The following is a 130,192-nucleotide window of genomic DNA, read 5'->3' on the forward strand; positions in this document are numbered from 1 at the left end:
TACCGCTGAGCCACAACCCCAGCCCTGTCACAAAATATTTAAGGAGAAAATTCATGTGGTAATCTCAATGACTGCAGAATAAGCACTTAATAAAATTTAACATTGATCTGGGCACAGTGGTGCATGACTGTAATCATAGGAACTCGGGTGGCTGAGGTGGGAAAATTGCAAGTTCAAAGCTAGCCTCAGCAATTTAGCAAGACCCTGTCTCAAAATAAAAACTAAAAAAGTGCTGGGGGTGTAGTTTACTAGTAGAGCACCCTTGAGTTCAATCCCAGGATGGAAAAAAAAATCAACATTGTTTGGATTAAATGGATGAATAATTTAAAAAAAAATTTTGTGTGTGTGCCAAACCAGAAATGGAAAGAAATTTCCTTAATCTTATAAAGACTGTCTTTTTAAAAATAACTAAAATAAGCGTCATATTTAGTGGTGAAACATTCAATGTTTTCTCTTTGAATACTGGAACAAAGCAAAGATGTCGATTTTTCTTTTTTTCTTTTTAGCAGTATGAGGTGTTGAACCCAGGATCTCCCTCCTGCTAAGCAAGAGCTCTACCACTGATCTACAGGCGAGCCCTTTTTAGTTTTTATAGGGTCTTGCTAAATTGCTGAGGCTGACCTCCAACTTTTGATCCTCCTACTTCAGCCTCCCAAATTGCTGGGATTACAGGCAAGGCCACTGTGTCTTTTGCTATCACTTTCTTTGAACATTGTACTGAAGGTTCTGGCCAGCCCAGCAAAGAAAGAAAAAGAATCAAAGAGAATAATAATTGGGAAAGGAAGAACAAAACTGCCAGTATTTATAGATATTATGATTGTGTACAGAATAATTTTTTAAATCTATAGATAATTAAAACTAATCTATACTTAAATAAGTTTCCTGGACTTTGAAAAATCAATACACAAAAATCAATGTATTTAATTTTAACAAAGAGAAAATTATATCCTAAAAGGATAGCATTTCTAATATTTTAAAAGACCAAATTATTAGAAATATATTTTTATTAACTTATGAAGAAAAATATTAAGTATTTTTCACAGAAATTAAAGACAATTGTAGTAAATGGAGGAATATATAGTGCTTGAGGGCTGGAAAACTCAATATTACAAAGATTATCAGTTCTTCCTGAAGTCATTCATAGACTAAATGCAATTTTATTTCAGTGAAGGAGGAAGGGGGATTGAACCAGGAGTACATTACCACTGAGCTACATCCCCAATCCTTTTTTTTTTTTCCCTTAATTTTAAGACAGGCTGTCACTAAGTTGCCGAGGGTCTCGCTAATAATAATAATACTTGGGAAAGGAAGAAGCAAAATTGCCAGTATTTATAGATATTATGATTGTGTACAGAATCATTTTTTAATCTATAGATAATTAAAATTCATCTATAATTAAATAAGTTGCTGATACTAGCCTTGAACTTGAGATCTTCTTGTCTCAGCCTCTTGAGTAGCTAGGATTACAGGCCACCACACCCTATGAAATATTCAATGCAATATTTAATAACTCATTTGGATTTTTTTTGTGAACCTAATAAAATTATTCCTAAATTTATATGGACAGGCAAAAGGTCAGAATGGCCATGTCACTACAGAGAAAGACTGAGGTTAAAACAGTCGTTCTCCTGGGTAACTATAAAGCTGTGGTAATTAGGAAAGTGGGGGACTGGGGGTATAGTTCAGGGGCAGAGCACACAGGGCAGGCTGAGGTGCTGAGTTCAATCCCCAGCACCACAAAAGAGACAGAGAAAGAGGAGAGAGAGAGGGCGTTGCATTGACTCCCAGTCTGTCTTTCATAGTAGTTTTTCATTTTGATGAAACCCAATATATCAATTTTTATAATTTGTGCTTTTTGTATCCTATTTAAGAAGTCTTTGTCAAACCCAAGGTCACTAAGATTTTTTCTTGTCTCCTAGAAGTTTGATCATTTTAGTTGGTATCTACAGCTGCATGATCCATTTCGAGTTAATGTTTGTGCATGGTGTGAATAAGAGTCAAGGTTCATCATGTTGCATATGCTATCCAACTGTTCCAACACCATTTGTTGAAAAGATTGTCCATTCCCCATTGAGTTGTCTTGGCAGCTTTTGTTAAAAATCAATCGGCCATACGTGTGTGGGTCTACTTTTATCTCTATACCAATGACACATTTTTTACACTAGCTTTTTTAATATACTTGAATTCATTTCCAACAAGGTCTGAGGTAAAGACCTGGACTTATTTTGTTCCACTTAGTTAACCAATTCTCTATCCCTCTCTAAAAGGAGTCATGCTTCTTTATCCCAATTGTTTTATAGATAATAATCTATGTTATCTATAGACTTATTATGCCATATGTAAGTCTATTTCTGGGCAATTCTCTTTCATTGAGATGTCTGTGGTTTAGTATCAGTTCTGTGAAGAGAATTTTTGTTTTATTTTGATACCAGGGATTGAATCCAGGGATGCTCAAAAACTAAGCCACATCCCCAGCCCCCCCTTTTTTTCGTATTTTATTTAGAGACAGAGACTCCCTGAGTTGCTTAGGGCCTCACTAAGTTGCTGAGGCTGGCTTTGAACTTGCAATCCTCCTGCCTTAGCCTCCTGCGCCATTGGGATTGCTTGTGCGCACCACCATGCCCGGCTGAAAAGAGTTTTAATTAATATTCCCACCGGGGTGCTGTGGATATAACTCAGTGGTAGAACATGGGCTTAGCCTGCTGTACATCCTGGGCTCAATTGAAAAAAAAACAAAAACAAAAATAAATAAATAAATAAATCCTACCAGGGAGTCAAGAAGGAGCTAGGAACCTTCACCTGCTCTGGGAAGACTCCCTTCCTCATACTACCAGCACAAGCAAAGAACTCTTTCCTCCACCATCTAACAAACCCAGCCTGGCCACCGCCTCCTGCCCTGGCCCATTGGGACTGTTCTCATCAGGCTCTTTAACCCTGTCCATATAAGCCCCCCAAAGAGGCCCAGAAATCTCAGACATCCCTCTCCACAGAACACTAGGCCCCATGTGACTCTATCCCTCTTCTGATCTCATCTCCCACCTTACCCAATTTCAGAAATTCTACAATGGGATTCTCTAAAACTTATTGAATTGCCTCAAATAAAACCTCCCATGTTCCCAACTCCTTTCTGAATGTCCCCTTCACTTTCTTGTTCCCGTGGGAAACTGCCTCTCCTGTGAGCCTTCGGCTTCCTCTCCAATCTCTCAGGAGGCTCCTGTCTCCCCTCTTGTGGGATCTTGTCCTTGCATCTAGAGATGGGGGAAGTACCATTTAGCTTCTCAATGCCACTTCCAGACAGTCTGTCCTCCTCCTTAGAAACCCCTGTGGTTGGGGCTGGGAGTGTTGCTCAGTGGTAAGGCACTTTCCTAACATGCACGAAGCCCTGGGTTCCATTCCCAGCCCCACAAAAAAGAAAAAGAAACACCAATGGTTGAATGTCACATCATCAGATAAGAACACCCATTATTCCTCCTCCCATTCCTTGAGGAAGTTAGCCCCCTGCCCAGGGTCTCGATATCCAGTGGCACTCCTGCTGAAGTTTTTCATTTCAACATTAGTGTAGATGAACTGGGCCTTCAGGCCTCTTCAAGATCTGGGCTTCCACAGTATCTCAACCTCTCTGGCTCATGGAGCCAGACTTCAAAATAGTCTTTATCTGGACTGGGGCTGGGGCTCAGTGGCAGAGTGCTTGCCTAGCATGTGTGATGCACTGGGTTCGATTCTCAGCACCACATATCAATAAACAAAAAATAAAGGTTCATTGACAACTAAAAAAAAAAAAATTATCTGTCAATGCAGTCCCTTCTTTATCTTAGTTTCATGCATCTTGCTCTCAGGAAAACATGGCTGTCTTCTCCAGTTAACTTTCTCTAATACCTCCAACCCACAATTCTTCCAGGAACCTCTCTTCTTTTTTTTTTTTTTTTTGCAATACTGGGGATTGAACCCAGGGCCTTAGCTCCTGTTAGGCAAGTGCTCTACCCCTGAGCTACATCTCTAGCCCACTTTTGAATTTTGAGTTAGGGCCTTGCCAACTTGCTAAGGCTGGCCTCGAACTTGCAATTCTCCTGCCTCCGCCTCCCAAGTCGCTAATATTGCAGGCGCACACCCTAGTGTCGGCTCCTGAAACTTACCAATCCAAGCAGATGTTCTCACCTTCGCTGGTCTAGCGCCCCACTTCACTCCTGACTCAGCTTGGAGTCCATGATCCTACATTACATTCTCTGCTAGAGTATAATCACCTGGCAAAGCCAGGCCCCTGGTTAAATTCAGCCCTCTACCCCCTCAACACATGCAGCTCCGGCTGGCTAGGACTGAAGACAAACCCAGGTCTGGGCTGACCCGTGTTTACTTATTTATTTATTTATTGGTAATGGGGACACAGAGCCTCATGCATGCTAAGCATGCTCTCCACCTCTGACCTTCACCCCCAGCCCCCAGTCTTCCTTTAAATTAATGACCACACCCCTCCATCAATGAGACCTCAAAACTGCCTAACCATTATACTACATCCCCAAGTCTATTCACACCCTCTCTCCTAGACGACTGCTTCACACCTCCTCCTCCACCTCACTCTCAGCTGACAACCTCTTCCGATTTTGCTAAGAAAATAGAAGCCCTCAGAACAGAAGTTGCACCGGCTCCGCCGCTCCCCCGCCCACCTGCATCTGTGCCCATCCACTCTTCTGCCCTCCCACTAAGACGGCTGAATCGCCCCTCCTCTGTCAGGGCAGCCCCCTTTTGGGGCACCAGATGCCGTCCCCACCTGCCTATTCAAAGGCTTCTTGCCAACATTCACCCCTTCTCACCCATACCACCCAAACTTCCCTCTCTCCAGGATTATTTCCATCAGCACACAAAAAGGCTGTGATTTTTCTCTCTTAAAGAAAAACTTCCTCATGACCTTATATCCTCCTCACCCCTGTCTCCGCTCCCCTTTGTGGCATAATTACTAGAAGGAATTGGCCCTTCTTTAACCTTCAAGCCCTCTCCTCCCTTCCTTTATCCCTGCGGCTCCCATCAGGAATCCCCTGACTGCTACCCCAAAACTGCCTTTGCCAAGGACTCCCTCTCCATGTCCTCAAGTCCAGGGGCCAATCTCTGGGCCTGGCCTTCCTTGCACCTCTGTAGCAGGTAAGAGTTCATCTCTCCCTCCTTAGTGTCAGACTCTCAGCCCGCTTCCTCCCTCGAAGGTTGCTCCTTCCCTCTGTCTTCTGCTGGTGGGTGCTCCCCTCCAAGGATCTGTTCTCATCTTAGTCTACTCTCCTCCCTTCATAATCTCCCCCAGGGACCTGGCGTTAAGCACCATTCTGTTGCGGATGACTTCCAAATTTATATCCCTGGCCTGAACCTTCTTCTGGATTCCATCTCCTATTGTTTCTAGGCAATCTCCTGAAGCTGAATCATGGCCACCCACTTCCAACCAAGCTCAGCTTGCCAGTTCTCCCCAGTGCACAACTGGCCTGCTTTCCTGTAGATGCTTGAGTTTTGACTCTCAATCTAGAGGACGAAGTCAAGGAGCAGCAGTATAGACCTGTAATCTCAGCCTCTCAGGAGGCTAAGGCAGGAGGATCTAAAGTTTGAGGCCAGCTTGGGTAACTTGACAATATCCTGTCTCAAAATAAAAAATAAAAAATACTGAGGATGGGGCTGGGGATAGAGCTCAGTTGGTAGAATGCTTGCCTCGCATGTATGAGGCCCTGGGTTCAATTCCCAGCACTACACACACACACAGAAAAAAAAAAGTATTGCGGATGTAACTCAGTGGTCAAGTGCCTCTTGGTTTAATCCCCAGAGTATGAAAATTGAGACCTTTCCTCTGGGTGCCCCCTGGAGCAGAGGCAGTGGTTCAGTGAACGTAGAGGGCTGGTTGATGGCGCTCTCTGCCTTAGGCTGCCTCACGTGCAGCACTCCTGGCCAAGCTCCAGGGCCACTGTGACTGCATCTCCACAACTCACAGGTATACAAGTGCCTGCCCCTTGACCTTGCATTCTTTGCTTGTTATATTTCCTTCCTGCTTTTCTCCCCAGGTACTGGGGCATAATGATACATTCCAGGAGGACACTGCTGATGTAACAACCCCAAGGACTTTGCCCATCTATGTTGTGGCTTCCATACCTTGCTGGGATCATCTCCTCTGGACTTTGCAACCCTCTGGAACCCTACAGGAGAAGGGCCAAGTGGGGAGCTTTGTATGGCTGACCTCTCTGGCTCCTCTTCTGGAGGGAATCCATCTTGCTTTTTCAAGGTGGGTTGTGTCCCCTGCGTCCTGGGACCCACAGATGTGAGCCCCAGAGTGCTGCTTGCCACACAGAAGGAGGTATCTATCCTCGAAGAAGCCTCCTGAGTGGGCTTCGCAGCAGTGGATGGCAACTGGGCTGTCTTCCTCTCCTGAAACCACTCAAAGCTGCAGTTTTACAAACCAAGAATTAAAGCCTGGAATACTGAATGCCCTGCGGTCTCCCAAAGTGGGAGGATCCTAATGTTGGATCTGCTTCCCTCAGAAGTCAGGCACATTGGAAAGAAGTACCTGGGTACATGAGCAATCTTGGAGCAATGCTAATCTGCTTTTTCCTCATCTTCAGATTATCTGGCAGTGTCTAAATTGAATTATTAATCTAGTCCTGTGTGCCCGTGTCACTTTCCCAGACAACTAGTTTATTCATGACTTGCACACTATCAATTTCAACATGCAATTTGCAATGAAAGTTGACTGATCAGCAATACCATAATTAGTTGCAAATGTCTGTGCTTGTATTTGTTTGGTGTAGGGGCTTTTTCATTAAAGTGACGGAGGCCAATAAATGCCATGACTTTGCCCTGGGACAAAGCACTAGCAGCAGTTGAGTCATGGACCAGGGACAAGCCTGTTGGTAAAGAGACTGTGGGGACTAGAGATTGCAGCACCAGGAGCTGTGTTCATCTTAACATACTGTGTTTTCACAAGAGTAAATCCAGGTTGGGTGAAAGATCCATGAAGGGGAAGAAACCTGGAGTTGCCCTGCATGGCCTCCCTGCTGAAGTCCCCCAGATCTGATGACGTGCCGCCAGTAGGAAGGGAGCTTGTTACCTGGTGGAGCATCTCTACTTCTGAGATTGTTCTTTCTTTTGGGGCTCCCACCTTCCAGTTGTGGGTCATCCTGAGTTCTGGTCTCAACTCAAAAACTATTACATTGCATAAACAAGGACAGGTCTCTAAGCCTCAATCTATCCAACTGAAAAAAAAAAAAAAGGGAGGTATTATCCAATTGTCCTGCCTCAAGAATTATCACAGTCAGGGTTCCTAATTGCAAGTAAAAGAAAATGATTCATTCATTCGTTTTCTCTCTCTGTCTCCCCACCTCTCTCTCTCTCTCTCTCTCTCTCTCTCTCTCTCTCTCTCTCTTTCAGTGCTGGAACCCAGGGCCTCATGCATGCTAAGCAAGTTCTCTACCACTGACCTATATCCCCAGCCCTGAAAATGACTCTTAAGTAATAAATTGGCTACATTGGATTAAGCAGGAAAATAATAAGATGATTAGGCAGCTCAGAAGATCTCTGGACAGAGTAGCTTTCCCAGAGGCTAGGCAGCCAGAAACAAGGCCCCAAATCACACACTACAGAACTAACATAGTCAAGGCCTTACTGCCATAATCGTCAAAGCCACCACCATGCGGATTCTGCAGCCAAGGCAGTGGGCACCCCTCCCACATCCTCCAGTGCTGCCATCTCCATCACCCTGAGAGTGCCAGTCTGCTGCACCCATAGTACAGAGAATTCTGTGGTCCTTGCTTTTTGGTGGTCAGACTGGAGCCTCCATGTTTGCTGTCAGAGCCTAGATCAGGTGCCCTTGCCCAGCCACTGGGAGGTTAGGAAAAGCCACAGGCTTCTGTGGTGGGAAGTGGGCTCCGCCTCATAATGAGGGGAACTTCCCATCACAGGAAGAGGGCTCAGGTCCTGGGTAGCCAAGAGGGAAAACAGAATCAAGTAAGATATGAATGTTAGCCAGGAGCTGTGGCACTCGGAATCCCAGCAATTTCAAAAGCTGAGGCAGGAGGATTTCAAGGTCAAGGCCAGCCTAGACAATTTAATAAATGCCTGTTTCCAAATAAAAACATAAAAAAAATGGCTGGGGAAATAGCTCAGGGGTAGAGTACCCCTGGGTTCAATCCCTAGTACCCTCTCCAAAAAATTCTGTCCAATTGTCAAAACACATGTTCTGATTTGAGTTCTGATATTAGAGGCTCCACTGATGCCTGAAGAGGGATAATAGAAGGCTGAAGGTCCAGTAGTGCATGTGCTCTGCAGGCCCCAAGCACCTCCAACTAGCCTGAGCTCAGCAGAGCTGTTGAGCAGGGTAAGGATGGGATTCCACCAGAGGCTGCAGGGTTTAGCATTTCCAAACCACTTTTGGTAGTTTGCCTAGCAAGTATTTGCAGCATGAGAAATGAGGTTGTGATGTTGCCTTTCCCCACCAAAATAGGGAATTCTAGAAATATCACCAGAAATTTCAGACCATGTTTTTTAAAAAAAATATTAACCCCAGGTAAAATCATTTGAAAACTGCTCAGTCATAACCTCTAAAGCTAAACATAGGCATGTCCTATGGCTCCACAATTCCACTTTTAAATATGCATTCCCAGCAGAGAGGCACACATGCATATCCCAAAAGACATGTACAAGTTGTAATAGCCAAAGCTGGAAGCAACCCAAATTTCCATCACCAGTGGAATGAATAAATAAATTGTGGTATAGTCATAAAATGGAATATAGCAATGAGACCGAGCAAAATATTTTATCCTCAACAACATGAGTGAATTTCATTCAGCAAGAGAAGCCAGGCATAAAAATAGTCCATACTATAAGATTCCATTGACATAAGTTTCAAAAAACAGGCAAAACTAATCTATAGTGTCAGAGGCATGATGTTGGTTACTCCTAAGACAGTGACTTGGAGAGGGTACAGAGGACTTTGGGGGCTGGGGATGCTCTGTTTCTGGTCACACAAGTGTGATCAAAGGAATGTACATTTAGGATTTGTGCACTTTTCTGCATATATATATATGATACTTCAGTGAAAAGTTTACTTAAAAAAAATAGGGGCTGGGGGCTCAGAGATAGAGCATTTCCTAGCATGCACAAAGTCCTGAGTTGTATCCCCAGCACCACCAAAATAAATAAATAAGTCTGCACTGGGCATGCAGCACATGCATGTAATCTTAGCTACTCAGGAGGCTGAGGCAAGAGGATCACAAGTTCAAGGCCAGGCTGGGCAATTTAGCAAGATCCTGTCTCAAAATTAAAAATTTTTTAAAATGACTGGTGGTATAGCTCAGTGATAGAGAACTTGCTAGTTATGTGCAAGGTACGGGGTTCAATCTCCAGAAATATAGATAGATAGATAGATAGATAGATAGATAGATAGATAGACAGACAAAACAACCTCCAGCACAGAGCTAGGGATGTAGCTCACTGGTAGAGAGCTTGCCTAACATGCACAAGGCCCTGGGTTCAATACCCAATATGGAAAAAAAGAAAAGAAAAACAAGTTATCCCTCTGACCTAACCTACCCCATGCAGGAACTCCAGGGAGAGCCAGGAAATGGGCCACCTCTTTCAGTGGTGAGTTCTGCTGTTCCTTAGTTACTTGGGTTCTCCAAAGTTCTCACATCTAATGCCAGCAACCAGAGCTGTGGAGACACAGGAAAAGAGGGAGGTGGCCTAGTGAGTGACTGTTCCCAGGAGGGAGTTGAGGATGTCAGAGGGCAGAAGGGAGGCCTGCAGAAGGCTGGCCCCGTCCTTGCCTGAGCAGACCATTCAGACCACTGTCAAGGCCAAGTTGAGGTCAGTTCCCCACAGGCCTTCCAAGAATTGTGCTGCACAGATAAACCCCTTCCTAAGCCCTCTGGAAGACAAAGGAGAGTGTATTTTATTGTAGGACTAGGGCAGGGGTGGGCAGAGGCGCTGAGCCCACTTCAGAGCTGGCATTGACAGTTCTCCATCGCTTGAAGCCTCCCAGATTGCCAAGTCCCTGCTGGCTCAGCACGACTCAGGGCAAGGCTGAGCATTTGGCCAGCTTCCAGTGATGTTCACCTAAGTGGGGGAGGGGGGCCGAGTAATGTGCCCTGCCCCGGGCACCTTCTCTCAGGGACAAGCTCCCCACCCCATGTGTCTAGAGGAAAAGGCCTAAGAGTGCCTTGCACATAGTAGGCACTTCTGGGTCATTATTAAAAGTCTGCATGGGATGGAGTTTCCAGTGCTGGGGGCAGGATCTGGGTCTACCTTAATGCCACAGAAGTATCCACTGTGTGGACTGGAGACACCTTAGGTTGGGCCCAGAGAGGGCAGGACCTGCCCTAGGTCACACAGTAGTCTCTGGTGTGCAACCACGTATTGGAGAAGAGAATGATCTCAGCTTAGAAGACAAGGCAGTGGACCAAAGAAAAGAAGTGCCTCCCTACCACCCTTTACCCCATTGACCAGACAGGCAAACTGAGTCTTAGAAGGAAGAGGTTGGAGTTGGTCCCTGCCTCACAGTAATGTGCTGAACCTTGACTCAGTGCTGTGCTGTCACGCCCACTCCTCTGATCTCTGCCTCCTTCTCCCGTTCTGAGTTTCCTCAGAAGAGCATCACTGCCCACTCACACTCATCCTCTGCCTGCTTCTAGCACAGGAGTTCAAAAACTGTTTCTGTAAAAGGCTAGTTAGTAAACCTTGTTGGCTTTCAGTCAATAGGTGCCTGAGGTCTGTGTCACAGGCACCCAGCTCTGCCCTGGAGCCTGGAAGCAGCCAGAGACAGTATGTAAATGCACGGGCATGGCCGTGTGCCTTTATGTATGCATGCTGGAATTTGCATTCCATGTAATTTTTACATGTCATGAAGTATTATTCTTCTTTAGGTTTGAGGGTTTCCTAGGATTCAGGACTTGGGGTGCTAAAAACGGGACAGTCCCAAGTAAACCAGGGTAGTTGGTCACCTTCCATGGTTATGGTTACCCCAGAGACAGGATTCAGGAAGCAGCCAGCCAGGGCCTTCGTGTGGCCCCTGGGGTCTGCTTAGTCCTTGCCAGTCGCCTTAGGGCGTTGTGCCACCGTGGCCAGCCCTCCACAGGGAGGTGGCCCATCCTCCAATCCTCTAAGAAAAAAAAAAAAAAATCTGTGGTCTGGGCGCTCTCAAAAGGCAGGAAGTTGAATCATCAACGCCAGTAACGACTCAGGCAGCCTGTGGGTCTGCTGGGGGAGCTCAGGGCTCCAGGCCCATAGGGCTGGCTGCTCACTTTGTTGCTCCCTCTCTGAACTGGAAAGCTCCAGAGTAAGGCTACTTAAGAAATGAGAGCTGTTGAGTGAGGTGGGAGGATGGCAGGTTGATCTGGACTTCCACCCAGCTTTGGTTTCTACTCACTGTGTGGCTTTCGGTGACTCCCTCTCTGTTTCCTGGCTTTGAGAAATGCTGATTCTTGAAATCCTCTAGAATTAAGAGTGTAAGTGGTGACCAAAGTGAGAGTGTTGTGGGTTCTGGAGGACTCAGCTTTAGCAGGCACAGGGGGTGCTCAGATGCACACTCCATCTCCTGCTTGCCTGGGAACAGGATCTGACCAACTACCCAAGTGCAGACTGAGAAGGCTAGATTTAGGGGAATGCAGAAGAGGGACAGAAAAGAAGGACCAGATAAAAGAGGGTTACCCACAGATATCAATAATAATCATGCCTCCTGTGTTTATTAATCACTTCCTAGGTGCCTAGCCCCTGGGTGGTCTTACTTGATCTTTTTTTGAGGGGGTGGTACCAGGGATTGAACTCAGGGGCACTCGCCCACTGAGCCACATCCCCAGCCCTATTTTGTATTTTATTTTGAGACAGGGTCTCACTGAGTGGCTCAGTGGTAGAGTGACCCTGGGTTCAATCCCAAGACCAACAAATAAATAAATAAGCAAGAAAGCAAGCAGACAAATAAATGGATTATCATTATTTCTATATTATAATTAAGAGGAGTCCCAGAGAGGTTAAGTATGTTGTCCAAGGGCGCACAGCTACCCAGTAGTGCAGTTCGAATCAATCCCTATGTTAGGTTGCATCTTTGAGAGGTAGGGACTCAGAAAGCCCACAGGTATCAGGAGGAGGATGAGTTTCCTAGAAATTCAAGTGTAGGATGTAGTTGCACAAGACAACTAAGAACAGTAAGAAATCTGGGATCTGCTGGACTTGGTGTCTGTGCCCCCAGACAAACAGGATCATGTTCAGCAGACTCTCGGATGACCTCTCAGGGCCTGATGAGGAATTGTGACACCCAGCAGAATTCTGCTGCAAAGAATAACTGAACATTTCCTTTCTGAGCAAAAGCGCTGGCCCTGCTTCTCCAAGGGTGCGCCATGGATAGGCGTGGATAAGTCCCTCTCCACTCAGTATGGGTGCCATGCTCAGGCTCAGACCGTGGACCACAAGCCCCACGCTGCACACTCTGTGGTCTCCCTCTTCCCCTGTGAGTTAGGAGACAATGAGGGCTCATGAGGGTTTGACCAGCCTGAGCAGAGGACCAAGCCCCATTGGACCAGAGCCGATAGGGCCACTGGCAGGATCTGTTTCAGTGGGCTTCTGGGCATGGGGACAAGCCCCAGCTTGCTGTCTTCAGGAACAGAGCTGGCAGACCATTCCAGGAAAAGAGGTCAATCTAGGTGCCCCAGGCCAGGAACTGGATCCCAGCATGAGATCAGTCCAGACCTAGAGGTGTCTTCTCCCCTGGGAGCAGTAGATTCAAAGGTGGTGCATTCCCTACCCTCTCCGGGGCACCATAAAATCCCCCCAAGAAGCCCTTAATCTAAGAAGCCTTTTGCTTCTGTCTGCTTCATGGGCACTGACTAGTATTGATAAGGATGGGTCTCCAGGGGCTTCATTAGCTTGAGGACCTACTAGGGGCATTCCTGGACAATGCCTTGGGATGGAGAAGGGGGGCCTGGAATTTGGGAGCGGGGACTAAGGCTAGCCTCCTGACCCCCCGCTCAGGACTGCCCTGAACTGCTAGGCCTCTGGAGCCAAATCATCTCGCAGACATTTGGCTTCCATTATCTGGCTATTTTGGGCAGCCCTGGGCTAGACGTGATTATTGCAAACCCGAAATAGTTCTTTATTAGACATGGCTGGCTCGCCCTCCTAAATCAGTCTTTTCAAGCCCCTGGGGTCTGGTGGGGAGCACATCTCCCCATGCGCCCTCCAGGCCCTCTGGCAGGAAAGAAGGAGCCAACCAGGGCTTCGGCCCAGATTACACACTCATGGGCACAGGAGGACAAGTGGAGGAACCGGGCCTGCCCTCTTCCCTGCCCCCTGGCTTCAGCTGGCCCAGCCCCCAGCTCCTCCCCTAGGAGAGAGGGCAGAACAGGACTGGCTGGTTGAGGACCCTGCAGGACTGTGCCCGCCTGTCTACTGGGGCGTGCCAGCCTGGGTGTGGGGCCTCCACAGTCCAAAGGCCACCAACAGCCCAGCCACTGGGAGTGTGTGAAGGGGTGGTTCTCAGCCAGGGAGGTGCAGGACACTGGGGAGCAGGAGGGAGCGTGGAAGAGACTGAGCGCAGAGCCTGGGAACCTCTCTGCCTACTGGCCGGACTGCCTCAGCCTCCCCTCACCTCACAGCCTGCTACCTGTGGATACAGCTCCCCAGAACAGCTGTTCCTGCATCTGGGGGACAAATCTCCTGTAGGATTTGAGTGAGATGTCATCAGGCTACTGCTGGCCTGAAGCAAGTCTCTGCCCTGCTACTTTCCTCCCCCAAGGGCATTCATTTGTCCTTATCAGATGCTGTCAGACTTGCTAATCATGGAGTTTCTGGCACCTGACAGGTGGGTTAAGGAGAGGGTTGGGTCACATTTATTTGCAGGTCCCCCACGTGGCCTCAGGTGGGTTGCATTCCGTGGCATCCCTGGTCACAGGTGGGGCGACAGGGTTCCCAGTGGCAGAAGAGAGCTCCGGCAGGATTCAGCGTGACTGGGCCAGAGCAGGATTGTGCAACAGGGCTGTTTATGTCTAATGGCTGTGCCTTTAAGGTGCTGTGGACCCTGTCATGGGGACATCCAGGCACAGGTGAGAAGCCTGGCAGGGCTGGTACATGTGGAATTAGTTGAGGGCTATGACTACCAGAATCTGGAAGAGGCCAGGAAGGATCCTCTCTCAACCCTTTGCAGGGAGCATTTCCAAATTTATTTTCTTATGTATCCCAATTTCAGACCTTCAATCATCAGAACTGGAGAATAAAATTCTGAAGTTTTAAGTCATCCTGTCGGTGGGACTTTATTAACAGCAGTCCTGGGACACTGACACACCCGGGCTGGTTCTGCTGCCTGGAATGACCACACCCCTCGAGCTCATCCTCTAGTCTCTTACTTTCCATCACCTGTTCCATGCACCCACCTCTGTGTGCCCCAACTCTGAGCCCTTCCTTCTGCAGTAGATCTGTAAGATTTGCTGCCAGCCTGTCTCCAGACTAGACTGCAGGCTCCTTGAAGGTAAGGCCTGAGCTGTAGCATGACGCCTGACACATAGTAGGTGCTCCTTAAATGTGAGATGGATGAAGGCTCTGCCCAGGAGTGATGAGCCCCTGTGAGCCTGACCTAGCTTCGGCTGGGGACTTGGCAGTCCTCAGAGACCACAGCATCATCCATACGGGCCACTGCCAGCTCCTCCACTCTCCAGATCCCTCCTGGCTCCTTGTGATTCTGAAGAACTTGGGGAAATTCCTAACCTTTCCTTTCAATCGGGCCATTGGCCCCTGGAGTCAGCCACAACATAACTGCTCAGGTCCCTCCAACAAGGGGACTGTGTCTGTGGCCCAGATGACTCATGCACACTGCTCCATCCCGCAACCTTGGGCGGGACTTGTGCTGGGGATGGTGCCAGCCAGCTCAGCCAGGAGCCTGGACATCCTGTTGCCCCAACCCAGTCCCTAGGAACAGAGTGTACTCAAGGCTTCAGGACAAAAATCTGGATTATGGGGAGGCCACGCTCATTTGAAACTGACATCTGAGTGATAAAAGAGACCAGAGAGGAGAAACAGCAAGTACCAAGTCCCTGAGGTAGGAATGAGCTTGACATGATTGAGAACTAAAAAGAACACAGGGGAGCCTGGAGCAGAGTGAAAGAGAGAGGTCAGTGATAAGACCTGAGATTCGATGGGGCCCACCTGGATCATCCAGGAGACACTCTCCCCATCGAGATCCTTAGCTTAATCATATCTGCAAAGTAACTTTTGCCACGTAAAGTAACATACTCATAGGTCCCGGGGAACGGAACAGACATCCCAAGGGCAGGCCATATTCTACCTACCATAGTATCTCTCTCTCATCCTCTTATCTGTCTCTCCTGTTCTCCATTTCTGTTTATCTATCTACCCACCCACCTACCTACCTACCTATTTGGAACTGAATGTGTATCTATTGACCTGTCACCAGGCCACAATATATATCTCTCTTCCTGTCCCTTTATCAAATATTAACAGGTTATTTATCAATCATTCCTCCATGCTTTGATCTTTCTGTCTGAGAACTGCATTATCACCCTTCAGCCATCTACCTAGTAGCGCGTGCATGCGTGTGTGTGTGTGTGCGTGTGTGTGTGTGTGTGTGTGTGTGTCTGTGTGGTACTGGGGATGGAACCCAGGCTTCACGCAGGCTAGGCAACAGCTGTACCACTGAGCTACATCCCCAGCCCTCGATAAACTGAGTTTTAAATCCAACTTATCATTTAGTTGTCTTCTGTCCATGATGAATTACCAATCATCTAAGTCGTATCTGCTCACTTGTCACAGGCGTGGACTTTCTTTCCCAACAAATAAAGTCAGTAAATATTCACTGAGGGCTTGCTATGTTCTCTGTGGATGCAATAAGAGGCAGACACCCCAGTAGCCATACAGGGTCCTTTTCCATTATATCTTTGTCACTGTCATGCCACCATCATCAATCCATGCACACTGTCCAATTTTGTCATCCACACAGGGCTCATCTTCTGTGGACTCCCACCAACCTAGGTGGCTGTCCTCTGCCTTGCGCTTACTAGCCATACTGTGCATGCATAAATAATGCAGACTCATTTTACTTGATGTTGATCTTAGATAAAATGTGGGTAGAAAAGTGTATCTGCTGGGCAAGCATCTTGTACATCAAATAACAAGTCCTAAAGTTAAGTGGAAACTATTTTTAGGTTGTCTGGACAAATAGTGCAAGAGATGGGGACTCCAGAGATGTGGCCTCAGGCATGTGCAGGCACACGTAGGCACACAACACGCCCACGTGGCTACACACAAATACACATGAATGTGCCTCCTCTCTTTCTCCAGCCACCACACCAGCAGTTCCTTCCTGGCTTTCTTCTCCCCTCCGCTCACACAAAGGGGCCTGAGCAGACACTTCAGCTCATGTCCTGCTTCATCTGGTTCCCAGTCTAAGAATGTCTCCTCCCCCCTGGGCTGCCAGGTCTTCCAGGGCAAGGTTAGAGCCTGCTTCTTCTTTATTTTTATTTTTATTGTTGTAATACTGGGAATTGAACCAGGGGCACTCTACCACCGAGCTACATCCCCAGCCTTTTTTTTTTTTAATATTTATTTTCTAGTTGTAGTTGTCAATATCTTTATTTTTTTATTTATTTTTATGTGGTGCTGAGGATCGAACCCAGGGCCTCGCACGCCCTAGGCGAGCGCTCTACCGCTGAGCCACAACCCCAGCCCCTCCCAGCCTTTTTATTATTTCTTAAATTTGGAGACAGGGTCCCACTGAGTTACCTAGGCTGGCCTTGAACTGTCAGTCCTCCAGTCTCAGCCTCCCAAGTAGCTGGAATTACAGGTACGACAAGCCTGCTTCTCTGAACACATGCCCTCCAGGCCTGGCTGGTCTGAGGACTAGACACTCAGGAACATCTGGACTTTTCTTGAACTCAGGAGAAGTAGGGGACTACAGATGCTCTCCAGGCCATCTCCCATAACCCAACACAGTCCTCTCTACCTCACCCTGGAACCGGTCTGCCCAGCCCAGATGCCAGGGTTCTTCTTTCTGTGGAACTTGCCTGGAGGAACTGTGTCAGCCAGATAATCTGCCTGGAGCTGGCCTCACGGGGATCTGCTCAACAAGAATTCCCTTGTTTCTAAGCATATTTGTGGCACTGGCATTGAGTGCCAGCTCCTGTCCAGGGATCTCCCCTGGGCCGCCGCTGGAGAGCAAGCACATTTGGAGGGACTCGCCATCTGCTAGGCTGCAAGTCCTGGACATCCGGTAGTCATAGCGCCCAGGGCCACCCCAGCTTCACAAGTCACTTTCTCCAAGGCCCTTGGGGGGAACAACTTCCTTACTCAAGGCTGAAGGAGGATCCCAAGGCTGCCACCTTGCTCCCTGGAGCACTTCGCACAGTGGAAGGATATCAAGGCCAAGACACCATTAATGAAGGCTTGACTGGGGGAGGCACATCAGGGCCAGCAGGTCCTACAGTCCCTGGCCCTGTGCTGAACCTTGATTCTCAGCCACATGCTTGACCCTGTTCAAACCCAGTGTCTGCCCTTCTGGAATCCTGTGGTTTCCTCCCGCAGGGACCTCATTTAACATATATCTCTGAAGCCTGAAGCCAGCCAGGGGTTGGGCCCAGAGCAGCACAGATACGAACCTTAGCACAACGCAAGCCAATGAAATCCTAGAGCCCAAGCCCAGGCTTCATGCAATCTTTCTTTCCCTTACAGCCAGCCCACAAAACCCACTTAGGGGTTCTCATTAACCACTTGGGGTCCACCAGGTAATGAATTATCCCTACCTTTGCAGCCTCAGGAGCAGTCTGGGCCAGGTACTTTCAAGCTAAATGTGTTGGGAAGAAATGGAACTCTACCTGACAAAGAAGGGATCTCCTTCTGGAGGCCATGCTGCTCAAAACCCTCTTTCCTGCTCAGTTCATAATAGCTAAGCTATTGAACCAACCTAGGTGACCTCCAACAGATGAATGGATAAAGAAAATATAGTATATATACACAGTGGAATATTTCTAGGCCATAAAGAAGAATGGAATTATGGCATTTGCCATAATGGACAGAACTGGAGACTATCATGCCAAATGAAATAAGCCAATCTCAAAAAACCAAAGGCTGAATGTTCTCTCTGATATGCAAATGCTAATATGCAATGTGGGGAGGGGGAATAGAGGTTTATTGGATTAGACAAAGGGGAATGAAGGGACAGGAGAGAGAATGGGAATAGGAAAGACAGTAGAATGAATCGGACATAACTTTTCCTATGTTCATATATGAATACATGACCACTGTAACTCCACATCACGTACAACCACAAGAATGGGAAGTTACACTCTATGTATGTATAACGTCAAAACATTCTACTGACATATATATATAAACTTTTTCCTCTTTCTACACAGGTTCCCAGCCCCAGCCTAGTCTACCCAAGTCCCATCAGGTCAAAGGGAAGTACGGATTTTCTATGCACTTGCTGGAGCTCAAGTTCATGAGAAGGCTCTGGAATGTAGTTAGAGTCTGAGACTAGTCCAACTGGAACAATTCAGAAAGACCCTAACCCTGGAGCCAACAGGCCCTGGGCTACACAAGGGACAGCACTAGTACTAGCTCCAAGACAGCTTTCCAAGAGCATGGTGCCTCCCAACAATGCTTCTGTCCCTGGAAGATTTTAAGCATCTGTAGGGCAACCAGAAGCACCCAAAAGCAGAGGGCTTCTTGGGTGTCCTGAAACAACCACAGGATCGACTCCTCTCTCACCCCTTACATTCCAATACAAGCAACAAGCATCATTTTGATGTGTCTTTTTGCAGATTCTTTCCCCGCACCAAGACCAAATTACACATGTGTATGTGTTTCTGCAGGTCTTCAGATAAAAATGCACACTTCGGGGCTGGGGCAGGGGTGGCTCAGTAACAGAGGGCCTGCTTAGCAAGTAGGAGTTTTATCCACGGAACCAAAAGTGTGGGGGGGGGGCTTTTATTTTGTAGGGGTTTTTGTTGTGATTGGTTTTGTTGTTGTTGTTTATTGCAAATGACACCACATGGTACCTAGTACCTTGCAACTTGCTTGTCATTTATGCTTTCCTTGGGGCTCTTTACACATATTGTGTGTGTCCACACATTGCCACTCCCTCCTCTGCATCCTTATCCTGTCTGCATTGTGCTTTATTTAGTTAGTCCTCTAGTGATGGACACTCAGCTGCTTCCAGGGTCTCACTGTTCTAAAGAGTGCTATAATACCATTTTTAAACAGGGGTCTCTTTGTGCCCACAGTAGAGGGTCTCCTGGGAGGAGGTTGCTGGAAGTTGACTTGCACAGTCTCATATCTTCCTTGCAACTTGGGGCACCTACAGGCATCCTTCAGGTTACCTTCACCTCAGGCAGCTCCTAGTAGCTTTTCCTGGACAGAGGGAAGTTCCCTCCTGCGAAGAAGCTCCAGGGTTGGCATCCTACTCTGTATCCAACTGCACTGAGGTGAACCAGAAAGATACCATCCCTCTCTCTGGAACATCCTTTACCGTCCCTGTCTCATCTAAATCACCACCTGCTATCATTCGGATGTGTCTTGTTCCCTATGGATTCATGAGGTGGAGGTACGATTCCTAGTGTGGCAATGTGGGAGGTGATAGAACCTTCAAGGGCTGGGGCATTGCTGGGTGCTGGTGGCACACGCCTGTAATCCCAGCAGCTTGGGAAGCTGAGGCAGGAGGATTGCAATTTCAATGCCAGCCTCAGCAATCTAGTGAGGTGCTAAGCAACTCAGTGAGACCCTGTCTCTAAATAAAATACAAAACAGGGCTGGGGATGTGGCCCCTCAGTTATTGGGTATCCATGAGTTCAATCCCCTGTACCAAAAAAAAAAAAAAAAAAAAGAGCTGGGGCATAGGACTGGGGTGTGGAGAGTGTTTGCCTCGCCTATGCAAGGCTCTGGGCTTGATTCCTAGTACTGAGGATAAAAATAAAGAAAACAAGTAGAAAAAGAAATAGAGAGGCAGGGCCTAGTGGAAAGTCCTCAGGCCACTGGGGGTCTTGTCCTCTGAAGGGAATGCTGGTGCCCTGAAGAAAGTTCTGGAAAGAGCATTGTCATTAAAAACTGATCCTGATCTCCCATTCTGGCTTCTTGTCTCATTTAGTTTATTTTTTGCAGTACTGAGAATCAAACCCAGGACCTCACACAGGCTAGGCAAGCACTCTACTCTTGAGCTACATCCCCAGTCCTTTTTATTTGATTTTTGAGACAGGGTCTCACTATGTTGATCAAGCTGGCCTTGAACTTTCCATCCTCCTGCCTCAGCCTCCTGCATAGCTAGGATTACAGGTGTGTGCCACCATGTCTACTTGGCTTCCTGTCTTAAGATGTGATCTCTTCCTCTTGTGTGCTCTCCTGTCAACGAGATGCCATCCACCATTTGGTGCTCACCAGAACGGAAATAATTCTGGTGCCATGCCCTTAAAGTTTCAGAACTGTGAGCTAAATAAACATCTTTTCTTTATAAAGTTTCCCAGCATCAGATATTTTGTTATAGTAATGAAAAATGAACTAATAATACTCATCTTCATGCAGGTCCATCTCCACAGCTTACCTCAAAAAAAATCTTTTACCTATTTCAACCCCCAGGCTCCTAAGACAACTTGTTTTATTTTAGTAACCCTGCATATACTTAAGGACCTATCTTCCTAAATGGGCTTACATCTCATAAAGGCAGAATTTGAACCTGAAAATCTGTCCTGGCATATAGATGCTTTGTTTCTGTAGGTTGTTTGTATATGTGCTATTTGAAAAGCCAAGGTACCCAAAGTATGACTGTAAGTTCACCAGTAAATACATGGGAAGAATCTTCTTAAGACTGTCAGATGGGGAGAAGATTTGCTTTGTAGTCTTTTTTTGGCAGTAATGGGAGTTAAACCTAGTGCCTCACACATGCAGGGTGAGTGCTCTACCCACTGAGATATATTCCCAGCACTAGATTTACTTTGATTTTTCATAAACCCTGGGAAAGGTGAAAGGGTTTTGTTTACATTGCTCAACTTGACTTAGAGCCAGTGCCTTTGGTTCTTGGTGGCTCTTGGATTGGGCTGGGCCCCTCAGCTCTGAGTGGGGTGTGTCACACTTGACTTGGTTGGGCAGGCCCCTGACTTGGCTGGACTTACTGGCTGCTGCCAGTTTTGGAGGAGGCGTTTGCAGGCCCCAGGGATCTTCATTGCCTTCTGCCATCTGTGGCCAACAGGCTAAGTCTGAGAGTCTAAGAAGGGACAGGTGGCCTGGCTGGCACATTCTGCAGACATCTCCTGGGACTGGTCAGTACCATCTCTGAACTGGAAGGCTAGTGCTCTGAGGGGCACCTCTCCCAGGCATGCAGTATCGTACATCCCAGGTAGAGCCAAGTCTGGATCCTGCCAGGCCAACGTCTTCAGCCACAGACAGCTCTGGGTGGCTTGTCCCTCTCTCCCAAGCCCCAGCTGCATGCAGTTTCTTCCTGGAGCCCAAGAGGCAAGAGCCGCTGGGTTTTGTCCTCTCGTCAATGCCAAATTATGTGTTTTGTACAGGTCTTGGCACAGAGTAAGCACTCGGGAAATATTTACTGAACAACCAATGGAATGAATGTTCACTCTTCTTCAGAGGAGGCCACGTAAAGGCACTGACTACAGGTGGGAAGGGGGAAAGAGTGGACTTTAGAAACAGAGGACCCAGAAGGAAGGGTGAACAAAACTTGCCTGCATCTGATCAATCAGCAAGTCTTCCCAGACTCAATTCCTTCAGGTTCCCAGGAATTCTCTAGAAACCATAAGGTTAGGGCAGGTGTTTCCTAACCTGTGAACTCATGCTACTTCATGTGTGACCTGTGGATCAGCGGCATCAGCAGCATCTGGGAGCTTTTGAGAAAGGCAGACTCTCAAGCTCCACCCAGGACTTCATGAATCAGAATCTGCACTTGAACAAGATCCCTGGTGATCTGCATGCATCATGTCATCATTGGACAAGCAATGCCTCCAGCAGCAAGTGAATGAACATCGATCTGGAACCCAAATGAGGACTTCTCACCTGGCACAGAGGCAAGCTGTTGGGGAGTGTGGATAACTACATCTGGGACTTCTGCCTACCTCCATGACTCAGATTATTGAGTCAGATATTTTCTCTCTCCAGTTCTTGAACACTGCCTGGAACATAGCAGGCACTCAATAAATATTCAACAAATGAATGTTGAACAAGTCTTAGGCTATTTTTAATTTTTATTTTTTATTTTAAATTTGTTCTAATTAGTTATACATGACACTAGAATAAGGTGATGTGATTTTTATTTTTTTATTTTTATTTTTTAAAGAGAGAGAAAATTTTTTTAATATTTATTTTTTTAGTTTTTGGTGGACACAACATCTTTATTTTTATGTGGTGCTGAGGATCAAACCCAGCGCCCCGCGCATGCCAGGCAAGTGTGCTACCGCTTGAGCCACATCCTCAGCCCCGGTGATGTGATTTTTAAATTTTATTGATTTATTTTAATTAGGTACATATGACAGCAGAATGCATTTTGATTCATTGTACACAACTGCAGCACAACTTTTCATTTCTCTGTACATGATCACACCATATGTGCAGTCATACATGTACCTAGGGTAATAGTGCCCATCTCATTCTGCCATCTTTCCTGCCCCCATCCCTTTTCCCTTCCCTCCCTCCCCTCTGCCCAATCAAAGTTCCTCCATTTTCCTCATCACCCCCCCATTATGGATCAGCATCCACTTATCAAAGAAAATATTCGGCCTTTGGTTTTTTGGGGGTTGGCTTACTTTGCTTAGCATAATAGTCTCCAACTCCATCCATTTACCTGCAAATGCCATAATTGCCATAATTTTATTCTCTTTTAATGCTGAGTAGTATTCCATTGTGTGTGTGTGTGTGTGTATACCAAAATCTTATGCTTTTTTTCAATTAAAGTTCTTATGCTATTTTTTCCATTAAAGTTCTTAAGGTATGCTGGACCTTCTGCTTCTGGATATAAATTGCAAGTTATTTTTAAAAGGATGTTTGTTGGGCTGGGGATGTGGCTCAAGCGGTAGCGCGCTCGTCTGGCATGCGTGCAGCCCGGGTTCGATCCTCAGTACCACATACAAACAAAGATGTTGTGTCTGCTGAAAACTAAAAAATAAATATTAAAATTCTCTCTCTTATAAAAAAAATTAAAAAATAAAAATAAAATAAATAAAAGGATGTTTGTTCCCACTAAGGACTCCTGGAAGAACAGCTATTGTCTAATAAGCAATTACTGAGTACCAGGCCAGTACTTGAAATCATGTGGTCATGTTGTGTGTTTCACAAACTGTGGTTCCTGGGTAAGGGCATCAAGAATGACCAGCTGCTTGTTAAAAATGCAGATGCCTGGGACAGGTCTCGGAGACCTGCCCACTGGGAACCTTTGGGGATAGTCTAGAAGTCTACATTTTTACTGAGTATCACCGTTCCCCAGCACACTGAAGTTTGGAAATGACTCATCCCCAGTTAACAGAGAAGAAAAATGAGGCACAGACAGGATAACTGATCTATGCAAGGAAGGATGCAAACCCAGGACTGTCTAACTCTGGAATGCATAGTTTTCATCATATTGTCTGTTACACTGGCAAAACTAATAGTCAGGCTGATATGTGTATTTGGCCAGATATATGGTTTTGTGTACATTTCGTTTGTCAACAAAATTTTATAGACTTGGAAGGCAGTCAAGTGTGCTTTATTTCTCTCAGGATTCGTAACATCCCTTACCATGCTTAAGGAACAGAAAGATCCTCACTAAAAGTTGTCTAAGTTGAATTTCTACAGCTATGTGGTTATACTGTTCTATACATATTCACAAACATACAAAGGGTGTCTTATTTCTTTAATATATATATATATATATATATATATATATATATATATATATATATAAGTTATAGATAGACATAATAAATACCTCTATTTTATTTATTTATTTTTATGCAGTACTGAGGATTGAATCCAGTGCCTCATACGTGGTAGGCAAGTGCTCCACCATTGAGCTACAACCCCAGCCCTGGCTATCTTATTTTTAATAGCATACTGGAACACATGATAGCAACTGTAAATGTTGCCACTCTTTCTTGAACCCAGTCCAATCAAGGTTTTGCTTGAACCACTCCATTGACATGGCTCTTATCAAGGTCACCATTGACCTCCATGTTTCTGAACCTAATGATTGATTCTCCGCAGATTTGGACATAGGGCTTTCTTTCCTCCTGTAACTCTTGCTTCCCTTGGCTTCCAGGGCATTCTATCTCTTTGGATGCTTTTTATTTATTTATTTATTTTTAGTTGCAGGTGGACACAATACCTTTATTTTTTATATATTCACATGTAGTGCTGAGGATCGAACCCAGCGCCTCACATGTGCTAGGCGGGTGCTCTACTGCTGAGCCACAACCCCAGTCCCTAGATGCTTCTTTTTTGATGACATCTTTGCTGATTCCTCTTTGTCTTCCAGCCATCTTTGAGTCCCTTCTCTTTCTACACTTGGATCATCTCCTGTAGCTTTAAATACCATCCATCTGCTGATAATTCTTAAATAATATCTTCAGCCAAGACCTTGCCCCAAATTAAGGCTGCCATGTTGAGCTGCCTGTGGGATGGCTGCACTTGATGTCAAACAAGCATCTCAAGCTCAATATGTCTAACAATGAGCTCCTTATCCTCCTCCAAAACCCATTCCTTCCAGTTTCCCCTGCCTTAGCCAATGGCAATCCATCCTTCCATGGGCTTAAGGTCAAACTCTTGTAGTCATCCTTAGTGTCTTTCTCTCACATTCCATAAGCAAATTCTCCAAAATATACACAGAATTTGACCACTTCTCACCATTTCCACCGCTGCCACTCTGGTCCAAGGTAACATCTTCCCTCACTTGGTGGGTCAATCAACAACATGTCTTCCCATATATCCTTCGGCTTCAGCCTTCCCCCCTTTGGTCTGCTCTCTGTATGAAAGCTGGGTGACCTGTAAAATCCAGTGTCAGATCATGTCATTCATGATACCAATGACAACCCCCTCATATCACTCCAGTCAAATCCAAGTTCCTTACAGTGTCCTGGGTGACCTCTTCCTTTGACATTGTAAACACGCTTCTGCTTCGAGCCCTTGCACCTGCTGTTTTGTGTAGGGATGGACAGGGGTTCTTGACCTTTTTTGTATGGTGGACTCTTTCTGAGTACAAGATCTTTTTATTTTTTAGATGTTGATAGACCTTTAGTTTTTTTTATTTCCACGTGGTGCTGAAAATCGAACCCAGTGCCCCACACATGCTAGGCAAGTGTGCTACTGCTGAGCCCCAGCCCAGCTCCTCTAAGATCTTTAAATTCAGTCTTAAAAAAAGTTCCATAAATTATAAAGAAAACCAATTTTATTGAAATACTACTCTCAAAAATATTTTTAAATGTATAATATAGTAATATATGTGCTTTATTAATTCATTAAATTGCAGCATAATGTTGAGGTAGTGATGAATATAATATTTTAAGGTATTTTCAACAACTGTAATGTGATATGAAAATATCTGTGATTTTTACTAGCAGCAGTGTCACAGGTACTGCTAATATCACTGATTTGTTATCTGCATTCATAATTGAAGAACTGCTATGTTCTAATTAGTGAAAATAAAGATGCAATTCTTTTTCTCATCAAAGGTGCTGACCCCCTGAGTTCTACCCATTGACCTTAGGAAGGGAGGGTTGGTGGGGTCCAGGTTAAGAAGCCTGAGCTTAGAATGCTCTTATGCCCTCAATGTACCCTTATGCACATATACTGTCCCACACAACTCACTCCTCCTTTTGCTTAAGAATCACATTCCTGGTGAGGTCTTCCCTGACCATTCTACTTAAAATTATACCCTTACTCTCTCCATTTCCCTTTTCTGCTTAATTCTTCCCTACATCACTTAATTATTTTCAAACATATAGATTTTTAATTTATTTATTGCTATTTCCACTAGAAACAGACACTAGGCACTTGTCAAATGGTGACACATTCTAGTATGGTGTCTGGCATACAGAAGTCACTCAATAAGTACTTGTTGAAAATAAGTAATGGGGCTGGAGATGTGGCTCAAGCGGTATCGCGCTCGCCTGGCATGCGTGTGGCCCGGGTTCGATCCTCAGCACCACATACAAACAACGATGTTGTGTCAGCTGAGAACTAAAAAATAAAATATTAAAAATTCTCTCTCTCTCTCTCCTCTCTCACTCTCTTTAAAAAAAAAAGAAAGAAAAAGAAAAAGAAAATAAGTAATGATTAAATCTGTATGACCTGTGTCTTCTCATTTTTTTCCTGCAAAAAGTTAATGAATGATTGGTGAGACTTTTAATAAAGATTAAGGAGTTATAATTATCTTCATCACTATAATTTTATTAACTTCCAATATTAACCTTAAACAGTGGCACAGAGCTGCAGGTTTCTTAGCATTCTGAATAGGCTTCCAGTCCTGTTTTCCAAGGATGCTTTGGGGGCCTGGGTTTCACCCCATGTCAGGAACTATCTCTGATGCAAAGTGTCACTCATAAAGCTCTTTCTTGCCAAGGTAGCTAGCAGACTCCCCCAACTCCAATCAAATAAATAATAGTAAGAATACTTTTTATTTCTGGCAACCCTATAAGTCAGCTCCCACTTACTAGCTATGTAATTGTTGGTAAGTTACTAAACCTTTCTGAAGAGGTAAGATTTTTTTTTTTTTTTTTTTTTTTTGGTACTGGAGATTGAACTCAAAAACTAAGCCACATCCCCAGCCCTATTTTGTATTTTATTTAGAGACAGGGTCTCATTGAGTTGCTAGTGCTCCGCCATTGCTGAGGCTGGCTTTGAACTCACGATCCTCCTGCCTCAGCCTCCAGAGCTGCTGGAATTACATGCATGTGCCATCGCGCCAGGCAAGATGGGATTTTTGTGGGGATAAAATGGAATGGCCCCCACAGGGTGTAGTATAGAGCAGGTGCTCTTTAAATGATCATCCACAACCTCTTCCACCTCAGCAGGTCACTTTATAACTGCTTGCCAATGCATTTTCCCATTCAAGTTCAGCTCCTGATGGCTAGGAGAAGGGCTGTGTCCTGTCTTCCAAGGCATATTAACCTCCTGCAACTTGATCCAACCAGAGCAGCCCCCTTTAGGACTGCCTCTATAAATTGATGCCTCCACTCTGATCCCCGACCTCCAACATGTGACTGAGACTGTTATCTGGACCTTGACCGTGAAGCCCACCATTTATCACAGTTTCCTTTCCTGACCCTCCTTGTACCCACACTGGGAGTTCCTGTACCCATCCTCATAGAGGGAAAGACAGAAATCATCATCCTGATGTTTTCAGGTGTGTAGTGCTTTCGAAGAGGGCTTTCACCCTTCCCCAAAATATGTAGGCACAAGGTAAGAGAGGAGAGGGTATGTGTGACAGCTCAGTGGTAGAGCATATGCTTAGCATGTGCAAGGCTCTTGGTTTAATTCAAGCACCAAATACCAACAAACAAAAAGGGGGAAGGGTCAAAGTACTCCTGTGCACCATGCATTTGAGTCTGGTTCTGCTTTACCCACACAGCATGTATACATGCATATTTACATATATGTATATATGCACACATGGCCTCAGGAATCTTCCACCACTTCATTATAGGAAGAGGTAAAACAGACCCAGAGAGATGAATCCACTGACCCAGATCACACAGCTTCTCAACTGCAAAGTCAGGAACTGAACCCTCCTAGCCTCCAACACCTGTTTCCAGGCGATTCACCCTGGCCTGGGAAAATCCTACCAACTGACCACTGTGAGCCAGAGCCAGGTCTAACTTTGAGGTGCCACCCAGTCCCCTCTTCTTGCCAGATAAGCTGCCTCATACTTTGTGAATGAAGGCCACAGAAGAGAAATGTTGCAGTGACTCCCTTTGAGCTCATATTTCTTTCTTGTTGCAAAAAGTGCTTATTTCAGCACCCATCATCTCCCTCTTTGTTGTGTAGACAATCCGCCCTGTCGGATTTGAGCTGTTATTATGAGTTTGTTTATTATTAGATTTATTTCTCCTATAAGCAAATGTGTTCACAACAGTCCATGGGGGAATCTTCTTAATTGTCACATAAATGTCATCTTATGTAAATTGAATATTTATGTTTTCATGGAAGTCGGTGGAGGGAAAAGGAAGAATAAACAACCTTCAGTCTTGGAGAGGGAAAGGGATTCACAACTCACCCACATGCCTTCAAAACCAAAAGGTGAGTTGCAAAAATCATTGGATCATCTTGGAGGGGCAGCCAAGAGAGCGGGGGGTGGGGTGGGGTGGAGAAAAAGCTGGCAACTATGCCATGGGAATATTGGGCTAGCCTCCCGGATCTCCCCAAAACCTCCAGCCAAGACCAGACTACTTCGCTGGCTGAGGCATTTCGAGGAGGCTGAAGGTTGCCCCCAACCCTCCCCATCCAAGAGACAAGCCCTTCTCCTTCCTAGAGAGAAGGTGAGCGCGGCGGGCGCAGCGGGTTAGGTGGGTGTGGTCCGCAGCTCTGGGAACCGACCCAAGGCCCCGCCACCGCCGGCTAGCCGCCCGACAGCCCGCCCGCCTGGCGAGCGCAGGCTCTTCTTCCAGAAACTGCGAGGATCCAAGCGCACTGTTTGTGCACCACAAGGTCAAGTCGGGAAGTGGAGCCGGCGGAGGAGGGGCGATGAGGCGAAGGGTGGGGAGGGGGGAGCCCCGCTTCTTAGCCAAGTGCCAGCCCTTGGAAGTTGCCCCTCCGTTGTTAACCCTTTAAGGGGAATGGGCGGGACGAGCAAAAGGGAAGGGGTTGCCCCGAGGCAAACTCCTTCTGGACCCAGGACGTGCAATCACCCAACCACCCATCACCGCGTTCTTCACCCTCCGGAAATACGGGGCAGCTCCGGGCGCCTGGAGGCACCCGAGAGGGGGGAGGGGGCGACGAGCCCTAGAGGGACCCTCTCTACGGACCGCCCCTCTTTTCGTGAGGTCGCCTACAATTTCAAGTTTCCCCTGCCCGGGATGTTAGTTTCCATTTGGTGTGGGTGGGCGAGGAAGACTGCGCCCCCTCCCCCAGACTAGTACGCGCCCCTCCCCTCCGCTCCTGCCAGCACTTTCTGCTCACTTCTGGCGCTGTAAAACGCCACGCGATTTATTCGATTCACATTTTAAAACCAGCGATTTGGAAACGGGGCCGAGGGTGAGGGTCTCCCAGCGCTGGAGTCCCGGGGGGCGGGGTGCTCAGTGCAAACCTCGTTTCCTCCGCGAGTGTCGCCTCCAGGCTGTTATTTGCAAAGAAACGTCTTTTTGACGCAGGGAGAAATGGCAAATTTTAAGTACGTCATTAATATGGCGCCAAAAGATTTTTTTAAGTATAAGCTTGCTATTTTTTTTTTAAGGTTGCGGGGGGCGCCGCCCGGGTCTGGGGCGCGAAGGAGGCGGGGTGTGAGCAGAAAGTGTGAGTGAGAGAGTGGAGGGGCGGGGTATGTGTGTGAGTGTGTGAAGTGTGAGCAGACCTGATGGGACTTGCACGGGCGCAGCCGCCGCACGGGCCCGGCCCTGGGGACAGGGCGGGCTGGGGGCGCCCCAGAGTGCTTGAGTCGGGGCCCCGCTGCAGGCAGGCGGGGGCCAGGCAGGGCACCCTCCCCCCCCCCCCCCGGGGCCCACAACACTACCTGGAACCGCCGCGGGAGCCAAACAACTGGGCGAGGGGGGGGCGGTGACGGGGGGTGTCGGGAGCGGAGATCCGAGTGAATAAGAAAAAAGTGGCTACTCCCCCTCCCTCGCTCCTCCTGCCCGCCCCCACCCCACCCCCACCCCACCCCCACCCCAACACATTTTTTTTTTCTAAAGAGATCACAAGGAAGTCTTGGTTTAAAAAGAAACAGAAACATACACAGGGGGTTGGTGAATGGTGCCGACCGCGGCCATCGCAGTTGGAGGCTATTTTTTTGGGGGGTGAGTAGCGTCCATGGAGTTACTTTGCTCCCACTCCTAGCGGCACCAGCTCGAGTCTGGCGGGCTAACCGTCCCCAGCAGGAGCGCGGGGCTGGGGACGCCGCGGGCACGGCCGCCTCCCTCGCCACGACCCCGGATGGATGCGCGCCCCCCGCCCTCCCGCGCCGGCCCCTGGAGCTCCTGGTTTCGGGAGCATCCTTCCCGCGCCGGCCCCCGCCGCGGCGCGTAGCCGAGGGCAGCGCCCCTCGGGAGGGCACCGCGGAGCAAGGTAAGATCCAGCCCCCGGTGGCTGGGCCCTGCGCATCTCCACGGCATTATTTTGTGTTTTTGCAACAGATCTGCTAGCGCTCCTCGCTCTCTCTCTTGCTCGCTCGCTCCCTCTCTCTCTTGCTGGCTGCCTGTTCTAGGAAGCCAGCGCGGGGGGTGGGGGGGATGCACAGCACTGGGGAGAGAGATTGCGCATGTTGGTCAGTCGTTTAAAGAGTACGGTGCGGGGAGGCTGAGAGGGGCGCATGCAACAACAACTTTTGGAAGGGTGAGCCTGGCGACCTTCTTTATTAATGACTGCGGCAAAGCGCCCCTGGGCCGGCGAGGGGGCGCGGGAGGGCGGGGGCGCGCGGAGGTTGCAACTTGCCCCGCGGGCTCCGGCCGGTTGGAGGGGCTGCGGCGGGAGAGGGGTGCGGGGGGAGGCCGAGCGTCCGGGGTTGGGGATTCGGAGAACCTGGAGCTATCTGCCCTCCTGTCGTCCTGAGTTTCATTTTGTTGATACGCAGCACGTCCAGCCGCCGAACCGGGCTGAGCTGGTGCACATGACCCGGCGCTGGGCTCACGTGCAGCCGGTCCGGTCCCAGACACCTTCCGGGGGCCACCGCCTCCGCCCGGCGCCCCCTCTCCGGGCTGGGTGCACGCGGGCGCTGCACGCGGGGGCAGCATGCTCGGCTCCTGGGCTCAGAGGCTCTGCACAAATTAGACAGTTTTTTTTTTTTTTGGAGGGTCGGGGGACACCCTTTACAGGTGAGTGTGGAGGGTGCGCAGCCTTGGCGGCTGGGGTCGGGGACAGGCCCCCCCACCCCCAGGGCTGCGCGGGAGTCCGGCGGGGGAGAAGCGCTGGGAGAGTGGAAATGTACCGGCGGCGGCCGGAGCGGCGGGTGCGCGCCCGCGGGGCGACGGCAGGGGGCGTGGCCCTTGTTTACCTTCTCCCAACTCTGCCGGTTCGCGTCCCGCTCCAGGGACAGCTCCGCAGTCCCCTGCCCTCCGCCTCCGCCCTTAGGCCCTGGGTGATATGGGGAAGGTGCTGACTGGCAGCCGACCCTGGCTGGGATGCTCACACCTGACCCCCAAATGAGCGACATTGCAGCCCCCGCCCCCACCGAGCACTGCTGCAGTCCCTCCGCCGGATCCCCGGCCCCGCCCCGCCCCCGGCAGTGGCATCTTCCCGGCCTCACCTCCTTCCTCCCTCTCCCTCCCTCCTTCCCACCCACTCGCCTGCGCCTGCGGAGCGGCTCCCTCCCGCCTTCTCCCCGCCTGGGTGCAGACTTGTGGCTCCCCATGGTCCCTTCCCGCCCATCCCTGGGTCTTGAGGCACCCCTTCTCAGGCCAAGGGATGAGAAGGGGTCAGCTTGGCTATTCGGAGCTGTTCCGCCGGAGGATGAGGATGTCTGTGAGACAGGCAGGAAGCCTTCACTCTAGCTTCCAGAGGCCCAGCCCCCCCAACCCTGTCCCCTACTACACACCGCTGCCCCGCTCTCCCTCCCCAACCCCCACCTCTGGGTCTCCAGTGCCCTTCCCGGAGTCTTCTAGACCCCTCCCCCGCCAGGGGCGACAAGCCCACCCACCTCCCGGCGCCGCCCCGGGTCCGAACCGCCTCTTGCCCTTCCTTCGCCTGGGCTGGAGCACCCCGCAGCTACCTCCGGCTCCTCCTCCAGGCTCCCGCGGTCGGAATCACGCCGGCGCGCCTCCAGCCTGCGGTCCCGCGTACTGCCTCCAGGGGCGGGCTGGAGGCGCGCACAAGCCCCCTTCTAATCCCCTTAGCCACTGCCGCCGGGCCGGGGCACTTTTTTTTACGGGCTTGGCCGCCAACCTCGTGCTGGGGGCTGGGGAGGGGGAGGGGCGCCACCTTTCTTTTGCCAAAGGCAGTTTGCAACCCGCATCCTTGGTCTCTGCAGATTTCTAAACCACACCCCTGCATCTAGCACCCCCGGCTGGTCTTTTAGGGTTCCAAGGCACAAAGTTTTATCCAGAGGCAGTTTGTAGGGGGTCATCAAGAGGGGTCATGTTTGTATCCAGAGCAGTGCCAAAGGATCTAGAAGGGTCTGAGCCCCTTCATTGAAAGAAAGGACCCCTGAGCCCAGATAAACTGGATAATCCCTAAACTTTTATGTTTGCAAATCTAGTCCCTGGCCTTGGGAGGTGGTAGGATCTCCTGGCCCCTCCTTCCAGAGTGGCACTGACTCCCTTTTTCACTGGTAAAATTCCCAGTAGGACATTTGGCAAAAGGGCCAGGCAGAGATCTGCCAACCGGGCCTGGCCCTGTTTCCTGGGTTCCCAGGGTGCTGGGTTCTCTGGTACCCTGACTTCCTTTCTCACCTTAGGGCCCCAAACGAATGCACTATCCCTCCTGTCTTCTTCAGGCGGGTTGGGACTCGCAGGGAGATCTACCAAGCAGAGGAGGAAAATAACAACAGAATAACTGTAAGGGGGGAAGGAATGAGTAATAAAGCTGACCCAGGCAGGGAGGAGGGCTTTCATGTTTAAGCGATGCTATTTGCTTTTTAGGTCACAGGCTGCAAAAACAGGCTTTGATCCGAAGTGGGCGAATAATTTATTGAGAAAGTTAGTATGGTGAGGGGGGAAGCTTGTTTGATCTGGAGCCTTCTCAGTTGTCCCAAGTGCTGCTGGCTGTTGTTTTGAGTGGAAAAGCATTTAGTTCCCCAGCAAATGCCTCTCAGAGGGAACTCCTCACCTCAAGCAGAGAATGTTGGTTTTGCAACTGTTTGACCAAGGGTCTTCCCAGCACTTTTGGAGATGAAGTGTTTAAGGACTGAGTTGTTTGGGCTCTGGATGAAGCAGATGTTTCCAGAATGTTTTCCTATCCAACATGCTTTTCCTTTCCTTAAATTGCCTGGTTAGATGGCCAGTAACATACATGGAAGAGACTGTCGGAAATCCCATCCACTTAGCTCTCATTGACAGGTGATGGAGGGACTGCTGCTTCTCAGGCCCCACATGCACTTTGGAGTCTTGAAGTTAGGCTTCTGACACTGACTGCTACATCTTTGAGGTTGTGGGCAGGGTGTTCTGGTTATAACCATTGTTTCTGTTAATAGGGAGGTGGTTGTTTTTATGCTCATTACCCGGGTCAAAGACTTCCTTGCAGTAGGTTGCTTGGGAACCTGACAGTTTTTTTAATAGGTCAGAATTGAGGAGAGGATACCCCTGCCTTACCATGTCCCCCCCACTTAGCCCCCCCACCCATGTGGCTCAAAAGCTTACAACTGCAGGTTCCAACTAAAAACTTAGGACCCCAGGGAGGTTGGTCCTGGGGCTCTAGATCGTCCTTCTCTCAGTACTAGAGAATAACCCTACCCAAACTCTGCAAATTGGAGATCTATATATTCACATTAACCTTTTGGGGATGGATTATCCCCTCTGGAGTTACACAGCCTTGATTTGAACCCTTGGCTGTCTGATCATCTGCTTTGATAATGGTTCTGGGCCTCAGTTTCTTCATCTGCCAATGAGATTGAAACACTTGAGGATCCCGTTCAAAAAGATTTAAGATGCACAGGCCTATAATCCCATCAACTCAGCTACTCCCAAGGCTGAGCCACAAGGAGACCAGCCTGGACATTTAGTATGACCCTCAGCAATTTAGTGAGACCCTATCTCAAAATAAAAAAAAAAAATAAAAAGAGTTGGAGATGTAGCTCAGTGACAAAGCACTCCTGGGTTCACTCCAAAGTACTAAAAAGAAAAAACAGGGTGGGGGAGGACTCAGCCCAGAACTGGTAAAGTGCTTGCCTAGCATGTGCAAGGCCCCAACACTGGGGAAAAAAAGTCTAAAACGCAAAGCTAGGCATGTGGTAAGCACTTGATTAGCATTAGCCATTCTTACTGTTATTACTAATGACCTGGGCAGGGTCTCAATGCAGCTTTGACCTGTTCCCTCACCTTTAGGCTAGGCCAGAGAGCCAGCTCCCTTCTCTAAAGAAGAGGTCTGAAGGATCCTGCAGATGCCACTGGGCAACCAGATCCTGGAGCAAAGGGATGGAGCTTTGTCCTTTCTGAGGTGAAGAATAGGGTGAGGAAGTACTAAAAGCAAAGTCCCTTTCATTCTTTGGAGGGTGGGTGTAGGCAGCACATTTTAGGGAAGCTGGGTCTCTCTAGGACACTTGGAATTGCAGGTGGGCAGCGATGGTGTTAGAAGGTTTGAGCTTCCCTCGCCTTGGAGAAGCAGGGTTGAGGATTGCAGGCAGCAGCTCTCTACCTCGTGTGCACAAAATCATTTTTGTAACTGCAATTTACTGTCCCCTAGAAGGCATTAAAGTTAATGAGAGATAGGAAAGAGTGGGGCTCTGACCCCCGTTTCAAGCAGTTTTAAAAGTGTGCAGCTCTTGTTTTCTGAATGTCTGGCCTTCCCGACACAAGGAGGCTCTGAGGACAGGTTTTCCAGCCGAAATATCATTAAATTGTATTAGCATCTTATTACACACACGCCTTAGCGGTCTGCCTCAGACAGGGAGAGTTTTTGTTTCTCTTTGAAAGATTGTGTCTGGAATGGTAAATTGCCTGCTTGAAAGCCCTTTCCCCCTTTTTTAAGGAGGAGGACGAAATCCTGCTGTGTGGTGGCGGGCAGGGCAGGCCTGGTGGCCCCTGGAGAGGAGAGGCCGAGGCCAGATTGGGGTGTTTTAACTGCCCAGGGAGGACTGCAGTAGCAGACCTGAAAGGCCCACTGTTCCCAGGGTCAGCTGGAAGGGCGTTAATGGAGGCCCAGGGTGTTTATTTGAGTTTATTTGCGGAGAAGTCTTTAAAGGGGGCTGGCATTGGGTGGTGGTGTTCCAAGGCCAGACCTGAGGCCCCCACTAAGACCAATAGCTAGGGCTGCCAAGAAAACATCTGCCACCAAATTGCTGCTCTATTACTGAGTTGACATTGATCATTAGCCAGGAGCCCAACCAAATAAAGCCTCGTGGAAAATGTGTGAGGTCAAGACAGGGAAGGCAGGCTATGAAAATAGGACGAAATCTTGGGCTGGGGTGTTTGTTCCTGCAAGACACAGGCAGGCCGGCTGGGCTGTGTAGTCCCGACACTTCTGAAGGGGACAAGAGCACACTCAGCACTCCCTATTATGAACTGGTTGCCGTGTGATGGGGTTGCTGGGGCTCCTGCAGGGATCTAGACAGACATGCTCCTTACACACTCACAAGGAGGACAGCCAACAAGTAGCTCAGCCAACACAACTGTGATGGTTGCCCTGGAGACCTTGAGTGACTACATGGTCAAGTTCTTTAGATAGGGTGACACAGGTGATGTTTAAACCCAAACCTGGAGAGTAAAGAGTCAGACATGCGTAGACCATACGAAACATTCCAGACAGAGGGTACAGCTTGTGCCAGGTCTCGAAGCCTGGAATCTTTGGCTTGTTCGAGGAAATGAAAAGAGGCCCATGTGGCTATAAAGTGGTGAGGAAGGGGATCATGGTCAGTGTGAACTTGTCAAAGTGGGCAGGAGCCAGATTGTGTAGGCTCTTGTGGTCAGGAGCTTGCAAATGGTCCTTTGATCAGGAGGAAGCCTTTGAAAGATTTTCAGTAGGGGCATGCTGTGATCTGATTCATGCTTTTTAAAGATCACTCTGGCTGCTGTGTGGAGTCCTGGATTATGGGGGGACAGTGGTGAAAGCTAGGGAATGAGCAAGAGGTCCAGGCAAGACTCAAGATGGGTTTAGATGGGAGTGGTAATAATAGAGGTGGGAAAAAGTGTATTCTGGGGGCGAGCCCATGGTTCCTGCCAGGGTTTGGCTGTGGGGTGGAAGATGCACAGAGACCGGGCTCCTTTGAAGGTGCTCTAGGGCACACACAGTCCTGAAGGACAGCTTCCAACCTGGGTCACTTTTGGGGATACTGTAGGAGTTGTGAATGGCAGAGAAAGGAGATGCTTCTTTTCTAGACTGTCCTTTATAGATTAGGTTTCATGTTTTGCCCCTAAAAAGTAAGTGCCTTGTGATACTGAGGTCATCTCCCAGAGCAGACTTTGCTCTTGGGAGAGGCTGGAGGGACCAATAGAAAGAGAAAACCAAAGGCCAAGGTGAAGTTCAGCACTTCCACATCCTACTTGCTTTTGCATCTTCAGGTCTAAGCTTTGAAAATGGAGTCCTCTTGGCCCCTTTTGTTGAGATAAAGGAGAGGGTGATTTGTGGGGCTGGCTCACAGGGGCCAGGACTCATTTGAGGCTTTGGTAGGCACTGTGACCAGGGGCTCACTTGAGGCAGGGAGGCCTTTGGCATGGACTTAGTTCAAAGGAAAGAAGCTTTACTCACAAAACAGGGAACTCTGAAGCCTAGTTATTATTCCAATTAAGCTACCACAAAATCTGTTCCCTAATAACTGCCTCCAGTGGGGCAGCCCCGACCAGGAGAATAATCCCTAGCTGCTCTTCAGATGTCCTTATGAAGGACAGGTTAGATGGGGAGATGGCTTAGATGAGGTGTGGGTCTACCTGCCTGTTGGTCCTTGGGCAGTAGGACATAGCTCCTAGCTAAGGTCATGTATGAGGGAAAAGGGTCATCCTGGTACAGAGATCTGGGTAGTCACCTACTAAGTAAGTGGTCCCTGTCTTTGTAGGACTGCAGTAAGAAGGGGGCACCCCTGGGCTTAGTAGGATCACTAGGGTTAGGGCAGTGGGTCATCCGTCACAGATAGGTCCCCAGGAAGGGGTAGAGAGGCTAATTGGCTTACAGATAGGCTGGGCCACAGGCCATGCTTCCTGAAGACAAAGACTCCCTCCCTGTCTTTGGCTGTGAGCAGTGAGGCCATTTATAACTAACAGGAGTATGGCAGGGTGGAAAGTGAAGCTGGATCCTGCGCTTCCTGTGAAGACTTGGGCCACAGAGCATTAGTGACACCCTGAGCAGGTTATGAAGCCACCCAGGGCTCTGCAGGATTAAGAGGAAGAAGTGGATGAGAAAAGGTTTCCAATTAGCAGAATTGATGGTTTGCACGTGGATAGCTCACGTGGCTCCAGGATCAGACCTGCATTCAAATCTCAGTTCAGCCACTTACCAGCAGGCAAGACGCTGAGCCTCACCTGCAAACAGAGCTAAGAACTCTAAAGCTCAGTAGATTGTCAAGAGCACAAGATATTGTAGATAAGGGCAACCCTGAGGCCTGTGTGCAAGAGCTGCCCTTGGTATCTTGAAGTTAGGTATTCCTATTAAGATAAAGTGAGTCTGTATTTTTAATCTGGGGAGGACAGTGAGGGATAGGAGAGTTGGGCAGTCCCACCCAGGGCCAGTCATGGTTGGTCTGTATCTCAGGGTCCTACCCCCATCCTGTCTCCTCATCCTGCTGGCCGCCACTCTCAGGATTGTGCCCTCAGTGCTGGCTTGTGCCTTGCTTAGATAGCTGGTGTTCATGAAAGAATCAGTCTTGCTTTCTCTCCTCTATCTCCTCACCCCCTGTGGGATTGCCCGGGACACTCAGGAGGCCTCTGTGGTGTGCGTGGGTTTTCTGATGGGCCTGAGTTTCATTGAGTGGATGCTGGGACTGGACAGGTTATGGTCACTATTCAGTTTGGAGCTGCTGACCCTTTTAGTTCTCCCTCTGTCCTCTTTGGCCAGACTTCTGATCGTCCCAGCTGCTGGGCCTCTACAGATGGGTAGGGACAGATTGAGGCTGGCTGAGAAGAACACTAGGAAGGGCTGAGCCTCATTCTCCTTCTTCTGCATGGAAGGGAGTGTGGGGAGGTAGAGAATGGGGTGGTTAACTAAAAGGTTGAGGATTTTCCAAACCTTGCGTGAATATAATGGATCTGACTTCCTTTTGTTGCAGATGGAAGAGAAGAGGCGAAAATACTCCATCAGCAGCGACAACTCGGACACTAGTGACAGTAAGGCCTTCCAATTCGCAACTCCTATAGGGGAAGAATTTGAATGATGATCAGGCCCACAGGCCTGGGTGGAAGGAGTCCACCTCGTGGTCTCAGCTCAATCCAGGGCATGTTGGTGAAAGCATAAATCAAGTCAGATCCCTTTGCTCCTGAGATAGTCCCTGCACCTTACTGTGTCCTCCAGGGCCCCCTGTCTCCTTCATGCTACCCGCCTCCACCTCAGGGCTTATCTTCATTTGTTTTGCTGTGGTTGGAGCAGATCAACTCCCTTTGAGGCCTTTGCATTTGCTACTTCTGACTGCTAGAAGAAAAAGTTCCTCTCTTTGCCCTTGCTGTGGAATCAGGGCCCTTTTAGGAAGTCCCTACCTCACAGATAGAAAACCTGTCACTCTCCATTATAATTATCAGATAAGTATCATTTTCTAACCAGAGATAAAAGGGCCTGTTTCTTGCTCAGTGCTGTATCCCCAATTCTAACTCCCCAGATTCTAATTCTGGCATATAGTAGGTGCTTAGTAAATATTGGCTAAAGAAATTAATGAAAAAACCCAACTTTCATGGGATCTTGGCAGTAGAATTGCAGGCTTATGCTCAGGATGGGTGTCATTTAGGTGTCTTGGTGGGGCAGTCATGTTGTGAAGGAGATAATGGGGTTTAAGGAGCCTTCTCTGAAGTTTGGAGCAGAGAAGGGAAGGAGGTTCATGCCAGGGGAGAGCCGTTCTCCAGTCTGAGGTTATGGGCTGCTCCTCTCAGATAACCCAGGAAGCCAGGCCCTGCTCCCTGGAGTAAGGAGTTCCATCTACCACGAGTTGGAGGGATACACTCACAAGAAGATCCCACCTAGCAGCTGTCACCTTGGTGGAGGCCCAGGCTAAGAAAGAGGCCATACTGGCAGGGCGGCCAGGCCTGATGCTCTTTGCCTCTAGACCTGATTTCTCATGCAAACCTTTGTGGTTAGCAAATAGATTAATGGGATCTTCGAGGCCCCTCCTAGTTCCCAAAGCTCCACATCCCCCAAGAGCCTAAGGATAGATGCACTAGGATGGTCATTCAGGTTCCAGTCCCTTTCTAGTGTGCAGGGTCTCATTCACTGTCCTTTGGGCTTGACCCTTGTTTCAAGCTGGCCCATCCCCCTATGTAGCAGATTACAGCAGCTGCCCTTCTGTGGCTGCAACACACTACTGTGGCCTGGCTCAGTAGAACCAAGAACCATATCTTCTGCTTCTACCTTTGGTGTAGGCAGAGGAACCCTTTGAGAGGGCCAGGCACCTGCAAGGGCAGGCATCTGGACAGATGAGCCCTGTAGCTGCACCAGGGTTGGCCAGGCCTGGGCTTAAATGCTTCCCCACCAGCTCCTGTGCCCACTGTGGTTGGCTGTTTCTGTTCAACCAAAGCATTGGGTTTCTCTGTGGCCCCTCTTGTTGCTCTTCTGACTCACAGGGGAGGAGACACAGTGCTCTAGTTTAGCAAGGACCTTAGACCCTAATAGTAATTAGAGTCCCATGTTTATCACTGTGTGCCAGGGACTGTGCTAAGACTTCAAAGGCAAATCAGTCAACCCTGAAAGACAGTTCATCTCAGACCCCTGTGTTAGCTTCACCTCACTATTAGAAGTACTTGACATAATTAACTTCTAGAAGGAAAGGTTTATTTAGCTTACAGTTTTGGAGATTTCAGTCCAAGATTGATTGGCCCCAGTGACCTAAGACTCTCCCATGAGGCACCATCTAATAGTCCTAATAGTGCCATCCTGGGGACCAAATCATTTGCCCATGGAGATAAGCTATTAAGAGGCTATATCAGGTATTGAGCCTCATGGTCTCTGGGTCTGACCACTTCAGAGGATCACTGCTTCCTGCTGCCCTGCCCTACTCCGAAGACACCTGGGCATCTTCCCAGAGAAGCATCATGTTCCTAACCAGCCAGAGAGAGCACAAAAGGCTTGTTCCAAAGAGGCAGGGACTTATTTGGGGTCACAGGGTAAGCTAGCACAGAGCCCCTTATGGTAGGTGACTGGTGGAGGGCTTATGTCCCCATTCAACAGTGGAAAGGCTGAGGCCCAGAGCAGGGACAGAGATCCCCCTCTGATAATTTAACCCAGAGCTTTCCTTGTGGGCTTCCTGTAAGGCAGGTGGTGTTCGGCCTTCCAGGGCTGGTCTCTCTCATGGGCTATTCTTTCTCTACAGGTCACGCTACATCTACATCAGCATCAAGATGCTCCAAACTACCCAGCAGCACCAAGTCGGGCTGGCCCCGGCAAAACGAAAAGAAGCCCTCAGAGGTGGGTTGTGGCAAGCTTCAAGCTTCCCAGAGAACATGAAGCTGAGGTGGGGAGGTGACTGGAGACCTGTGGGGAGTGAGAGAGTGAACCATGCCTATGTGGCAGGGGAGGGGAGGGGGGCATTCCTGGCACAGGGCCCTGAGCATTCTGCTAAGGGAGGCCAGTGTGACTGGGTGGAATGAATGAGGGGGCCAGTTTACCTACGCCTCCTAGGTTGTTGTAAAGCTGTTCCTGTTGATCTGAGAGGGAAGCCTTTCAAGGATCATAAACAGGATTATAACATAGCCTGATGTTTTAATAAAAGGTCCCAGTGGCTGCTGTGAAAGGAAACCATTTGCAGTTGTTCAGGAGAGAAAGGAATACTGGTGGCTTAGAGCTGGGTTGTGGCAGTGGAGTAAAAAGCAAGAGGATTTGGGACATTTTGGAGGTCAAGCCAAGGGACATAGGATTTGCTGGTGTGGAGCCATCTACCTAGGATCATTTCACATGCACCTGCACTTGCCTTCCTTGCTCTGACCTGGGAAGTTTCCCATAGAAAGTTGAGGTATTTGGCTTCTGGAGCAGAGGAGAAGAGCATTGGGGATTAAAAAAAAATGGATATCAGCACCTGCTCCTGTGGCTCCAGAAAAGTCACGTGGGCTCTTACTGCTCCTTAGGGGGTAACTGTCATTGCCACTGGGTACAGAAGAGGCCTTTAGCACACCTGGGGCCCCGCAAGAGCATTCAGCAGTGGGCATTTCAAACCTGGCACTGTTCTGCAGTCTGTAGAGGAGACTGGGGGTGTGGACACTCCCTTTTTGTGGGGGTTTGTGGAAATTGGGACCAGGACGCTCTACTCACTGAGCTACATCCTTAGCCCTTTTAGTTTATTTTGATACAGGGTCCCTCTAAGTTGCCTGGGCTGGATTCCTGAGAATTCTATTTTAGATAAAGGAAAATAAGATTCCCCTGGTCACAGGGAGGAGACTTGAAGACTTCAGGGCTAACAGTACCAAGGGTGGGAAGGCCCAGAGTTCTGTCACTGTGCCCTTTGTTTGGTGTGGGGGAAGGTGTCTTTCCAAGCCATCCTTTCTCCCCTCCTTTCCCCTACAACGGGGCAATTCAGGCGCCACCGCCTTCAGCCAGCCCCTGGGGGGTCTCCCACAGAGGCTTCCCTTTGAAAAAGGACTCCGCCTCCGGAACTGCCCTACCCTAGGGTTCTTCCCTTGGGCTGTGGGGTCCCAATACTTTGAAACCTTTTCCCCAGCCACCCCAACCTGGTGGCCTTCCATGGCCCTGTGGGTGTTGGGGTGGAGATGGATGGAGATATCTCTGGGAATGCTGTTTAGGAGGGGGAAAGTTCTGGGGTTTATGCAGGATGGGAGGTTGGAATGTGCCTACGTGCAGCCAGGGGAGCCAAAGGCAGGTGGGGCGTTGGGAGGGTCCTGCCTCCTGGGGTTGTAGGAGATCTTCCCCCACTCTCAAGATCCACTGTGGCTCCCCAGTTGCTAAGGAAGAATTAGCAAAATAGTGGCCATCTCTATGTGCCTTCTTGATTCTGGGAGGCAGAAAACGTCATACCCATTTTGGACCGGAGAACCTGCTTTTCTGAGAATCCTCTTAGTTACTGTTCTTAATAGCCCAGGTCGAAGTGGGGTGGGGGACCCCTGGGGCGGGCTCATTCCCTTGATTCCTGGATAAGCTCCAGCCAGTCTCCTCCCTTGCCCCGCCCCCTCCAGGCACTGGTGGGTGGAGGAGCTGCCTCCCTGTGGCAGGCCTGCCACCTACACCAGGATCAGGCATGGCTGGGAGGAAACAGGTGTTACTGAAGGCTGAGAATAAAGAACAATTTGCATGGGGCAGAAAATTCCCCTGCCTCTTGGGTTTTCCAGTCTAAAATCTTTGTATCTAAAAATAGAGTAGAACCATGATAAGGGCCCTGCTAGGGACTGGCTACACATAGGCCCACGTCCCAGACCAGGAGTCTCTGTAGGTGGCCCGGATTTCTGCTGGGATGCACCTCCCCCTTTCAAGCCTGGGCTCCTGGAGGGCTGAGGAGTCCTCCTGGCCTTGAACTGTGGCCAAGGACAAGCTTTCCCTCTCCACAGAAGGCTGGAGAGCAGCCTTTGAGGTTTTCCTTGTCTCTAAGTGAGAAGGTTGAGTTGTGCCCAGCATAAATTCTGCAAGACAGAGAAGGAACCATCAATGAAAGCTTCCAGATTATTTGGCTCATGAGAAGGCAGAGAGGAAAGCAGGACTTGGCTGCAGAGTATTTGCACTAAATTTGCTCACTGGGCTGCTTCTTTCTTTTAATGGGCCACAAGGGGAAGGCCTCTATGGTCTGCCCAGCCTGCAGGGTGTTTTGGGAGCCCCAACTGCCCAGTGCCTACGGGGCAGCTGTCAAGCTGGTCACACTGTGTGATCACAGTTAGGCTTAAGTTCCTATTGGGAACACTTGCAAAGCCACAAGTGTGGTATAGAAACTGGTTGCAAAGCTGTGGAAGTCTCCATTCACTTGGTCTCTTAAATCTGGACAGTGATGGGGGGATTTGAGGACTCCAGTCTTAGTATTGCACTAGCTGTAGGTACATAGTAAACTCAGCTGCTGGGAAGTGGCTGAGATTGGGTTTAGATGAGACAGGGTGCTCTGTGATGATATCAGAGGCTGCCCTTTCCATTGCTCCCACTACCACCACCAGGGGTACAGGTCCTCCTAACACCCAGCAAGGTACCCCAGGACTGAAGAAAGTGCTGACCAGGAGTCAGGACCCTGGACAGGGCTGAGGCCTTGAGGCCCAGCTTCTCAAATCTGGCCCTTACCCAATGGGTGGCCTCTCCCTCAGCCGGAAGGAAAGGGGAATGCAGACCTTGGTAAGGATGCCTGAATGAAAGGGCCCTGCGCTACCTGAGAAGTTGGGTTAGGATTATTGGTGGAAGCTCAAAAAGTCTGAAGTCTGCCCCAGGACCTCTTGTGCTTTGAAAAAAAAGGGTGTGTGTGTGTGCTGAACCAGAAGGTTCAGCCTGCAGCTTGCTCTGTTTTGCCTGTCTGGAATCCCATCATAACAGAGATCTGGCCCTTGGCCCTTGGCCCTTGGCCCTTGGCCCTTAAATCCTGAAGGAGGGAAAGGGATTGACCTGGCCTAGGGGCTGGTTTTATTGTGTAAATTCTGCTAAAACCTTGGGTTTCTGGCCAGGCCTGTCTCACCAAATAAGGTAGTCATTGTTGGTGCCTAATCCTTTGTGGGATGCAGCATTTCAAGGAATTGCATATTATTCTTTTTTACATTAATTTTCAATATATACAAAAGTCTTTTTTTTTTTTAGTTGCTCAAGACAATACAATGATCTTGACATATCATACATAAATACCAAAACCAGACCTCCTTCCAACTTTTTGCCTAGGTAATTCTAATTTAAATAGTCTGGGGTGGGGCCCCTGGTACCCATGCTTTTGTTTAAAAACAAAAAAACCCTGCTGTGAGCCACAGTGAGCACTCCAATCTTAAACTTTCCCCTCATTTGCCTAAGACTGGAGTTCCTGGCTTCTTCCCAAGAAGCTTCTGGGAGGAGGGGCTGAAAGCCCCCCCCCCCTTCTTTCCACAGGTGCTAGGGGGATTGACTGGTTTCTGCCCTGCCTGAGGCGAGCCAGGACTGTGAAGGACAGTTCTTGAAGAGACCTGGAGACCAGCCCTGCGGTTTATGTCTTCCCCAGGCCTTGGGCAGAGAAGCAGGCATAAGGGCAAGCCAGACAGTGGGGATTTCCCCTCCTGAGGTAGAAAACTGTGTGTTCAGGAAACCAGTGTCCCCAGAAAGTCATCTGGTGGGCAGAGACATGGAACTGGGAACTGCCGATGCTCAGATCAGCAAGCTCGGGAGTGCCTAAGAGGCCTAGCTCAGTGCGCGGCCCTGTGCCAGAGACACAGAAAGCACAGCTCCTGTCCCTGGGGAGCTTGTCCTCTGGCTGCCTGCAGGATGCAGGTGCTGTACAGGAAAGTGTCCGTTAGAGGTGGTGCAGCTGGCTTTGCCAAAAGGCTCCTGCTTGGCCACTGGGGAACACTGTGACCCTTGTCAAGTGACTGTCTCTAGCCCGAGGATTGGTGTTTGTAGATCTAGGAGTCTAACAAACCTGTCCTGCCATGGAATTTCTGTTGTGCTGATATGACTGTCTTTTCTGGGACCCATGGAGCCTGGAAGCAGGGGAGGTCCCAGAGGTGAGTGGGAGCCAGGAGTTGGAGGTATAAGGTGAAGTAAGGCCTGGGGTCTAACTGTCAGCTCTTTTGTAGGCCCTGGTGACAAATTAGCATGTCCCTGGAGGAGGGAACAAGTGGGATCTTTACCTGTTCCACAGTGGCCCTTCTCTGGCGCCTAGCTCCTTGTCCTCAGGGACAGGGACTGGGAGAAAGGTGAAACAGCCTCTGCTACCACTAAAGGGGTGTCCCCGAGACCTATGTCCTCCAAAGCTCCTATATAAGAACATCCCTCCAAAATATGTGGTCTCATGGCTTGACTCATTCTTTTAAAGATAAGACTTACCCCAGGAGAGGGGTGAAGGTGAGGGTGGCTAGATTGTCTTGGGGCTCAGAAGCACAGGAATAAATAAGAAGCATTCTTAGAGGAACAGAGGTGTTACCCAGATGTTTGTATTAAAGCACAGATGGCCTGTGTTGTAGTGATATGCAGAATGTCCACAGACTTGAGAGAGAAAACAAGAGAATTCCCCAAAAGCCCCTGTGGCTTTGAGTCACATTTTAGTCCACCAGCTGCTGCTCCTTTGTGACCCTGACCTTGTGGGATAGGCAGCTCTTTCTGCTGGGCCAAGCACTTGCTTTCTGAGTTTCAACTCTGGAGTGGGGGAGCAGAATCCACTTCTAGTATAGTCGGGAACATTGTTTGCTCCCGCCAGCTGGAAAGGCCTCCTGGCCTCTGGGATTTGTCTTGCAAAAGAAATGTGCGTAATAAATTCTCTTTAAGAGCAGGAAGTGCTGTTATCCTCATGAAAATAAGAGAATGAGATGTTGAGTGGGTTTTTTTTTTTTTAATATTTATTATTTTTTAGTTCTCGGCGGACACAACATCTTTGTTGGTATGTGGTGCTGAGGATCGAACCCGGGCCGCACGCATGCCAGGCGAGCGCGCTACCGCTTGAGCCACATCCCCAGCCCGAGTGGGTTTTTTTTTTTTCTTTTTTCTTTTTTTTTAAATGCATCTGACTGACTTAGCCTAGTGGTAGCTTGAAACATGACTGGACAAAGGGTGGCTATTCCCAGAACTTTCCTCTGGTATTTCATACCTAATTTTAAGTGTAGGTTTACACTTGGCTGAGATACCCTTTATCAGGTTCCAGCCCCGAAAAGATTATTTAAAGATAAACTCTGTGGCTGGCTTGCAGGCAGTAAGTACTGCTATGGTTAAAGGACAGCGGCGACCTCAAACAAGTGGTTTAACCTCTCTTGAGGCTCAGGCTTCATGTCTGTAAAATGGGGGTGATGTGAATTAGGCTAGGTTACAGCACAATACTTGACATGGCTTAACTATTAGCTATAATTTCTGGTAAGTTGGGTGCTCAGGAAACAACTGCGATTTCAAATGAGGTTGGCTATTTGAGGGAGACCCTTAAACATTTCTTAGGGGATGAAAGGTTGCCCCTCCTGATGTGGACAGGTCAAAGATAGGCAGTCCTGGCCAAAGTCATTTCCATTGGCTTTGGACAGTAACTAGGCCTAGTTTCTGAGTTCTGTCTGGAAGATTCCTTCAGGGACAATTTCCTACCTCCACCCTCAGAAACAGGAAATTGTAACCTTTAGCCATTGTTCAGGCTACTCCTGGGACTCATTCATTCCTTTACTCATTCCATAAGCATTTCTGTTTTCCTTTTATGCTGTATTGAGGACTGAACCCAGGGACACTCTTCCACTGAGCTACGACCCCAACCCTTTTTCTTTTTTATTTTGAAGCAGGGTCTCACTAAGTTGCCAAGGTTGTCTCAAACTTGCCATCCTTCTGCCTCAGCCTCCTGAGTGGCTGGGATTACAGGCATGTGTCACTGTGCCCAACTCACAAGCAGTCTTTTTTTTTTTTTTTTTTTTTTTTTTTTGTGGTGCTGGAGGTTGAACCCAGGGCCTTGTGCATGCTAAGCAAGCACTTTATCAACTGAGCTATATCCCCAGCCCTCACAAGCACAGCACCACAAACGGACACAGTAAAGGCAATAGAGACACTGGACACATGCAGTGTATTTTTCTGCTGTTTGGTTATCAAAGGAGATTGATATTGAACAAATAATTCCAAGATAATTTTATTTCATGGTTGTGGTAAATGCTAGAGCTTTTTCTCAAATAACCCAACTTTCCTGCCGGGGCAGTGGTGCTGCCCATAATCCCAGCAACTCAAGAGGCTGAGGCAGGAGGATCATGAGTTCAAAGTCAGCCTCAGCAACTTAGTGAAGCCCTAAGCAACTTAGCTAGACCCTCCCTCAAAATAAAAAATAAAAAGGGCTGGGGATGTGGGGATATGGTTAAGTGCCCCTGGGTTCAATCCCTGTTACCAAAAAAATCCAACTTTCTTTGGCACCTCTTAGTCCAAAGGACTCTGACACGGTAATTCAGCCCATGAGGAAAGGAAGCAAAAAACTAAGGTTCCAGGATGAATTTTTCAAATAGCAGCCACAGAACCAACCATCATGTTCTAAAACTGTGCTATCCGAGTGTCACTGCACATTGGAAGTTGCCTGTTGTTTGCTTTAGGAGATCACAGACACCACTGAGCTCCACTGGGCTTTCTTTCTTTTTTTTTTTTTTTTTTGTTGTTGTTTGTTTTTGTTTTGTTTTCCTACTGGGACACTTAACCACATCCCCAGCCCTTTTTACTTTCTATTTGGAGATAGGGTCTTTGTAAGTTGCTTGGGGCCTTGATAAATGGCTGAGGCTGACCTCGAACTTGCAGTCCTCCTATCTCAGCTTCCCAAGATGCTGGGATTACAGGCGTTCACCACTGTGCCCAGCTGCACTGATCATTTTTTTATGTGACCTGCTTTCAGTTCTTCCTAGGGAAATAAGTGTAGAAAGGTAGATTTGTGGGGGTTGTGGTCTTCAGTTTCAGGAAAAGTAACCACAGAGCAGGGTCACATGATGTGTTCCTGGGGCGACATCCCTACATCTGGACAGAGCAGGGTCTTTGGCCTCCTGTATGGCTGCATTGGCACCCAGGTTGGTTATTAAATTAGAGTTTTTGCCTTTTAAACATCCTCCATACTGTTCGAAGAAGTTACAATTAGTATTTCCCAAGTAGCTCAGCAGAACTTGGTTGCTAGGCAGCAGACCTTTAAAGACAATTTGTTGATTTCTGCCAAAAGACAGAAGAGTAGTAAACATTCACGTTCTAAGAAAATTGCTTGTTTTCCAGCTTCCAACTTCCGTGCCACAACACGAATTCCATTCATCAATATGTGCATCAGTGTCCATTTTATTCTTTACTCGGTTTACATAAATTATTCAGAGTTGTTATTCTTTTCCAAGCCTAATCCCTGGCATATCAAAATAATAAGATGTTTTAGGTTAGAAACCAGCTGCCATATTTGTGGTCAGGTAATGTACAGAGGCTACTACGGAAGGTAACAGAGTACCCAGCTGCCCAGCTATAGCCTGGGGCAGCACCCAAGGAAGAGGTGGCTGATCCATGGAATCTTCTCCAGTTTTTCAACATTTGTTTGCACCTAGCGTGTGCCAAGCCCCATGTGCACTGTGGTCTAGCCAGACTTCCATACTTTCATTTCTTAGTAGGGAAGTTATGGCGGGAAACCAGAAGCTTCCAATACAGGTGCTGTGAGAATTCCAACAACATCCAGAACCCAGCCTCATATTGGGCAGGGCTTCCCAGAGTGGATATGTGCTGAACTGGAGACCTTCAAGATGAAGCGCGCCAGGCCCACTTTAGTGCGGGAGAAGAGTGATTCAGAAGGAGGCTCCCATGTAAAAAGCCCTTGGGAGATTGTAAGTGCTGGATGCCTTTGACCACTATAGACTTGCACTTCAGCCTGAGGGCTATGGGAAGACAATGGAGAACCCCTGAAGGGCTTGGACACCATCAGATTTGCATATTCCCCTTGCGGAATCCACCTGATTTGGCTGAAGGTTGATTCTAGGACTTTGGACTATAGCTTGGGAGGGTGGTGTGGCTGGAGGCCTTGGGGAAGGAAGTACAGCCTGCCTCTGGAGTTGTGTTGGCCTGGCCTTTTGCCACTTTCAACAGATAAACCTTGAGTAGGTTAACTCTCCAGGTTTCTCAAGTCCAAAATACCTACCTCTCAAAATTGGTCTAGGAACTACTACTGAGTCAAAATTACAAGTAGCTGTCACCTGGCACACAGCCATGTCTCTGCTTGATAGCTGACAGTCATAGAGCTGACCTCCTTGTGGAAACCCATTTAGTTTTTTCCCATGAGTCCTGTCTGAAAGGGCCAGTAATGTCCAGTCACCTGAGTGCTATATTCCCAGGCTGAGGCAGGAGGATTGCAAGTTCAAATTCAGCCCCAGCAACTTGGTGAGGCCCGGTGCCCCAGGTTTCAATCCCTGGTACCAAAAACAAGAACTTAAAAACTTGGAACTTTGTTAGAACCAGGCTTGTCTCTGAATTTGAGTCACTTTGAGGTCAGCTCACTCTAGGTCCTATATGGGGGCTGGAGGTGAGGGGAGTTGGGGAGTTGAATTATTTATTCAGCTCTAGCCCTCTGGGCCTCCAAGGGTCCCCAGAGGCCTCCGTGGAGTAAGCCTTCCATTCCTGAAGAGGTGCTGCTGAAAGGAGCCCCAAAAGCACTCAGCGCCTGAGTGTGTGCTCTTATATTAGCTGTCTTGCTGCTTGCTAATAAGATATGCAAATTATCAGGGCTGTGAGATCTTAGCCACATTCCATCTTCTGTTTAATTAGCATTTAATCGTAATCTGATTTTAATTTTTTCACACTGGCACCCTAATTAAATGTTAGGGTGTTAGTGTTAACAATTAAATTATATTGGCAAATAGAGTCTTCAGGAAACTTGACCTTTTTCAAGCCAGGGCCCTCTCTAGCTAGATGCAGATGTTAATTAGATTCTGCTTCCAGACCCATCCGTGCACCCATTTAGTTTTTTCCTTGTGGTAATGGCTCTGGATTCCAGTGGGGCTCATATAGCTGGTGAGTGCACCCCCAGCAGGCAGAGGTTAGCACTGAAATGGTTTGTCAAGAGTCTGGAGCCTGGTGAAAGCCAAGTGAGCTGACTTTGCTCCAGGCATAATGATAGACATGACGGGTTTGGAGGTTGAATTTAGGACTGGAATACTCCTTGAAGTGGTTTCTCTTGTCTCATTGATGTAAGTTCTTCTTTAACTTGTGATTCTCAAGTGATGATTACCAGGGAAGTTGGTACCTGAGCCAGTCATATGGTATCTAGAGGCACCACCATCTTCCACAGCAGTGCTTTGTCGGGGGGCCACAGTGGGATTAGGCAATGGAGTCTGGAGGCATTGCCAGAGCCAGCTGGGAATGTGTTTGGAGATGGTTTTGGGGTGGAGGTAGAGGACAACAAATAGAATAATGGGGACAGCCAGTTTCCCTCTGAGTGAGCTGTAGATAGGTGCTCAAGAAATCCAAAAGCATTTTGAGGTAGCCTCATGGGCTGGCTGGCACTGAGGGAATGAGGACAGATTGAAGAGAAAAGACAACTGTCCTCTTCTACCCCATCACACACTGAAGGTGGTAGTAAAGAACACCACTGAAGCGGGAGACAGTGTCCTTGTTCTTGTGGGACCTTGGAGGTCCTGACTCATAACATGGTTACTCTCCAGGCTGCTCCAAGTTCCATCCTCTCCCTGCACTATGGCCTTTTATTTTCCTGCGGTTGGGCTAGGGATGTGTCTAGAGATAGAGTACTTGACTCACACACATAGATCTCCAGGACAGGGGTAGGGTGGGATGAGGGGTATTTTCCTGGGGTTGCTATTTAGTGCCATTTCATATCTTTCCTTGTGCCTGTGGGTACAAATCTACAGCATAATTTTAAACTTCCAATGACAATTCTCTTTGTAGTTACCTATCGGTCAGTATCACATTCACAGATGCCTTTCTGCCCTCTGAGGTTTTTTTTTCTTTTGTTCGTGTTTATTTTTTGTTTTTGCCTTTCTCTGCAATTCTTTTTCTCCCCTTTTAGGAAGGAAAAAATCCTATTGGTCATTCAAATTCTGTCCTTTTTTAACAGGTTAGAACCGTGTGAATTCAGTTCCTCGTGTTTATGGAACATGTACTATGGGAAGGGCATATGCTGGTTCAGAGAAAGTGTTGGTTCTACTGCTTTGGTTTATTTCTAAGTGAACAGGCAGAAAGTCCGCTTCGGTTGCATTTATATGCCTCTTGCCACAGCGTATGGTCCAGACCACCCCAAGGTGATCTGAAATCCCCTTCTCTCGCCCTGCCAGGTTTTCCGGACAGACTTGATCACAGCCATGAAGATTCCAGATTCATACCAGCTGAGCCCGGATGACTACTATATCTTGGCGGACCCTTGGCGACAGGAATGGGAGAAAGGTGTGCAGGTGCCCGCCGGGGCAGAGGCCATTCCAGAGCCGGTGGTGAGGTGAGACAGGCAGTGCCCAGGAGGAAAGGGAGCTGCTCTCCCGAAAGGGACCTATCAGTCCTCGAGTTCCTTTCTAGTTTGTCTATTTTGTGTTCAGTTCTCTTATCTGATAAATCATTGAAATATTCTAGAGATACTCTAGAAACACTTTTCAGGCTTTGGACCTTGGTTTGGGCTCAGCTCTGGAGCTAGACTGCTTGGATCCAAATTGTCACTCACATTCAGTGTGACCTTGGGTCAGAATCCGGATCTCTCTGGGCCTCCATTTCCTTGTCTTAGAAATGGGATGTCACTCTTAGAATGATGTCACTCCGGACTCGATTAGAAACATCTCTAGACTTTTTTTTGGTTACAGGGATTGAAGCCAGGGCCTTGTGCATGCAAGGCAAGCACTCTACGAACTGAGCTATATCCCCATCCCCCTTTTTATATTTTGAATAGGGTCTTTCTGAGTTGCTTAGAGCCTCAGTAATTTGTTGAGGTTAATTTTGAACTTTTGATTCTCCTGCTTCAGCCTGCTGAGACTCTGGGATTACAGGCATGTGTCACTATACCTGGCTCCTGGCCTTATTTTTTATTTTGAGACAGGGTCTTGCTAAGTTGCCATGCTCTTAACTTCTTTCCCTTCTTTTCTTTTGCAGTACTGGGAATTGAACCCAGGGCCTTACATATGCTAGGCAAGCAAGTGCTTTACCACTGAGGTACATCCCTAACCCTTTTTGTTGATTTACCTATTTATTTGGAGACAAGGTTTTGCTAAATGGCTCCGGTTGGCCTTGAACTTGTGATCCCTCTGCCTCAGCTTCCCAAATCGCTGGGGTTACAGGTGTTATGCCTGGCTCTTATCTTCTTTTAAAAGGCCCTTTAAAGGAGTTCTTAGAGAGGGTCTGAGTCAGAGAGGAGTCTTAACTGGGCTTTGGAGCCTTCCAGTTTCATGGAGTACTGAGACCCCTGGGTGCTCTTGCAGGATGTAGCCACATTGCCACAGGTTGTGCCTCCAACTAGAGCTCAGTCAGGTGCTTTTTTCTGCACCCTGAGGAACCCTTAAGGCAGGGGGTCCTGGTGTTTTGTCCTCCCCACCCACCCGCCTGCCTGAGCAGGGTAGCTCGGGTTATTGGCAGCCCCTTTCTGGCCTTGGCAGCCTTGGCTCTTGCTAGAGCTCATGTAGACCAAGCTTGGGGCAAAGATCACAGCTGTTCCCTCCCTTGACATTGGCACCATCGCTTCCTGGCAACCACACTTGTGACTGGCTCATAGACATTGAGAACCTTAGTGCCAGCCTTGTGCTGGGCACAGGATCATAAGGGAAGCAGATTCAACCCTGTCGGGTGCTCTGTGGGGATTGGCTATTGAGGAGGGCCTTTCCTCGTCCAATAACTTCTGAGGGCTGAGTGCCACCAACCCTTGGCTGGGACTTTCTGAGAATAAGGGAAGGTCTGAACTTCTCCAATGGCCCCCTTGGGAGTATATGCTGCATCAGTGAATGAATTGGACAATAGAGATTATTCTCCACATCATTTTCTAGGGCCAGCAACATGGCTGAAGCTCCTAGCCAGTTTTGTGCCCTCACCTCGGCAGACTGGAAAACTCTGGCTTGACCTCTTTGAGCCAGTTTCTTCCTCTGTGAAATGGGGATAACACCAGAACCTGCCTGATGGTGTGGTGGTGAGAATACACATGCCAAGTTGTCACCACATATGCCAGGGCCCAGGGTAAGGAGAAGGGGCAGGCCACTTTACTGGGCAGAAAAAAGCCAGTCCTGATCGGGCCTGCCCCAGCAGTCTGTCCTTTGTACTTGATGTCAATGTCAGGTGGTTCCGGAAACATCCACAGGCCTAGGTAATTAATTGCAGATGCTTCCACACCAGTAGCTTAGTTTCAGTGTGCCTGTAGGGTACTTTATCTGTTGACATCAAGAGGAGAGCACATGTTCAGGCTGCCTTGGCTTCATGACGTGCATTCCCAGCATATGCACAGCTGCACCAGGATGACAGGAGCCAGGCGCTCCTGGCCTGTCCATGGTTTGGAAGGGATAAGAGGGGTGTTCTCTTGGCGAGCTCTCCATGCCTCCATCTGTGTCTTCCCCGCCCAGCCCAGCCCATCCATCTCCCTGGATGCCTCCTACTGCATAACCCTTGTCTGATTATCTGCGTGGTGGCCATCATGGCCAGAATTGCCAGAGCTGGTCTGAGCCTGATGATTTGCTGTACTGAGCCTGGGATGTTCATTTTCTCATTTAATGATCTTACTTGCCTTGTAAAGTACAGAGTACTGTCCCCATTTTATAGATGAGGAAGTTGGGAAATTCTGGGGACTTTCCTGCAGGGTTGCTGGGGCCTAGTGGGCTGGGCCAGGAAATCACAGGCCCCACGAGCAAGCCTTGGGTTATCTGTGTGGGGCCCAGAGCAAGAGCCTTATGCCTGCTGGCTCGAACTGTTCTCCCCAGTTACTGTCCCAGCCCCTCTATCCCTCCCTCCCTGGCCTTTTGGGCAAATCTGCCCGCCTCGCCCTCTAAATCTGAGCGAGGGCCTGTACCACCCCCTTAGTATAGCCAGAAAGCCCAGGGCCCAGCCAGCCTCTGGAGAATGTCTCTTAATGGGATAGAGACTCTTTTCTCTCCTATAGGTCTCTACCCAGTGGTCCTCCAGCTGACCTCCATGCCATGTCCATCGGTCAGGTCAGTCCATGCCTGGTAGGAGATCTTCCTTGATAGCTAGAGCAAGAAGGGGACAAACAGGTGAAGATGGGAGTCCCAGGAAATGCATTTTTCTGGTGTGAGTCCTTCAGCCCTGGCTCTCCAGAGAGAAGACACTGATCCTGTTCCCTAGAGGTCTGGCCAGGTAACAGCTGACAGGGCAAGCAGGGTTAGGTAGTGTTGTGCCAGCAGCTGGGCATTTGGATGAGAGCTGCCCCAAACCCTTGACTAAGCATATGTTTAGGGCACAAACAAAGCCAGATCATGACCAAATGACAGGCTGCGCTTAAAAGGAAGCATTAGTTCAAATGGCTGTTTCACCGGGAAAGGCAGCATTTTGTTGGACTCGGGTCTTGGTGTAGCTCTGATTGGAACCCCCAGGGTGGTGGTGGGGTGCCACCGACATCATTAAGGTGGTGCCAGCCCTTTCTCTTTGCCCCTCAGCCTTTTCTAGGCCTCCCTTCTGGCCTGGAGGCCTGTCTTCCTGCTTGGGCCTCTGCCTCCCTGTCCCCTGCCACCTTCCTGCCTCTCTTGCTGACACCTGGGGCATTTCCTGGAGCCCAGGCGCCCTCCCCACAGCTCAGCCATGTCTCTGCCACCTCAGGCCCTGCCCTCCTCTCCACAGTGTGCGCTGAGTCACAGCCCCTGGCAGCCCTGCCTCCGACCCCAGGAGGCCTCCCAGGCAAGTGAGGGGCCTCTCAGGCCTGGCAGTGCTGTCCAGATGGAGGCCAGGCTCCCAGGCAATAACCATGGCAACCAGTGGGGGGTGGGAAGAGCTGGTATTTTGGTCTTCTGTTCTTTTTTTTTTTTTTTTTTTTTTTTTTTTTTTGGTACTGGGGATTGAACCTGGGCCTCCTATGTGCTAGGTGAGTGCTCTGTGACTAATCTACATCCCCAGCCCTTCTTAAAATTTTTATTTTACTTTGAGGCAACATCTTGCCAAGTTGCTCAGTGTAGCCTCGAACTTGTGATCCTCCTGCCTCAGCCTCCTGAGTAGCCACTGCACCTGGCTAAGCATTGGCATTTTGAACTGGCATTAGGATCTGAGAGACTGCATAGGGCTGAGCTGAGGGGACACTGACCTCCTCACAAGGCAAAATTTCCCCCTTAACTATGTATGTGTGCCAGGCACTTTTCTAAGAACTTTATACACATTAATCCTTACAATCCTCTCACTAACTGTATAAGGTAGGTACTAATGTCATTAGCCCATTTTTGGGATGAGAACATGAGAACATTCAATGGGGGAGCTGTGATGTAATCTATACATGTAGCCATGGCCTTTCCAAGCTGCCTCAGAGACAGAGCTGTGTCCCCAAGGGAGAGCTGAGCTGGGATGCGATCCTGGGACCATGGTGGGTGCAATTTTGTATGCAGGAGACTTTGCTTCTGTCCTGGGCAGTGTTGGTGGGGAGACAAGTAACCTAAGATATTTGCTGCTTATGTACGGAATCTGGGGAAGGACAGGTGTTGGGCATTGCTGTATCTGGGGCTGTAGCACTGGAACCTGGCTGGGCCCCCTCACACCCTCGAGGAGAACTGGCCACAGTTCTACTCAAGACCAGGGCATTTTCTGGCTGTTGGTGAAGGAGGGACCAGGGCTTGTGAAAGTGGGTAGCTAATCAATCCCTGGCCCCTCCCCACCTGGAGGAGTATGTTAAAGGACCTGAAATCCGAACTGGCTCTATCCTACTTGTTCCCAAGTGACTGGCACAGGGCATTGCTTAGGATGTCACTTGGGACACCTCCTCCAGGCCCAGGCTAATCAGGAGGCTTCAGTTTAGGCCCAGCCACCCTGGTGGGGGGACTGTGGAGATGGGCTCTGGCTGGTCATGGATGTTTATGAAGTGAGCTGGGGCTTCTCCATAGCCCTTTAGGTCTTATATTTCCTGTGTACCCATAGTCATCCGAGTGTTGGCAGGGTGGGCAGATGGTGGAGGAAGAAATAGGAGGAGGGGATACACAGGGCATCAAAAGTCAGACCTCACACTTGGCCACCAGCTCCTCACTGACCAGCTCACTGGAGCCCCCGAGCCTGGCGGCTGAGGGTCCTTCCCTTCATGACAACCCCTCTTAATTTCCTAGGATCCTCCCACCGCTGGAAGGCCCCCCTGCACAGGGATCCCCAGACAACTCTGCACTTGGTGAGGGCTCCCAGCCTGATTGGCCAGAGGGCAGCCGCTATGACCTGGACGAGATTGACGCCTACTGGCTGGAGCTTATCAACTCCGAGCTCAAGGAGATGGGTAGGTGACCCTCTGTGCTAGGAATGGAATCAGGACAGGGAGGGAGGGTTTCCTTCCCAGTCGCAGCATCCTCACCTCTAGAAAGACAGTGGCTGAGACTGGGGAACAGTGACTTCTGCGTTACTGATAGGTATAGTTATTTAGTATCTCTGTACATCCTGAAGATTTTGCAGCCGTCAGGTGGCTGCAATAATAGCATGATTCACAGGGTTCTTGGGACTATTGCAGCAGACATGAATGTTGTAGGAGTAAGTAAACATACAAGCGGGGCCCGGGCATTGGGTATTACCATCCTGGCTAAAGCCCACTGATGTGTCAAGGAAGGACCAGGTCTGCCCTGTTCAGCCACGTTTGGAAATGCCTGCTGCACACAGCATTCCATGCTTTCTATACATACATGTGTAGTCTCAGGCCAGCTGTCTACAATGAGAACACCACACAGGTCAGGAGCCTTTGTGATAGGATGGTCCAGCCTGTTCCATCGTTAGAGGGTGGAGCTGAGTCCCAGGGCACATGGTGGCCAAGCAAAAAATCTTCCATACGTCTGCCCAGAATTCCTGATACCACCCACTACTGTTCTCCCCACAGAGAGGCCCAAGCTAGACGAGCTGACGTTAGAACGTGTGCTGGAGGAGCTGGAGACTTTGTGCCACCAGAATATGGCCCGGGCCATTGAGACGCAGGAGGGGCTGGGCATTGAGTATGATGAGGATGTGGTCTGTGACGTGTGCCGCTCCCCTGAGGGCGAGGATGGCAACGAGATGGTCTTCTGTGACAAGTGCAACGTCTGTGTGCACCAGGTGGGCAGCCCTCTCCTCCCTGACCTGGTGATGAATGTACCTGCTGCCTGGGTGGACCCCTGTCGGGGCTGGTCGATCTGGCTGTAGGCGCTCAGGGATACTGTGAGCTACCTCCCTTAGCAGGGAGGAAGGGAGGCAATGCCATGGATGCCCTGAGCTTCTAGGGATACCAGGGCCCTTGACTCAGCCCCACAGCCAGACTTGAGCAAATGCCCATTGGGTTGCCTTTCTGTCTTCTCCCGTCTACCTCAGACACCCCCGTGGATCATCCTACCCTACTCTACTCTCCCTTTACTTCTCATGTCCTGAACTTTAAAAGAAGTAGCAGCACAGTGTAGTGATTGAGAGCCAAGCAGGGAGCCAGCCTGCCTGGTTTCAAAACATGGTTGTGTCCTTCACAAGCTGTGTGACCCTAGATAATGTTTCAGGAGTAAGTGAACACACAAGCAGGGTCTGGGCCTCTTTTTCCCTCAATTATCAATAAAAGTGAGTTATTGGTGCTAGGGATGTAACTCAGTGATATAGACATGCCTAGCATGTCTGAGGCCCTGGGCTCTATCCCAGCCCTGAGAAGGAAAAAAAAAAAAAAGACTTGTCAAACCTTTAAATTAGCCCTGGTGATGCATGACTGTAATCCCAGCAGCTGGTGGGGAGGGTGGCTGAGGCAGGAGGATCATAGGTTCGAAGCCAGTCTCAGAATTTAGCAGTTCTGTAAGCAAAATAAAATTATGGGGGATGTGGCTCAGGGATTAAACACTCTTGGGTACCAAAAGTGGGGGGCGTTTGAATTGTTTATTATGAGTTATTTGCTTAGTATAGTAGAATAAGTACTGTGAGTACTTACTACCATTCCTGGTATTATAAACTAGATATCGTCTGAATAGTCCCCTCCCCACCCCCGATCGATCTTGGGCCCTCAGGCTCCAGGTCTTGGGTATCTCTGGGCCTTGTTTCTGAACAACTGACTGGTACCCAGTGGACCCACTCTGACCCTGACTTTGAGGCCATCTGTACCCACTGCTGCTGAACTAGACCCTGGGGAGCTCAGGAGGGACTGCAGGTGGGGTGATCAGTGTGACCCTCATACATCCATGTCCCTTCCACCCAGCAGCTCTTAGGTCCAGTATTTCTGTTAAGCTCTAGACATGGCCAGGAGGAACCCTGTTCAGATTCCTAAGAAACAGATGAAAACTGTGGGCCTTGGTTCTAGAAAATAGATAACCAGTTTTTTATTCAACTTGTGAGGGGATCATGGACCCTCCCAAGTTCGTCCTGATTAGGAACTGCTAACTAACGTGAGCCTCCTTCCAGCAGAGGGCAGGCCTGAGCCCTTTCCTGGAGGACTGAAATACGCAGCTTTCTAGGAGCCCTCATATCATCAACCCTGAGGAGCTGACTGCTGTCCAGGCACAGACTGGCCAGTGCCTTTGACTCGTGACCACCCTGCTCTCTCCCCAGGCTTGCTATGGGATCCTGAAGGTGCCTACAGGCAGCTGGCTATGCCGGACATGTGCCCTGGGAGTCCAGCCAAAGTGCCTGCTCTGCCCCAAGCGAGGAGGAGCCCTGAAGCCCACCCGAAGTGGGACCAAGTGGGTGCATGTCAGCTGCGCCCTGTGGATTCCTGAGGTGAGTGGGTGTGGGGGTGTGGCAGCTCAGGGATCAGCACCTGGGGAAGTGGGTTTGCATGGAACTGAGAACTTGGGGATGAACCCATGGGACAGCACAGGGGTCTTTAAGTGACAGGTTGGGAAGAACTGGGGCAGCGGTCCATAGGGTTGGGCACAGTTCAGGTAGGCAAGTGGGATAGTGGACTGCTGGGGATTTCAGGAGGTAGATCTAAAGTCTGGACAGAAGTCAGCTGCGTGTAGGGGACAGGCTGTGGTAGCTATCAAAATGTGGGTAGTGGTTCCAACCTCAGTCAGTCTGCAAGTTTAAACCACAAATAATCCCTCTGACCTGAAAGAAAACCAGGCATCAAGCCTAATGAAAAGTTGGACAGCAGGCCTGTTGCTCTGGCTGTGGTTGGGAAGGAGGGGTCTGCCTGTGGCTGAGGCCAGGTGGGAAGGCCACAGGCTACAGGCTGGGTCCACACGTCAGCAGAGGCCCCCAGTCTCCTAGAATACCATTCATTTTCTTTAAAATGTGAAATGCTAAAATTCACTAGAGTTTCAGCCCCAGCCCTACGGTGTGCTGTGCGGACTGAGACCCCATTCCTATGCTGCCTGTGTCCAGAAATGAGCCAGGTAACCCTGTCAGTATTTGGTCCTTCTCTTCCTGGGTTCATAGACCAGGGAGACCCACATTGCAGACTTTTCTGTGATGGTGGTCATTTGTGTCAGCAGAAGCCACTGGCTTTCAGAGCAGCATCTTAAAGGCTGGGACTACCTCTCAGTGTTGCCTGGCCTGGACACTGCAGAGACAGAACCAACAAGGACCCCACCATGGGAGCCCTTTAGAGAGGGGCCCTTATTCTATTCTCAGACATGGCCAGATGAATGTGTATTGCCTCCTGGGGCCGATGCCCTATAGAGGTCTTATATGCAGACCTGTCCCCCTAGGCAGGGCTAAGTAAAGGTACATCCCTCTTGGCCACGAGAGGCCTGAAGACCCCAAAGTGGAGATTCCAGAAGGCCTGTTCTTGGTGTCTAGGAAAAATGATGAAATTAAAATAAGTTATAGATGCTAACGAGATGCAGAAGGAAAAGGGACCTTGCACATTCTCCCCCCTCTCTCACATGCACACAGACACAGAAGCACTTCTGTGGGAGGCCAGCACAGTCATCCTGTCAACTGTACATGATGCTCATGTGCATTGTCCCTCAGTCACAGTCCAGGATTAGTCACAGATGAGCACACAAATTGCCCAGCAGATAGCTTGGGACGGTGAGGAGGGACTCAGACCTGTTTGGGGTCAGGAATTGGGATTCAGAGGCTCAGCCACTGTTCTTTCTGCCTACCACCTGGTTTCTGTGGGCAGCCCCCATGTGACAGGGTTCCCTGGAGGCAGACTGGGGATTGACACAGTTTCCTATGTCCTGCTCAGGTCAGCATTGGCTGTCCAGAGAAGATGGAGCCCATCACCAAGATCTCACATATTCCAGCCAGCCGCTGGGCTCTGTCCTGCAGCCTCTGCAAGGAGTGCACAGGCACCTGCATCCAGGTACGAAGCCCATTTCACCCCCTGGAGTCCCCTGGAAAACAGACTGCAGTCTCTACCCTCTCCCTGCCCTCACCCCACCCTGCCCCTATGCTACTGCAGTGGGACCACAGATGGGCCCAGGAGGTGTGGGACTGGGGCCAGACTCAAGATTACTCCTGAGAGGAGGTGAGCATTCCTTTTTATCCTCAGGTCCTCCAGAGACAGGGTGGCTCACCACCCCATTGGAGCGCTGAGAACTTGGCTTTCCCTGAGAGTGTTTTTAGGCTTAATAAAGACATTTACCTTGCTTTAGACATCAGGCTTGACTTGGGAGGAATGGGAATCAAATTTCCCCTCCAGCTGAGCTAATGGGCTCTCCTGCCACAGGACTGCACTAGTCTGCCTTGGTTCCCAGAATCTAATGTGCATCAGATCCGGGAGGGCTTATTGAACACATATTGCTGGGCCTCCTTCCCAGAGGTTCTGATTTAGTAGGTCTAGAACTGAGAATTGGCACCTTGTCAAGGTCCCACGTGATTCTGATATCTCTGGGGGTGGGGGGCATCCTTTTCCGTCTCATCTCTTCAGGAACGGAATTGTTGATGCAAACACTACCTGTGCCTTCACCCATTTATAAGACCTTCAGAAGGGTTTCTGAGTTTAGCATTGCTGGTTCCTAATATTTGGGGGCATTGCTGCCGAAACAAGGCTGGAAGGGAGGGTCAGGCCTCAGCTGCCTGGGCAAGACTGCAGCCCCTCCTCCCAGATTGGCAATGAGGATCCCTGCCTTAGATGATGTCGCAGTAGTAGAGGAGGCGTGGCCCGTCATCAGCCTTTCTTTTGATGCCTTCTGCTCTCGAGTCATTTTGCCCACACAGAAATGCAGCTTGTCCCCAGAGGTCACAGAATCATTTTCTGATTGTTGACTCCCCAGGGGTGTGTTGTGCCAATCTGTTACCTTTCCAGGTGTCCCAGGGCTCCTCTGTCCCATGACTCCTTCCATCCCAGGCAGGGCTTTGGGAGCCCATGCCATTTTATGTAGGACTCCCAGGCATTCAGCATTGTTAGTGGAGCTCTGTGGCAAGTCCCATATCCTTTTCCTTCCCACCAGGGCTCCTTTCATGCTGTCTTTCTCTCCCTCCAGTGTTCAATGCCTTCCTGTGTCACTGCATTCCATGTCACGTGCGCCTTTGACCATGGCCTAGAAATGCGGACTATATTAGCAGACAACGATGAGGTCAAGTTCAAGTCGTTCTGCCAGGAGCACAGTGATGGGGGCCCACGGTGCGAGCCTACATCCGAGCCCACAGAGCCCAGCCAGGCCATCGAGGACATGGAAAAGGTGACTCTGCGCAAGCAGAGGCTGCAGCAGCTGGAAGAAGACTTCTACGAGCTGGTGGAGCCGGCTGAGGTGGCCGAGCGGCTGGACCTGGCTGAGGCGCTGGTCGACTTCATCTACCAGTACTGGAAGCTGAAGAGGAAAGCCAATGCCAACCAGCCGCTGCTGACGCCCAAGACCGACGAGGTGGACAACTTGGCCCAGCAGGAGCAGGATGTCCTCTACCGCCGCCTGAAGCTCTTCACACACCTGAGGCAGGACCTGGAGAGGGTGAGTAGCCCTGGTAGGCCACCTCAGGAGGCCTTTCTGCTCTGGCTCACTGCCCTGGGACAGCCAGCCAGGACTCACCTGACAGCTGTGGGCCCTAGCCAAGTGCCCTGCTCTGAGATCAGCTAAGGGGCTGAGGGCTCCCCAGTCGTGGACAGTACGGGGGGCGGGGGGGACTGATACTTTACAGAACACAGAAGGATCCAGCTCTTGCTTCTTTGAATATCTTTAGTCCTAGAGCTTTCTCGGGCTCTGGTGAAGGTAACCTTACCAAGGAAGGGAGGCTGGGGAGCGTCAGAGTTGAGGCAGAGGTCCAGGTGCCTGGCTCCTAATCACTTCTGCCCCACTTCTGGCCTCCATGGCACTACCTGGTCCTAACATGTGAGCTTTAGAATCAGGCAGGAGAGGGACTGGAGCTTCCCAAGCTGCCCCACTGACCTATGCTGTGCGGGTCTGGGTACACAGGTGTGAATATGGCTCCCAGTGGGTACCTTGCAGACAGAACTGAGGCACAAAGCATGGGTGCAGGCATTGAGGGTCTGCAGCCTGCATGGAGTGGAGGGATAAGCCTGGAGTGGCCAGTAGATCCTGTGAGGCTGGGCTGGTGGACAACAATGTCTGCAAGCTGCACAGGCAAGATTTAAATAGAGATGGTCTCGCCGCATGCCTATAATCCCAGTGGCTTGGGAGGCTGAGACAGGAGGATCATGAGTTCAAAACCAGCCTCAGCAAAAGCAAGGCACTAAGCAACTTGATGAGACCTTATCTCTAAATAAAATATAAAATAAGGCTGGGGTCAAGTGCCCCTGAGCTTAATCCCCAGCACTAAAATAAATAAATAAATAGGGATGGTCTCACTGCACCTGGGATTTCCAAATCCTCCCCAGGGAGGAGGAGTCGCAGGACTGCCGTGAATGAGTTGGCATGCTCTAGGAAACAGCCCTGGGTGGAAGCATTAGGGAAGCTTTTGTGTAATCTGAGGCATCTGCTTTTATTACCCACAACTTGGTGAGCAATCTGTAAAATGGGTCAAGCATCTCAGCAAGTGTTTTGCTGTACAGAGGTAGCTGGACCCCATTTCCCCATTCCTCTTCACCCCATTTATCTGCCTTGGGGCCTGGACAAAAGGGGAAGTGACCTTAGTGGCCTGAGAGAGGACTTACTGCCTGGCAGTTCCCAGCCTACAACCAGGTCAAAAGGAAGAGGAGGGGGTGGGAGGGGTCACATATTTCTTGCTGTAGCCAGGGCAGAGGGCAAGGCCACCTGCCTTGGAGTCACCACCTCCTGGGCAGCCTGGCCTTCTGTCACACAGGGCAAGGGCATGATACTAGCCCTCTGAGACCAAGACACTTCCAGAGTTGTCCTGAGGCCACCCCCAAGTTCCCATTCCCAGGGTCTCTTGTATAAACAGCTGCTTTGCTCCTGCTGTTCCCAAGTGACCCATCAAATCTGACCTCCCTGGTCTTGCTGAGCAGCAGGCCTCCAGCCTAGCCCTGACCCTGGCTAGGCTGTATGTGAAGGTTCAGGAATCATCTCACTTCTGTAATCATCATCCTGGAAAAGAAGATTATCCTCCCAGCTGTACTGAGCAAGGAAGAAACTGGGGCTCAGAGAGATGAGGTGACAGGAAGCCTTAGAGGAGCTTGTTTTCTAGAGACTTCAGAGCTGAACTGCGGGAGGGCTTGAGTCAGGAAATGCAACGTTGGCTCATTCTCTATTCTGTAAATTTCCCGGGCAAAAGCATCCATATCAGTGCCCCAACCTCCCAACCCCTGTGTCGGCGGGTACAGGTGGAGCCAGGGTTTGAGGCTAAGTTGCCAGCAAACCTGCTGAGCAGGCTCCCAGAGACCCAGGGCAAGCAGGACTTCAACAGACCCCCTCCAAGGCAGGTGTCCTCTCCAGAAAGGAGTCAGGGCAACTTTTGATGTTTGTGCAGCTCTTGTGGCTCATGTGGGTCTTGTCTTGTGGCTTCCACAGCAGCCACAGGGCTAGGATGGTGGGCACCAGTTGGGAGCAGGGCAAGGGGAGGCCAGCCTTGGCAGGCTGAGGAGGAAGACCATCAGAGATAGTAGTGAGCCAGGGCACCCCCTCAGTGCTCCTGCACCAAGGCCTCTCATGGCCATGCATAGAACTCTGCTGCTGCGGAGGCTTTCTGCAAAGTCGCATGGTGGTGGTGGCCTGGCCAGTGGGCCCAGCCTCTTACCATGGCCCAGTGCCAAGAGCCAAGAGTATCCAGCCTGTGACTGGGCACTGGGCCACCTTGGCCTGGATCCATTGGGGAGGTGTAGGGCAGGGCTTGAGATCGAAGCCCTGGGTGGCCTGTGTCTAGTCCAGTACTTCCCGGCTCTGCACCTTCTTTGTTTCAGTTTCCATGTTATCTGAGTTTTGGTTTCTTTGTCTATAAAATGGGAATAAAAATCAAACTGATCTTGGTTACCCGTGAAGACTGGGGACAGAGGTTAAACACAGTGCCCTCCAGTGCTGGCTGCGATTCTTGTCAATGCTCTCGCCCCGTACAGTGTTCAGCTCTTAGCGGGGAAGCCAAGCCTAGGGCTGCAAGGGTGAGCTCCACAAACAACTGAAGAGGCAGGCCTGGTGCCGGGGGTGGGAAGCAGCCTTCCTGATTGATTTGTCCCTCTACGGTCAGGCAGGGGGTTGCTGAGAGAAGCAGAATCTGGGACTGCCACAGCATGAAATCCCTTATTTATGGTCATCCCAGAATATGCACTTTCCTAAACATTTCAGCCATAGGCCTTGGCCCTGGTGGGCAGCTCAGGAAAATAAGACCAGCACCGCCTCCTGGAGTTATTCACGGCTGACAGAAAAATTGCAGCACTGAACATCAGCCTTACAAACACCAGCTAGTGTCCCCTAGCAACCATGCTGGTGGTCAGGCTCTGTGTTGCTCCCTATGGCTGTGGATCTCACTACCAGGAGTTTATTTGAGGACCCGTCCTGGGGAAGAGGCCGGGAGGGTAGAGGTACCTATTAGACACACATCTGCCCTGAAGATGGACACCACTGCCCCTCTCACAGCCTCATTACTGCTGCCCCTCCCAGGGAGAGAAGGGCTGAGTATGAAATGGGTCCTGCCCTTTCCTGACATTTGCCACCTTCCTCCTTGTCATTTAATCATTCTGTTTACCGTCTTCTGCCTACATTATAGTCCCCTCATCTCTACTTCCCACTACCAAAGCCTACCTTATCCAGATCTTTGGGTCCTCAGCCTCCAGGACTTCTTCAACACCTACTGCCCCTGTCCCTCCCCCCAAACCTAATCACTACCTCTAACTGCTTCCAGGTCAGTGACACAGAACTCCCCAAACTCCTACCCCTGGCTCTGGTATTGGCTGGGTGCCTGTACCCTTGCCCCTGTGCTGGGGCCACACCCCTGGAAGAGCCTCATGCAGCGCAAGATACTCTCTGCCCACAGCAGTGAGCAAAGGATTCCTGAGACACCTGCCAGCAGCCTTGTCCAGCGGTGTGGTGGATTTTCCCAACCCTGCCACCTCCCCTATGGCTCTCCCTGTCCATTAGCAGACAGCTCATCTCTTCCTTAGACCAGAGACCTCCACTTCCTGCCAGTGATCCCCTGGACCCCATCTCTGTCCTTGCTGCCTTCCTTCCTCCCCTCAAAGAACCTCTATCCAGTTTATACCTGCAGGGAACCAACTCTGCCCTTTATTATCCCCTCCTCAGGACCTTTTCCACCAGCACTGGAATCAATCAGTCCTGCCTCCCACCTCCCTGGGGTCATGGGATACTCCACTGCCCTCCTCATTTCTCCTTTCCTGTCATCCCTCATGGGATTTGCTTCCTATGGCCAGGCTCTTCACCACTACTGCATCTAAGAGCCTTCTGTGTTGGTCACCAGCAGCCTCCACCTCCCACTGTCCATCCTCATCCCTCGCCCGAAGCATTGGTTGTCAGTGCTTTTAAGCTTGACCTTGGCCTTAATCTTTTCATCATGGATGCTCTGACCAGGTCAGCCTTAAGGTCCTGCTTCTCTGGCTCCTCTGTCTGAAGTATCCATTCCACAGCTTTTCCTGTAACAGAGAACTGGCTTCAACCCATATCTGCCTCCTGAACTCCAGCTCTGTAAGTCCCCTTCAAACATCGCACACTAAAGATGCCTGCTCCTCCCTGGCCTCCACTTCTCTGGGAGCACCCCAACACTGGTCCATTCTAACTCAACATCCAGCTTTGAGTCCTCCCTGCTCCTCAGCCCCACACCCAGGCTCTCTCTAAAACTCATTGATTAACAGTACAACTTCATCAAGATATAAAACCTGGGGGCTGGGGTCTAAGTTCAGTGGTAGAGCACTTGCCTAGCATGTGTGAGGCACTGGGTTCAATCCTCAGCACCACATATATATAAACAAATAAATAAAGGTATTGTGCCATCTACAACTAAAAGTATTTAATTTATATTAAATATAATAATATATAGAAATTAATATATATAAAATAAATAAACCTGGCCAAGTGCAACAGTGTGAGCTTTAATCCAAGCTATTTAATCCAAGGCTGAGGCAGAAGGATGGCAAGTTCAGCTCTCTTTCCAGAGGGCTCTGGAGAGAGCCCCCATGAGATTTATTCCTTGCTTTAGCCCAGCAGTTCCCTTCCTTGAGATTTCTCCCATTCTCTCTTGAATCTGTATCTACTTTCTTAAATAAATCTGTCTGTACCTTTGAAGGAATGAAAAGTTGGGGGGGTCGGGGGTATGCAAGTTCTAGGCCAGCCTGGGCAACTAGGACCCTGTCTCAAAAAAAAAAAAAAAAGTTGTTTTTTGTTTTGTTTTGTTTTGTTTTGTTTTTAATGTAAAACCTGGGGACTGGGTCCAACGCAGTGGGACACACCTGGAATTCCAGCAGCTCAGCAGGCTGAGGCAGGAGGATCACCAATTCAAGGCCAGGCTAGGCAATTGATCAAGACCTTGTTCCAAAATAAAACAGAGCTGGAGATGTTGCTCAGCAAGTTCAAAGCCAACCTCAGTAATTTAGCACCCTAAGTAACTCAGAGTTCCTATCTCTAAGTAAACTATAAAAAAAGGCTGGGGATGTGGCTCTGGGATTAAGTGCTCCCTGGGTTCAATCCCTGCTACCAAAACAAAACATAAACAACAAAAAAGCCACCTGGGGCTTGTATGTGCTTTGCACTGGGTTCCACACCCAGTACCAAAACCAAAACAAAAAAATAGTAAAACTGTGGGACACAACTTAACAAGGCCCAAAGCGGCTGGGGCTGGGGCTCAGTGGGGAGGGTGGGGGTGTAGCTTAGTATTTAAGCGCTCCTCAATTCAATCCCTAGTAGCAAAAAAAAAAAAAACAAAAACAATAAAACTTGTGTTTATTACCACTCCCTGCCCTAGTTATTGGAACTTTCCTAGTTTTCTTCTTGATTCATTTTTGCACTGCTATCTTTAAAATGAGACTGTTTTAACTTTATAGTAAGAAAAAAAAATGACAGTGTAAGGAGCCTATGGGTCTATGCGAGCTTCTAAAGTGAGATAATACTTCGTCTCCCAGAAGCCATAGGATAAAGGAATTCAGTATTTACATGCAGTAAAATGTTGTCATGTTACTGAGATTATTGTGTTACTAAGAAATTAGAAAACTAGGGGCTGGGGTTGTGGCTCAGTGGTAGAGCGCTTGCCTAGCATGTGTGAGGCACTGGGTTCAATTCTCAGCACCACATAAAAACAAAGGGCCACCAACAACTAATAAAATATCTTTAAAAAAAAAAAGAAATTAGAAAACTAATAGGTGATTTCAGGGTGAAGTAGATGCTAAAGGATCCATCTCTGTAAGCCCCCTTCAACTGGTGGATCTGGTGGTCAAAGTGTGACCAAAGTACCAATCAAAGAACATTGGGATTCTACAGAAGGAAGCATTCTTGTCTCTAGAGTTGAATCCCCAGGCAGTTTGGTCTTTATCAGTAAAAGAGTTTGAGCTGATACTGCAGGATGTTGTATTTTAAGTATCTCATTCTTCGCTACCACTGCATATTATAGAATAAACGTAACCAGACTTTTTAATAGGTTCCAAAAATAATAATAAAACACCAGCAGAAGTTCTGCTATCTTTTCTCCCATGCCACAGTGCATTGTTTAACTCGTTTCCTATGCACTTCACTATAGATGGGCCCTGACCTGAGGCAAGTAGTTCTTTGAGTCTGCAGTTCTGTCTAAAATGTGTATTTAAGGCTTCACCCCTAGAGTTAGGTGTCCCCTAAGCCTAAGAATCCACTACCCACTGCAGTGACTTTGATGCCAGGGATTCATTCAGGCTTGTCTTTTTTTCTTTAAGAGAGAGTGAGAGATAATATTTATTTTTTAGTTTTTGGCGGACACAACATCTTTGTTTGTATGTGGTGCTGAGGATTGAACCCGGGCCGCACGCATGCCAGGCAAGCGTGCTACCGCTTGAGCCACATCCCCAGCCCCCTGGGCTTGTCTTGAGAAGCCTTGCTTTATAGAGTTTCAGAAGGGAATGTGGCTGTGGTTGAGTGGTTGAGCATTTGCTTAGCATGCGTGAGGCCCTGAGTTCAATTCCCTGTACTGCTAATAGCAATAATAAATAAATAAATGAATGAATAAATAGATAAATAAATAAAAAGAGTTTCAGATCAGAGACAAACTATATCTACATCTTACAAGGAAATCAAGTATAGCCCTCAGTGATTTGGGGGGGGGGGAATTGCAACATAGGACCTTACTTCATCTGGTTCCTCACCTTTGGATGTTAGGTCTAAGGGTGGATTAAACTCCAGGGTGGCATGTTCTAGAAATGTTTTGAAAGTTAGACCTTGATGAATTTCTCTTTAGATTAGATATGACTGGCTTATATTTTAAGTTCCAAAATAGCCCTGATTGGGCTGGGAACAACAAAATAACCATGATCCATTTCCCTTTCCAAGTCTACCCCCTCACCTCCGAGGCCATATGGCTATTAGAGAGGAATGGGCCAGGCTGTGAGAAGGAGAATGATATTGGGTTGCTTAGATGCTCGAGCCAGGGATGACCTTCTGGAGGTGAATTTGAGCCCAAAGCTAAAGGACAGGGGCCAGCCAAGAGCAGGTGGATGATGAGCCTCCCAGGCCAAGGGTGAATGTGTACCAGGGTCCCACAGTGCAAGTGGGCAGGACAGGGAGAGAAGAGACCTGCTAGGCTGTGGGACATAAGCCATGAGATGAGACATGAGGGAAGTTCTGTTTGTATCCTAGGTTTGTCCATCGAGGTAGCATCAGCTAGATGACTTTAAAGCAACAGAAATTTGTCCTCATGGTTCTGGAGGCTGGAAGTCCAAAGTCAAAGTGTCAGTGGGCTGGTTCCTCCTGCAGGCTCCAGGGAGAGTCTGTTCCACTCTCCCCTCCTAGCTTCTGGTGGTCTTGGGAAGCCTTGGAATTGCTGGACTCCTGGGTGCATCACTGCAGTCTGTGCCTCTACTCTCATGCCATAGTCTCCCTGACTGTCTCTATGTCCCTGTATCGTCACATGGTCTTTTATAAGGGCATCAGTCAGATTAAGGGCCCATCTTAATTCAGTGTGGCCTCATCTTAACCAATGACAACCACAGAGACCCAGTTTCAGAGAAAGCCCATTCTGAGGTTCCCGGCAGACATGAATTTGGGGGGACACCATTCCACCTGATATAGAAGCCCTGGGAGGTTGTAAGGGAAAGAGGAAGTGGTCTGATTTTGTTTCAAGATTTCTATGGGATAGCAGATGAGTCTGATGGCTTCTTATCCACATGATAGGTGATGAGGGAGGATTAGGAGCTATAGGGACTTAGGGTCACAAGGAAAGACGATGGATATAACTGATGGGGGGTGATGGGTGCAGATGAAGAGAGCAGGTCATCCAGGACGACTCTGAGGTTTCAGCTCACCCCTCTGCAGAATCCCTCCACAGCCTCCCTTGGCCTGGCTCAGTCAGAGCTCAGAGCCTGCCCTTCCCCCTTCTGGTCTTGCCTGTCCTCGATGCTCCCTTGATGATGGGCCTGGCCATGCCCCTTCACTGATTGGCCTTACTATGGATCCCTTGTCACCAGGATGTGTGTGATCAACTTCTGCTAGGCCTAGCTGTCCCTTTTTCCAGGAAGCCTGGCTCGTCTCCCCAGCTCTGGGTCAGGGCTCTCCGATACTTGGTCAGCATTTATCTGCCCTCCTGGGTGGCAGGCCCTAGGAAGAAAGGGACTCCTCATGGCATTGCTAACTACAAAGCCCAGGGCCCCACACAAGAAAGAAGAGCTTTAGCTGGTACTTAGGGCTATGGGGAGGATTTTGGCTAGAATGCGGTCCTGAGGAAGCTCAGGATTTGAAGAAGGCAGGCCATGCCAGGACTCCAGAGAGAAGAACTTACAGGCTATTCCTAAGTAGTTGCAGCCCTAGGCTGTCCCTTAAGGAGGTGGTGGCCATGTGAATAGTAGACCTGGGGCTCCACTCCACAAGATCTGGTATTCACGGTGTTGGCTGGGGATGGACACACCACCTTATAATGCCATGGAAAGTCCTTACAGAGCCCATCCTGCAGAGGCTTGGAACTAGTGCAAGCCTTGTTCTAGGATCTCCTTCATGACTAGGCTCAGGAGGGAAAGAGGGATGCTCAGAACCCACAGAGAAGTCTGATCACAGCTACCCTCAGGCCCCAGAGAAGTGGTGGTCATGCCAAACAAACAGGGGTTCAGAATCAGATTGACCTCTGCCTTGAAGAGGACAAACCCAGCCAGGGACCAAGGTGCCTCAGCTGGAAAGACCCTGCTAGGACCCAGGACTTAGCTGAGCAGCTTTGCCACTGCCGTTGCTCCTTGGAGACTCCATTCTGAGCAGAAGGTGATGGCAGACCATGGAGGGGTCTCACAGGGGTGGAACCCAAATCTGTGCCCCAGGAAGTTGTGAGAGAGCAGCTAGTGAGTGACGGTGGCAAGCTGGGTGAGGTGCCAAGAGGGCAAGTGTGATGTGGTCCATCTTTCATGTGCTTCCAGACCACCTGAAGGATGTGTCCATGTCCCGTGGGCTAATAAGTAGGATGCCTTCAAAGCCCTTTAGGGACTCTTCCCAGCTGGCCTAAGGAAGTCAGAGAGACCTCTGCAACTTTCTGCTAAGGAAGTCTGCCACATGGCTGAGTGACTATGGCCATGTGGGTGTGGGAGCCTTGGTCAGAGTAGCACAGACCTGGCTCAGGTCCCAGTGCAGCAGGTAGATGTGGGGCAGCTGCAAGCTGGGCACAGATGGGTTAGGACTGCCTGTCTGCTTTCAAAGCCATTCTGCCTAACCTCTAGCTCCAAATTTATAGGGCCATGTATGCCTCAGAACAAGTATTGGTGTCTGCCACAGTCCTTGTGTCTGAGGAGTTTCTTTGCTGGGAAAGGCAGGCCTTGGACGGGAGGTGAAGGATAAACTTGACTTACCTGGAGAGGCCCTAATGAGCCTTGGGTCACTGTGGACTTAAAGGACAACAACCATGTTGGAAGGGCCTTGGGAGACAGAATGGCTGGCTCAGCCTAGAAGTTAATTTCTTTTTTTTTTTTTTAATCTTTTAAAAATCTTTTTAATATATTTTTCTTTTAGTTGTAGTTGGACACAATATCTTAATTTTATTTATTTTTATGTGGCGCTGAGGATGGAACCCAGGGCCTCACACATGCTAGGCAAGTGCTCTACCGCTAAGCCACAACCCCAGCCCAAGAAGTTCATTTCTTTATGTGTTTGTTGTTGTTGTTGTTGTTGTTATTGGTGGTGGTTTTTTTGCATTGCTGGGGATAGAACCCAGCCCTTGCACATGCTAGGCAAGTGCTCTAGCACTAAGCCACATCCCAAGCCCTAGGCCTGAAGGTTAAGACCAGGGGAGGAAGGTACAGTTGCTGGGCTGGGCTAACCAGGTAGCCCCTGCTGGCTCTGGCTCGGCCAGGGCCCTAGGGCCTAGGCTCCTCTTGACTCCATATTCTGGATCACATGGCCAGGGATGCACTCACTGGATGGGAATTGATTTCCAGATGTCCTATGCAGGGTAGGCAGCAGCAGTAACCTCTATCCCAGGTGCTTCCTTATTCAGCAGTGACCCCCAGATGTGAGAGATCTGGGGTGGTTGCTATGAGTAAGGTGGGAGATCTCTCTTGTGTTTCCTCAGGTTAGAAATCTGTGCTACATGGTGACAAGGCGCGAGAGAACAAAACACGCCATCTGCAAGCTCCAGGAGCAGATATTCCACCTGCAGATGAAACTTATTGAACAGGATCTGTGTCGAGGTAGGAGCCTCTCTATTGGCCACCCGCCACCTCTGTGTGCACTCGGGTGCAGGGCTGGATCCCAAGGAGGGTGTGTTTGGGGGACATGTGTGTAAAGCCAGGGGCATCAGCCCCTCTCTTTCCAGCATCCAGTTACTAGGCCCAGAGAGGTCCTTGCCAAGGTCCAGCTTGTAGTGGTGGGCAGGGAGCCAGAGTTTAAAATGTGGGCACAAGACCTGCCCCCTGGGGGCTTTACTGTTTCACTGAGTCACCTCAGCTTAGCAGCAGGTACAAACCCAAAGTCCTAGAAGCTCTCTGCTGAATTGAGGCAGGACAAGCAGGAAACTTGTGAGCTTCTTTGAACCCCCATGTTCCTGGGAGTCGGTACAAGAAAGGCAGCTGAGCTGGGTCAGAGCCCTTGTATTCCTTCTTTCTGACGCCATGAGACCGGATTCAGGCCCTGTGTTAGTTAGCAGCATTTTCCCTGTTGCCTTCTTATTCTGTATTCTGTTGCATGTATCAAACAGCTCTGGAAAGCAAAGAAGCTTTGACCTTGATCTTATGGGTTAATTGTGGATATTGCCAGACGTGGGGCCCTTCTTGGAGTGTGGATGTGTTAAGAAGGGCAGGGCTTAACCTAAAGCAGTTGTGCCCTAACGTTGAACTCGCACACAACAGAAATAGCTGAGTGGAGAGAGATTTTTGAGCCAGCCACCGGCTGCCACTGCCAGCTCAGCCTTAAGGTCAGGCTGGGCCCAGAGTGAAGAGGAGGGAGGGGAGCTGCTAGGCTACCCTCTGAGCAGGCGACTGAGCACTGGTCCTCCCCACATCCCTGCCAAAAGCTGAGTTGCCTCTGTGTGCTTTGGGATCGCCACCCACTCTGGCTTAAGAAACTGCCATCGACAGCTCCAGGTGCTGGATCAGGGCAGGTCATGCCATGCTGAGCTCACTGTGAACAAAGGCTGGCTGGTAGCCTCCTTCCAGGCTCCTTGTCTTCTCTTTAAACATTCAGAAGCCCAGGGTTCCTGTCCCCATAGGCCTTACCATCTGGAGAAAAGATAACGGTATCCCAAAGCTGTAGTCAGTGGCAGTATAGGGACAGAGGTATCAGTGGTGACACTGATACTCCCTAGCACTTGACTGTGGCCACACATCTGGCTGCAAAGACACCCACACAAGACTCCCACAGCCAAAGAAGCTGAGGTTGGCAAGGCAGGGACAGTGCCCTGGGGCACAGGATCTTAGAAACTGGAGGGTCTGGCCAGGATACAAACCTGTAATCCCAGTTACTCAGGAGACTGAGGCAAGAGGATTGTAAGTTTGAGATCAGCCTAATGAGACCCTATCTCAAAAAAAGTAAAAATTCAAAAAGGGTTGGGGATGTAGTTCACTGGTAAAGTGTCCCGGGTTCAACCCCCACTACCGAAAAGAAAAGAAAGAAAACAAGAAACTGGAGAGTTTGCATCCCTCCTTGGGTCCTTGAGTCTGGGGACATTTACAACAGCTCCTTCTCCTGATAATAGGCAGCTTTGTTTAAGGCAGGACATTTGGACAGAAGACTGGTTTGCCCCTGCCTGAAGTTGATACCCATACTAGTGTGACATTTGTGACCCATGACCTCCAGGGAGGGACATAAGTTGCTGAGTCCTATCTGTCCCTGTAGGCTAGGAGGGCCTCCCAGTGGAGGCCTGGATCTGAACTGGGTGAAGGACAAGACAAGTAAGTAGCATATTTGGAGACTGAGGCCAGAATCTGTGTTGGGAGAGAACCTGGAATGACTCTGACGTGACTGCAGGTTGGGGAAAGGAGGTACCTCAGACGAGGCTGTGGGCTAGCCAGAGTGAGATAGGCAGGTCTTGTGGTCTAGGGGAAGGAGTCTCAACTGTCCAAGGGCAGTGGAGAGCCTCCTGCAAAGTGTCAGGCATGGGGTCCATGTTACAGGTGAGGAGACTGAGGCCTGAGGTTGCTCTGGGAACCAGCAGAAGAGCTGGGGCCATATCCCTCCACTTTCTCTGAATCTTGTGCAGCAATCCATCCTGCCTGTGGCCAAGAAGCTAGGAGGATTCAGGGCAGCTCTGCCCTTCCTCCATGTTCTTCCCCTAGACTTGCAAGGTATCATGGACTGAAAAGATAAGAGAGCCAGGTGTGCAGCCTGAATCTCCCATCTGCTGCCTGACCTCAGATGCAGACCAGGGATCAAGGCAGGAGACTTGCTCAAGGGGGCTGACCGGATTGTTAGGACTGGAATCCAAGCCTCTTGCCCCTCACATGATGTTCTTTCCACCCTTGTGTCCAGCCGTCCTTCCCACTGTCCAGGACTCTCCCAAGGTTTAAGTTGTTCAGGTCAGACTGAAGTTAGCATTCTGCAAGAGCCTTTCTTCTTGGCCTCGTGCCCTCCTCAAGACCCCAAATGGCAGCAGTGTTCAGTTAGCCCTTGGTCCCACACCAGCTGTCCCTGACCGTGCTCACAGGCCCCTGGCTTTGACCTTGGTGCAGTGGAGGCTGTGCATGGGCTGATGATTCTTAGGCTACCACTCAGTGATGGTGGTCCAGACCAAGGCTACCTGGTGTAATCATCTCCTTCCTCTCACTTTTCCTGACACAGAGCGGTCTGGGAGGAGAGCAAAGGGCAAGAAGAGCGACTCAAAGAAGAAAGGTCATGAAGGCCCTAAGGGCAGTAGCCCTGAGAAGAAAGAGAAAGTGAAGGCTGGGCCAGACTCCGTGCTGGGGCAGCTGGGTGAGTGAGGGGCCACACTGACCCCACAGACACAAGCTCACACTGTCACCTGCTTGCAGCCACACTCCCACATAAGGCCAGGTGCTTACAACTTCCAGCCACAAAGGAGATGATGGGTCTCAGGGCCCCACCTGATATCCTGAGAAATTCTCCTTCTGTAGATGTGGATGGAGGCTGTGGAACTCAGGGACTACCCATTCATTTGCCATGCTGGGGTCCAGGGTGCTAGATTGTCACGAGGGCCATAGGCCAGCACCAGGCTAAGCAGGGAGAATTGCCGGAAATCAAAGAAGAAAGGTCATGAAGGCCCTAAGGGCAGTAGCCCTGAGAAGAAAGAGAAAGTGAAGGCTGGGCCAGACTCCGTGCTGGGGCAGCTGGGTGAGTGAGGGGCCACACTGACCCCACAGACACAAGCTCACACTGTCACCTGCTTGCAGCCACACTCCCACATAAGGCCAGGTGCTTACAACTTCCAGCCACAAAGGAGATGATGGGTCTCAGGGCCCCACCTGATATCCTGAGAAATTCTCCTTCTGTAGATGTGGATGGAGGCTGTGGAACTCAGGGACTACCCATTCATTTGCCATGCTGGGGTCCAGGGTGCTAGATTGTCACGAGGGCCATAGGCCAGCACCAGGCTAAGCAGGGAGAATTGCCGGAAATCCTCGCCCCCTTCTCTTCCTGCCTGTCCCTTAAATGGTCTCATCCTTCAACTCCAGCAAACCTTAATGGAACCATCCACCCAGAGAGATCCAGAGGAGTGGCAGTCTGCCTTTATGTCACTGTCACAGGCCTTCTTCCTGCCCCATTGGGCAGAGCAGCCCTCACGGGCTCTGACTCTGGGATGTCACACACTTAAGAGTTCTTCTCAGACAGCAGGGTAGAGCTCCCTTCCAGACCTCACCTCAGCACAGAAGCCCCAGGTCATCTTTTATGTCCCTGCACATCAAGATGGGGACACTTGAGTGATCTCTAAAGGGAGGCCCTGATACCTTCCTACCCTGATTGTGCTGGGTGTTTTGCTGCAAGCTCTCAGAGAGAACCCACATGGTGAGGCAGCGCCCCCTGGTGGCTAGAGGTCGTTTTTCTCCGTTCTTCCTTCCCTGAAAACCTGATTAAACAGGGCCGCTGCCATTGGTTTATTCTTTGCTTTTGCCACCTTGAGATTCTTAGCGATTTGGGCAAGTACCATTTCTACTCCAAAATTTATAAAGCCAACTCTGGGGGTAGGCTGTCTTTCTCGGGAGAAAGTGGTGGCGAGGGATGGGCCCAACGAGATAGCTCACCTGGGTCAGTCGTGAAGGAGGGTGGGCAAGGGCTCCTGAAAGGGCAGGACATGCCCTCGCTGCATCTCACCTGCCCTCTCTCTCCCTTGGTCAGGGCTGTCCACCTCATTCCCCATCGACGGCACCTTCTTCAACAGCTGGCTGGCACAGTCAGTGCAGATCACAGCAGAGGACATGGCCATGAGCGAGTGGTCGCTGAACAACGGGCACCGTGAGGACCCCGTTCCGGGGCTGCTGTCAGAAGAGCTGCTGCAGGACGAGGAGACGCTGCTCAGCTTCATGCGGGACCCCTCCCTGCGACCTGGCGACCCTGCCAGGAAAGCCCGGGCCCGCACCCGCCTGCCTGCCAAGAAGAAACCACCACCGCTGCAGGATGGTTCGAGGACAACTCCGGACAAAGCCCCCAAGAAGCCCTGGGGCCAGGAGGCAGGCAGTGGCAAGGGTGGGCAGGGGCCACCTGCCAGGAAACCACCACGGCGGACGTCTTCTCACTTGCCGTCCAGCCCTACAGCTGGGGACTGTCCCATCCCAGCGGCCCCCAAAAGCCCCCCTCCACTGGCTCCTGAGACCCCAGACGAGGCAGTCCCAATAGCTGCTGACTCGAATGTGCAAGTGCCTGGCCCTACGGTGAGCCCCAAGCCCTTGGGTCGGCTCCGGCCACCCCGTGAGAGCAAAGCCACCCGGAGATCACTGGGTGCCAGGCCTGATGCTGGGACAGGACCGCCTTCTGCTGTGGCTGAGAGGCCAAAGGTCAGCCTACACTTTGACACTGAGACTGATGGCTACTTCTCTGATGGGGAGATGAGCGACTCGGATGTAGAGGCCGACGACAGCGGGGTACAGCGGGGTTCCCGAGAGGCAGGGGCTGAGGAGGTGGTCCGCATGGGTGTACTGGCCTCCTAATTCACCCTACCCCTGTCCCAGGTCCTGCCCTGGTCCCTGATAAGGCCTCAGCCCAGTCACAACTGCCATTTCCAATCTCTGCTGAGTGTCCCAGACCCTTGAGGCTGCCACTCTGTTGTGGTTTTATTTTTAATATAGAGAGTTTTGAATTCCACACTGTTGTCTTTCCTCTGTGCTGGCCTAGGACATTAGGATTCCTTCCATGGCTCTGGCCACAAGGACCATACCAGGTCCTGTGTGCCACCTCTGTCCCGGCCCACGCAGCATTGCTGGGCTTCTGGTTAGATGTAGGCAAGGTGAAGAAGCACTCAGGACTCAAGCCCGCTGCCACTGGGTGACAGACTGTCGTTTGGGCATTATTTCATGGCAGATGGGCCAGCCCAGGGCCTTCCCCACCTTGCCCCCAGATCACACTGGGGCCCATAAGGGGGGGGTCCTGCTGCACTCCACTGATCCCCAAGGAAGTATAATAAATGATAACCCAGCCAGAGTCTACTCACTGTCACAAGCACAACGAGTTTATAAGAGAAAGCACTGAGGGGGCGCAGGGGGCCCACTGGTTCCTGACCAACCCACATCATCTGAGGCCTGCCCGCCTACCCCACCACCCTCCTCTCCCTTGCTGCTCTGCCCCTGCCAGTGCCCAGCCCAGCAGCTCTGGGAAGGGGTTCCCAGAATCCTTCCTGAGCTGTTCATTTACTCAGGGGACTCCCAAACAGCCAGCCACCAGTGCCGGTGGAGGGCTCCAAGGGAGGGCCAGTGCCCAGCCAGGGGCGTGGGGCTCAGACCAGCCCACTGCAGAGAATCACTCTGGGGCTCCAACTTCCTTCCTTAGGGGCCAGTCTCGGCTAAAGTCTGGTCACTCCCACGTGGAGCTGACCAGACCAGACCGTTTGCCTTTTCAAGTTTCTTAGTCCTGCTAAAGATGAGCTTCTTCCTTGGTTTCCTTTTGGAAACACCTCCTTCCAACAAGCAGTGGGATCCCGGGGCCAGAGCAGGCCATTGTCGGCCTGCTGGGGCTGATTGAAGTCTTGCTGGATGTTCTCCTGTTCCTGTGTCCCTTGGCGCCTTAATCCTGTTCCTTGTACCCCCATCCCACCCCACCCTGCCTCACCCCACCTTTCCTGACCTCTAGGTCCCAGATAGTTGCTCTGAAGAGTTTTCCGTGGAGTGGCCCCAGGGTGATAGCTCAGGGAACAAACATAAAAGGAATTCCGTGAAAACTTTTTTTTTTTTTTTCCTCTTAACGAATTACTCCTGGGTCACTTCCACCACTGGTAAAGCCAGAACTTCTCCAACAAGAACCTTGCAAAAGTCCAGTGAATCAGTTGAATCATTCTATGGATGCCAAAGAATATTTTGACCATAATACAGCACAGTCTGAACCTGACAACTTGTCACTGGGACTTTTTTTTAAATGGAGTTCTTTAGCAACAAAGTACAGAAACACGTTCATTGCGCACACCCACGGAGAGCCCAAGGTCCTTGGAGCAGGATGCTTTGCTGCTGCTGCTGCTGCTGCTGCTGCTGCTGCTGCTCTGTACCTGGGTGTTGGATTTCAGACCCTGGGCTGGGCCACTGTGAGCATTCCTAAACTCTGAGACTCCCAGGGGAAATCCTGACTGTGAAACCAGCGTGGAAACCCGTCTTTACCATGTGGACCCTCCCACCGCCCCCCGCACGAATACACAAAGAGCAAACAAGCGGGATGGGGAACAACTTAACCTTCACCCCTCCCCTGACTCCAAATTTAACAAGGTACGACAGTGGCATTGTCATCAATACTCAATCTCGTGAATTTTAGCAAAACCGGAAACAAAGAGAATGACTTCAGTTCAGAGGATCGGGCAAATTTGTCCAGTCCAAGTGGACTCTTGAGGGAGTGGGTGGGCTCCAAGGATCCTGGGCGTTGGGATGGCATGAGCTACCACGTAGACTTAGTCTGCCTGCCCGCCTTGGTAGTAGTGACAGTGCAGTGTTAGCATGGGCATCCCAACCCCAGTCTCTGTTTACTGCCTTTGAACAGACCTTCCTTCCCCGTGCTTCGGGTCACTTCGGGTCGCATCCTTCTCTGTGCCGGACTGCCTGGTCTGGCCCTGGGGAGAACAAAGGAGTGAGCTTAAAGAACAACCAAACTCTGCCAGGGGTGGAGCGCCAGTCAGGCTCAGGGTTCAGCAGTCTTGGCACTTGCCCCGACCCGTTCACTCCATCTCGGGGCAGGGTCTGGACTCTGAATGGAGAATCAAGGGGTGAGTGAATTGTAGAAAAATCTAGCCTCTTTCCCTGGGGCTGGCCTTGCTTCTAAGCCAGGGCCTAGGCTGGGCATGCAGATGGGGTGGCTGGCATTTCTTCAGGAAGCCTCTGCTAGTGACGGCCTCTGGATTCTGGCCCCTCTTCTCTGTTGGCTTTTGCTTTGGACTAGACTGTTCCTGGAGTCTGTGTCCTAGAAAGCCCAGGGGTCTCTGGGCCAGTCGCTCCCAGGCCAACCCTAGAGCAGTCTTTACCAGGCAGCTGACTCCATCTCCAGGATGTCCACCAGGCTCCAGGGAGGACAAAGATGCCAGTCTCTCCTCCCTCCTACCCCCAGTGGCTCCCAGTTTTCCCCATTAGCCACAGACCATTCATTCTTTCTAACCCACTATCCACAATGGACAGGGCTGTGTTGCCCTCTGAGACCAAGAAGGTTCCTTTTCCAGACCAGAGGCAGATCTTTTTCTTGACCACATCTGCCCACATTCATAGCTCCTCCTCAGGGAGGCAGAAGCTGCTCCGTAAACTCATTCTGGCTATATAGTCCCCCATTCTCACAGTCCTGCTGCCTTCCACCTCCTTCCCTCTCATTATGTGACAAAGGATAATGTGCAAGGAAAGTATTTTTATGTATTATAAATGTATTTTGAAACAAATAAGGAGAAGAAAGGTAGAATGCTCATTTACTTTCTTAAATGAGCTCTGATTTTGTGACGGTATATGAGTATTTGCAATGTAAGGGACTCAGCTTCTTTGGAGAAGTCACCCAGGTTTCCAGACGTGGGCATTGGACCCTAGTGGTGTGCATGTGTGCCAGAGCATGTCTTGTGTCTCCGTACATGCACATCTGGGTGCATTGCAGAGAGTCGCACCATGGGACTTGCTGGGGCAATTCCTAGAGATTCAACTGCCCGATGCTAACAAACCCTGGCAGCAGCTGGATTTGGCATTTCCTTGCTCACTGCCAGATGTGGCCAACCTCTGGCCATACTCAAAATTCTGCAGAATGATCTGGATTCCTGTAGCAAGGCCCTTGGGGAGGCCACTCTCCAATGTCCCTGGCCCTGCTGGCCACATTGGCCAAAGAGCCAGGGCTGGAGTCTGGGACCTTTGGTTGTTCTTTAAGGCACTTCCTTCAGCTTTCTCCCTCAGATGCACACTGTGTGCTCCAAATCGTTTGGGGGGTGGCGGTGGGGGGGGTGATATGAATGTCACAGGAGGAGACACCTTCTGTCTTTGTTTCAAAGAAAGTGATGTGCCATTTGTTAATATACAAGAGAAATATTGAAAATATATTGAAAAGAGCAATTTTAAATTATTTTTGGCTTATGTTGCAATATTTATTTTCTTGTATTAGAAAAGATTCCTTTGTAGAGAAAAAAAATGTATTTTTCATTACCGCAAAGACCTATTTCTCCTTTTTGTACATTGTCCATGTTCGCAACCCTTAATGAGCAATAGAATGTATGGTCACCTCGGTGTGGCCAATGCCCGCTGTGCCCTGCATGATTCTGTGTTGCCGCTGCTGCATAGCTCCCAACCCCATCCTGTCCTGCTCACTCATGGGGGTTCCAGACCCTGGCCCCTACCAGGGCCTGTGTCTTACGGAGCCCTCTGCACTCCTCGTGTGTTGGCAAACGCAGTTAATAAAGCAATGTTTTCTGTGTTGGCTGGTGTGAGGCTCCATTGCGTTGGGTGGGTAGAGGACCTGAGGCCTTTACACCGCACTCACCCAACAGTGGTCTTAGCAAGAGTTCCCTGGGTCCCAAGAGACCTACTGCAAACTCCTAATGAACCATGTGGTGCCATGTAGTGGTGCACGCCTGTAATCCCAGGAGGCTGAGGCAGGAGGATCGTGAGTTCAAAGCCAGCCTCAGCAAAATCGAGGTGCTAAGCCAGTGAGACCCTGTCTCTAAATAAAAAATACAAAATGGGGCTCGGGATGTGACTCAGTGGTCAAGTGCCCCCGGGTTCAATCCCTGGTACAAAAAAAAAAAAAAAAAAAAAACAAACAAGAACCATGAGAGTGGTTTAACCAGTGAGTGTATTTAACCAGTGGATGTTAAATACACACCAGGGCCAGAGTCTAAGGGCAGCGTTTCGACTGATCTTCACAGTACAGTCCCTGGAAATCAGAGAGGTTACAGAATATGCCCAAAGTCACACCTCTGTTAAGAGACAGTTCTACATCAAAGGCAGGACTGCTGCATGATTTCACCACCTCCAGACACCTGCCTGGTTCAGCGGGAGAGTTTGGGAGGCTTCTCTGTCCAGTTTGCCTGGGTTTGTTTTGGAAAGAGTGAGGAATGCAGCTGCCCTCCCCGCTCTGGGTCAGCTCACAGTTCAGAGGAAATGACACCGTTCCTTTGTTCATTCAGCAATTGGTCTATTGACCATACATCCGCCTCACTGCCAGCATGCTGGCTTATGTGATTGTGCCCACAGCCTCCAGGCAATGGAGACCACAGGGATCAATAATTGCTAACCCATGGGATTCTGCAGAGCTGGTGAAGGGGCATTCCCAAAAGAGCTCAGCAGAGGTCTTGGAGTGCGGGCCCAGGGGAAGGCTGTGCAGAAAAGAGATTGAATCGGTGAATCCAGAATTAGACAGGCAGCCAGTATAGGTAGGTAAATCGAGTCAGGTTGGATCAATTTTGAATGAGTCCAGGAAGTTGGAGGCTGCCCCCTGAGGGATTGAAATGTTAATTCTTTCGGAGCCCTTCCTCCACCCTTATCAAGAACCTGCCCCTGATGTGATGGTCATCATTATACAAAATACATTTATGACGATTTAAAAAAAAAAAAAGAAGAATCTGCCCTGCTCAACCTGTTACTAAGGTAACCTGTCCCAGGAATTGCCCTCCACTACAGGGAGCTATAAGGTTGTTAATTAATGCATCCTGGGCTGCTCCATCCTGGTCTTCCCCCTTCAGCCCACCTGTGTCCCACCTTTTGGCCATCCATGAGCATTCCTAGGCCTAGTCATGTATGCAGGAAGGAGAGAGATAAGGGGAAGAGGGCAGAAGAACAAAGGAATCCTAGGACATACAAAAAAGGCAGAACACCTTGCTTCTTGGGATACCAGGATTCCAGCTATGGAATATGTTTGCCTCGGCGTGCTTCTCTAATGCTCAAACTTCATGTGAGGAAGCAGAACTCATCACCGATAACCGGCGGTATCATTGGGACTCCAAGAATCTAGCTTCTAAGGCCACTGACCTAGTCACCTGTCACAGAGAAAGCCCCCTTTCCTCACCACAATAGGCAGCAGGTCCCTAAGGGTGCCTCCAGAGCCCAGATCCTGGGTGTCTGCAACACTGAAGGCATTGGAAATAAGCCTGGGATGGACTATGAATGTGCCCTAAAGGCCTGTGGAGGGCTCATTTCTGCTGGAGAGTTCTCGGGGCACCAAACCCAGGGACCCAGCAGCTTAGCTAGGAGTGGGAAGGGCATAGGGGTCTTAACACTGGTGTTGGGGCTAAGAGGGATCCTGGGTGGACAGCCCACCTAACAGGATAAGGAGCTGTCAGTACCTTGGCCTCTCTGTCCTCTAACAGACTCCCTTAAACGAGGCCCACTGTGGGACCACTTGACCACAGCAGTCCAGAAGAACAACACCTGCGCACCTGCCCCAGCTGACGAATGTGGGGCAGCAGAGCCAAAGGCACCAGAGGGTCAAGGCAACACTGTTCAATAGGAATACAGTCAGCCACACAATGTTATTCTAGTAGTCACATTTTATTAATTTATTCATTTTGGTACTTGGGATTGAACCCAGGGACATTTAACCACTAAGCCACATCCCCAGCCCTCTTTATTTTTTATACAAATAAATAAAGTGAGAGGTAGGATCTCACTAAGTGGCTTAGGGGCCCCAATAAATGGCTGAGGCTGACTTCAAATTAGTGATCCTCCTGCCTCAGCTTCTCAAGCCTCGGGGATTACAAGGATGAGCCACTGTGCCCAGCTTTATTTTTTATTTTAAGACAGGGTCTAAATTGTAAGATTGAGACAGGGTTCCATTAAGTTGCTTAGGATCTCTCTGATTTGTTGAGACTGGCTTTGAACTTGGATCCTCCTGCCTCAGCCTCCCACATTGCTAGGATTATAGGCATGCACAATGCACCTGGCTTAGAAGCCACATTTTTATTTTATTTATTTGTTTATTTGGGGGTACCAGGAATCGAACTCAGAGGCACTTGACCACTGAGCCACATCCCCAGCCTTATTTTGTAATTTATTTAGAGACAGGGCCTCACTGAGTTGCTTAGCACCTTACTTCTGCTGAGGCTGGCTTTGAACTCCTGATCCTCCTGTCTCAACCTTCTGAGCCACTGGGATTACAGGTGTATGCCACTGTGCCCAGCTCACATTTTTATTTTTATTTATTTATTTTGGTACCAGGGATTAAACGCAGGAGTGCTTAACCACTGAGCCACATTCCCAGCCCTTTTTTGTATTTTATTTAGAGACAGGGTCTCGATGAGTTGCTCAGGGCCTCACTGAATTGCTGAGGCTGGCTTTGAACTCACAATCCTCTTGTTTTAGCCTCCAAACTGCTGGGATTACAGGTGTGTGCACCACCACACCCAGCAGTAGCCACATTTTTAAAAAGTAAAAAGCTAGTAAAAGGAATTTTAATAATTTATTTAACCCATTTTATCTAAAACATGATTATTTAAACATAATAAAAACTTTTTTATGTGTGGTGATAGAAATCAAACCCAGGGCCTTGCACATGCTAACAAGGGCTCTACCGCTTTGCTACATTCCCAGCCCTTTTTAATTTTTTTTTTTTTATTTTGGGTCAGGGTGTTGGTCTCATTAACTTGCTCAGACTAGTCTCAAACTTGAGACCTTCCTGCCTCAGCCTGCCAAGTAGCAGGGATTATAAGTGTGTGCCACCACACCTGGCTAGAATAACTTGTTTTGTTTAGTACTGGAGATTGAACCCAAGGGTACTTTATCACTGAGCCACATCCCCAGCCCTTTTTATTTTTTATTATGAGACAGGGTTAAAGTCTCTTAGAACCTTACTAAATTGCTGAAGCTAGCCTTGAACTTGTGATCCTCCTGCTTCAGCCTCCTGAGCCACTAGGATTATAGGAATATACTATCATGCCCTTAGATAACTCTTTTTTATTGGTACAAGGGATTGAACCCAGGGGCACTTAACCACATTCCCAGCCCTTTTTATGTTTTTTGTTTGTTTGTTTTGTTTTGTTTTAATTTTGAGGCAGGCTCTTGCCAAGTTGTTCAGGGCCTTGCTAAATTGCTGAAGCTGGCTTTGAACTCACGATCCTCCTGCCTCAGGCTCCCAAGTCATGGGGATTACAGGCAAGTGCCACCATGCCCAGATTTAGAATAACTCTTTTTTTTAATATTTATTTTTTAGTTATAGGTGGACACAATATCTTTATTTTATTTTTATGTGGTGCTGAGGATCGAACCTAGTGCCTCATGCAGGCTAGGAAAGCACTCTACCTCTGAGCCACAACTCCAGCCCAAGAATAACACATGACTCACTTCCATAAGGACCTCTAGCTCTGCGCCCTTGAGTCCCCAGTCAGGCAGAATCCTTAAGACAAGCATCACATCTGACCTGTGCTCCTAGGCCTCCCCTGTGGTTACCTGTGCTGTCCCTGTTTCCTGAGAAGGGACCCCTAGGACAAAAGAGCACAAGTGTGAAGCTGACCTGGTGGCATCTCTCCATGGTGAGTCATTTCCTTCCAGCCAGTTCTCACAGCTGGAAGACACAGGGGTCTGAGAGGAGGCTGGGTTGGGGGGAAATCTGGATGTCACTCATCCACTCTTCATTCGGTATGCACTGACTGAGCACCTGCTTCAGGGCTCTAGGACATGGTAGTGACCATATGCTCCTTCCTGAGAGACCAGGCCAGTGTGGGAGACATGTCCATGAGACAACGGCAAACCAATGCAGTTACATACTGAGACTGTGCTGACGGAGAGCATCAACATGACACAGCCCCTCCTTGATTCTCTCTCTTTTTTTTTGGAACTGGGATTGAACTCAGGGGCACTCAACCACTGAGCCACATTCCCAGCTCTACTTTGTATTTTATTTAGAGACAGGGTCTCACTGAGTTGCTTAGCATCTTGCTGTTGCTGTGGCTGGCTTTGAACTCACAATTCTCCTGTCTCCACCTCCCAAGCCGCTGAGATTATAGGCATGCTCCTCTGCGCCTGGCCCGAATTTCCCTCATTTCTCTAAATTCCTGGAGTAGGATGGGGTGCCACTTGCCAATCACCTGGACCCAGCCCAGATGCTCAGCTGCAGGTCCCAAGGACACAGGGCCAGGACACATTCCCAGTTGCAGAGCTGCAGTCTCCTGCCTCCTTTGTCCTTCCTAAGGGTCCTGCTCACCACAGCCCTTCTCCACTGCCCTTTGCCAGCAGGGCCAGAAAAGGATCTTCTCCATCCATCTACAGGAACAGGCTTTTAAGGAATGAGAGGCCTTGGGAGAAAAAGGGATTGGTTGAGGTCTGCTGGGTGCCCAGCCCTGGGTAGTGTGAGGAGGCCAAAGGCAGGGGATCAACAGTGAGTTATACAGGAAGCCTTCAGCCTGGGCGCTGTCCCTTTTATTGTAGCTCTCGGTGTCCAGAGCAACCAGAGGAGGCAGCAAAGTTCCCTTTTCTTGGAGACCAGGTTTCAGGACTTGCAGAGGTGCTCCTGACCCACGGTGGGAAATGCAAGCTGCTCAAAAGTGGTCTCCTCATTGTCTATCCCTTCACAGAAACCCCCCATATTTTGGCCTCACATGGCCAGGTTTTTGTTGTTATTGGTGTTGTTCTTTTGCAGTACTAGGGATTGAACCAAAAAGTGCTCTGCCTGTGAGTTTACCTCCAGCAGTTACTTATTTATTTTTAAAATTTTGAGACAGTATCTCACTAAGTTGCCCAAGCAGGTGGCCAGGCTTCTGAGGGCATGTGCCAGGGCCAACTGCTCTGCACTGTGAAGACCCAGCTGAAAGGAAAGCGAGGCAGACATATACACGAGAGTTTATTTGTCAGAGCTGACAGAGAAAGGCCATCTCTCCTTGGACAGAGAGAGGCAATACAGGTTTGGGGCAGGCTGAGGGATTAGAGCCGGGTGGTTAAGGGTGGGGTGGGTATGAGGGAGTGGTGAGCCTTTCTCAGAAATGCTCTGGGGTGGGACAAGTGAAATTTTTCTTAAAATGGCAGCTGTCACTTAAGATGGCCGTCCAGATGCTGAGCAAGGATCTTACAACCAGCCCCCAGCTACCCCTGTGTGTGTCTGACCCCACAAGAGACTCAGGCAAAGGGACATGAGATATCATGACCACCATTTAGGGTTTGCCTGATAAAAGAAGAGTCAATCATGAAATATGGATTTTAGAGGTTCAGGAAGACTCCCTGCTATGAGTCAAGGGAAGAAGGAAAGGAAGTTTGCCGACGGCCCCTCTCACCTGACCTTGTCCTGAGCCCACCCTGCTTTTGTTTCACCACTTCCAGAAAGGAGGAGCCATGCTGTCCTATTTCTGTTTCCTCTCCAAGTTCATCAGCCCTTTGCTACTGTCCCTGCGCAGCACACACTGCAGCATCGTGATTTCATGGCTCTGGGCCGCCAGGCGCTCCTGGGGTCCCCAGTCAGCCACCCCACAACTCCTGCTGGCCACAGTGACTTCCTCCTGGGACCCCTCTGGGAACCTGTAGAACAAGCTTACTGTAGCAGTGGGGTGCTGGACATCAGTGATCCAAGTCAGGCTTGAGTTTAGAAGCATCCCCGCCACCCTTTCTGCAGGAACCTGAGTAATGACACAGGTCCTGGTTACTAGCCAGAGAGGAAGACCAGGTGGATAGGAAGGAGGGCTTCCAGATTTAACAAATAAAAACACAGGACATACTCTAATTTAAAAAAAAATACAGTACATACAGTTAAATTAGAATTTCAAACAAACAATGAATAGTTCTTTAATGTCAGTATGATCTGAATATTGTACCCTGCATCTCACCTGCAATCCTAGTAGGAAGTTTTATGTCTTTTGCTACATGGTGTCCCAGGCAGGGGGCTGATGCAGGTGAATGATGTCTCACAGTTTTATAAACTGGAACAGATCTGCTGACACACTCAGCCTATAGTGTGCGAGGAGCCATGTGAAGGGGCTGCAGCCCAGGACACAGGGAACCCAGTTGTGCCCACTTTGGCTGCAGCATGACTTCCAATGCCTCTCACATCCCAACCCAAGACAGAATCGAAGCTCTGAAGTGTCCTGAAGGGAGCCTGTTCCCCAGAACCCAGTGAATTTGCCATCTCAGCTCAACATATAAAGAGTTTGCATTGGCTACAACACTATTTTCTCTCTCTCTCTCTCTCTCTCTCTCTCTCTCTCTCTCTCTCTCTCTCTCTCTTTTTGTGCTGGGGATTGAATCCAGGGCCTTGTGCAGTTGAGGCAAATACTCTACCAACTGAGCTATATCCCCAGCTATTCTCAAGCAACCAAAATTCCACTGAGAGATGAATGGATGAAGAAGTTGTGGTATAGGGGCTGGGGATGTGGCTCAAGCGGTAGCGCGCTCGCCTGGCATGCATGCGGCCCGGGTTCGATCCTCAGCACTACATACAAACAAAGATGTTGTGTCCGCCGAAAACTAAAAAATAAAGATTAAAAAATTCTCTCTCTCTCTCTGTCTCTCACTCTCTCTTAAAAAAAAAAAAAAAAAGAAGTTGTGGTATAATAGTTCCCCTTTATCTTCAGATAAGTGTGTTCCAAGACCCCCAGTGGATACCTGAAACTGCAAATAATACCACACCCTATGATAAAGTTTATGTTTATTTAGGTACTGGGGATTGAACCCAGATGTGCTTTGCCCACTGAGCTACATCCACAATTTTTTTTTTTTTTGATACTGGGGATTGAACTCAGGGGCACTCCATTGAGCCACATCCCCAGCCCTATTTTGCATTTTATTTAAAGACAGGGTCTCAGTGAGTTGCTCAGTGCCTTGCTGTTATTGAGGCTGGCTTTGAACTCACAATCCCTCTGCCTCAGCCTCCTGAGTCCCTGGTAAAATTTAATATACAGGACTGGGGCTGTAGCTCAGTGGTAGAGCACTTATCTAGCATGTGTAAGGCACTGGATGCAATCCTTAGCTCCGCATGATAAAATAAAATAAAAGTATTAGGTCCATCTATAACTAAAAAACATTTTTTTAAGTGTAATTTACAGATTAGGATGAGTAAGAGATTAATGACAATAACCAAGATGAAAATGAACCATTCTGTTAGGGCTTGGATCTTGGATCTGAAATATCCCCTAAAAGCTCATGTGTTGAAGACTTGGTTAGTGCACCAGTGTTCGGTCACCAGGTGAGGGGACTATTAGGAGCACAGAATCAGTATGGAGGTGGTCATGGAATTAAATGCCAAGTCTGGAAGACTGGGGATGTAGCTCAGTCCCCATGTTTAGCCTGTGTAAGGATTGAAAAAAAAAAAAATAGCCTGGTCTGGCTAGGGCAGTGACAGGGTGGAGCACAGAGCAGGACCCAGAGGTGCTAGACGAGAAGGTGAGACATCTGTTTCTAGGTTTAAGCATGTGCCCTGTGCTCTAAGTAACAAAATTCCAGAGGCTTGTATTCAGTGAATGATCCCCTTTGTCCTTCCCTTCTTCTTTGGTTAATTTTAAGCAGTACATGGCGATTCAGGTCTGGAGTATCCATCCATACATGAACATGCCACAAAGGAATAAGTGACTAGAAATGAAATTTTGTGGGTCTTGAGGTCACAGTGAACTGGGGACCTGCATTCTGGTCCTTTCTGGGCCTCGGTTTCTTCATTTGTGAAACAGGGATGTGAGCCCCTACTGGGTGATCATGCAGGGGAGCTGAAAGGGTCAGCATGGATGCCAGTGTGAAGGTGTTAGAGGAGGGCAGGACACAGTGGTTTAGGTAGAGTCCTAAGAGTCTGGCGGGCTGACCAGAGGCAAGGTAGCCAGAAGGATTTGTTTACTAACTTGTACTTCCTGGAATCTGAGCAGGTCAGCCCTGTTTGTTTCTAAGTTCTCATGGGCCTGCCTAAGCTCAAGTAGGATAAATGTGGTCTGGGGTCAGGGCAGGGACTAGCCATGGGCAGCTCCCTTATAAAAAATGGTTGTTGGGCTGGGGTTGTGGCTCAGCGGTAGAGCGCTCAACTTGCACGTGCGAGACCCTGGGTTCGATCTTCAGCACCACATAAAAATAAATAAGTGAAATAAAGGTATTATGTCCAACTGCAACTAAAAAATAAATATTAAAAAAAAAAGAATGGTTGTAAACAGCTAGTGGTCATCAGGGAAGCCAGTGATGTGTGTGACAGTCAGTGCCTAGGCCAAGAAATACCCAGCTGCATTTTGAGCTCCTAGGGCCCCTCCTCAGCTGTGATTACCCCACACCTGAAACCTTGTAACCCAAGAAGTAGTTGAATAGGTCATCTTCCTCCCCCACACCTTCCTTTTGCACTGAAGGAACATTCCATTGCATCAGATTGAATATTGTGATCAACATGAGACTCAGAGGAGCTGCCAAGGGCTTGCAAGAGGAAGCCAAGAGAGAAAAGAGACTCAGCAAAATAAAGCTTCACCTGTGGATATTTTGAACTGCTATTTTGAGGCTCTGGGAGACTGACTGCCTGGTTCTGGTATCAGGTGCTTCGTCTGCTGGGCGCTGATATTATGGCTCCCTGCATCCAGCTGTAATATTTGTGCCCATTTCTTTCTGCAGCAGAGTCCTGCCAGGCTTGGAAAGGAGGGCTGATGGGCAGGCCTAGTCTCTACCATATCTATGTAAGAGGCATAAGTGGGCCAATGTTGGAGGAGGGTGACGTGCCCCTGTGGAGGCATCAGGAATCAGAGAGGACCTCAGAAAGAAGTAAATCTTAGGGAGTCCCCCAGTCAAGAAAGGGTATGTGGGGCTGGGGTTATAGCTCAGTTGGTAAAGCACTTGCCTAGCACGTGGGAGGCACTGGGTTCAATCCTCAGCATTACATAAAAATAAAGGTGTTGTGTCCATCTACTATTTAAAAAAAAAAAAAAAGGAACAAAAAGGGTATGTGCTGCCAGGCACAGTGGAACAGGCCTGTAATCTCAGCAATTCAGAAAGCTGAGGTGGGAGGATCACAAGTTCAAGGCCAGCCTGGGCTACTTAGGACCCCATCTCAAAATTTTAAGAATGAAGTTCTGGGTTTGATTCCCAAAACCACAATAAATAAATAACAATGAAAAAGAGTGGGGATGTGACTCAGTAGTAGAGCACCTGATTCAATCTCAATCTCCAGTACCACACACACACACACCAAAAAAAAAAAAAAAAAAAAGAGAGAGAGAGAGAGAGAGAGAGAGAGAAGAAAGGGTATAGCTAACTAGAGACTAGAGACTATGGAGGCTGAGACAGTAGGCTTGTAAAAATGTTTCAAAAATCTTAAAAAATTTAAAAAGGGCTTTCAAAGGACAGGTTCTTTGTCACTGGAAATCAAGCAGAGACTCTCATAGAGAAGAGCCATGGAGGATGATGAATGAACAAGACAGAGATCCAAGTATAAACTAAGTTGACAATGCAAGTCTGTGCATTCTGCTTACAGCCTCACTAAGTTGCTAGGGCTGGCCTTAAACTAGCGACCCTCGTTTCTCAGTCTCTCAAGTCGCTTGGATTACAGGCGTGTTGGCCACCAAGCCCAGTATGCTGTGCAGTCTTGCCTCCATGTAATACACTCTACCTGGTCCATCTTTAGGCAATGAGCTCTACCAACCTCCAAATCACAGCATGATCTTTCTGTCTCTGTCTTTGCTGGTCCATTTGCCTGGAATGTCCTTTCACCACCTTCCACTTAATCACTTTGTAGTTTTCAAGATTTGGCTGCAGGGCTGGGGATATAGCTCAGTTGGTGCAGTACTTGCCTTACATGAACAAGGCCCTGGGTTCAATACCTGGCAACAGCAAAAAAAAAAAAAAAAAAAAAAAAAAAAAAAATCTAGCTGCAGTGACCATTGTAGAAAAGGCACCATGCTTTTAGAAAACCATCTCCTTTTTCCTTCCAAGGTACCTGGACAGATCTCTGCCCATTTTCTTTCATGCCATGCCAGCCCCCCACAGGCAGGTATTCAGGAAATGTCTGATGATTGACTGAGGGAAGGCAGCAGAAAGAAAGGCCAAGCACCAGAGCCAGAATCCAACACTCAAGAATGCTTGGTTAAGTGCCTGGTGAAAACTAAGGTTTTCCCTTAGGTAAGATTTTTTGTGTGAGAGAAAATGAGTAGGGAACCTGCTCCCTATTGCCCAGCTGAGCACATGAAACATGCACATGAAATGATGCGCAAAAATTATGCCCTGTCCCCTGGTAATCAGAAAGGTCAAGGCAGTGCTTCTTCAAGGAGAAAGGCAGAGTGAGGCCCTGGCAAATCTAAGAGGGGCTCCATGGTCTCCTGTGTGCAAGAGGACTCAAGAGCCTAAGGATTCTGAGCATGGCCCCAAATAGAAGCTGGGGTGGAGAAAAAACTCAGACTGTTCTCTAAATAACTTCCTGCCCCTGCCATCTGCTGCCAGACAGTCAGGGAAGAATGCAGCCTGCATGGCTTCCTTTAAGAGCTATCAGAGCTATGTCCTGGTACAAGAGTCCTGAGGCACAGAAGGTCCCACCCCTTTGACTCTCTGGATCCCAGAATAGGGCTAGAGTTCTCCTGTTCAGCCCTTTTCCCACAAAGAGAAACTGATCTCTCGGTTTTCAAAACTGAAGGCCCTTAAAAAATATATAAATAAAAATAAAAAATAAATCACACATTTAAACATTTTTTTGAAGGCCCTAGAAGAGGCAAGACAACTTGTTTTTTTGTTCTTTTTGGTACCTTTTTCTTAAGTACCAGGGATTGAACCCAGAGGTGCTCTACCACTGTTACATCTCCTTTTTATCTTGAGACAGGCTCTCACTAAGTTCCTGAGGGTCTCGCTAAATTGCTGAAGCTGGCCTCAAATTTGCCTCCTGCCTCAGCCTCTGGAGTTGCTGGGATTATAGGTGTGTTTCACCATGCCCAGCTCACAGGCAAAGTTTTTGGACTGGAGGAAATCTGTTACCTATTAACCTAAGACCCTATAATACAATCAAGCAAGAACCGCCCCCCCCCCCAAATAATGGAGATTAAATCCCTGGGTGCTTTATCATTGAGCTACATTTCTAGCCACTCACCTATTTTTAGGGGCGGTACAAGGATTGAAGTCAGGGGCACTTGACCACTGAGCCACATCACCAGCTCTATTTTGTATTTTATTTAGAGACAGGGTCTCACTGAGTTGCTTAGTGCCTTGCTTTTGCGAAGGCTGGCTTTGAACTTGTGATTCCCCTACCTCAACTTTCAGAGCCCCTGGGATTACAGGAGTAGGCCACCGCACATGATTCCCTTTTGAGACAGGGTCTTGCTAAATTGCCCAGGCTGGCCTCAAATTCACAATCCTCTTGTATTAGCCTCCTATTAGCTGGGATTACAGGTATACCAACATACTTGACTTGGTATCTTTTTAATCAAGTTTATAGGCTGTTGTTCCCACATTTCAATTAGGAGGATGGTGGCCACTACCCAAAAGGTTCCATTTACATCATTTCCTAGGAACTTTCCCTATTTCCAACAAGGTACTCTTCACACTAGGCTGAATGTTATGACATCTGCATTAGTTGTGTATGCGTGGTACAAATGTCAGTTTAGTTGAAGATTATGTAGCTAAATTTAGGAAAAATAGCTAAATAAATAAGACTTTCTTTTCTTAGCACTGGTTATTTTGGTGCACTGGGATTGAACTCAGGGGAAGCTTTACCATTGAGTTACATCTCCAATTCTTTTTTTTTTTTTTTTTAGAGAGGATCTTGCTGAGTTGTTTAGACAGGCCTCAAACTTGCAATGCTCCTGCCTCAGCGGGTTTAGTCGCTGGAGTACTGAATTGTTTTATCATGTTTCTCCTAAATAAAATATCCAGAATCCAGCATAAAAATCTTAAAGAGATTCTGATTACTTATTCTGCCCTCAAGAAACCTATCTATTGAATCATAGTCTTTGGTGGGAATTTTTTTTCTGTTTTTTTTTTTTTTAAGCTCCCTAGGAGTTTCTGTGCATACTAAAGTTAGAGAACCTTTAAATAGATAAAACCAACTGGTTGCCTTATTTTTCATATTTCTATTGAGCAGCATTGTGTAAGTTCTATTTCAATTTACCTCTAAGTTGTTTTCAGTCTTACAAAGCAAATAAGAATGTTCGCACAAAGGGAAAATTCTTTGCAATTTTCAAAGTCTTAGAAATTTCTAATGAGCAAAATGAAAATTAGAGTTGGATAATAAAAATGGAACTGGGCTGGGCGAAGGAGTTCAGTGGTAGAAGCACTTGCCCAGCATTCACAAGGTCCTGGGTTTGATCTCTAGCGCCGCAAAAAACCAAAAAAAGTTAAAACCAAAACACAACAGCAAAATGGAACCAAATACTGGAGTTATTTGACAACCAGGTTAGCATTTTATTTCTCTATTCCTGACACACTCAAATTCATAGGAAGTGAAAAGATAACAGAACAAAATCAAAATAACATACAAACACAATTCAAAAACATTTAACCATCTATTATAGTTGTTCTTTGTAAAATACACAAAAGTAAACAGAAACATCTTCATATAAATTATGCTTAACAATCTGTATATACTGTAAAACAATTGTTATAATTCACACTAAGATCCTAGTGCAAGCAGTGTTCTGTCAAAGTGCAAACAAAGTTAGTGATGAACAACTGATCACCGACTTACCACCTCAACATATTTTGCATTCAGTCAAACACTTTTTATGAATTTTAAAGTAACTTGACCACATTCACCTGAGTGCTCTTGCTTTAGTATGGCAACTGATTATGAGTTCAGGTTAGGAGCAGCACCAGGGAATACAGACACTCATGTGAAGTTGGCCATTCTGACATGAATCTTTATACTTGATAATGACAATTCTGGAAAACAAACAAACAAAAAAACAAAAAACCCTTTCTGTCAAAACTATAGAATTGTCACCCTCTTTTAACCCCCCAAATTAAATCTAATTCCCCATTTAAAATGCATGCTTAAGAATCCATGCACTCCAGTACAATTTTTCCAAAAATAATTCAGCATGAAATCACTTTTCCATTTCTGTCCTAAGATCTGTTTGGGATAGGGACACACCTGAAACGAAAGTTTGCTTTGGATGACCTTGCTTACTTTCCTCTGATGACTTTGGATTCTATTTTAAAGTGGACAAAGTCCTGAAAAATCAATCAATCAATGGCATTGAATATATTAGCTATTTAGTGTTCTAAATTATGAGAACAAAAATCCATTGGTTCAGAACTACATCTAAAATAGACTGTGGATTTCCTTCCTACTTAGGGATCTTTTAAATTCAAGTGTGTGCATGTGGGTGGTGGGGGTTGGCATATGAGAGGGATGGTTTACAGGGCTCAGGAGTGGAAAGGTGGTTTTAACAAAAATCCCATTCACTTTATACACAGAGGCACGGTAATATATTCCAAGAGCTTTTTTGTTGTTGTTGCTGTTAAAAAGCACCAACTTGAATTTCAAAAGAACAACAATAATGGAAATGAGTAGAAGTATTATCATGCAGTTTTGATAATTCAGTCCTTAATTAGAGCATACCGTTTTTTTCTGAACTCTTGAATTTATAGCAGAACCTGTTTTTTTTTAATAAGTTTTTATTACTCATTAATTTTCCATTAAGGAATTTATATTTACTGTCTAATTTTTTCATAAACCTTTATGTCAAAATATGTAAGATTTTTTTGAATACTCGAGGTTTGTTTTTCATTTGTGAAATATCACCAAATATGTCTAAAAATGACCCAAATAGTACATTCTAAATAAGATAACTAGGAAATTTTTAAGAAAATATAAGCCGTTTTCGTGTATTCTAGTCAAATTTTACTTGGCAATAAATCCTTGTGGGGCTTGGGGTGTAGCTCAGTGGTAGAGTGCTTGCTAAGCATGCATTAAGCCCTGGGTTAAATCTCTAGTACTGCAAAAAATAAATAATAAAAATAAAAAAAAGTCCTTGTGAATTTCGGTCATGTAAGTGATTAACAAGATCAAAATACCACAATGAGTCACATACCAAATAAAGAGTTTCAGAAATGTAAACTTTTCCCTGAAATGATAACTAGAAGTATATTGTTTTTAATGATGAAATTTTTGAAAATAATTTTTTCTTTCTTTTTCTTTTTTCTTTGTGGTACTGGGCCTCATGCCTGTTAGGCAAATGCTTTACCACTGATCTAGTCTAGATCCCTAGCCCAGTGATGGGTTTTAAATGTGATTAATAAAAGCATTTTCCAGAAGACAAGAAACACTATCATCATAGCTAACATCCTATTTTAATGGTTTACAAGTATTTTACATGCTGGAAAGTATCATGAAGAAGTGGAACCAGTGGAAAACAATGTTCTGCCTTTATGTTGTAAACCACAGTAAATCTGTATATGGAGGCAGGAAAACAAAACTAAAATTTAGATCTGTTGCAGGTAATATCTGAATTCAGACATCTTTGGCACTCATTCAAAAAGTTATTGGTTCAACTAAGCCAATGGTGAACAGTATTTTTTTCATATACTTTAGGAGGGCTGGGGATATAGCTCAGTTAGTAGAGTACTTGTCTAGTATGTACAAGGTCCTGGGTTCAATCCCCAAAACCATTAAAAAAAAAAAATCATATATTTTAGAAAACATCTGTTACCAATTTAAAATGCGTCATTTCCATTCTAAAAATTCACTAAGCCAGGTGTGGTGACATATGCCTGTAATTCCAGCAGAGTTGCTAGGAGGCTGAGGCAGGAGAATTGCAAGCTACAGGCCAGTCTCAGCAACTTAGCAAGATCCTATCTCAAAATAATAAATAAAAAGGTAAATAAAAAGGGCTGGGGATGTAGCTCAGTGGTAGTGTGCCCCTGGTTTCAATTCCTAGTACAAAAAAAAAAAAAAAAAAAGATTCACCAAGATAAACTAGATATTATCAACTTAACCACTTATGGTCCAAAAATATAATAAATAGCAGTCATTCAAACAGATGTGGACTTAAAACAACTTTAAGAATATAAAAATGGGCTCAGACTTTACAATTGTAGAGTTTTGGACTTCAGATTTTAGAATGTTGTTTGCATGATGCCTGTTTGTATAAAATCCAGTCTTAACTTGTATACAACAGTGTTAATAACTATACTTTAACAGCTTTTAGTGTGGGGCACAGAATTAACCTCTTTTCCCTACATTTGCCTAGGAAACACTCCACAGGGGCACGTTCATGTACAGAGTTGCCTTCTACATATGTTTCTCTCAATCTGCTTCCTGGAAGGGGAGCTGCGACCTAGTGAATGTGCTCTGGAGGGGTTCTCAGCTCTGGCTGGTTAAATCCTCTGGCTGGGAGTGGAAAGAAAGCTGGATGCAGCTAAGTGTAGCCAGCTCTACTTCTAGAGCCTTGGGACATAAGACTCTTACATTATTGGGAAAATATCCACCATTTAGTGACCTGTTTCTTTGATCCCAGTGTCAGAGCTAGAATGAAGGTTCTCGAACAAACTATTTTACCAAGAACCCGTTAATTTTTTTTCTTTTTACCAATTTATGCCAAAATGATTAGAGTATTATAACAGCTCCTCTAGGAAATACATGCAGAAAGGTATGTCCCTGAAGGTAGTGAAGACACATACCCATGAACAAGATGCAGTTGTTTTCTAATAGGGCTTAGCTCTGTATAGTCAGGATTTTAGGAGCAAATACTGTAAACCATCTGGCACATAAACCAACAGGCTGCAATGTTATTTTCTAATTTTCCCTTAGTGCTACTGATGTTTCTAGGCAGAGAAGAAATTCTTTCATTTTCACTTAGAAACAAGCTGAAAGTGAAATAGAATAGCCAAATTACTAAAACCAAGTGTTAAGAAATGATCTTGTTGGCTTACTAATTCCTTCCAGTCACATTCCTCAATCTGTATCTGCTTCATAGGTTACATTATCAATGACAGAAAGAAATATACCAACTTTGCCTGGGGAAATGGCTGGAGAAAACACTAAGGTTGATATTCAAATTATTCTTGATGGAATTGCAACAATCTCTTCTCAGTGGAACTGGTTAAATATACTATAAAAACTTGCTTATAATCAGAAGAGAACTCTTATGATTCATTTTGGACACTTACCTTTCATCTTATTTTACTCATGATGGGAATCTCAGACATATGAAAAGAACTCAACTTCTTAGGAAATTATAATGCTTTTAAAAACCAACTAAATTTTCATTAGTGAGTCTAACAGTGAGGCTGTAGACACTATCACATAGCAAGTTTTACATCTAAAAACGAGTCTTTGTGATTAAAAAGGAAGAGCTAGCTGATAGCAATTAAGAAAAAAAAAAACCACATTCATTTTCTTCCTACCAGGAAGCAAAGTATCCCAAAGAACGCAGAAGAGCTATAGGATAGAAGTAAAATTCCCACAGAACAAGCTGTTTCTTTGTCCTTAGATATGCAGGTCTATACAACGAAACTGTGCATAGGATCCTACCTGTTGCGTGCCCTGGGAAGTACCTATAAATGAGACTTGTGCCTGTCACTATTTTTGGCGGAGTACAGGTTACCAAACTAGATACCAGTTAGACTTGAGCACTTCAGCATTAGATAACTAGGATGGAACTACAAGGCCTACGAAATTGAGGCTCAACCTTGCATACTGTAGATGTGCTTTTCTTCAGAAGGTTGATCCCACAGGGACTGGGACATACAGTCCACCAGCACTGGCAATGACAGCATTACTGATAAAAATACACATGATTCCAAGAGAAATGTGGTATCAGGTGCAACCAACTACAACTGCTACATTGTAAATGCAAAAGCCTTTAGGGACTTAAACATTATTCTAAATATTCTAAAGGAATTTCCTTTCCCAAAACCCTCTCCTGTATATTAAATATTTTAAAATTTAAGAATATACTTAGTTAAATAAGACACATTCAAATGAAACATTTGCCCAACAAGGATACCAAACATTAGAGTTTGTTTTATTGCATGACGTTTGCATAAGAAAAAGTATTATTGAAAATTGTAAGGCATCATGCAATCATTGATAAGCTAATTATTAACTGTACACTCTGAGAGGCAGACAAATGATCTAAAATTTAAAAACTAGTACCAGAAAAGTACATAAAAAATTTAACATGATGAGCTTTTAAATATGGTTTATATTTGTAGATTCACAATGTTAAAAAGTGCTTCAAATGTACTGCTGCAAAGTTGCTCTTTATAAATGGTGCTGGGGTAAACGTCAGATTATAAACTTTAAAAACTATTTGTATGGAATTAGAAAGCAAACATTGGGATATTCAAACTTACTTGAATCAGTTTTCAATTCTCACTCAAATTAAGTTAATAATCTAAAAAACATCTATTTTAAATCCAACAAAAGTCTATTGAATTCAAGTTATGCATGTTGAGTGATCAAATCTCTGAGTAGGCCTGAATGTGAGACCTGGAGCAGAGGTGGGTTGATGTCGATGTTAATCAATGTACTGTGCCATCCAGCGGAATCCTTCTCCATAACCTTGTCTTTTGAGCACACTGCACATGAAAACTTCTAAAGGTCGGGCATTCAGTTCTTTCAGAGATACATTGCCCTGGAAGAAAAGAGAGACACGTTGGAGCTTTATGAAATAAAAGCTCTACTCCCCAGTAGATAGTAGGTTCTACTTTATGTTTTTAATATTTATCTTTTCATTGTAACTGGACACAATAACTTTATTTTATTTATTTATTTTTATGTGATGCTGAGGATCGAACCCAGGGTCTCACATGTGCTAGGTGAGCACTCTACCACTGAGCCCCAGCCCCAGCCCAAGAATAAAAATATTCTATCATAGAAAAAAATACAAAGTGGCTTCATGGATAATAGAGGTAAACATTCTGAGTAGGTTTATGACCAAACTAGATATTTTTAATGTAAAGCTGACTTATTAAAAAGAAGACAAATGGGTGTGGTGGTGTATGACTATAATCCCAGCAATTTAGGTGGCTGAGGCAGGAGGATGGTGATTTCAAAGCCAGCCACAGCAATTTAGTGAGGCCCTAAGCAACTCAGTGAGATCCTGTCTGTAAATAAAATACAAAAAAAGGGTGGCGATGTGGCTCAGTGGTTAAGTGCCCCTGGGTTCAATCCCCAGTACCAAAGAAAGAAAGAAAAAAAAAAAGCTTGTATAATTTAAAGACACTTTTAAAATATATATATTTTCAATTTTAGATGGACACAATACCTTTATTTTATTTATTTAGTTTTACGTGGTGCTGGGGATCAAACCCAGGGCATCACACATGCTAGGCAAGCACTCTACTTCTGAGCTACAACCCTAGTCCCTAATTTAAAGACACTTTTACTGCAGAATTAAATATTCACATCTGTCAAACCTTTTTTTTTTTTTTTTACCTTTCCTGTTGTCTGACCATATAAACCAAACATTTCTCGTAACCTCTCTTCACTGATAGCTTCAGGTCTGTCGATCTTATTCCCAAGAATCAGTATAGGCACATTAGCAATGGTTTCATCTGTCATTAGTGACTAAAAAAAAAAAAAGAGCAAAAAAATACAAAAACAATCAAGGACTCATTCTCTACATTACACAACATGATGATTTTTCTGGCAAACTTTTCCTACATCTTAAGGTAAATACAATGGACTCATAAATTTGATTCTTATGTCTCCCAAAAGCTCTTTCTGTAAATGTTCATTCTGCTCACTATGAAAATCAATGAGGTAGAGTTGCTACAGCTAACCCCTTGGAGGTGGGCAGACATCGTTTCACTTCTGGTTCTGCTGCTTATGAGTTGCAACCATAGGCAAGTTAGCTTCACAGAAGCTCAGAGAGAATAGAGAATAGTAGCACCTACCTTATGGAATTGATGTGAGAATTAAATGAAGTAATAGTGCACGTCTACAATGCCTGGCACATAGAAGGAATCAGGAACTCCCAGACCATGTCCCATGACCACAGAATCCATTTGGACTATTCCATATAAAGGAGTATTTGTCTGCTCTGGGCAGAGGTATGATTTGCTTCAGTAAAAGCACAGAGCTACTTACCCTTTGGTCCCAGATCTATTTCTGGTCTTATCTGCTATTCCTGAGACCCTTTATAAAGCATCTGATCTGGGAGGGGAAAGGAGAGGTAGCTAAACATGTACCTGCTCACTTTTGGAAGTGGTGACAAAGATGACACGTTATACTATTTCTAAATTCTAGCCAATTCCTGAAGAAATGGCATTCTAAGAAGGACTAGGGACTCAAGATAAACCCCACTCCAAGAATGCAGTACACATGAAATATACTAGGATGGGCACACTTTGTAGAGGGTGAACCCCTAGAAGAGTCTTTAAGAAGGTTGTCTATGTTCATGTTTCCTCAATAGCTACAATTACTGCAAGTAATTCCTGCATTCCGAGTAATCACTACTTAAAGCAATCACTAAGCTCAACAAATTTTCAGGAGTTTCATCAGAGAGTACAGAAAGGCTGCATTCTGACACCATATTTCCAATTTATTTCTTCAGGTTTACCAGAGTGATTTTACTATGCTTAGTTTTAATTATTTAACTTACATCAAGTTCTTCTTTTGATTCTAACAGCCTTTCATGGTCTGCACAATCCACAAGAAATACAATGCCATTGATAGCAGGAAGGTAGTTTTTCCATACTCTTCGGGCTAACAAAAACAATCAGGAGTTAGAGAATTTATTTGCTGGTCAAACCTAGCAGATGGTTTGAATGAAGTGTCCAACAAGATAGTAAAGAATAGCCAGGTGTGGTGGTGCACACCTGTAATCCCAGCGGCTCAGGAGGCTGAGACAGGAGGATCACAGGTTCAAAGCCAGACTTAGCAATGGCAAGGTGCCAGGCAACTTAGTGAGACCTTGTCTCTAAATAAAATACAGAACAGGACTAGGAATGTGGCTCAGTGGTTAAGTGCCTCTGAGGTTCCATCCTCAGTACCAAAAAAAAAAAAGATATTAAGAGTAGTTCTCCAAGGTGGGCACAGTGACACACACTTGTAATCCTAGCAACTTGGGAGGCTGAGGCAGGTGGCTTGCATGTTGGCGGCCAGTCTCTACAACTTAGCAAGACCCTATATCAAAATAAAAAATGAGCTACAGCCCCAGCCCTATTTTGTATTTTATTTAGAAACAGGGTCTCACTGAGTTGCTTAACGCCCCTCGCCATTGCTGAGGCTGGCTTTGAACTCAAGATCTTCCTGTCTCAGCCTCCCAAAATGCTGGGATTACAGACATGGCACACTGCACCCAGCTAGATTATAATTCTTACTAATCTTCACATCCCCAAAATTAATTTATATATATATATATATATATATATATATATATATATATATATATATAAACAATTATTTTATGTATCAAATGTGCTTACACTAGCTACAACCATTTAAAATCCTTTCACATATACATAAGATCAGCTTTTTAGAATGCCCATTAACTCTGTAATATGCATTAGTTATGACTTACTATGTGCTGGACATTGTCAAGTACTTTTGGGGACAAAAAAACAAATTTAGATTTCTGTAGAATTTTAGTCCTACAATTTAATTTAGGAGATAAGACAGTCTTTCCCAAGCTTGCTGCAGACCTGTGCACAAACACTGTAAAGTCTAAGGAAGCTAAACTGAGAGCACTCTAAGCTGGGAGTGGCTTCCCCTGGAAGGCAGCAGAATGTACACTGGGCCCTGAACTAGTTACTTATATACACATGGGGATGGCATGAGCAAAAGCACAGAGATCACTAAGCTTTGGTTTGGATGGACTAAAGAGAATGGGACTGTGTGCAGTAGCTCACACTTAGGCAGGAACATTACCAATTTAAGGCTAGCCTGGGCAAATAGTGAGACCCTATCTCATGATAAAAATTTTTAAAAGACTGGTTATGTAGCTCTGTGGTAGAGGGTTTGCTTACATGCTCAAGGCCCTGGTTTATGCTCAATCCCAGAACCACCAAAAGAAAATAATAATAATAGTAATAATAATAGAAATAAATAAAATACAATAAAATAAAGGGTGAGGGAGGGAGTGGAGAGGAGAATATCAGGGAAAAAAAGACAAGTCCATAGTACATACCAGAGATACTGAATGCCAGGTCAATAAATTTGGCCTTATTATTTTAAGTAATGAATTATCTACTGAAGGTGTTTTCAGAGCAGATACATATTCATAACATAATTACAACAACAGATGATAGGTAGACTGAAGCAGAAAGAATGGAAGCTAAGTTTCACTCATATTTTTAATCACCATAAGCAACTTACACTAAAACTGACCAGGAATATTATGAAAATTACCTCTTGCTTTTAAAGCATTTATCTGGGGGTAATAATAATCCCTAAACTTTAAGTCTACTCTGGCTTTGCTTAAATAGAATGAGATTTCATGCACTGGAACATAATGGCCTTTCAATCAAGTTAAAATAAAACAAAGTGACTGTAATAGTAACAGAATCTTACCTTGAACATGTCCACCCAGATCAAAAGTTGTAAAAGTCATACCAGCAATAGTTAATTCTTCTGAAGCTAAAAAAAAAAAATACAATATTTTTATGATATAAAAATTAGAAATTCATTCAGAACATGCATTATAACTTAATATTTGATTTACTGTAATTACAAATAAGGACAATGAAACATTTAGGAACTAGTAAAAGAATATTTTGTTATGATTAGTTATAATCCAATTAAAACAGATAATATAACACAAAAAATCATAATAGCCAATTCTGATATTCACTATCCATAATAAATCTAACATTTGTTTTTCCTTTTCTCATTTCTGCCGAAAATATTAACCTAGACAATTATGGTTCTGAATTCAAATGACTATTCCAATCTAAAACATTTTCATGTAATTCTTTATTTTAAAGGGGAGTACTGGGGATTGAATTTAGGGTCCTTCAGCCACTGAATCACATCCCCAACCCTATTTTGTACTTTATTTAGAGATAGGATCTCACTGAGTTGCTTAGCCCCTCATTTTTGCAGAGGCTGGCTTTGAACTCATGATCCTCCCACCTCAGCCTCCCAAGCCACTGGGATTATAGGCATGCACCACTGTATCCAGCTCTTGTAATTCTTCTTAAATGATGCAGGTGAAATAATCTAATAATATTTTCTTATGGCCATCATAAAACATTCTTCCCCCAGGTATTCTACCATTGAGCAATATCCCCAGTCCCAAGACAGTCTAAAAGCAAACAGAATTTATAATAAAAAACTGGAAACATTACTTCTTCAAATTTTTTCTGCTCTCTCCTTTCTCCTTCTGGAATTTCACTTACAAGTCTCTTACACTACCTGATATTGTCTTATAAGTCACTGAGGCTCTTTTTATTTTCCTTTCATTTTTCTCTCTGTGCTTCATTCTTTTTTTTTTTTTTTTTTTTTTGTAAGCAGCAAAGAAGTGTTTATTGCGAGCTAGTTCGGTCCTCTGCGCATACACAGAACTGGTGACACTGAGAGACCTCTGTGCTTCATTCGGTATAGTGCCTATCACTGGTCTTTCCTTCTGCAGTATTGGCACTGTCTAATTTGCTGTTAATCCTATCCAAAGAAATTTTCATTGTCAGAAGTTTCATTTGGGGGCTGGGGATATGGCTCAAGTGGTAGCGCGCTCGCCTGGCATGCGTGCGGCCCGGGTTCGATCCTCAGCACCACATACAAAGATGTTGTGTCCGCCAAAAACTAAAAAATAAATATTAAAATTCTCTCTCTCTCTCACACTAAAAAAAAAAAAAAATTTTTTTTAAAAGTTTCATTTAGGGCTGGGCATGATGGTGCAGGCCTAATCACAGAAATTTGGGAGGCTGAAGCAGGAGAATCACAAATTCAAAAACAGCGTCAGCTACTTAGCAAGACTCTATCTCAAAACAAAAAATAAAAATGGCTGGGGATGTGGCTCAGTAATTAAGTGCCCCTGGGTTCAATCCTTGGTTAAAAAAAAAAAAAAAAAGTTCCACTTGGTTCCATCTTCCATTTCTCTCCTCATTAAGTACATGTTTTCCTTTAAATCCTTGGGCATACAACAGCTTTTTTTTTTTTTTTTAGAGAGAAAGATAATTTTTTAATATTTATTTTTTATATTTTTAATATTTATCTTTATTTTATTTTTATATGGTGCTGAGGATCAAACCCAGCGCCCTGCGCATGCCAGGCGAGCGCGTTACTGCTTGAGCCACATCCCCAGCCCACAACAGCTGTCTTAATGACCTTATCTGTCTATTCCATCGTCTTCTATCACTTTTGGGTTTGTTTCTTCTGATTGCATTTTATCCTCACTTCTCTAGTTCTTTACATGTCTAGTAATTTTAACAATGGATGCTAAATTTTGTTGTATTTCTTTGGATTTTGCCTTGGAGGACTGTAAATTGCTTGTAGATTTTTATGTTCTGTTAGGAAAAAACAGCTTTTCTTTGGGGCTACTTTAGCCCCACTACTAAAGTATGATCCCTCTGGGTCCTTTATTCAATGCCTGTGTATCTGATCAAATATGCCCATTCTAGCTAGTAGGACTTGAATATTCACAGTCCTTTGTGAGCTTTAGTAATGATTTGGCTGATAGCTCCCTATAATTTGTTCTTTCTCCAGAAATGATTCCTTGATTAATCTTTTTTTTTTTTTTTAAAGAGAGAGTGAGAGAGGGGAGAGAGAGAGAGAGAGAATTTTTTTTTTAATATTTATTTTTTAGTTCTCGGCGGACACAACATCTTTGTTGGTATGTGGTGCTGAGGATCGAACCTGGGTCGCATGCATGCCAGGCGAGCCCGCTACCGCTTGAGCCACATCCCCAGCCCCCCTGATTAATCTTGTGGAGTTTTTGTTCTATGCATGTACAGAATGGTGTTCAGCCATGCACATTTCTAGAGTTATTTCTCTCAAGCTCCCCCTTCCCTCCCAACAAACTCTCATTACTTTGGCCTCCCCAAAGTCTGTTTTCTTGTCTCCAACTTAGCAAGACTAGAGGGCTATGTTTGGGTTTCCTTTCTTTGCACAATGGTCTGAAAATTACCTCCTATTAGAAAGCTAGAATAAAGAAGTCTTCCTTCTTTCAGGAATTATAATCTTGTACAATTGCCCAATCCTTGAAAACAGTTGTAGTCATATGATTTTTCTGTCTAGTTATCTAATCATTTATAATGAAAGAATAATTTCATACTGTTACTCTTCCTTCTAGACCAGAAACAGAAGTTCCCCCATAATTACAGTGGAAGTGCTAGTGTTAACTACTCTAGCTCAGAGTAGTTTATTTTATTAACAGACTATTGTTAGAGTAGCAAATGAATTAAATATTTATATAATCATTGTTCAAAATCACTAACCATAAGGAAAAGATAATGCTTGGATATGGCTGGCAAACCACTTCTATGGTCATAATCACCAATACACTCTTCGTTCTGTTTTTTTTTTTTTTTTTTAAAGTCCTGGTTTAATTAAGATACAGAACACTGTTAAAACATCCCAGAAAAGTCCCCAATTGACTCCTCCCAGTTAATTACCAGCTCCACCCCCAGAAACAAACATTAATCTGAATTCTATCACCATAGGTTAGTTTTGCCTGTTCTCAAATATGAGATAAATATACAGCAGGTAACTTTTGGTGATCAGCTTATTCTGTGTAGTATAATATGACTGAATGTAGTTTATCCCCTTTCTTGCTGAGTTGTATCCCACTGCATATTCATTCTTTTTTAAATAGACATCTGAGGTGTTTCTAGTTTTTTGGCAACTACAAAATAAAGCTGGATTAAAGACTCCTGTATAAACTTTTTGGTAAATATGTTTTCATTTTTCCTGGATAAAACACCTAAAGTAGAATTGTTATATCACAGTTTATATGTATGTTACCTTTTTTTTTTTTTTTTTTGTGGTGCTGGGGATTGAACCCAGGGCCTTGTGCATGCAAGGCAAGCACTCTACCAACTAAACTATATCCCCAACCCTCACATATATTCATATATATATATATATATATATATATATATATATATATATATATACATACATACACACACAATTTTTTAGTTGTAGTTGGATACAATACCTTTATTTTATTCATTTTTATGTGGTGCTGAGGATCGAACCCAGGGCCTTGCAGGTGCTAGGTGAGCACCCTACTGCTGAGCTCCAGCCCCTCACATATTCTTTTAATTAAAAAATGTGAGCTGAAATTAATGTTAGCTGCAGCAAAGTGAAGACAGCATCTGTTTAGTGCCACTGCTGTATCCCTAGCATTTAGAAAAATGTTTGGTTTTGAAGTAAGTACTCAATATTTGGTGAATAAATGAAAGACAGCAACATCAAAAAGTAAGAAAGCAACTTACACCACTCTGTAGGTCTCTTCTAATTCTGCTGTTTTTGCAATTTTATATATTAAATTTCACCATGATCATTTTCTCTAACAGTATTGTTCTTGTATCAGAATCTTATTTATCAAGCCCCCCCTCTTCTAATATAAAAAAGATTTATCAATTTTATGAAATGTTCCTTTTCTTTTTTTTTAAGAGAGTGAGAGAGAGAGGGGGACAGAGAGAGAGAATTTTAATATTTATTTTTTTTTCTTAGTTCTCGGCGGACACAACATCTTCGATTGTATGTGGTGCTGAGGATCAAACCCGGGCCGCACGCACGCTAGGCTTGAGCCACATCCCCAGCCCCGAAATGTTCCTTTTCTAACAATAGTTTTATGAAAAAAAATAGTTTTGTTCTGTTCTCCTTCCTTAGTCATTTTTCACCCCCACTACAGGGGATTGAACAAGGGCACTCTACCACTGAGCTACATTTCGAGTCTTTTTTATTTTGATATAGATTCTCACTAGAGTTTGGCCTTAAACTTACTTCCTCAGTCTCCAGAACAGCTGGGATTATAGGTGGGTGTTACCACACCTGCTCTTTGAACATTTACTGAACAACTATTATCTGCTTTTTGGTCTAGTTTTCAATTTCATACTCCTTATTAAAGCTACACTGGCTCTGATATGTGACTTCTAACAAACAATAAGGCAGGGAGAGAAAAGAAGTTCATTAGATTACACAAAAGAGAATGAAAGGAAAGAAGGAGGGATGAGAATAGGAAAGACAGTAGAATGAATTGGACATAACTTTCCTACATTCATATATGAATACATGACCAGTGTTCATGTACAACCATAAGAATGGGAAGTTACACTCTATGTATGTATAACATGACAGAAACAAACTGTCATGTATATCTAAAGAGAACAAGTTTAAACACATACACACACACACACACACATATACACAAAACAAAATTAAAAAAAAAAATAAATAAAGCTACACCAGGCTGGGATTACAGCTCAGTGTTAGAGCACTTGCCTAGTATATGCAAGGACCTGGGTTCCATTGCTGGCACCACAATAAATAAATACACTCCTTAATCCATCATTAATCTTTTTTTTTTCCCAGGGCTGAGGATCAGACTCAGGGCCTTGCGTGTGCTAGGCAAGCGCTCTGCCACTGAGCTAAATCCCCCAACCCCACATCATTAGTCTTGTATTATCTTTCTTTAAACATTGTACCTACCTGATTTATAATCTTTCACTAGCAAAAGTAAGGTCACAGGTATGTATAAATTCATTTTAGGCCGGGCATGGTGGCATACACCTATAATCTCAGTGGCTCAAGAGGCTAAGGCAGGAGGATCACAAGTTCAAAACTAGCCTCAGCAACTTAGCAAGGCCCTAAGCAATCCAGAAAGACCCTGTCTCCACATAAAAAGGGCTGAGGATGTGGGTCAATGGTTAAATGTCCCTGGGTTCAATCTTGAGTATCCCTCTACCCCAAATCATTTTAACATTAACTTTACTTTCTAAAACACACTCATTATATAAACTTATATCAGGATGGTATGCATTAAGTAATTTATAAGATGATTACTAATGTCTTTCTAAAAGAAAATAGGAAAGTACTTTAAAAATTGCTTTACAATTTTCTTTTTTTTTAAAAAAATATTTTTAGTTGTAGATGGACATAATAACTTTATTATTTATTTTTATGTGGTGGTGAGGATTGAACCCAGTGCCTCATACATGCTAGGCAAGTGCTCTACCACCGAGCACAACCCCAGCCCCTGCTTTACAATTTTCTACATCAGTACATGCCCTGTTTTTTGGCATAATTCTATAGTGTTTATTTTTAAAATATTTATTTATATCGTGGCACCAGGGATTAAACTAGGGGCCTGGTGCATGCTAGCCATTTGCTGTACTTCTGAGCTACATCCTTAGCCTCCATCAGCCTCACATCCTTTAGCATGGGTTTATATTAGATATTGTTGACATGTTCAGGAATAAAAAAATAACTGAGTAACAAGTTGAGCGATACCGGCAATGTATAAAACCATAAACTATCTACTGAGCAAGTGATTAAAATAGTTTGGTTTTAAAATACATAAGAGGGCTAGGGATGTGGCTCAAGCGGTAGCGCGCTTGCCTGGCATGCATGCGGCCCGGGTTCGATCCTCAGTACCACATACAAACAACCATGTTGTGTCCGCCGATAACTAAAAAATAAATATTAAAAAATTCTCTCTCTCTCTCTCTCCCTCTATCGCTCTCTCTTTAAAAAATAAATAAATAAATAAATAAAATACATAAGAAATTCAGGCTATGTAAACAAGATAATCACGACTATATACTGATCATGTCATAATCTCTGAGAATTTTTTAAAGTTTTTTAGCTAGAAAAGGAAGTAGTAATAGATAAAATAGTATGAGTATTATTTGAAGACCTAAATATATTCCTTGGAAGCTAGGTAAATTATTATTTATTATACTATTTTAGGAACAGTTCACACAAACTGATCATAATATATCCATCAAAAACAAACAAAACAAATCCCTTTTGGTTACTGCATATGACTCAGCATCACTTTAATCAAGTATTATGTCAGATGGGGGAATATACTTACTCGGATGTAAGGTTGGGACATGTTGTCCAAGTCTGTCATCTTTTAGCATGTGTAGCAATGTTGTTTTTCCCGCATTATCCAGTCCAAGAAATACCAATTTACCGGTTTTCTTATATAATCCTGTAGATTAAAAGCTCTGATTAGTCAAAGTGATATTGACATAGATTATCCAAATGACTTTAAATTTTGCCTGAATAAGCATGAATTTCTAAATTTATTTTCAGTCTTAACAGAACTATTTTACATCTATTCATGATTTGGGACTTCAAATAATTAAAAAACTAAACTTGACAACAGTTGGTGAAATATTTGTATTTCCTAAACATATCTGCAATAGTAAAAAGCTGATACATTCACAATTTAGGGGTAAAATCTGTGTTCTCTATTAGAAAAACACTGAAAAAATACTTGATATCATGTATTTATAAAGCTAGACTGAGGAAAAAAATGTTTGTTTGTTTTTGTTATTAGGGATTAAACCCAAAAGAACCCTAATACTGAGCTATATCCCCAGCCCTTTTTATTTATTTATTTATTTATTTTTTAAGTTGTAGATGGATACGATCTTTATTTATTTATTTTTATGTGGTGCTGAGGATCAAACCCAGTGCCTCATGTGTGTGAGGCAGGCACTCTACCACGGAGCTACAACACCAGACCAGCCCTTTTTATTTTTTATTTCGAGAGAGGGTCTTACTAAGTTGCTTAGGGCCTCACTAAATTGCTGAGGCTGGCCTTGAACTTGCAATTCTGCCTCAGCCTCCCCAGTTGCTGGGATTATAGGTATGTACCACCCTACCCAGCAAGGATAATTTTTTTTTTTTATTGCTGGTGCTGGGAATTGAACCCAGGGCCTTGTGCATGTCAGGCAAGCACTCTACCAACTGAGCTATATCCCCAGCATGAAGGAAATTTTTTAATAAAGTTTTGTTTTGTTTAAAATTCTGGGGATGGAGGATTCTATCTCTGAGCCATATCCCCAGCATTTTAAAAATTTATCTATTTATTTATTTATTTAAATTTATTTGGTACCAAGAATTAAACCCTTAGCCATGTCCCCAGCCCTTTTTTTAAATAATTTTTTTGGTAGTTGTGTATGGACAGAATGCCTTTATTTTACTATTTATTTTTATGTGGTGCTAAGGATTGAACCGAGTGTCTCAATTTGCCACTGAGCTACAGTCCCAGCCCCCAGCTATTTTTATATATTTTTTATTTTGAGACAACATCTGGCTACATTACTTAGGGCCTTGATAAGTTACTGAGGCTAGCTTTGAACTTGTGATCCTCCTCTCAGCCTCCAGGGCCACTGGAATTACAGGTCTGTGCCACCATGCCCAACCCAGTCCTTTAAAAAAAAAATTAAATTTTTTCATTTTAGGCCAAGGTCTTACTAAATTGCTGAAGTTGGACTTTAACATTTGATCTTGTCTCAGCATTTCAAGTCATTGGAATTACAGTCCTGTGTCACCATGCCTGATTAAAAACAGATTTTTTTTTTCATGAATGAAAACAAGTATTTTTGGTGAAAAAATAACAGTGAGCATTCTTTCAGCTAAAAAGTTAAAAGGTTAATGTTGAATTTAATTTAACTTACTAAATTAGACTAAATGGTTGATCATAGGATTATATAAAACTAAGCTATAACAACAGAAACAAAAATCCCAAGTATATAATCTTAGACATATCAATGAGGCAATGATAAATTTATAAATGCTGAAAATGCAGCATTGACCAATTTATAGTAGACTGGCATTTAAAAGCTAAATATTGAACTTCATTCCTTTTTTGCTAGTACTGGGGATCAAACCCAGAGCCTCACACATGCTAGGCAACCATTCCACCATTGAACAACATCTACAGCTCTGTTTTATTTTGGAACAAGGTCTTGATAAACTGCCCAGCCTGGCCTTGAATTGGTGATCCTCCTGCCTGAACCTCTGAGCAGCTGGGATTACAGGTGTGTACCACCATGTCTGGCCTTAACTTTACTTTTTAAAATCAAATTTTGAGGCTAGGACTTAAACCCAGGGCCTCACACAGTCTAAGCATATACTTTACCACTAAGCTATACCCTCAACCTTCAACTTTCTTAGGTGCTTAGTTTTCTAACCCCATAGAATTGCAAGAGAACACAGGACTTATCTTTACTCATGGCAGAAGCTCAAAAAAATATTTACTCAATTAATAAATGAGGTTTTTAGGATATTAAGCACTTATGGTTTTTCTTTCTTTTTTTTTCTTATTCTGCTTTCCCCTTTAATTTTTTATAATATTTTTTATTTGTTCTAATTAGTTACACATGACAATAGAATGCATTTTGACACATCATACTCAAATGGAGGCTTATGATTTTTCTTGTGCATTTGTGTGTGTTACGTGTGTGGTACTGGGGACTGAGCCCAGGGTACACTACCACTGAGCTACATCCCCAGACCTTTTTATTTTTTTATTTTGAGAAAAAGTATCACTAAATTGCCAAGGCTGACCTCAAACTTATGATAGTCCTGCCTCAGCCTCTTAAGTAGCTAGATTACAGATGTGCAATTGACTACAAAATTTATTTCCTTTGTCAAGAAAATGCTCATGGAAGAAGAAATATTTATATAGGAGATATAATTCTGTAAGCACTGTGACCTGTCTGAAACTATGCCATGAAATCCAGTTCAAAAGATTGATGATTACAGAGAGACTAAATGCAGGGTAAAATTTGAAAATCAGGAGACTGGCAATATCTTCAAATGTTTGTTAATTATTCCAATAATAAAGCCACATATATACACACACACACACACACACACACACACACATATACATACATACACACACACACACATATATACATACATACACACACACACACATATATACATACACACACACACACACACACACACACACACACATATGTATGTATATATTAACAGAAGTTAATTTGGCCAGGCACAGTGGTGCATACCTGTAATTCCAGCTATTAGGAGGCTAAGGCAGGAGAATTGCAAGTTTGAGACTAGCAGAGGCAACAAAAAATCTAAAGGGCTGGGGATGTAGCTCAGTGGTAAATTGTCTCTGGTTCTTGGCGGGGTGGGGTGAGGGAAGGGGTAAAAGGGATGAATAATTAATGTGATTGTTATGATTTTAAACCTTGCATTCTTGCTGGGCATTATATGCCTATAATCCCAGCTGCCTGGGCAGCTGAGGCAGGAGGATCACAAACTCAAGGCCAGCCTGAACAATTTAGCAATACCCTGTCTCAAAGATAAAAAGGGCTGCGGAGGTAGCTCTGTGGTAAAACATCACTGGATTCACCTACAGTACCACAAAAAATAAATAAGCAAAAAAGCTTGCATTCTTAACTACTGGCTTATATATAGAGGCTCTATGCAAATAAGCATACTTATATATAAACAGATTAAATGGGATAACTATAGAGAACAAAGGGCCGCCATTACCTAAAAACTGTAGTACACTGCTGAACCCACTGTAAATCCAATCGAATATGAAAGACATATCCAAATCTTACAGGGTCTGAAAAAGAGTTTTGAATTTAGTAGTCAACATTATATACCAATATTCATTAAACACTAACACCAACTCTGAATAAACAATACTACAACAATCTTACTATAAAGAGTTAAGCACTATTATCCAGGCCCCCATAACTTAATAGATATTGACACATAAAAAAGGAAAATGTCATTATAATACTAAGTAGAGAATGTTCTATATCCATCTAAGTAGCAAAATGATAGAGAATTACAACAATCTGAACTAAAAAGAAAGGGGCAAAAAGGCACACAGTTCATGGCAGTATAAAATAGTACCAATTTTTTCTTCTTTTTCTGGAGGAGAGGGGTGGTACTGAGGACTGAACCCAGGGTCAGTCTACAACTGAGTTACATAACCAACCTTCTTTTCTTTTCCTTCCTTCCTTCCTTCTTTTCTTTCTTGATAGGGTCTTGCTATATTGCCATGCTGGGGTCTGAACCCAGGGTACTCTACCACTGAACTCTCATCCTCCTGCCTGGCCTTGAGTTGCTAGATTATAGGTGTGTGCCACAGTCCCTGGCTTAGTGTAAATCTTTTTCTTTTATTTTTCTTTCTAAAAATTTTTTTTCTTTTTTCTTTCGGTACTGGGGATTGAACCCAGGGGCGCTTTGTCACTGAGCTACATCCCCAGCCCTTTATAATGTTTTATTTTGAGACAGGGTCTCACTAAGTTACTTAGGGCCTACCCAAGTTGCTGAGGCTGGTCTTGAATTTGCAATCCTCCTGTATCAGCCTCCTAAATTACTGGGATTATAAGAGTGTGCCATCGTGCCTGGTAGTACAAATCTTTTTCAAAACCAATTTGGCAATGTATCTGTTGATATAATTTGATCCAAGAATTCTTTATAAATTATCCTAAACGTAGAGAATCATTATGCATAAATATACTCTTCATTAGTGTTACTTAAGAAAAATTTTGAAGCCAGGTATGGTGGTACATACCTATAATCTCAGCAACTTGTGAGGGTGAGACAGAAAGATCATAAGTTCAAGGCCAGCCTCAGCAAATTAGCAAGGCCCTCAGCAACTTTGGTGAGACCCTATTTCAAAATAAAAAACATAGGGCTGGGGATGTGGCTCAAGCGGTAGCGCACTCGCCTGGCATGCGTGCGGCCCGGGTTCGATCCTCAGCACCACATACCAACAAAGATGTTGTGTCCGCCGAGAACTAGAAAATAAATATTAAAAAAAAAATTCTCTCTCTCTCTCTCTCTCTCTCTCTCTCTCTCTCTCTCCCACTCTCTCTTTAAAAAAATAAAATAAAAAACATAAAGGACTGGGGATGTATCTCAGTGGTAAAGCACCCCTGGGTTAAATCCCCAGTACAAAAAAAAAAAAAAAAAAAATTGGAGAAAATCTATGTTCAGTAAGTTAAATAAATTATACTATATACAGCCATGGGACATTTACTACATTCTTGTAGTGGGTATTGGAGGGAGAAAGGAGGAAGAGCAGAGAGAAAAGAAAGAGGATATTTTTGTTTGTTTTGTCCTGAAGCCTTTTTCTTTTCTTTTTTTCAATTGCTTTTATTTTTTTAAATACATGACAGTGGAATGCATCACAAGTCTTATTACACATATAAAACACAATTTTGTATATAAAGTATGTTCACATCAATTCCTGTCTTCATACATGCACTTTGGATAATGATGTCCATCACATTCCACAATCATTGCTAATCCTCTGCCCCCTCCCTTTCCTTCTCACCCCTCTGCCCTATCTAGAGTTCTTCTATTCCTTCATGCTCCCTCTCCCTATCCCACTATGAGTCAGTCACCTTATATCAGAGAAAATATTCGCCATTTGTTTTTTTGGGGATTGGCTAACTTCACTTAGCATTATCTTCTCCGATGCCAGCCATTTACCTGCAAATGCCATGACTTTACTCTCTTTTATTGCTAAGTAATATTCCATTGTGTATATACACATTTTTAATCCATTCATTTATTGAAGGGTATCTGGGTTGGTTCCACAGTTTAGCTATTGTGAATTGTGCTGCTATAAACATTGATATGGCTGTGTCCAAGAAAGAGGATATTTTTATAAGAAGGTTGTGGTAATGAAAAAAGAGTTTCCAAGTCTGATTATACCTGTGTGGAATAAAGACCCTTTTTTTTTTTTAAAATAGCAAGTGGTGCTAAGTGGTAAATTTCTTGTCTGTGGGCTGGGGATGTGGCTCAAGCGGTAGCGCGCTCGCCTGGCATGCATGCGGCCTGGGTTCGATCCCCAGCACCACATACCAACAAAGATGTTGTGTCCGCCAAAAACCAAGATAAATAAATAAATAAATTTAAAAAAAAAATTTCTTGTCTGTTATCTTTCTGTATTTTTCAAATTTTAATCATATTGCTCAATGCTAAATTTTTTTTAAATCATAGAAAATAAAATATAGCTTAGTTCATTATTTACTTAACAGATTTGATAAACTAATAGAGTAATATGGGAAATATGAGAAAAAGCCTCTTGAGAGAAGAAGGATCACACATATAAAAATATAAAAAAGGTCAACAAAGTTCATTTTTCAGATAGGAATAAAAGAACAGGCCTGAAACTTGGGTCAAGTTCAAAATTTTTCAAGGGTGTGCTGTCTTTATCATTCTTTAGACAAGTATGACATACACACACACTATTTAAAATGTTTTTTTATATCTGTATATAAAAAAAGAGAGAAACCAATCTTGCTTTTTAAAAATATTTTTAGCTATAGATGGACACAATATCTTTATTTATATTTTTATGTGGTGCTGAGAATCTAACCCAGTGCCTCACATATGCTAGGCAAGTGTTCTACCACTAAGCTACAACCTCAGCCCCCAATCCTGCTTCTTAAAAAAGAGAAATCAATCCTGCTTCTTAAAAAAGAGAAATCAATCCTGCTTCTTATGTTTCTACTCAAAGCCCTATGTCCACAATTCTACAGAGGGCAACAAAGTGCAGTTAAGGAAAGCCTTCTGGGATAATAGTTAGCCTGAGTCTTAAAGATTAAGTAGGAATTTGCTAGAAGGTTGTGAAGAACTTACAGTGTACAGAGGTGTAAAACTGAATAGGTAAGGTCAAAGGTCAAGTATGGTTGGGTGACACAATTGTGACAGAGTTGAACAGAGAGTAAAAATCAATGGGTGCTAACTAGTGAGACAGGAGCCAGAGTAATAGGAACCACTGAGTCAAGAACTTTTTTGTCACCAGGTATGGTGGCATGTACCTGCAGTCTGAGCTTCTCAGAAGGTTTAGGTAGCAATGTCTGAGCCCAGGAGTTTAAGGCCAGCTTGGGAAACAGAGTGAGACTCTATCTCCTTAAAAAAAAAAAAAAAAAGTGGCAGGGTGGGGGCAATGGAGATGTAGTTCAGTGGTAGAGTACTTGACTAATATGCATAAGGTTTTGTTTTGTTTTGTTTTGTTTAGAGAAGAGAGAATTTTAATATTTATTTTTAAGGTTTTGGCCGACACAACATCGTTGTTTGCATGTGGTGCTGAGGATCGAACCCGGAGTCGCACTCATGCCAGGTGAGCGCGCTACCGCTTGAGCCACATCCCCAGCCCCAAGGTTTTGGGTTCTAGCCTAAGAACATCAAAAATAATCCTTAGGGAAACTTTGATATATACCACAATGGAACATTACTCAGCATTAAAAGAGAAGAAAATCATGGCATTTGCAGGTAAATGGATGGAGTTGGAGAATATAATGCTAAGTAAGGCAAGCCAATCCCAAAAAACCAAAGGCCCAATGTTTTCTTTGAGGATGTTGACTCATAATGGCCATGGGGGGAGGATGGGAGGAATGGAGGAACTTTAGATAGGGCAAAGAGGAGGGAGTGGAAGGGAGGGGGCAAGCAGGTAGGAATGATGGTGGAATGAGTTAGACATCATTACCCTAAGTACATGTATGAAGACACGAATGGTGTGAAAATACTTTGTGTACAATCAGTGACTTGAAAAATTGTGTTCTATATGTGTATTATGAAATGAACTGCATTCTGCCATCATGTATAACAAATTGGAATAAATACATAATTTTAAAAAATAATCCTTATATAACATTCCTGACAACCATCTGTTTTTTGGGGGGTGGCACCAGGGATTAAACCCAAGAGCACTTAACCACTGAGCAACATCCCCAGTCCTAATTTTTGAATTTTATTTAAAGACACAGTCTCACTGAGTTGCTGAGGCTGGCTTTGAACTCTCAATCTTCCTACCTCACCTCCCGAGCCGAGCTGCTAGGATTATAGACATGCACACCCCAGCTCCCAGCCCTTTTTTATATTTTATTAGAGACAGGGTCTCGCTGAGTTGCTTAGGGCCTTGCTAAATTGCTGAGGCTGGTTTTGAACTCACAATCCTTCTGTCTCAGCTTCTCACTTTAGCCTCCCAAGCTGCTCAGATTACAGGTATTCACCAACACAACCAGTTCTAACTACCACCTTCATCTCAAAATGTGTCTCTAGCCATCTTTTTTGAGGGGAAAAAGTACTGGGGATTGAACTCAGGTGCACTCAGCCACTAAGCCACATCCCTAGCCCTATTTTGTATTTTATTTAGAAACGGGGTCTCACTGAGTTGCTGTTGCTGAGGTTGGCTTTGAACTCGCAATCCTCCTGTCTCAGCCTCCACTATGATTACAGGCAAGCGCCACTGGCTCTATCCATACATTGCCTCCAGAATGGCTTTACCAAAATTTTATCTTGGACTTGACTTGTTATGTTTTCAGGGTGACCATAACTATCAGTCTGCTGAAGAGACTCTCAGCTCATACCTATTATATCTCTGTAATTTTTAATAGTGCTTCCGTCACTCAGAAAGGCCCCTGTTTAGATGATAAATTATTTGGCCATCTAAATTATGCAGTGGATGAAGAGCCATCAGTGGTTTTTTTTTTTTTTTTTTTTTTTTTGTGTGTGTGTGTGTGTATTAACCTTTTTTCTTTAAATCTATTTATGTATTTATTTATATGTGGTGCTGAGAATTAAACCTAGTGCCTCACAAATGCTAGGCAAGCACTCTACCACTGAGCTAAAACCACAGCCCCCACCACCAGTATTTTGATTTTTCTCCTGCTGGAGACCGAATTCAGGGGCACTTTATCACTGAGCAACTTCCTCAGCCATTTTTTTAAACAGATTTTTAAAAAATATTTATTTACCTTTTTTTACTTATAGGTGGACACAATATCTTCATTTTATTTTATGTGGTGCTGAGGATCAAACCCAGTGCTCCACCTATGAGCCACAACCCTAGCCCTTCCTCAGCCATTTTTATTTTTATTTTGAGACGGGGTCTTGCTATATTGCTAAAGGGCTTGCCAAATTGCTGAGGCTGGCCTGAACTTATGACCCTCCTGCCTCAGCCTCCCAAATTGGGGAGGACAGGTTTGTGTCACCTTGTTTGGTCCACTAGGGGTTTTTTATTTTTATTTTTAAAATATTTTTTAAATTGTAGATGGACACAATACCTTTATTTTATTTATTTATTTTTATGTGGTGCTGAGGATTGAACCCAGTGCCTCACACGTGCCAGACAAGTGGCTACTACTGAGCTACAACCCCAACCCCTCATCAGGGGTTTTTAAAAGCTCATAATATTCAATCAAACTGCTAATCTAGTACTCCAGAAATTCTACTATTTGCCTTTTAGCTACTGATCCAAGCTTACCTTATATATGTCCCTTTTTGCGGCTTTCCCTAGATCAAAGTAAACTTCTTGCCATTCACTGCAGGAGACTCAAACTTTGCAACCTTAAAACCTCTGCCCATTCTCCTTCTCAACATCAGAATGTTCTTCCACCATCTCTGCCTGTAATCCTTCTCCTTAAACACCAGACAAAATGCTATGGAAGAAATAAGGTCTCACTACAGATAGTCTTTAAGGGATAGATGGGAGTGGAAGAACCAATGTAACCCAGAAAGACTGGAAGAATTAGAAAAGACAATGATGAAAATGGAGGAAAAAAGTTAGTGAGCTTAAGTACAGCTGCAGAGAGGTCATAGCTGGCTTTGGTGAGGAGGAGCCAATTGTTGAGAGCATGAGCAGCCTGCAGTGGAACAGTGGTTTAGGATAACTTGTAGCTAGTACTTAAAGCAAAGCAAGGCTTATTTATGATGCATATACTTGATGTTCTTCAACAAGTTACAAGTTTCTTTCAAAATCTCTCTCAAGGTATTGTAAAGATCAGATGAAACAATATGCACAAAGTAAGCCTGGCTGCTGTTATTATTGAAAATTAAATGAGAACTTCTCATTCACCTAACTGAAAAAGTTAATTGGAAGAGGCAGTGGGGGAGAGATTCCCTTTTCAAAAATTTGAATGGGGGGCTGGGGTTGTGGCTCAGTGGTAGAGCACTTGCCTAGCACATGCAAGGCCCTGGGTTCCATCCTCAGCACCACATAAAAATAAAAAAATAAAGGTATTGTGTCCAACTACAACTAAAAAATAACATTAAAAAAAAGTTTGAATGGAATGAATGAGATTTTCTCAAGGATGGGTGAGGCTTCAGAATGATGATAAGGGAAGGGAAGGAACTACTGGGAAAGCAGAGGTTAAGAGGGAAAAAATTAAACTAAAAGGAAGGGACAAAGTCTGAAGAGGAGCTTGAACTGAGAGGTATCTCTTCCTCTAAGAGCACAAGGAAGAAATGCCAGGAAATCTGTGAAGGTGGCAGGAATCTGACTCCAAAAGGAAAGGGTGTAGAGACATTTTGAACAGAGCAAGCATCAGAACACCCACTGTGAGGAATAAACAGATCAAGTTAAATGATTGCTAAAGAGCTTGGGATATAGTTCAGTGGTAGAGTGTGCATGTGTAAGGCACTGGGTTCTATTCCTGGCATGGTGTGGTGGTTGGTGGATATTGCTAAAGAGATCTAAGGGCTGGGGTGGACTTGAAAAGCAAACATTCAAATAGTGCCAATCAACACTAATTTTTAACCCTTGATTCCCCAACCAGCAATGCTTGGCTTTAGACACCGGAGATTAGGGACTTTCAGGATTGGGATGAAAAAGGACAAGACTTGAAAAGTACTGATCAAAGGTACTGAAGTGATCTGATCAGAAGTCCAGGCTGAGTGAATAAAGGTGTATAGTCACTAGTATATAAGGGGGATGGTGGTGATGCTTCTCACAAAACAGAACCAGGAAATAGGGAGAAAGTCTGTAAGCCAAAACAAAGGTGTAGTTGAGACTGGATGAGAAGTGAAGGTTGGGCCACAAGTATACCAGTAAAATGAAGAATATGGGATTCAAGAATTCAAGAGAAGTTTAGGTCTGGGTGGTGGCAAGCTCCTGGCTCTGACTTGGACAGATAAAGAGAAGCCAGACTAGAGGGTACAATGTCCACAGTGACAGGCAGTGGAATCATCTAGAAGAGTAGAGGGCACTGCTATAGAAAGACAAAGTCCTCAAAGGAAATAATGGTTGGTAGGTGAAGAATGATTAAAAAAAAAAAAAAAAGGACTTTTTGCAAAAGAATGGTATCAATTTGTTGTTGTAAAACTTGACCCACACAGAAATAACGTAATAACATAGAGAAACTCTACTTCCAAAGAGACGTTTATAATTCTCTTGTGATTTATAACAACCTTAAAACAAACTAAAAGTTATTAGAAATGGAATTAACTATTTTTGTTGTTGTTTAAATAGAAGTAAGAATATCCAACTAAGAATAAAAGTTACTTAGCTCCAGATACCTGAGCCCTGAGAACAGGTTATACAACACCATGAACACACTATTAAGACATGTGAAGAGCAAAGGTCAAGAACAAGGAAACATATACACGTCAGCAGGTTTATTTATTCCATGAACACCAAACAGGAAAAGGCCCTAGGCAGATTAAAAAGTGATCTACTTAAGTAACATGAAAATCAGTACAAAGGCTATAATGGAACAGAACTTCTCAGATTACAAAAAAACTTTGTTCCATTAAATGTTTATGGACAACTCCCTTTACATGGAATTTCTAAAGCAGGCCAAACCTTAGACTAAGTAGATTAGTGGTTGTTAGTCTGGGAAATGGGAAAGTGGGGAGCCATTGCTAATGGGTTTCTTGAGGTAATTAAAATGTTTTGGAATTAGTGGTGATGTTTGTACAACACTAGACTATACTAACACTGAACTGAATACTTTAAATGGGAAAACTTTATGGTATGACACTGTAGATCAATAAAGCCGTTAAGTAAAAAAAAGCAAAAATTTTAAAATTTACATGAACATTTTATATTTATGACTCATTTATATGAATAATTAAGCAAAATCATTTTGATAATTTTTTTTTTCCTTTGTGGTGCTGTGGATCCAACTCAGCCTCATGCATGCTAGGCAAGTGGTCTACCATTCAGCTATATTCCAAGTCTGGTATGAACTTTAATATGATTACAGAATCAATTCATTAATAATTTTGGGATGAAAATCACAGTAGAGTCAAAGTGAAATAAAGAGAATATCTGTCCTAGAATAAAAACTATTTGGATTTGGCCAGGTGTGGTGCCTACAATCCCAGCAATTTGGGATGCCGAAGTAGCAGGATCACCAGCCTCAGCAACTTAGCAAGGCCCTAAGCAACTTAGCGAGACCATGTCTCAAAATAAAAAATAAAAAGGGCTGGGATATGGCTCAGTGGTAAAGTGCCTCTGGGTTCAATCCGCAGTACCAAAAACAAAACTATTTGGATTTAGAATGTCTCTTTCAAGGTCTTGGGGTGGTAAAACATGTGCCCACTATGTGTGACACCTTGGATTTTGTCTCCAGCACCACCAAAAAAGAAAAAGGAAAAAAGAAAAAAAAAAAAAGGAGACAAAAAGAGATAAAATGCACCATTTTAATACTATTGTTTCATTCTAGGAAAGCCAATCAGTCTTCCTGAGCCCTTTGCCTTTAGTATATATATAATAGGAATATCACTTGCCTCACAATATTGTTAAGATTGATGATGTGATAATACACATGAAAATACTTTGATTATTATAGAGGCACAGATGGATTTAGCTCATTCAGACTTAATTAATTGCTGGGCACAGTGGTGCATGCCTGTAATCCTAGCAGCTTGGGAGGCTAAGGCAGGAAGATCTTGAGTTCAAAGCCAGCCTCAGGGGCTGGGGATATGGCTCAAGTGGTAATGCGTGCGCAGAGCGCTGGGTTCAATCCTCAGCACCACATAAAAATAAAATAAAGATGTTGTGTCCACCGAAAACTAAAAAATAAATATTAAAAAATTCTCTCTTCAAAAAAACAAACAAACAAACAAACAAACAAACAAAAAAGCCAGCCTCAGCAACTAAGGTGCTAAGTAACTGTGTCTATTTTATTTAGACACAGAGTGAGACCCTATGTCTAAATAAAATACAAAAAATAGGGCTGGGGATGTGGCTCAGTGGGTAAATGCCCCTGAGTTAATCCCTAGTACTCCCCACCCCCCAAAAAAAAGATACAAGAAAGAGAAATCTTATCCTGGTGCCATGGCACATGCCTATAATCTCAGAGACTTGGGAGGCTAAGGTAGGAGGATTTCAAGTACCATGCCATTGACAGCAACTTAGTGAGGTCCTGTCTTGGGGAGAAGAAAAAGCACGGGCAAAGTACCCATGGGTTTGATCTCCAGTACAGAGGGAAAGGGAGGGAGGGAGGGAGGGAGGGAGAGAGAGAGAGAGAGAGAGAGAGAGAACTTTCAACACTGTGATTCACTGTGATTATTTGCTTGGTAATATTCTGCTGAGAAATTAAATAATTTAAAGAGTTTTAGTCAATTGTGTACTTAAAGAAAGGGGTGGAGAAATGATGAATCATTACTATAGAATTCTAGTTTGTAAGCTTGAAATGATGTGGCTGTGATTTCAATTTGTGATAGACTAATCTTTCGTGTCAAGTTTTGCTTGAATTACTACTCTAGCACAATAGTACCAGGCAAAAGAAGGTTAAAATGCACCATATTTAAACTGCTAAACTTCATAATTACACAGCTTCTCTAACATTTATGAAATGAAGACACTTTCCTTTTCTGCAAACTCAGAAACTGCCAATGAACATCTTAAATTTTTTTTCTTGAGATAGGGTTTTGCTATGATGCCAGGCTGGCCTCCAACTCCTAGGCTCAACTGATCCTCCCATCTCAGCTCCCTAAGTACCTAGTCATACAGGCCCAAGCCACCTAGCTTGGCTGCCTTTGAATTTTTAAAGTTCAAAATATCCTGGTGACAAACACAAATCTATTTAAAGATACAACAGTAAATACACATTGTTCTTCTATACTGTCACCACTAATTACTAACAAATTGTAAATCTTCCTTTATTCATCATCTGAAAAAGAGATGATACCACTACTTTCCTTGGCAGACTATTCCAGCCCCTTACACATAGTTGAAAGTAAATAAATGTTCTTTTTCTTTTTTCATCTGCTACAATGCCTCTTATATCCCTCATTTCCCCCCTCCCCACCCAAGGGGACTGAACCTAGGCATATTTTACCCCTGAGCCATATCCCCAGTCCTTTTTTATTTTTTATTTTGAGACAGGGTCTTGCTAAATTGCTGAGGCTGGCCTCGAACCCATAATCCTCCTGTCTCAGTCTCCCAAGTAGTTGGTATTATAGGTTTCTGACACCACGTATGGTTCATTCAAGATGACTTGAGGGATTCTTAACCGACATTTTATCATTCAACATAGTTCTTCAGAATAAGACAACATGATAACATAGAGCTTGAGGTAAGAATACGAAAACAAACAATAGTAGGCTTAATTTTTCAAGTTAAGTGGATTCCTCCACCTCATTTTGCCCAATATACCAAATAGCTTAAATTCCTGACAAATGTAGTTCTTTCGACTAACGATACCGGAGTTTTAGCTGTTTCAAACCAAATTTCTATTTCGTAGGAAAAAAATGTTGAACACTTTGTAAATCTTTGGCTTTCTAAAGTGAATCTTTTTCCCACTCAGCTGGGACTTGGCTATGGCAAAATGTTAACTACTGCCAGGAAGCAAGCTCGATTTGCCTCCTCGACAAACTGGAAAAGCTAAAAACAACACGCCGTGTCACAGCCTCTCCAGCAGTCAATGATGCCCGCTGCCTCCGCCTTACCAGGGGAGGAAACTGGGGCCCACGAAGGGGCTCGCCTGCTGTCATCTCGCGCTTTCCTGAAATAACAGCGCCTGAAGGCAGCCAGGTCCTGCCCAGAGGGACATCAGGGCGGCCCCGAAGAGCACTGTCCGGACTCATCGTCCCTCTAGACGCCCGATTCCTGGCGAAGAACTGGCGACTCTTCATCTCAGTGCCACCAGCAGGAGCCCAGGGTGGACCTAAGCTTTAAAGTGCGCCTTCTTTCTGGGTACACAGCTGCTGCCCGGCGGTCCGCAGGGGCTGCCACTCACCTGAGACTGGAACGAACGTAATTCCCTCCTCCGAGTCGGCTCTACACTTTCTGAGGCCGAATTGCAAAGCGCTATGGCTGCCGGACCCCAGCTCACGTCAGCTCCTTCCGGGCCAGAGGGTGCCTCACTAGCTAAGGTCCGCAGGGCCGCAGCACCGCACGCAATAAGTTCCGCCCTCTCAGGGTCTGGTAACCACTCCACACCTGCCACCCATTCTGGTAGGTTGAGCGTCCCTCCCCACACCAGCCCCAAGAGGATTTAGCGACCCACTGGCCTAGAAGAGAAAGGAATACTGATGCCTCGCTTGAAAAAGTTATCCATCACATCGGTTTCTTAAAAGTACCCTTTTAGCGGGAGGCAGTGGCACATGCCAGTAATTTCAGTGTCTTGGGAGGATGAGACAGAAGGATTGCAAGTTCGAGGCCAGCCTCAGCAATTTAATGAGATTCTAAGCAATTTAGCGAGAGACTGTTCCCAAATTAAAAATAAAGGGTTGGGGATGTAGCTCAGTGGAAAAACATCCCTGGGTTCAATCCAGAAAAAGGGGGGAGGGAATAGGGATGTAACTCAGTGGTGAAGTGCCCCTGAGTTCAATCCTCGGCACCTAAATAAATATATAATAACATACAAAGGAATAGATATGGAAAAAGCATTAGGCAAATATTATGGTTTAACTGTATAGTATTGGCCTAAAACATTGGGGTCGTTGCTTACCAAACTGGAGTCTTAAGGAGGTTTTGACCAGTATAAAACTATGGTGGGAATTTTGTAGTTGAAAATATGTGGGTTGTATTGAAATAACTCAAGATTGAAAATTGAAATCATTTCAGTAATGAGATTGCTGCAATCGTGCAGATGAGAGGTAACAAGGAACTGGGTTGGGTCAATAAGAATGGAGAAATAATCATGTGTGAGAAACTAGAGGTTGAAATCTGCAAGAGTTCATGATTGATTGCATGTAGTTCAGCAGAGGTAAAAGCAAAGTCCAAAGTAGTTTTCTTTTTTTTTTTTTCCCCCTGAGGATTGAATTTAGCACACCCTGCACACTAGGCAAGTGATCTATCACTGAGTTACAACACCAGCCCTTAAAGTGCAAAGTTTTAACTACACTTCTCAATTTACTTAAGATCATCTTTGGTCACTTGTTATAGCAATAACTCCATTCTTTCCCCTCCAATCAATTGTCCTCACAGCATCTGAACAATTTTTCCTATAGTTCTGGTGATTGAACTCAGGGATGCTTAAGCACTGAGCCACATTCCTAGCCCTTTTTATTTTTTATTTTGAGACAGGGTCTTGCTAAGTTTCTTAGGGCCTTGCTAAGTTGCTGAGGCTGGCTTTACACTTGAGATCCTCCTGCATCAGCCTCCTGAGTCCCTGAGATTACAGGTGTATGCTACCACACCCAGCAGGATGGATTTTTTTTTCTTTAAGTGATTTATTTCAAAGCATGAATTATATCAAGTTGCTGCCATTTACAATTAGAGAATTTTTTAATATTTATTTTTTAGTTCTCGGCGGACACAACATCTTTGTTGGTATGTGGTGCTGAGGATCGAACCCCCGCCGCACGCATGCCAGGCGAGCGCGCTACCGCTTGAGCCACATCCCCAGCCCGCCATTTACAATTCTTGAATTGCTCTCTAAAGCCTCTACACACTCTGCAAAGGCTTATAGGGCTCTCATTGCTCTGGCACCCTCTACTTGTCCAATCCTGTATCATACCACTCTGCCTGCCACAGCAAGGTCATTCCTGCCTCTGGGCTTTTGTAAGTGCAGTTCATATGCTTTTTCTCTCCACTTTTTCTCTCCATCTTCTCTCTTTGTTTAGCTAGCTTTCTCAACATTTGGATAACAGCTTAACTGTCATCTCCTATCCTAACATACTATCCAAACCAGGATCTTGCTTGCTAGTCTCTGTCTTAGCACCAGTTCCTCAATAAACTTACTAATTTAGAAATGTTAAAATATATATGTATTTATGTTTACATTTTGTTAACCTCCACAGAAGGCAGAGAGCTTGTCTGTACTTTTCTCTTTTTACCTGGTTCCTGGTACAGAGCCTGGCATATGGACGGCCTTTAGTAAAAATTTTAAATTAATTGAGTGAATTAGTGAATGAAGGAGCTGGTGAGGTCATTCATCAGATAGTGTCATGAAGAAAAAAAAAGTTTATAGAGTTGGGCACAGTGGTGCAGGCCTGTGATCCCAGTGATTCAGGAGGTTAAAGCAAGAGGATTGCAAATTTGAGATCATCCTAGACAATTTATGGAGAACCTATTTCAAAATAAAAAAAAAATAAAAGGGTTGGGGATGTAGTTCAGCAGTAAAGTGCCCTTGAGTTCAGTCCCTACTACTGCAAAAAAAATAAGAATAAGTGCTGGGGTTGTGGCTCAGCGGTAGAGCGCTCGCCTAGTACGTGCAAGACCCTGGGTTCAATTCTCAGCACCACATAAAAATAAATAAGATAGGGCTGGGGATGTGGCTCAAGCGGTAGCGCGCTCACCTGGCATGCCTGCAGCCCGGGTTTGGTCCTCAGCACCACATACAAAAACAAAGATGTTGTGTCCGCCAAAAACTAAAAAAAAAATACATATAAAAAATTCTCTCTCTCTCTCTCTCTCTCTCTCTCTCTCTCTCTCTCTCTCTCTCTCTCAAAAAACATTTTAAAAAAAAAGAAATAGAGAGAAACAGTTTAGAAACAAGTACTAGTGATGTAGTTTAGGCCATAAGTGCAATAGGAACATATACTAGTGGATTAATGAAAACTGACAGTCAGAAGACTAAAAGAAATAACACCTTTTTTTTTTAAATGCTGGGGATGGAACCCGGGGCCTCATATATGCTAGGCAAGCTCTCTACCACTGAGCTCTAGTCCCAGCCCAAGAAATGATGCTGTAAATGTATTCATTCAAAATGGTTTTTCTGAGGATGAGGCTCAGTGGTAGAGTGTTTGCCTAGTATGCCAGAGACCCTAGGTTCAGTCCCAGCACAGCTCTCCAAAATGGTCTACTGAATGCCTGTTAAGTGTGAGCCCTAAGTGCTAAAAATACATAGGTGAATAAGACATAGTCCCCAGTCCTCACTTTCTGACAGTCTATTTCTTAGATATACATAATTACCTTAGAATTGATGTATAGACTTATATTTCATTGAAGAAAGATAAACACAGATATGTAACAAAGATGAGAAGAGCTAGGAAGAAACAGAAAAGGGTAAAAGGGAGAGATTGAACAGGATAAGTAGGTAATTGGACAGAATGTTCAGAGATGGCTTCTTTAATAAGGTGATATTTGTTGGCAAAGTTGTGAGAAAAAAGGTACACTCATACATTGCTGGTGGGACTGCAAATTGGTGCAACCACTATGGAAAGCAGTATGGAGATTCCTCAGAAAACTTGGAATGGACCGTTTGACCCAGCTATCCCACTCCTCAGTTTATACCCAAAGGACTTAAAATCAGCATACTACAGTGATGCAGCCACATTAATGTTCATACCAGATCAATTCACAATAGCTAAACTATGGAACCAACCCAGATATTCTTCAACAGATGAATGAATAAAGAAAATGTGGTACATATATACAATGGAATATTACTCAGCCTTAAAGAAGAATGAAATTATGGCATTTTCAGGTAAATGGATGGAGCTAGAGAATATTATACTAAGGTAAATAAGCCACTCCCCCGAAAACAAAGGCCAAATATTTTCTCTGCTAAGCGGATGCTGATCCATAGTAGTGGTAGGGTAGGGTAGGGAAGGGAAGAATGAAGGAATTTTGGATTGTGTGGGGGTGGGGGAGCAGTGCTGTGGGGATGGGAAAAACCATAGAATAAGACAAACATTATTACCCTATACACATGTATGATTACCCTACTGGTGTGACTGTACTATGTACAGCCAGACTGTACTATGTTCAGCCAGAATGTGCTCCATTCATGTACAATGTGTCAAAATGCATTCTACTGTTATAAATTAGCACAATTTTTTAAAAGTTTTATTAAAGAAGGTAATATTTGAATAAATCTGGGAAGAGGTGAAATAATGAGCTCTCTGGATGTCTTGAGGAAGAGCTTCCAAGTAAGGAATAAAGATAAAGATAGATTTATGCTTAGACAGATAAAATAGCATATGTGTCTGGAATGGACTGAGTGAAAGGGAGTATGGGAGAAGATGAAGTCATAGAAGTAGCAAAGCTGGGTTCTCTAGAGCTTTGAAGGTTATGAATAGAATTTATGTTTTACTCAGCATGAGAAAAGTCATGCTGAGTCAAGCATAATGGCTTATGCCTGTAATTTCAGTGGCTCAGAGGCTGAGGCAAGAGGATGGTATGTTCAAAACCAGCCTCAGCAACTTAGTGAGGCCCTACACAACTTAGAAGACCTGTCTCAAAATAAAAAATAAAAAGGGCTGGGGATGTGACTCAGTGGTTAAGCACCTCTGGATTCAATCCCTGGTACCAAAAGGAAAAAAAGAAAAGCCATGCTGAGGGATTGTTTTGGGGGGGTACAGGGAGGAGTACTGGAGATTTAACTCAGTACTACTGAACTACACCTTTTTAAAATATTTATTTTTGAGACGGGTCATCACTAAGTTGCTGAAGCTGGCCTTGAACTTGGAATCCTCCTGCCTCAGCATCCCAGGTCGCTGTGATTACAGGCATATGCCACTATGCCCAACTCATGCTGAGGAATTTTAACTTGATGGAGCAGACAGGGGTAGGAGTTATAGATTTGAGGGTACAGGAAAATAAAAGTGCGATAAGTATTTTAGGAACTCAATTCAACATGTAGGATGGATTGGAGACAGGAATCCAGAAAAATGATTCCAGTAGTTCAAGTATAAGATGAAAACTAACCAGAATAGACAGTAAGAATAAGAAATACATAAACAGAAAAGTGTCCAAGAAAGTAATGGGATTTACTGGTTTGGCATGTAAATGAGTGTACTTGTGATGTAGCTTCAGAGCAGCTGACTTGAGATACAAACAGATGTCCTGTCAGGCAAATGAGGCCAGAGGAACTGATCCTAAAATGGCACCACAAGAGTTTCAGTGAAGGAAACTGTACAAATTAGTTTGGAACTGAAACTGCTTTTTAGTTTGAAATAAACAGAACAATTTTTAAAAATTTGTTTTTAGTTGTAGATAGACACAATGCCTTTATTTATTTTTATGTGGTGCTGAGGATCGAACCCAGTGCCTCACACATGCTAGGCGAGCTCTCTACCACTGAGCTTCAACTCCAGCCCAACAGAACAATTTTTTAACAATTTATTTATTATTATGTGGTGCTGAGGATTGAACCCAGTGCCTCACATGTGCAAGGCAAGTGCCCTACCACTGAGCCACAGCCACAGCCCCCAAACAGAACAATTTTTAAAAAATAATTAAAGAGCCAAAGATAAACCACCTGCCCCTTCCTGAAAAGTGAACCAAACTGGATCCTGTTTATTAGTTGACAATGCAACAGTCATAGCAAGCAGGCAAAGGGTCCCTGTTATGCCTAAGTCCACTTCCTCATACCAACAAAATTTTTGTTTGTTTTATTTGCAGCCCTGGGGATTGAACCCAGGGACTTGTGCATGCTAGGCAACCGATGTACCAATGAGCTACACCCCCCAGTCCTCTTTAAAACGTTTTTTTGAGACAGGATCTTACTAAGTTGTTCAAACTTTCAATCTTCCTGAGTAGTTGGGATTATTGTTGGTTTTTTTATTTTTTGTATCAGCAAATTTTATTATGAATGCTTGCATCCCATCCCTCTTTTGAGTATAAACTCAAATGTAATGAATATCCTTTGCAGAGCTTGCCTCCTGAGATAGTTCCTTTGTGTGTGTATGTGTGGGGGGGTACTGGGGATTGAATCCAAGCCCTTTTTTAGTTTTTTTTTTTTCTTAAAGAGAGAGTGAGAGAGGAGAGAGAGTGAGAGAGAGACGTTTTTAATATTTATTTTTTAGTTCTCGGCGGACACAACATCTTTGTTGGTATGTGGTGCTGAGGATCGAACCCGGGCCGCACGCATGCCAGGTGAGCGCGCTACCGCTTGAGCCACATCCCCAGCCCTAGTTTTTATTTTAAGACAGGGTCTCACTAAGTTGCACTGCCTATGCTGGCCTCAAATTGTGATTCTCCTACCTCAGCTTCCAGAGTTGCTGGGTGTTTATAATCTTTAAACTAGGATTGAAGACTCTGCAAATAATTTATTTTTTTTAATTTTTATTTTTTAAAGAGAGTGAGAGAGGGGAGAGAGAGAGAGAGAGAATTTTTAATATTTATTTTTTTAGTTCTCGGTGGACACAACATCTTTTGTTGGTATGTGGTGCTGAGGATCGAACCCGGGCCGCACGCATGCCAGGCGAGCGCGCTACCGCTTTGAGCCACATCCCCAGCCCCTGCAAATAATTTATTTGGTACCAGGGATTGAACCCAAGGGCACTTAACCACTGAGCCACATCCCTCATCCCTAGCCCTTTTAAAATAT

The 130,192-nt window shown here is 45.9% G+C and overlaps 2 protein-coding genes and 1 long non-coding RNA gene across 9 annotated transcripts; 1 reads left to right on the forward strand and 2 right to left on the reverse strand.

Moving 5' to 3' along the window:
• The first annotated feature begins 29,864 nt into the window (after positions 1-29,864).
• Positions 29,865-77,669, forward strand: JADE2 (jade family PHD finger 2). The gene is given in 14 exon segments (XM_081310056.1): positions 29,865-30,192; positions 32,516-32,542; positions 32,544-32,589; positions 37,970-38,027; positions 40,214-40,308; positions 50,733-50,890; positions 55,671-55,831; positions 56,420-56,631; positions 58,090-58,257; positions 59,675-59,791; positions 60,915-61,379; positions 71,506-71,623; positions 74,208-74,339; positions 75,720-77,669. Coding segments are annotated over 14 exon segments (2,694 nt in total). The 5' UTR covers positions 29,865-30,064; the 3' UTR covers positions 76,529-77,669.
• On the reverse strand, positions 30,466-31,923 carry LOC308657867. Of its 5 annotated transcripts, none has more exons than XR_014024081.1 (4): positions 31,832-31,923; positions 31,410-31,582; positions 31,118-31,197; positions 30,466-30,881 (listed from the first exon to the last, which is right to left on the reverse strand). It is a non-coding gene; the product is annotated as an uncharacterized lncRNA (long non-coding RNA). The 5 variants fall into 5 exon arrangements; XR_014024082.1 differs by having other exon boundaries at positions 31,118-31,254; positions 31,760-31,885; XR_014024083.1 differs by having other exon boundaries at positions 31,760-31,884.
• A 17,518-nt stretch (positions 77,670-95,187) lies between the features above and the next one.
• On the reverse strand, positions 95,188-123,857 carry SAR1B (secretion associated Ras related GTPase 1B). Of its 3 annotated transcripts, XM_081291352.1 has the most exons (8): positions 123,710-123,841; positions 118,009-118,183; positions 112,263-112,338; positions 108,811-108,930; positions 102,339-102,404; positions 100,429-100,532; positions 99,261-99,392; positions 95,188-98,457 (listed from the first exon to the last, which is right to left on the reverse strand). In XM_081291352.1, exons 3-8 carry the CDS (start codon positions 112,318-112,320, stop codon positions 98,341-98,343), a joined length of 597 nt encoding a protein of 198 aa, XP_081147478.1. In that variant the 5' UTR covers positions 112,321-112,338; positions 118,009-118,183; positions 123,710-123,841; the 3' UTR covers positions 95,188-98,340. The 3 variants fall into 3 exon arrangements, with proteins under 3 accessions (XP_081147478.1, XP_081147477.1, XP_081147479.1); XM_081291351.1 differs by lacking the exon at positions 118,009-118,183 and having other exon boundaries at positions 123,710-123,857; XM_081291353.1 differs by lacking the exons at positions 118,009-118,183; positions 123,710-123,841 and adding an exon at positions 123,420-123,669.
• Between the last annotated feature and the right edge of the window lie 6,335 nt (positions 123,858-130,192).

The sequence above is a fragment of the Spermophilus citellus genome, assembly GCF_964194105.1.
Source record: "Spermophilus citellus genome assembly, chromosome: 1".
Taxonomy (NCBI): Eukaryota; Metazoa; Chordata; class Mammalia; order Rodentia; family Sciuridae; genus Spermophilus; species Spermophilus citellus.

What these genes read in the sequence shown, in the direction of transcription:
- SAR1B (XM_081291351.1), bottom strand. Translation starts at nt 112,320, where the DNA reads ATGTCTTTCATATTCGATTGGATTTACAGTGGGTTCAGCAGTGTACTA. An exon ending in CAGTGTACTACAGTTTTTAG is followed by an intron (nt 108,931 to 112,262) that starts GTAATGGCGGCC and finishes TTTAATCTACAG; the next exon opens with GATTATATAAGAAAACCGGT. An exon ending in TGTCCCAACCTTACATCCGA is followed by an intron (nt 102,405 to 108,810) that starts GTAAGTATATTC and finishes TTTTTTTTTTAG; the next exon opens with CTTCAGAAGAATTAACTATT.